This window comes from Nomascus leucogenys, chromosome 4, assembly GCF_006542625.1.
Source record: "Nomascus leucogenys isolate Asia chromosome 4, Asia_NLE_v1, whole genome shotgun sequence".
NCBI classification, from domain to species: Eukaryota; Metazoa; Chordata; class Mammalia; order Primates; family Hylobatidae; genus Nomascus; species Nomascus leucogenys.
Window position 1 is genome coordinate 232857 of NC_044384.1, and position 127977 is coordinate 360833.

Here is a 127977-nt window from a genome sequence, read left to right on the forward strand (position 1 = left end):
GCCAAACAATACCATTCCATCCCTGGCCCCTCCCAAATCTCATGTTCTCATATTTCAAAAGCAATAATGCCTTCCCAACAGTCCCCCAAAGTCCTTTTAGAATTAACTCAAAAGTTCACAGTCCAAACTCTCATCTGAGACACAGCAAGTCCCTTCTGCCTATGAGCCTGTAAAATCAAAAGTAAGTTAGTTACCTCCTAGATACAATGGGGGTATACTCATTGGGTAAATACAGCCATTCAAAATTAGAGAAATTAGCCAAAACAAAGGGACTAAAGGCCCATGCAAGTCCAAAATCCAGTGAGGCAGTCATTAAACCTTAAAGTTCCAAAATGTCTCACATCCAGGTAACACTGATGCAAAAGGTGGGCTTCCATGGCCTTGGGCAGCTCTGCCCTGTGGCTTTGCAGGGTATACCCCACTCTTGGCTGCTTTCATGGGCTGGAGTTGAGTGTCTGTGGCTCTTCCAGGGCCAGAGAGCAAGCTATTGATGGATCTACCAGTCTGGGGTTTGGAGGACAATGGCCCTCTTCTCACAACTCCACTAGGCAGTGCCCTAGTGAGGACTCCGTGTGGGGGCTTCCACCTCACATTTTCTTCTGCACTGCCCTAGCAGAAGTTCTCCATGAGGGCCCCAGCCCTGCAGCAAACTCCTGCCTGGACATCCAGGCATTTCCATACATCCTCTGAGATCTATGCAGAGGTTCCCAAACCTCAATTCTTTTTTTTTTGAGACGGAGTCTCGCTCTGTCGCCCAGGCTGGAGTGTAGTGGCGCAATCTCGGCTCACTGCAAGCTCCGCTTCCCGGATTCACGCCATTCTCCTGCCTCAGCCTCTCCGAGTAGCTGGGACTACAGGCGCCCGCCACCACACCCGGCTAATTTTTTTTTTGTATTTTTAGTAGAGACGGGGTTTCACTGAGGTCTCGATCTCCTGACCTTGTGATCCGCCCGCCTCGGCCTCCCAAAGTGCTGGGATTACAAGCGTGAGCCACCGCGCCCGGCCCAAACCTCAATTCTTGACTTATGTGCACCCACAGGCTCCACATCACGTGGAAGCTGTGAAGGCTTAGAGTTTGTATTCTTTGAAGCCACAACCCAAACTGTACCTTAGCCCCTTTTAGCCATGGCTGGAGTGGCTGGGACACAGGGCACCAAGTCCCTACCTAGACTGCACACAGCAGGGGGGCCCTGGGCCAGGCACAAAAAAACATTTTTTCCTACTAGGCCTCCAGGCCTGTGATGGGAGGGGCTGCCACGAATGTCTCTGACATGCCCTGGAGACATTTTCTCATTGTCTTGCTGACTAACATTTGGCTCCTTGCTCATGCCTGTAATTTCAGCACTCTGGGAAGCCGAGGCAGGCAGATCACTTGAGGTCAGGAGTTCAAGACCAGCCTGGCCAACATGGTGAAACCCCGTCTCTACTAAAAATACAAAAATTAGCTGGGAGTGGAGTCGGTTGCCTGTAATCCCAGCCACTCAGGAGGCTGAGGCAGGAGAATCGCTTGAACCCAGGAAGGGAGGTTGCAGTGAGCTGAGATCATGCCACTGCACTCCAGCCTGGGCGATAGAGGGAGACTCCATCTCAAAAAAAAAAACAAAACAAACAAAAAAAAATTTGGCTCCTCATTACTTATGCAAATGTCTGCAACTGGCTTGAATTTCTCCACAGAAAATGGGTTTTCCTTTTCTATCTCATCATCAGACTGCACATTTTCTGGACTTTTATGCTCTGTTTTCCTTCAAAAACTTAATCCTTTTAACAGCACCCAAGCCACCTCTTGAATGCTTTTCTTTGCTTAGAAATTTCCTGCCAGATACCTAAATCATCTCCCTCGAGTTCAAAGTTTCATAGATGTCGAGGGCAGGGGCAAAATGCCACCAGTCTCTTTGCTAAAACATAGCAAGAGTCACCTTTATTCTAGTTCTCGACAAGTTCCTTATCTCCATCTGAGACCACCTCAGCCTGGATTTCATTGTCCATATCATTATCAGCATTTTGGTCAAATCCATTCAGCAAGTCTCTAGGGAGTTCCAAACTTTCCCACATGTTCGTCTTCTTCTGAGCCCTCCAAACTGTTCTGACCTCTACCTGTTACCCAGTTCCAAAGTTACTTCCACATTTTTGGGTATCTTTACAACAACACCCCACTCTACTGGTACCAATTTACTGTATTAGTCCGTTTTCACGCTACTGATAAAGACACACCCAAGACTGGGTAATTTATCAAGAAAAAGAGGTTTAATGGACTCACAGTTTCACATGACTGGGGAGGCCTCACAATCATGGTGGGAGGGGGAAGGACGTCTTACATGGCAGCAAGCAAAAGAGAATGAGAGCCAAGCAAAAGGGGTTTCCCCTTATAAAGTCATCAGATCTCATGAGGCTTACTCACTGCCATGAGAACAGCACGAGGGAAACTGCCCCCATGATTCAATTATCTCCCACTGGGTCCCTCCCACAATATGTGAGAATTATGGGAGCTACAATTTAAGATAAGATTTGGGTGGGGACACAGCCAAACCACATCAAATGTTTTTAAGTGTTTTGGGTTTTATGGTCATTTTCTGGATTGGGGCTGGCTCAAATGCTGCTCTTTTAGCTGTGGCATCAGCCAATTGGTTACCCTGAACTTCTGTGGTGTTTAATTTACAGAGACCTGGGATTTTTATGGTTGCCAACTATTTTGGTTTTAGAATAGCTTTTTTTTTTTTTTTTTGAGATGGAGTCTCACCCTTGTCACCCAGACTGGAGTGCAGTGGCACAATCTCGGCTCACTGTAACCTCCACCTCCCAGGTTCAAGCAATTCTCCTGCCTCAGCCTCCCAAGTAGCTAGGATTACGGGAACCCACCACCATGCCTGGCTAATTTTTGTATTTTTGGTAGAGATGGGGTTTCACCATGTCGGCCAGGCTGGTCTTGAATTCCTGACCTCATGTAATCCGCCCGCCTTGGCCTCCCAAAGTGCTGGGATTATAGGCGTGAGTCACTGCACCCGGCCTAGAATAGCTTCTAACAGCTCTGATACTTGTTGTACATTTTTTATGGGTTGCCCTGAGGAGGCTAAATATCCTGTCTTTCCGTAGCATCCCAACGTCATGCAAACCCCATAAGCATAGCAGCTGTCAGTGCAAATGTTTGCAGTCTTGTATTTTGCCAGTTGACAAGCTCGGGTCAAGGCAATCAACTCGGCCACTTGAGATGATCTGGCTTCGGGAAGAGGACCGGCTTTAATTACCTCTAGTAAGGAAACCACAGCATATCCTGCTCCAAAATTTCCATCCTCTCCTCTTAAGAGCCATCTGTATACCATTCTACTTTAGCATTATCCAGTGGCATCTCTTGTAGGTCTGTCCTGGGGGTGAGAAGTCAGTCATCAGAACACAGTCACGAGGGGTCTTGTCGGAAGGGCCTGGCAAGAGAGTAGCCAGATTCAGATTATTATGCTGGAAGTGGCAATATTGGAAGATGGTACAAGCAAAATTTGATAAGAGGCTAACCGACTGGCAGACACACGTTGAGTATGATGAGAGTTTAGAAGGGTCTCAGGAGAATGTGGCACGGAAATGGTAAGGGGGAAACCCATACTTATTTCTTCAACAGACTTGTACAGAAGGGCCATGGTTGCTATTGCTCTCACACAAGGAGGCAACCCTCCAGCCACTGGGTCCAGGTTTGGCTAAAATAGCCTAGAGGTCTCTGATGATCACCGTGTTTCTGGATCAGTACCCCGGATGCAGTACCTACAGTTTCGTGTATGAAAAGGGAGAAAGGCAGTTTGTAGTTTGGGTGCCCTAAGGCTGGGGCATTAGTTAGAATTTCCTTTATTTGTTGTACAACTGATTGTCCCTCAAGAGTACACAAGACAGGGTCAGGTTGTTCATTTTTTAGGTATGCATAGAGTGGTTGAGCCATAAGGAAGAAATTTGGTATTTTTTTTTTTTGAGACAGAGTCTCACTCTGTCGCTCAGGCTGGAGTGCAGTGGTGCGATCTCAGCTCACTGCAAGCTCCGCCTCCCGGGTCCACACCATTCTCCTGCCTCAGCCTCCTGAGTAGCTGGGACTACAGGCGCTGCCACCAGGCCTGGCTAATTTGTTTGTATTTTTAGTAGAGAGGGGGTTTCACCGTGTTAGCCAGGATGGTCTTGATCTCCTGACCTCGTGATCCACCCGCCTCAGCCTCCCAAAGTGCTGAGATTACAGGCCTGAGCCACCGTGCCTGGCCACTAGTATCCAGTTTTACAATAGCCAGCCAGGACCCAAAATCCTCTAAGTTGTTTGTGACAGGCATTGGGAAAGCTAAAATTCCTCTCATTCTGTCAGGGTTAATACTCAGTCCTTTGACTGAGATAATATGCCTCCAAATGCTTAACTTGCAGCAAGCATAGCTGAAGTTTGTCTTTGGACACTTTGTGTCCCTTGGTGGCTGTTTGAGTAAATATAGACTATCTTCCTGGGAGGAAGATGGTGTGTCTGAACAAAGGAGAAGGTCATCTACATACTGAATGAGTGTTGAGCCTGGGGAAAAATTAAATCCTCTAAATCAGCTTTTAATATTTGGGAAAAGTAAGTGGGACTTTGTGTATACCCTTGAGGCATTACTGTCCACATATATTGCCCTTCTTTCCAAGTAAAGGTAAACACATACCGGCTGTCTGGATCTACAGGAATACTAAAGAAGGCACTGCAGAGATCTGCAACTGAGAAATACTAGCTGGTAGTGGGTATAGTTGATAGAAGGATATGTGGGTTGGGACTATTGGGTGTCTTGGTATTGCAGTATTATTTATTGCCCTCAAGTCCTGTACAAATCTCCATCCCCTCCTGCTTGCTTTTTTGTTTTTGTTTTACAGGGAATATGGGGCTGTTGCAGGGGCTTGTGCAGGGAATAGTTGAGTCCCTTTTCAGTTAATCTTGTATGACAGGGGCGATTCCATCTGTAGCTTCCTGTTGGAGAGGATACTGTTTGAGGGTGGGTAGGGGGTTCTTCAGGTTTATCTCTACCTTTATTGGAGTGGCTGAGAATATTTTCCCTATATCTGTATTTGACTGAGACTATAAGTGGGAAGGGACATCCTTGAGCAAATGCTCCACTTCTGGAGTTAACAGGAAGACTAGGGAAGCTAAAAGGAGTTTTACTGTTTTCTGCTCTTTATTCCAATGTTCTCTCTTCTCTTCTAGTATTTCCTTCTCTGTCTCATTTCCCTTCCCCAGTCACAAAATGGTGTCTAAACATTACTAGTACTAAATTGTGGTGCGTTGTCAGGACTTGCTTTTTCTTTGTGAGATGGAGTCTCCCTCTGTCGCCTAGGCTGGAGTGCAGTGGCACAGTCTTGGCTCACTGCAGCCTCCACCTCCTGGGTTCAAGTGATTTTCCTGCCTCAGCTTCCCAAGTAGCCGGGATTACAGGCATGCGCTACCACGCCCAGCTAATTTTTGTATTTTTACTAGAGGCAAGGTTTCACCATGTTGGCCTGGCTGATCTCCAACTCCTAACTTCAAGTGAGCCACCTGCCTCGGCCTCCCAAAGTGCTGGGATTACAGGCATGAGTGACTGCATCCGGCTGTCAGGATGTTTTCTAAGCTGATATTGTTGGTCCCTGGCTCCAATTCTAGAAGAAGTTCACCTTTCGATGAAAAAGAGATATGAGCATTATGGATGTTGAGGCAATCACAGCCCAAAAGATTGACAGGGGCTGCAGGGCACATTAGAAACACATGGGGCCAACTGAGCATGTCACACTTAGAGCCCATGGCAGGGGGTGTGAACCCAAAGAAATGGTAAGGTTAGGGTTAGACTTAAAACATGAGATAGTTTTATTACACACACCCACCGTGTTAATTCTTTCATTACTCTGAGGTATGGAGTTTCTAAATTAAGTGGGATTTACAACAGATATAGCCACTCCTGTGTCAAATTCAGGCAGTTGTAAGCTCATGGTTTATCATTATATCAATCTCTCCCAATTTGTTGGGGTAGAATATTTGGAGCAGTGAAACCCTGTACTTTCTTGGAGCACCCTAGTCTTCCTGAGCTGCATTTTCTTGTCTTTTCTTTCATTTCAGCCTAATGCAATCCCTCTTAAGGTGTCCTGGTCTTTTGTGTGTGTGTGTGTGAGGCAGAGTCTTGCTCTGTCTCCCAGGCTGGAGTGCAGTGGCGAGATCTGGGCTCACTGCAAGCTCCGCCTCCCAGGTTCACGCCATTCTCCTGCCTCAGCCTCCAGAGTAGCTGGGACTACAGGCGCCCGCCACCACGCCTGGCTAATTTTTTTTGCATTTTTAGTAGAGACGGGGTTTCACTGTGGTCTCGATTTCCTGACCTCGTGATCCGCCCGCCTCGGCCTCCCAAAGTTCTGGGATTACAGGCATGAGCCACCGCACCCGGCCAGTGTCCTGGTCTTTTACACTAGTAACAGACTGGGAGGGAAGAGTCCTCAGACCTAAGAGCTTAAAATCTTTCTGGGGCTGAGAGGTTTGAAAAGTTAATTGCTTTAACTGTAAATGCATAACTTGGGCAATCTTCTGTTTTTCCTTTTTATCACAGTGTAGGATAATTGTTCAGCTAACTAGTTCATTAGTTCTGGCTGTGGCCCAATTTATCATGTGGCATTTTCTAAGGGTGGCTAAATCATCACCTAGTCTAATAAATTTGCATTTAATAATGTAGCATTTTTATTGTTTTCATAGCAATCAGCTGACATCCTGCAATATTGTCTAAAAGTTTTATCAAAACGTGTGAAATAATCTAAAACTGATTCCTTTGGGTTCTGGCAGCATTGCTGGATTTTACTCCAATCCACAACCGTTTGGGACACTGAAGGAATGCTATTTAACAGAACAGTCGTTCGTTCCCGAGCATCTTTGCACCTGTCTTCAAAGATTTGGGGCTGGCTGATTTGGCCTTCCTGGGCCTTTAGAGATCAGGTCTGCTACAATGTCTGACCACTGTGCCTTTTCCAGCCACTTAGCTTTAGCTTCTGAGACCAGTATGTGGTCCAGCTGATAAAGGTCTGAATGATCCAGGTCATAGGTTCTGATAATGAGCTCAAACTCTTGAGCAAACCCAATTGGATCTTTATGGGAGGCAGAAAATTCTTTATGCCTCGCAACTCAGCTGTTAACCAGGGTTGACAGACAATCACAGGGGTTCCCCTAACTGTTAATGGTTGTTCCCAAAACGGGTTGATCATGAGAGAAGTCCCTATGGTGTCCCCCTTTTCCACGTCTTCCAGATGAGAGGCTGCCACTGGGGTTACCAGAGAATCGGCAGGAAGTAGGGTCTTGGAAGTTAGATTCCCTACTGCCTTCAGTTCAGTGAGTGGCAGGCAAGGAGGAGAATAGGGTAGATTGGAACCTGAAGGAAAAGGTGGGGAGAGGTCTGGTCCAGGAAGTCCAGCGGGGTCAGGGTAGGTGGAGGTAGGGGAGGCACTAAGGGGGAAGTAAGAGATTTGGAGGATTTCTTTAAGAGAGATAAAAGATTAGAGAGTTCTTGATTGGCAGTTCTAAGCTGTTTGTTGGCTTCCTGTAGGGAGATGAGGTGATCTTTCCCCCGCTTGCCACTCTCCAGGTGCCATGAAAGTAGCTCTCCCATTCTGGTTTCTTAGTTTTTGTGCCCACATTTTCCATTCTGGTTCGCAGGTACACTAAATTGGGCATCTCAAAAGATCTCCATTTAGGCCATTGTAACTTAGAACCTACTTTGGTTATAGTGGTCCACTTGGTTAAATATTTGCATGACGATTTGCCATAAGTATTTTGCGTGTACCTGGCCAGAGTTTCTAAAGGTGGAACTTTATGTTCCTCAGCTGCTGGGGTTTTAGCTAATTTAGAGGCCTCATTCCCCATAATTTAAGGGTCCCCTTTGGATTCAACCAATTTGGAATGTGTGTGAGACTGTGCTGCCTGGGGACCTGGCTCTTTAGGGCCATTATTCCTTGAACCAGTTCAGTCCACCCTTGTCGCGGCTATCTGGTACAGTGTGTCAGGGGCTCCAGGTGTGGGAAGGGTCAGCTCCTTATATGCACCCACCAGATGAGATTAGACCTTAAGTATGTTCTTCTGGGGAGAAAACCAGCTCAGAGCTGCTGCACATCTTAAGCTTTCCTCCCAGACACCCTCACATGATTCTCAGCCGCCTGAGAATGCCCCAAAAGGCTGAGGGGAGTAAAGTGCTCTTATTTCTTTACAAAATTCCACATTCATAAACTACAGGGCTTGGAGCTGGCCAAATCCGGTAGCTGAAAGGACTGAAACACACACACAACCCAACAAGACGGAAACAACAAAACAGCTAAGCAAAACCAACAATCATCACGCAAATTATATGATTTCTGAGCACTCAAGTGTAAGCAGAAATTAACACCAGCGGGTTGTTCATGCTAACTTTAGTCATTTAAAAAGAATTTGAAAGACAAAATCTCAAACCAGTTCCTTACTTAGTGACAGGAGCCCAAGCTGAAGAGTGCTCTCCACAGATGCAGAAGCAGACAGGCTGCCTTCCCTGATGGAAGCGAGTGGAAATTCCAGGAAAAAAGGAGATTTCTTTTTTTAAAAAAACAGCAAATAAACCTCTGACCCCCAACTGAAAAACACTGGAAGATCAGGGATCCCTGGAAAAAAGAGGTCCCAGACTTTGGCAAATTGTCCTACCGGTTTGGGCTACAAGGTGCCCAGACCAGTACCCAGCACCAATAGGAGAGCTGCTGCGGGTGGGCCACCTTCACCCAGGTTCCCTTAGTGGTTACCACATGTCAATTAAGAAAAATGATGAGACCAGTCTCGATCATTCCAGGAGGCTTATCTGCCAAAGGTCAGGACTCGTGCCTGGGAGACAGGTCTACGCCTTTCTCCAAAGATTATTTTGAGGGCCCCAAATTTAAAGGGGAAAGGGTGGGATATTGAGAAGTACACAAATTTCACTTAAGAGGAGGGTAGGGAAAAACAATCATTCATGCCTTTGGTTCAGTGAATGTGCATTTTTTTTTTTTTTTAACATAAGATGACAGACAAATGGGGCAGAGGAATCTGCATTATTACATAAGGTAACAGACAAAACATAACAAAAGGGCAGGGGAACAATCAGATATGCATTTGTGTCTGGTAGGCAGGGGGGGTGACTGCATTCGTAAAGACAAGCTATCGATTTACATTACCATGGCGAAATTTTAACAGGAACACCTTAGGGCAGAAATCTTGGAGCTCACCAGGAATTTCCTTGTGGGAAAAATATGGGGGAGGCGTGTAGGTTTTCACCTTGTAGCCCTCTTATTTAGGAACCAAAAGGGGAGGCAGGTTTGCCTGACCCAGTTCCCAGCTTAACTTTTCCCTTTGGCTTAATGAGTTTAGGGTCGCAAGATTTATTTTCCTTTCACAGTATGTAAGCCCTGGGTCTGGGAGGGCCCTGGGTCCGGGGGTGATGGTTGGGAATCCACCATCTTGTCTCACCACTGCCAGAGACACAGATGTGGCTTCCGTTCATAAGTCGGAGAGAAACATAAATGTTTCTCTCTAAAGAACTAGATTTGCCAGTCCCTTTCTTTGGCATCTCAGCTTCCTCTGACTTTGGGGCAGATTTGTATAGGCCTGGCCACTGAGGAACAATCACTAACCATTAGGAAAATGCAAATCAAAACCACAGTATCATTTTATACCTACCAGTATGACCATAATGCAAGGCTGTGAAAGGAAAGTATCTTGGGTCCCTTCAACCTGCCTCCCATTCTAGTCAGTCATCCCTCTGCTCACTGAGGCAGATGCACAGTTGACTGCCTCCTTTGGAAAGGCTGATCAGAAACTCACAAGAATGCAACTGTTCATCTCTCACATATCTGTGACCTGGAAGCCCCCTTCCCGCTTTGAGTCTTCCTGTCCTTGCTTCAAGTTGTCCCACCTTTCCAGACTGAACCAATGTTCTTCTTACATATATTGATTGATGTCTCATGCCTCCCTAAAATGTATAAAACGGGGCGCATATCATCAGGACCTCCTGAGGCATTGTCACAGGTGCGTCCCCAACCTTGGAAAAATAAACTTTCTAAATTAATTGAGACCTGTCTCAGATTTTTGGGGTTCTCTAGGTAAATAAATAACAAGTATGGGCAAGAATGTGGAAAAATTGAAACCCTCACACATTCCTGGTGAGAATGTAAAATGGTGTAGCCAATTTGGAAAACAATTTAGCAATACTTATGTTAAACAGTTACCACATGAAAACTTAAGTCCACACAAAAGCTTGTACATGAATGTTCATAGCAGCATTACTCATAAAGTCAAAAAATGCAAACAACCCAAATGTCAATCAACTGATGGATAAAATGTAGTATATCCATATAATGGAATAGTTTTTAATTTTTTGTTTTATTTAATGAAATATTCATCAGCAATTAAAAAGAACTAGCTGCTGATGTCTGCTATAATATGGACCTTGAGAACATTATGTTAAATGAAAGCAGTCACAAACAACTCCATATTTTGTGTTTCCAGCTATATGAAATGTCTAGAATAGGTAAATCTATAGAGGCAGAAAATAGATTAGTGATTGCCAGGGGCTGAGGGAATGGGAGGGAAATGGGAAATGACTGTTAATGGGTATAGGGTTTCTTTTCGGGGTGATAACATTCTCCTAAAATTAGATTGTGGTATTGGTTCCACAACACTGAAAAACCATCTCACCTTAAATTGGTGAATTTTATAGTGTATGGATTAGATCTCAACAAAAGTTTTTATTAAAGAAAAGATTTATCTGGAGATGGATAGTGGTGATGGTTGCCTAATATGAATGTACTTAATGTCCTTAAAAATTAAGGCGATAAATCTTGTTATAAGTAACACAATAAAAAATGAGTTTCAATAAATTATTTGGGGACATTTGAGTCTTATGCCTTAGCTTGGAACAACTCTCCTGTGAATAAAATGCTTGTGATGTGTTAAGCAACTGTGTTTATAACTGAAATGAGTGACTACCAAAATGACGGTAAGGAATTTTTTAGAAGGCAATAGCCTGACCTTAATAAGGGCTCAGATTTCTCCAGTGTGTACCTTGTGCCAATGAAGTACAGGAGATTTTGTTTTTTCATCCCATCTCACGGATGAGGAAACTGAAGTTTGTTGAGATAACTTATGCAAGGCACAGATGAACCTGAACACACCTTTATGTAACTAAAACCCTGTTAACCACTATGCTTATATTCTGTGCCTCTCTGCTTTACTCAATTATAAAATGAAAGAGATTTAGATGATCTCTAATATCCTACCAACCTGAAATTCTTGTTTCATTACAAGAAAGCATTTCCTATATAATTGGGAAATATTCTGTATTATGTAAAAAGCTTAATCTGGCAGTGAACTGCACTTGTGATTCTAATATTTAAATTGTGGGTGCATATTATCAAAGCACCTTATGGTGCTGTGTCCCAGAGGAAACCAAACATGGAACCCATTTCAATCCCCATGCCAGCAGGCTCCTCAGACTGTAGTTCTCACCATGCCACAGCCCATCTGGGAGACACCACAGCATTTGCATAGTGATTTGTTGTTGTTTTTGAGATGGAGTCTCACTGTCACCCAGGCTGGAGTGAAGTGGTGTGATCTCAGCTCACTGCAACCTCCACCCCCTGGGTTCAAACGATTCTCCTGCCTCAGCCTCCCGAGTAGCTGGGATTATAGGCGGGCGCCACCATGCTCAGATAATTTTTTGTGTTTTTAGTAGAGACGGGGTTTCACCATGTTGGCCAGACTGGTCTTGAACTCCCGACCATAGGCAATCTGCTGGCCTTGGCCTCCCAAAGTGCTGGGATTACAGGCGTGAGCCACCGCGCCTGGGTGTGATTTGTTTTAAATTTGTCATCCAAAGGACCACCAGGATAGCTAGACAGTGGACAAGAGTTTTACTGTCAATATCACTTTGCAAACCAGGGAGTCTCTAGCATGAACCCAAAGTGCTCTCTCAGAAGAACAGAGGTTAGAGGTTTTATTTTAAAAAAAGATATATTAACTTATTTCTCTTTGAGAAAGTTCATGGCACTAGTAAGGGTTTGGGGAGCTCTGACTAGTGAGTGAAGCCAAGGGGCCAGATCAGTTCTGGAGGTGCAAGTTATGCTGAAGCTATGGAATAAAACTGGCTTCAGGTCGGGCGCGGTGACTTCTTCCCATAATTTCAGCGCTTTGGGAGGCCGAGGCGGGCGGATCACTTGAGGTCAGGAGTTCAAGACTAGCCTGGCCAAGATGGTTGAACCCTGTCTCTACTAAGTACAAAAAAACCCTAGCCGGGCTGGCGCCTGTAGTCCCAGCTTATGGGGAGGCTGAGGCAGGAGAAACGCTTGAACCCGGGAGGCGGAGGCTGCAGTGGGCCAAGATCACGTCACCGCACTCCAGCCTGGGCGACAGAACGAGACTCCGTCACACACACACACACACACACACACACACAATTCTTTATAGAAAGACAAAGAAAAAAACCTGGTTTCAGGTTACAACAGGCAGCTCAGCAGCCGGCCTGATGGTGACATTCCTCAAGGACGGCCTGCCCAGTGCTTCCCCCCTACTCCGCTCCTCGACTCTGCTGTGGTTGGGTATGGCAACAACGACACGTTTTTATGATCAAGTTTCACAAATGACACACATGAACTGTCTCACTAACACCAGAAACAAGCACCAGAGAGGAAGAAAACGAGCCGCGGTGCCGGACATTCCGGGCCTTTCTGAAGACGTCCCCATCCGTGGCTGGAGGGCAGCCCGGGCGGCGGCGGGCGGCCTAGGGGCGGGTGCGTCGGGGCAGGGCACGGCGAGCCCGGGGCTTCTCAGGACCACCAGGCCGCCTGGACGCTGGGGAGAAACCCCCACTCCTACGGCTGCTACGACGGCACCAACCGCGCTCGACGGTGGCCAGGTCGCCGCCGCTCCCTCCCGCCAACGACACGCTCGCGCGGCGTCTATACGCACATGACGACAGCACGCACGGCGCCGGCGCGCGCGCATGACGTCAGCACGCACTGCGTCGGTGCGTGCGCGCCCAGACGTTCCGCCGGGTGGCAGTCCCAGCGGAGTTTGCGGGTGCGGCCGGGACCGGGTTTTGTCCGCGGGCCCGGGGGCGGCGGGGGCCGGGGAGTGAGGGTCCGGCTGAGCCCACCTCGCTGGGCCCTCCCTGGCGCCCCGCCTTGGGCGGCGGCGAGCGCGCGGGCCGCCATGTCGTACATGCTCCCGCACCTGCACAACGGCTGGCAGGTGGACCAGGCCATCCTCTCGGAGGAGGACCGCGTGGTCGTCATCCGCTTCGGCCACGACTGGGACCCTACGTGCATGAAGATGGACGAGGTCCTGTACAGCATCGCCGAGAAGGTAGCGCGCCGGACCCTCCCGCCCTGCTGGCTGTGCTTCCGCAGCGGCCCCGCGCCTCTGCCCCTTCGGCCTCGCCTGGAGGCGCGAGCCGTTCCCCGAGGAGGGGCCGCGGCGCCGTCGTTCAGGCGATTCCTCCCCTCGCTGCGGGCGAGCGCTCTCGGGGACTGTGCTGGCGTTTCACGCCTTTTTCTGCGGGGAGCTCTTGTAGTTTTTCACATTTTAAAGGGTTTATGATCCCCCTCCTCTCAAATGAATTAATTATTTCTGTTGATAAGGCGTTTTTCCCAAACTTATAGTTCAGTGAACAAAATACACTTGCAGGTTTTATTGAGAGCGCGGATCCTTAATTTAAAAGGATGTCTTTTTTTGGTATCTTATTTGTTGTATGCATAAAGCAGGACTTTCGTGTTAATAGCATAAGAAATCCTGTTTTTCTATTGGTGTTGTTTTCTTTATCCCACCACGCTTTTTGTAAGTCATGTGGCTTACAGCTTAGAGTGATTAAGATGCAGTAAACATCAGGAGAAAATAGAAATATGCTTTGTTAGAACTAGTTTTCTGAATTTCTAATATTAGTACACTGAGTGGTCTTGGCATTTACTTGCTGACAATAAAAGTTGTAGGACACTATTTTATAACCAGGTTTCATTCTTTTTCTGTGGTTCCTCATAGCAATTTTAGGATGACTTTTATTTGGGTTTTGCAGCTGTAGCAATAGGGCAAAGGGCATAAATACTAGGGTGTTAATAAAATATTTGCCATATTAATTTTCCATAAGTAATTTGAGAGGTTATTCATTTTAATGAAGAGTAAAAGTAACATTGAAGCTATCTTTTCTTTCACAGATGCTAAAGTAGGCTTGGGTTAAAATAACTCCTTTGAGTAAAGAGTAACAGATGTAAGGACATATTTTATATTCAGGAAAGGAAAGACTATCTGGCCTGCCATTTATTAATTTTTGCTATTTCTTATTTCGTAGGAGAGGCATGAAGTTAGGAACGGTTGTTATATTTTAGTTATTACAAGAATCCCTTGGAGTGCTTACTAGAATGCATCTGTGATTCTGATTCTATGGGTATGGGGTGAAGTCCAGCAATGGCTGTTTAAAGAAGCCCCTCAGGGAATTCCGATGTGACTTGTGTCACCTTCCATGGGGGTCAGGGACAGGTGGAGTAGCTTTATTACCAGCCATCTCGCAGCCTCTTCCTCCTGGACACCGGGACACTGAGGACTTGAGGAGGTACCTAGGGAATGCAGGAGAGCAGAAGTTCTCTCACATACTGGGGGTTCTGCCAGCCAGGGATTAGAGATGAGAGAGGCAGTGCCAGCACATCAGCTTGTCATTGCTTGAGCTGTAGAGGACAAGGGCAGATACTGGAAATCCAGCGAAGAGTTGACTAAGAGCAATTTCCCAATAAGTAAATAACTGCTGTATTGACTTTGAGTTATGAATTCTAGAATCTTTCACTGTTCTACATTGCAGGTGGTGGCCTAAACATCAGGTGGTGTTCAGATCCTGCTGCCGGCAGCTCGAGGCTAGGATGGCTGGAGATGTGAGGGCCTTTGTCTCATCACATCTGAGCAGAGCTCAGCAAGATGCTCTTAGCTAGGAAACAGATTTTATGTGTTAATGTAAGTGTTTAGGGTCTTTGCCAGATTGATCTTTTTTTCAAATTCCTTTATGTCCAATTTCTTTGTTATTACAGAATGAATCACTGTATCACTAGTGGACACACACTTAAGGATAGTTGAAATGGGCTCGCTTTGGGGTATTTTTTTTTTTTTTTGGTCTTTTAAAATAGTCTGATTTTTGTTTTTGTCCAAAAATTTGGATAGCTTTATTAATAAACTTTTAATGCAAATATTTTAATACAGTTATTAAAAGTGCAAACCTAGGACAGGCGCAGTAGTTGATGTCTGTAATCCCAGCACTTTGGGAGGCCAGTGTAGGCAGATCACTTGAGCCCAGGAATTCGAGACCAGCCTGGACAATATGGTGAAACCCCTTCTCTACTAAAAGTACAAATGACGGGCGTGGTGGCACGTGCCTGTAGTCCCAGCTACTTGGGAGGCTGAGGTGGGAGAATCACCTGAGCCCGGGAAGTCAAGACTGTAGTGAGCTGCCGGGCGCGGTGGCTCACGCCTGTAATCCCAGCACTTTGGGAGGCCGAGGCGGGTGGATCACGAGGTCAGGAGATCGAGACCATCCTGGCTAACACGGTGAAACCCCGTCTCTACTAAAAAAAAAATACAAAAAATTAGCCGGGCATGGTAGCGGGCGCCTATAGTCCCAGCTACTTGGGAGGCTGAGGCAGGAGGATGGCGTGAACCCGGGAGGTGGAGCTTGCAGTGAGCCCGGGATTGCGCCACTGCACTCCAGTCTGGGCGACAGAGCAAGACTCCGTCTCAAAAAAAAAAAAAAAGACTGTAGTGAGCCATGATTACACCACTGAACTCCAGCCTGGGCAACAGGAGTGAGACCCTGTCTCCAAAAAAAAAGTGCACACCTGAAATGCATTAAAAGAATATTCATGTTTTATTTTCTTCTTATTCTATGGGCAAATATGACTTCCTAACTCTGGAAGCCCTTTTTGGAGAAGCTCAACAGAAATTTTTGAAATATAAGGTTTTAGTATAAAGAACAATATAACTATTTAAAAATTTCCCTGTGCAGAAATGGCAGATAATGGGGATTCTTCCTTATCTTGTTCCGAGTCCTGTCTGGATATCCCAGCTGTTTTAAAGTGAGTAACAGTTCCAAATGTTCAGGCTGGACTTGATACGGTTTTTCCTAGATGTGTTGTATTGATTTGCTGCTTCCACAGGGCCCACTTGAGTTCATGCTGGATTAGAGTTGAGCTGTAAACTTGAGGAAGAAAGTCAGTCTGGAAACAGAGCTACGCTGAAAAGATTTCACAGATGCCTAGAGTTTGCTAATAAGTGTGGGGCAATTCATTTGATAAAGTGATAATAATAAATAAAGTTTTCATCTGGGCACTGTGTCTCACGCCTATGGTCCCGGCATTTTGGGAAGCCGAGGTGGGTGGTTCCCTTGAGCCCAGGAGTTCGAGAAGAGCCCGGGCAACATGGTGAAACCTTGTCTGTACAAAAAATGCAAACATTAGCTGGGCATTGTGGCATGCGCCTGTGGTCCCAGCTACTCAGTAGGCCGAGGTGGGAGGATATGAGTCCGGGAGTTCAAGGCTGTGACAAGCTATGATCGTGCCACTGCATGCCAGCCTGGGTGACAGAGCGAGACCCTGTCTCAAAAAAAAAAAAAAGTTTTCTATTTAGCAGCTGATTTTATGCAGTTTTGAAGCGAGACAATTTCATGTACCTTTGAGCTGTCTTTCCATTTTGTAGGAACACTCTCACAGGAGACAATTTCATGTACCTTTGAGCTGTCTTTCCATTTTCTAGGAACACTCACAGCAGTGCTTGGGGTTCACTGTTACCTAAATCCCATGATGGGTGAGAAGACTGAATGGGACGTTTACTTTTTGTGTTAAAAAGCCCACGCAGATAGAGTTTAAAATAGCCTCAGTGAGCTGGGCATTGTGGCACGTGCCTGTAACCCCAGCTGCTCAGGAGGCCAGGGCTGCAGTAAGCTATCATCGTGCCATTGCACTCCATCCTGGGTGACAGAGCGAGACCCCATCTCTAAAAACAAAACAAAAAAATTCGTCAGTAGTATTATTGACTCATGATAGTACATTTTTTTTTGTTTGTTTGAGACAAGAGTCTTCTTGTGTTGTCCAGGCTGGAGTGCAGTGGCACGATCTCGGCTCACTGCAACCTCAGCCTCCCGAGTAGCTGGGACTACAGGCCTGCACCACCACCACACCCTGCTAATTTTTGTATTTTTGGTAGAGATGGGGTTTTGCCATATTGGCCAGGCTGGTCTCAAACTCCTGTCCTCAAGTGAGCCAGTCACCTCAGCCTCCCAAAATTCTGGGATTACAAGTGTGAGCCACCATGCCTGGCCCATGATAGTACATTTAGTACATTCTAATAAATTGTGTATAAGGCAGATATACATTTATGGAACTTCATAGGAGCCATATTAGGGGGTGTATCTTAAGTATCACATTAAGGATCACAGAACGCCCATTGAACCAGTGAGAGTCAACACTCAGCCCAGTTGTAGAAACAAACAGAATGGATATTTTTGGTGTTTCCTCTGGATTTTTGTCTGTGGATAATAAACAGCCTTGTAGCTAACCACATGGTATGAGGGGTGGTGTTGAGCAGTGGCTGAGGGTGCAGACTCTAGCTAGGCTCTTGGCACTTCATAACTGCATGAGCGTTACGATCTTGGCCCTCTACGTCATCTTACCTGTAAAAGGGATACTCGTGCCTAATTCATAGGGTTGTAGTGGGATTAATAAAGGTTTCTAGAGCACTCCTGTCACACAGGCAGTAATGCCACTGTTATTACTATGATTACTTCTCTCACATTACTAAGTTTGCAAGTTATTGTGAGAGCTGATTAAGGCAAACATTAATTTTAGAAAGTCAAGTTAATTCAGTTTTTTTTATGGCTTTGACATGAATTACCTAAAAATGTAAAAATCAACACTTTAAAAATTTGTTGTGCTAATCAACTGCCCAGAACACTTTTCCAGAAGTTTAGGTGTTTTCTTAGCTGGTGGAGGGACTCCATACAAAAGTGTAGAACAGTGGTTGGTATCATGTGCCAGCCTTTGGCCATGTGTTTTGCAGAGTTGTTTCATTGTAACTTGGCAGGTGGACCTAGAGGCATGCGGAAGAACTGCTGAGCACTTTAATTGCTGACTTGCCTAAAGGAAAAGCATGCTTGTGAGGTGTGTAGGCAACAGAGTTGGAAAAGATACTTACAATTGCAGGCAATCAAAGAATTTAAAAACAATTTGAGGCCAGCGCTGTGGCTTACACCTGTAATCCCAGCAGTTTGGGAAGCCGAGGCAGGCGGATCATCTGAGGTCAGGAGTTCGAGACCAGCTTGGCCAACATGGTGAAACCCCATCTCTACTAAAAATACAAAACTTAGCCAGGTGTGGTGGTGGGCGCCTGTAATCCCAGCTACTCAGGAGGCTGAGGTGGGAGGATCTCTTAAGGCTGGGAGACAGAGGTTGCAGTGAGCCGAGATCACGCCACTGCACTCCAGCCTGGGTGACAAAGTGAGATCCCATCTAAAAAAGAAAAAAAAGCTGCCTTTGTTGAGGAAGTCACGGGATGACCTGGCAGAGCAGTGTGGCTGCACTCACCCAGCTCCTCCTCCAAGCGCTTGGTTACTGTGCAAATGTCGCCACCAGCAGATGCTGCTGGATGTTTGCTGATGTTTGCCCTCAGCTCATGCTCCTCCAGTCACCCCACAGATGCCATATCACTGAGAAAAGATGGGGGTGGGAGACTGGGGAGCTCTCCTCTGCCTGCCCCTTCCAGCCTCTCCTATCTCAACTCCCAAGTCCCACAGTAACTTCCTTCTCTCTCCATAGCCACGGCTTTTGGAAGTTGTCCACACTGAAGTCCTCTGTTCCTCAGTCCTTCAGCCCCTGCAGTGTCCCCGTCCCATATCGTCCCCTCTGGCAACCTCTCTGGGGCACTCGGCACAGCTCCCCGGAGTCTCCTGCGTTGGTTTCTGAGACTGCCTCCTTGGCATCCCTTTCCTGCCCCCAACTCTAGAGTGGGCTTCTGCGCTCACTACCAAGCCTTTCCTGGCACCTGCCACCCTGGCTGGGATCACTGCTGGCTGTAGGTGGCGGCGGTAAAAGGTAGCTCTCTCCAGCCCAGACTCCATTGTACAGCTCCAGGCCAGTCACGACCTGGAGGGCCTTTTTCTCTGGATGTCCCTTAGTTTTCTCAAACTCAGTATGTACAAAACTGAACTCTTCAATTCCTGCTTTCTTAGAAATAAATACATGGCCCAGAATCCCAAGCGGAAAAGGTCCTCTGTGGGCCAGTCCACCTGCACATCCGTCCCCACTGTCCTGCACTGCACCTCTGCTTCCTTGCCCTGGCGCTGGATCTGAGACCTGGCTGCTGTTCTTTTGTCTTTCTCTTTACACATGGAATTCTCTAAGGACGTATTTTTCCCTGCCACCCCGTGACCACACCACCGCCCCTGTCTCCTGTGGGTAGGCTGATTCTGTCATGGCTTGGTGGAGGATCTGTCATCCAGAGTTCAGGCTTTGGAGCCAGACAGGGTGCATCGCAGCTCTGCCACTTCCCTGTGCGGCTGGGCATTACTCACGTGACCTTTCTGAGCCTGAATTCCATCACCTAAAACATTGGTGACATCTATTTAGAGGTGTTGAAAGAATTAGAATTGAAAAGAATTCAGCTGTGCCGAAGTGAGAAGTGCCTCATATGTAGTGGATTCTCAAATGTTCATGAAACTGGTCTGTGGTGAAATCAGAGGATGTTCAAGTTCTTGTGACACAGGAGCTTTATGTGGTAGTTTGCTTCTGTTAGAATTCTCGGGGTTAGATGCAGTGGGCCGGAGCTTGAAGGCAAAAGGAGAGTCACATTTGTATCTTTAAAGTTACAGTTACTCAGTTGCCCTCTGATTATTGTTGTTGTTGTTGTTATTTTGAGAAGGAGTCTCGCTCTGTCCTTCAGGCTGGAGTGCAGTGGCATAATCTCAGCTCACTGCAATCTCCACATCCTGGGTTCAAGTGATTCTCATGCCTCAGCCTCCCAAGTAGCTGGGATTACAGGTGTGCACCACCACACCCAGCTAATTTTTGTGTTTTTAGTAGAGACAGGTGTGCACCACCTCACCCAGCTAATTTTTGTGTTTTTAGTAGAGACAGGGTTGCACCATGTTGGCCAGGTTGGTCTTGAACTCCTGACCTCAAGTGATCCGCCCGCCTCAGCCTCCCAAAGTGCTGGGATTACAGGCATGAGCCACCTCACTCAGCCCTGCACTCTGTTTATTAAATGCCTACAAATTATTAAAAACCACAGATGGTTATAATATTTACTATTTTTTACATGCAAGAAAAGGGATGATAAAAATTTGTTGTGACCTTTCTTTTTTCTTAAGTACACAATTTACAACCCTGTCCAAATGATATTTCAAGTAATTTGTTATTTGCATGGTGATTCCGTAAGTTAATATAATGTTACTGGTATTTATTGTATCTGTCCCTGAGCAAGGCATTGAAGGGATAATAATGAAATATTATTTTGACTTTCCTAATGCCTGTGACCATTTATTTTGTTGGTGTATTTATTTTAGCTTCTGTAGGGAAGTATTTTGTGTTTAAGTCAAATCAAAAGACAGTTTATTAGTTTACCATGAAAATAAAGCTGGATTCTGGCAACTTGACCAACACATTCTCACTGTGGACGCTGCAGGAAACCAGAGCTTCAGAAATGGGCGTTGTCAGAGTGACCGGACTCAGAGGGGCCCATGTCTAATGCAGGCATCACTTTGGGGTTTTGAAAGCACATGGACGGCCGCGAAGCGCGCGCTCCTGCAGTGGGCCGTGTGCTCACTGGGGTTTCACGTGGACGGCGAGGCGCGCGCTCCTGCAGTGGGCCGTGTGCTCACTGGGGTTTCACGTGGATGGCGAGGCGCGCGCTCCTGCAATGGGCCGTGTGCTCACTGGGGTTTCACGTGGACGGCGAGGCGCGCGCTCCTGCAGTGGGCCGTGTGCTGGAGTTCTGATACGATTTGCCCTTCACCAAAGCTGAAGGGCAGTGGAGTCTTTGTGAAGTGTGGGCTTTCCCACTCCCCATCTCCCCGCCCTGCTCCACGGTTTACATTTCCATCTTAATTTTTAAAAAATATTTCCCAAAGTAGAGAATATAGTGAACCCCTCTGTTCCTATTGTTCCACTTCAACAATTGCTGGTATTTTGCTGGTCTTGTGTTATCTAACCCTCATTTTTTTAGGCTGTTTCATGCAAATCCCAGATATCATTATTTCACCTGTAAGTTACAGTCAGGTTGTAAAGATTTAGTTTTATATGAAGAAATGTTATGCATATCCCATTGACTTCCCGTGACTGCTGTGAGAGGACGCTGCAAGCTGAGGGGCTTAAAACAACAGAAACTTCTCTCACAATTCTGGATACCAGAAGTCCAAAATCGAGGTGTTTTCCAGGCTGGGCTCTCTGAAACCTGCCAAGGAGAGTCCTCATGCTTCTCCCAGCTTCTGGTGCTGCCAGCAGCCTCTTGGAGCTCTTAGGCTTGTAGACGCCTCTGCAGTCCTCGGTGCCCCCAGGGCCTCCTGTCCCTGTGTCTTCATGTGGCCATTTTCCTGTAAGGACACCAGTCACACCAGATTAGGGGCCCACCTACTCCAGTAGGACCTCATCTTACCTTAACTAATTACGCCTGCAGTACCGTTTCCAAATAAGCTGTGCTGTCAGTTTGGGGACACAGTTTAACTCATAACACATAGAAGTGGCTACAAGCTTCTAAAGGGCATTGAGTTAGTATTTATAAAGAGCCTTTAAAATGTCATATCCTTTGTTCCAGAATTTTAGGAATTTGTCCTTAGGAGATAATGAAGTATGTATGCAAATTTAAGGGGGAAAATGTTCACAGATGAATAATATTAATGAACCATCAGAGAGTAACAGAAGATGGTGTAGGAGGCTCTTCTCGCATTGCTATAAAGAAATACATGAGACCGGGTAACTTATGAGAAAAGAGGTTTAATTGGCTCACAGTTCTGCAGGCTGTACCGGAAGTGTGGTACTGGCATTCGCTTCTGGGGAGGCCTCAGGACCTTCCAATCATGGCAGAAGGCAAAGGGGAACAGGCACGTCGCATGGTGAAAGCTGGGGCGGAGTGTCACACACTTGAACAACCTCAGCTCACTACCCCGAGGACAGCACCAAGAGGATGATGCTCAACCATTGAGAAATTCATCCCATGGTCCGGTCGCCTCCCGCCAGACCCCACCTGCAACACTGGGAGTTACGTTTCAACCTGAGATTTGGGCAGGGACAAATGTCCAAACTATATCAAATGGTAAAGCAATGGCATAGCCATTTGATGAATCGTGCAGCCATAGAAGTTTTCCATTTTTGGAAAGTAGGTAATGTATGTAAAAGAATGCTCATAATTGGCCGGCGTGGTGGCCCACGCCTGTAATCCCAGCACTTTGGGAGGCCAAGGTGGGTGGATCACCTGAGGTCAGGAGTTCGAGATCAGCCTGGCCAATATGGTGAAACCTCGTCTCTACTAAAAATACAAAAATTAGCCAGATGCGGTGGCACACACCTGTAATCCCAGCTATACGAGAGGCTGAGGCTGGAGAATAGCTTGAACCTGGGAGGTGGAGGTTGCAGTGAGCCAAGATCGTGCCACTGCACTCCAGACCGGGTGACAGTTTGAGACCGTCTCAAAAAAAAAGAAAAAGAATGCTCATAATTAAAGCAGGATACAAAATGTTGTAGTACGATCACAATATGACCATATTTTGCTATGTCTGAACAGAAATAGTATGAACAAATTAAAAAATATATGTCTGTAAGAAAGAGGGGAAAGAATATAGTCAAAATATTGCCAGGCGTGTTGGCTCACGCCTGTAATCACAGCACTTTGGGAGGCCGAGGCAGGCGTATCGCTTGAGTCCAGGAGTTCAAGACTAGCCCAGGCAACATGGCAAAACCCTGTCTCTACAAAAAAATACAAAAATTAGCCAGGTGTGATGGTACGTGCCTGTAGTCCCAGCTGCTTGGGAGGCTGAGATGGGAGGATCGCTTGAGCCCAGGAGGCAGAGGTTGCAGTGAGCCAAGATCTGCCACTGCACTCCAGCCTGGGCAGCAGAACCAGACCCTGTCTCCGGAAAAAAGATAACAGCAGTCACCCCTGGGTGTTGGGCTTGGAGGTGATCTTATTTTCTTTTTATTTTTCTGACTTTTCTAAATCTCTGATAAACTTGCAATTAGAGAAAAAATAACAGAAAATGTGTTATATGCAGTATTATTGGGGGTACTATTAGTATTTGCAAGTGTTCAGACCTAATTGTGGGGAAATGATGGCAGGATTCTACAGGCATATTTTAGAGCAGCTGTGAGATGGATGTGGTTCATATAGATGATTACTAGATCAGCATAAATAATATGTCTGTGGACGTTTTCTGCAGGACTTTCATAACTTGCTACCTGAGTGAAATTTAATTCCTAAGCTATTCTGGGAGATGGTAAAGTGAGGCGGAAGGAGCCGGTGGCCAATTCCTGAACTATTCTGGGAAACGGTGGTGTGAGGCGGAAGGAGCCGGTGGCCAATTCCTGAAGTGTTCTGGGAAATGGGTGAAGTGAGGCCGAAGGGGCCGGTGGCCAAGGTCCCAGTGGTGTCACATGATCTTCCCACGTGTTTGCTGCACTGGGAAAAAACGTTGAAGAATTAGTTTGAATATTGCCCTGTTGGCCAGGAGTGATGGCTCACTCCTGTAATCCCAGCACTTTGAGAGGCTGAGGTGGGAGGATAGCTTGAGCCTGGGAGGTCGAGGTTGCAGTGAGCTGATTGCACCATTGCACTCTAGTCTGGATGACAGAGTGAGACCCTGTCTCAAAAAAAAAAAAAAAAATTGCCCTGATCCACACAAATTCTTGGTTTTGTTTTTATAAATGTGCTTTTATAAAGTGAAAGCCAAAGTGTTATTTCAGTTTTTTTTTTTAATCTCCTTTTAGGTTAAAAATTTTGCAGTTATTTATCTTGTGGATATTACAGAAGTACCTGACTTCAACAAAATGTATGAGTTATACGATCCGTGTACTGTCATGTTTTTCTTCAGGTACGTTCTCTTAAAGTTGTTATTGAAATTGAATTTTGTCAGTTTGGAAGCTTAATGTAACCAGCATCTCTTTAGATTATTTTATTTTGAAGGAAGTTGGTTGTACAGTCATGTCCCCAAATCGTTTGTATCACCAGGCAATCAGTGTGAATCTTCTAAATAATTTTCAAAGTAACAATTCTAGTTTTAGCATTTACTCAATAACAAGTTACCCTTTTGAAATAACTTTGCGGGGAAACCTAGGTGAAGTGTAATTCAATGAAAGACATTCTTACTGACATTTTAGATACCTGGAACTATAATCTGTTCATCAAAAATGTGTTGTAAAATCACAAATTTAGGCCGGGCACGGTGGCTCAAAGCGCTTGTAATCCCAGCACTTTGGGAGGCCGGGGTGGGTGGATCACAAGGTCAGGAGTTCGAGAGCAGCCAGGCTAAGATGGTGAAACCGAGTCTCTACTAAAAATACAAAATAAGCCGAGCCTGGTGGCGCATGCCTGTAATCCCAGCTACTGGGAGGCTGAGGCAGGAGAATCGCTTGAACCCGGGAGGTGGAGGTTGCAGTGAGCCGAGATCACGCCATTGCACTCCAGCCTAGGCAACAAGAGCAAAACTCTGTCTCAAAAAAAAAAAAAACCAAAAACCTAATTTATTAAATATGATATCATCAATTTCGGTGTCCTTTTTTATATCCAAGAGGAACACCTGAACTCAATTACTTTGCTTATAAATACAAGATTATTTTATCAGCTCAAAAATTTCATTATGGAAATTTAATGGGGAAAGAAATCACCATCTGATGGTGTTTTTACTTGTTTAGTTACTGTGGAGGTTGGTGAATTAGCTACATGAGCTTTAGACCCTTCTCCAAAAGTGGAGCCTCCTACTTGCTAAGGAAGGTCAGGTGGGTTGTATAGGGTATGTATTAGTTTTATATTCTTTGTAACAAATTAGCTCACATTGAGCAGTAAATCACTCCGCTTTTCTGAGCTCACAGCTCTGTAAGTCAGACATCCAGGCAGAGCCTGCTGGCTTCCTGCTCAGGGTCTCACAAGGTCTGAACCGTGGGCCAGGTGCTTGTCTGGAGTGTTTGAGGGGCTTTTTTGGGTTGTGGGCTGAGTCCAGCTCTTCGTGGTGGTGGGTCTGAGATCTGCTTCCTGGCTGCTGTTACCTGAGGCCACTCTGCTGCTAGAGGCCCTCAAAGTCACCCTCAGAGCCAGCACCGGCACGCCGGCACATTGAGGTCTTTTCACACAGGTTCTCTGACTGCCTGAAAAGTTCTGCCTGAGAAAATGCTCTGGTTTTAGAGGACTGTGATTAGATTAGACTTGCCAAAATAATCCAGGATAATCACCTTGTTTTATTTATTTATTGAGATGGAGTCTCACTCTCACCCAGGGTGGAGTGCAGTGGCACCATCACAGCAACCTTGAACTCCTGGCTTCCAGCCATCCTCCCGCCTCAGGCTGCCAAAGCGTGAGGCGCTGCCGTGGTTCTGGGCGTCGGGATACGCTCCCCTGGACATGCCCTTAGGCTTCCTAGGCGCCTCCTGTGAGGTTGAGAAGATCTGTGAGGTGCGCCCTGCATTTCTTGTGAACTTTTGATCTTTCCTAGGTTTCAGCAAAGATTGTGTGGCCGACCCTCATCCTTTTCTCTACTGTGCGTTCAGCAGCCATTTCTGAATTTCAGCACCTTTGGCCATCCAGAGAGGCTAAAGAATTTATTCCTTTTGTTAACAGTTCTTACACTAACTTGCCTCTTTTCCTCTCTTGAAGGCAGCACCTCTGAGACTTTGCTTGGAAGTTTCCGCAGCTGAATATCCCAAGTGTGTTGCTTTTGAGCTCTGATTTCCCGTAACTGCGGACCCCGTGTCCCTGTTCCTCGGCCACTCTGTAACGGGGGTCCCCTTTTCTCCGTTTCCCAGTAACACACTCCTCACTTCCTTCCGAGCCCACACCAGGCATTCCTGAAGTCCATATTTCTGTTAACAGCCTGTTCGAGGCAATAGAGGCCTTTTCTATTTTGCCCCTCAAAATTCTTCAGGTGAGAACAGGGAGGGCCGTCTTAGCTCTCTGTCGCCCAGCGTGCAGCGGAGGCCAGCCTGGGGCTGGAGATGCTGTGAGGGGCAAGGAGGCTGCAGACAACAGCCTTGGGTGGCGGCAGTAACCTACTTAGTGTAGTTTGATATTTTTGGGACTGATGCTGTACTCAGAAAAGGAGATGAAACTTCCTTCTGCTGTTTCTGTGATTTAGAATTTTAAGACAAACGGTTCTTTAGTTAACTTATGCACCTAACATATATCTTGAGCCCCCACCAGGTTTGTGGTCTAGTGGTGGGGCCTAATGTCAGATAAGACAGGATTCCCACTCTCATAGGACGTTGTCTGATAGAAACAGCTGAGTAAATTAGCAGGGGGTACTGAAGAAGTGGAAGGAGGCAGGTATTTATGAGATGTAAATACCGAAGAAGCACACCCAAGTCAGATAGGGCTGCGGGGAGGGTGCTACGGCAGCCCCCAGTCAGTGTAGAAGGAGCCTGGTGCATGCTGCATGGAGAGCCTGCCTGCAGCATGGAGAATGAGAGGGCGGTCAGAGGTGGGCTCCAGACCCTGATCAGATTTGCCCTCCTGAACCAGAGACTTCACGGGGAATACTTTCTACGGAATAGTAGGTGGAGGCCAAATGCATGATCTTGTGGAAGTGAACATTAAAAACAGTCTTCAGGTGGGGCATGCCTGCAGCCCAGCCACCCTGCAGCCCGGCCACCCTGCAGCCCGGCCACCCTGCAGCCCGGCCACTCTGCAGCCCGGCCACTCTGCAGGCCAGGGTGGGACTGGAACCAGGGGTTCAAGTCCAGCCTTAGCAACATAGACCTCATCTCTAGGAAGAATAATCAGGCCGGGCGCAGTGGCTCACGCTTGTAATCCCAGCACTTTGGGAGGCCGAGGTGGTAGGATCACTTGAGGCTATGAGTTTGAGACCAGCCTGGCCAACATAGGGACACCCCATCTCTACAAAAAACTAAAAATTTAGCTGGGTGTGGTGGCTCGTGCCTGTGGTCCCAGTTACTTAGAGGGCTGAGGTGGGAGAATCATTTGGGCCAGGAGGTTGATTTTGCCGTTATGCCCTAGGCTATACGACAGTGAGACCCCATCTCAAAAAGAAACTTCAACAAACCAGGATAAATTTATGCCAGTACAACAAAGGGTTAATATCATTATCTTGTAAAGTGCACATAGTATTCATGAGGAAAAGAACTAGTCTCTTGAAAGATAAGTAAAGAATTATCTACTTCCCTAACCATAAACATGCAAAATGTCATCTTCATTTCATAGTTGAAGGGCTTTTAATACAATTTATGTCAGTGCTCATAAGAGCACCGTGAAAAACTTTGCACGTTGCTTTTATCAGGTAAATTAGTGCAAATTAGATGGGGGTCTCGTTTTGTTATCCATGTTGATCTCGGACTCCGGGCCTCAAGTGATCCTCCTGCCTCGGCCTCCCAAAGAGTTGGGATTACAGGCATGAGCCACTGCGCCTGCCCTCCTTTGACCTTTTAATTTCCCCTTAGAATAATTGTCCTAAATAAACACAGAAAAACGCAGGAAAGAGCTTGGTGGACAATGCATTTCATTTTTAAAAACATTTAGGTGCTTCCTGTATTCTCCTGCATCATGGCATACACTCTCGATTTTACGCATTCTTCAGTGATGTTAACAAGAGCTTGTAACACTGGGGAAAATACGGCATGTTTTCAAGGAATTCTTTTTTAAAGAGACTTTCATGAGAACGGATGCGCATGTTTCTCTTTGCAGGAACAAGCACATCATGATTGACTTGGGGACTGGCAACAACAACAAGATTAACTGGGCCATGGAGGACAAGCAGGAGATGGTGGACATCATCGAGACGGTGTACCGCGGGGCCCGCAAAGGCCGCGGCCTGGTGGTGTCCCCCAAGGACTACTCCACCAAGTACCGCTACTGAGGTGCCCTCAGTCTGCGCCGATAAATGTCCTGGAGGCCTTTTTGTGTGGAAATGTTTTAAGCTATTTAAAGCCTTTGGAAAATACAGGAAGCTCCAGAGCTGGAGGACCTCTGAGATGGCATTGATTACGTGGTCTTAACTCACCGAAATAAACAAGCACGTGGTGAGAGGAGCAGGCCTACTTGTTTGTTCTCGGGAAACTTAATGAGTAGATTTTACTGATTTTCCTAGTCAACGTTAATTCCTACCCTTGGAGTAAAACGAAGGTGTTTATCCCGTGAGGTTGTGCGTTTTGCATACTTGATGAGTCTGCTGGGGCTGCGGTGACAGCATGCCACGAGCTGGGCCTTAACAGAGATGTGTGCTCTCACAGCTTTGCAGGCAGGGGTCCGAGATCAGGGCGTCGCAAGGTGGGTCACTACTGAGGCCGTGGGGGGAATCTGCTCAGGCCTCTCCCTGGCTTCTGGGGGCTGCTGGTGGTCTTTTCAGTTCCTTGGTGTGTGGATACTTCATCCCATCTCTGCCTTCACCTGTGTCCTCCCTGTGTGGGTGCTGGTGTCCAAAATTTCCCCTTTTCGTAATGACATCATCTGTGTTGGATTGGGGCCCACCCTGCTCCAGCATGGCCTAATCTTAACTAATTACATTTGCAAGGATCTTATGTCTGCAAAAGTCACAGTCTGAGGTGCTGGGGGTTAGGACTTCAATATATAAATTTTGCAGTTACACAATTCAATCCATGACATAATCCAAAGGCTTACTCTTACTCTGGTTATAAAAACAGTACAATAGGCCGGGCACAGTGGCTCACGCTTGTAATCCCAGCACTTTGGGAGGCCGAGGCGAGCGGATCACGAGGTCAGGAGATCGAGACCACGGTGAAACCCCGTCTCTACTAGAAATACAAAAAATTAGCCGGGCGTGGTGGCGGGCGCCTGTAGTCCCAGCTACTCGGAGAGGCTGAGGCAGGAGAATGGTGTGAACCCAGGAGGCGGAGCTTGCAGTGAGCCGAGATCGCGCCACTGCACTCCAGCCTGGGCAACAGAGCGAGACTCTGTCTCAAAAAAAAAAAAAAAAAAAAAAAAAAAAAACAGTACAATAAAATATTGTTTATAACCTTCCCTGTGAGGAATAGGAGCTATTTTTTATTCTTCCCAAGATTGTATTTGATGTAAACATATTTTCTGTAGAAGCCATGGCCCTTCAGTTCATATAGTTAGAAAATTTCCTTATTGGCCAGGCACGGTGGCTAACGCATGTAATCCCAGCACTTTTGGGGGCCACAATGGGCAGATCACGAAGTCAGGAGTTCAAGACCAGCCTGGCCAACATGGTGAAATGCCGTCTCTACTAAAAATACAAAAATCAGCTGGGCATGGGGGCACGTGCCTGTAATCCCAGCTACTTGGAAGGCTGAGGCAGGAGAATTGCTTGAACCTGGGAGGTGGAGGTTTCAGTGAGCCAAGATCGCACCACTGCACTCCAGCCTGGGCAACAGAGCAAGACTCCGTCTCAAAAAAAGAAAAGAAAATGTCCTTATTACAGTCTCAGGTTTCTCTTGCCCTCTCTCATCCTAGCAATGTGGATGGTTGGTTGGGATCTTTGTGTCCCGTCTCAGCACACTCACGCTCTGAAGTGAGAGTGAGGAAGGGCAGGGATGGTGGCACCTGAGCACACCCTGGGCCCTCTGGCCTGAGACCCAGGCTCTGCCCCACCAAGTGACCTTGGGCAGGGTACCTTCTCTGAGCTTCCGTTTTCTCCTTGGTAAAGACGGATAATAGTGTCTGCCCTGCACACAGATGTGAACGCGGAAGCACATGGTGCCTGCCGGGCACAGGAGTGTGGTGCACAGGGCTCACTGCTGTCAGAGATTGATTGCTGTTGTGGAAACAGGAGGGTACTTACAGAATGAAGCACATTTTTTACATACACTACAAATGAGTGTGTGCTTTTTAAATGGATTTAAAATTCAAATGCAAATCTGCAGTTTAATCTCCCGAGTGCTGATTCTTCCATGTATAAAGCAGGAGAGTGTAACACTGTATCAGAGTGAGGGGCTAGGGAGAACGTGTATGTGACCCCGAGTACCTGGCGTGTAAGACACTCAGTATTACACTCCTGATATTTCTCCAGAGCAGGTGAAACAGACGGCCAGGAGGCACACGAAAAGACACTCAGCATCACTGCTGGTTAAGGAAGTGCAAATCAAAACCACAGTGAGACGCCACTTCACACCCACGAGTTCAGCTAGATACAAAAAGTAGATCACAACAGGCGTTTGCAAGGATGTGGAGAAATTGAAGCCCTCACACACTGCTGGTGGGAAAGTGGTAACACAGGCAGGCAGGTCGTCAAAAAGTTAAACGTGGGCCGGGTGCAGGTGTCTCAAGCCTGTAATCCCAGCACTTTGGAAGGCTGAGACAGGCAGATTGCTTGAGCCCAGGAGTTCACAACCAGCCTGGGCAACCTGGTGAGACCCTGTCTCTACAAAAAATACAAAACACTTAGCTGGGCATGGTGGTGCGTGCCTGTGGGCCCAGCTACTCGGGGGGCTGAGGCAGGAGGATCACTTAAGCCCCGGAGGTCAAGGCTGCAGTGAGCCATGGTTGTGCCACTGCACTCCAGCCTGAGCAGCTGAGCAAGATCCTGTCTCAAAAAAAAGAAAAGATAAACATGGTGTTACCGTTTGACCCAGCAGTTTCATACCCAGGAGAATTGAACGCATATGTCCACATAGAAACTCGTACACAGAAGCCAAAATGTGGAAACCCACGTGTCCATCAACAGATGAATGGTTAAAGAAAATGTCCATCCATAGAATGGAATATTATTCAGTCATAAACAGAATGAAGTACTGACACATGCTACAACGCGGGTGAACATTGAAATCAGTAGGTTAAGTGAAAAGCCAGTTACTACCTATTGTGCGATTCCATTTATACGGAATTTCTAGAATAGGCACATCCATAGAGACAGATTAGTGGTTGCTTAAGACTGGGAGGGAGGGGGAAATAGGAGGTGACAGCTAATGGGCATTTTCATTTTTGACGTAATGAAAATGTGCTTACATAAGCTGAGCAGGCATAAAAAGAAAAAGTGCCCTAAGATTGTGATAATGGACAATTCTCAGTTGCATAATTGGTGGATGATGTGTGAATTATGTCTCTTAACAATAACAGCTTTACTGGCGTTACCAGAAAAAGATAATTACATTCCACATTTGTAAGTTTATTGTATATTTATTGTAAATGTGTTGCATATTGTGTTAGTCTGCCCAGGACTGCCATAACAAAATACTTCAGATTGAGTGGTTTAAACAGCAGAAACTTGTCTTTTCACAGTTCTGTTTTCTGGAAGTCCCAGATCAAGGTGCCGGTCCCTGTGATTTCTGGGGAAGGCGCTCCTTGGCTTGCTGACGGCCTCTCTGGTGCAGGCACGGGGGACGGCAGGTGAGCCCCTGGCGTCTCTTCTCAGAAAGACGAATCCCGTTGGATGAGGGCCCCACCCTCAGGACCCACGTACCCTTAATGACTTCTGTAGAGGCCCCATCTCCAAATACGGACATGCTGCAGTTAGGTCTTCAGCTATTTAGGGAGACATAAACGTTCAGGCCCTAACTTCTATCAGGTGTATTCAGTATGTTCACCCCTGATTTTAATAATGTTCTCACTGGTGCTTTGTGGCTGCAGTACAGTTGAAATCATAATGATTTGGACTCTGTATTTCAAGTTTATCTCATTGTGTACCTACTGTCTACCTTGCCCTGACCTAAGTGCTTTGCAAGCAATTTTCTCAAATCCTTACAACCACCTACCAGGTAGATATTTGGCAGAGAAGAAAACTAAAGCTTAGATTTCCCCAGGTTACAGCCAGCAACAGAGGATAAGAATTTGAAAGCTAGGCCTGCATGGCTGCCAAGCCTTGCCTCGTCTGTGGCACTGTGGTGCTTTAATCAAGTTGGATTAACTAGTGGCTCTCTGGGTATCTAGTGAATTCTATTTCCCATCTTCCCAGGATGGCTTCTAGGCAAAGTCCAGAAATTACTTGTGGCAGCTAATGCAGGTGACAAGCCCCTAGGTACAGAATAACCAAGTGCCCTAGAGAAACTGGCAACGTATACACAAAGAAGTAGACAAGAATAGTGCAGTATTGTTTGGAAACAATATTAGTCAAATACGAAGTAAATCATCAGAGGACTATTAGGCAGCAGTTAGCGACTGACCTAGAGCCACACGTGTCGACATGAATCTCAGTACTGAACAGAAAAGGGGCAGAAGGCTACATAGAGTATGGGGCCACTGACACACTGCTTTAAGACTTTCAGAATAAACGTCTGAAGGTTATGATGCCATTGTGTCTGCAGGAAACTTGGTTAGGTGTCTGGGGGAAGACTGTCTCTGCTCTGAGCTCACGCAGAGAAGGGATGAGGACTTCAGTCCACCAGCAGAATCAGAGCACTGCCATCTCTGCCTACCTGAACAGACCACACCCAAAAGTTAAAATGCAGGTAATTCATGGCTCACCAGCTTTCTGACCTGGAGGTTCAGAGGATCCCTGGGGAAGCATCTGTGTGGGCACAGGTGGGAGGACCTGCTCAACGTGGGCGCTATTCTGCATCGTTTTTTCTTTCTTTCTTTTTTTTTTTGAGATGGAGTCTCGCTCTGTCGCCCAGGCTGGAGTGCAGTGGCGCAGTCTCGGCTCACTGTAAGCTCCGCCTCCCAGGTTCACAGCATTCTCCTGCCTCAGCCTCCCGAGTAGCTGGGACCACAGGCGCCCGCCACCACGCCTGGCTAATTTTTTTATTTTTTTTTATTTTTAGTAGAGACGGGGTTTCACTATTCACAGGATGGTCTCGATCTCCTGACCTCGTGATCCGCCCGCCTCAGCCTCCCAAAGTGCTGGGATTACAGGCTGAGCCACTGTGCCTGGCCTCTGAATCATTTTTTCTACGTCGTTTTTACTAATGGCTTTAAACATGCCTCTGATCCTAGCATTCTTTTGTGGCATGTTTACATTCAGCATCAGAAGCCGTGAGAATGCCTACAGTGCCCTGATGAGGTTCGGGTTGCACTGGGTGGCCTGAGATGCCCTGCAGAGGAGGCACTTTGGGAGGCTGAGGCGGGTGGATCACCTGAGGTCAGGAGTTCGAGACCAGCCTGGCCAACAAGGTGAAACTCCATCTCTACTAAAAATACAAAAGTTAGCTGTATGTGGCCGGGCGTGGTGGTTCACGCCTGTAATCCTAGCACTGGGAGGCCAAGGTGGGTGGATCACCTGAGGTTGGGAGTTCGAGACCAGCCTGGCCAACATAGTGAAACCCCGTCTGTACTAAAAATACAAAAATTAGCCGGGTGTGGTGGTGCATGTCTGTAGTCCCAGCTACCTGGGAGGCTGAGGCAGGAGAATGGCTTGAACCTGGGAGGTGGAGTTTGCAGTGAGCCGAGATCATGCCATTGCTCTCCAGCCTGGGCGACAGAGCAAGACTCCACCTCAAAAAAAGAAAAGAGCATTTGGACATTTATTATTCCTGGGCAGTTCTCACGCAGCACAGAGGCAGCAATTCCCATAGTGAACAAATATGGGATTGTACGTTTCAAGATGAAAGCAGTCGAAAGATACGCAAACGGTTGGCATAGCTTCCTAGTAACAACCTTACCATTTGCTCTTTAACAGAATTTTCAATGCCAGCTTGCACCATTAAGTCATTGACATTCTTCTGTAAGTCCTCAATGCGATTTCCCATTTCTTCCAGTACAGTGTTAAGGAACTCTGCGTAGAGCTGGAGTCCAGAGCCGCCGAAGCACAGCCAGGATGTCCTCGCAGACCCCGCCTCCCATGGCACCTGCTGTCACCGTGCTCATGGCAAAGCCATGGCAGATGCAACTTTTGAAATAAGGGAATCAACGACAGGCCTAGTGTCCAGGCAAATCAGCTTCTTTCCCTGAGTTTTCCTCAGTGTGTCCCTTTAAACTGTGAGCGTAGAAAACGTGGCTCCCCTTGCTTGGACATGGATTTGGGGACAGGAGATTGTCTGGTATATTTTAGTCGAACTCTGGGTGTGTAAAAATATAATGGAAATTAACTCTTTTTTGTTTGTTCGTAGGGTCTTGCTCTTCCCCCAGGCTGGAGTGCAGTGGTGTGATCACAGCTACTGCAGCCCCGAACTCCTGGGCTCAAGCGATCCTTCTGCCTCAGCCTCTTGAGTAGCTGGGACTATAGACTATCACCTAGCTGAAATTAACTCTTTAAAAAACTAACATTCGTATGGTTTAATTTTATGTTTAAGACTCATTTTTGTTCTGTGGAAACCCATTTACAAAATCAAAAGTTGCAAGCACACAATATTTAAGGAATACATTTAATTGTGTAGCATGAGCTCAAATTGGGCAAGTCTTGGGGCAATTGTGACCCTTATCTAGATTTGTTCCAACTCAAAAAAAATTCTATTCTCATTCTGTTTGATTTCATGTTTCTAAGACAAAACAGTGAGTTGGTGAAGTTAAACTAAACAAAACAAAGTTTGGGAGAGCCGTATCTCGGATCCTGTGCTTCAGTGTTATGCTCTGTGGGGTCTGATTCCCTCTGAGGGCCTATGGTCTAGGGTGCACTGTCCGGCTAGGGACTGATGGAAGCCCCACTGGGAAGGGTTGCATGTTTGTGTTTTTGTCCTTTATACTTGCTGCACAAGACATCCTGTGTTGCCAGTCAAGCAGGAGGTAGAGCTTTTTTTTTTTGGGGATGGAGTCTCGCGATCTCTGCTCACTGCAAGCTCCGCCTCCTGGGTTCATGCCATTCTCCTGCCTCGGCCTCCTGAGTAGTTGGGACTACAGGCGCCTGCCACCGCGCCCGACTAACTGTTTGTATTTTTAGTAGAGACGGGGTTTCACCGTGTTAGCCAGGATGGTCTCAATCTCCTGACCTCATGATCCGCCTGCCTCGGCCTCCCAAAGTGCTGGGATTACAGGCGTGAGCCACCGTGCCTGGCCGGAGGTAGAGCTTTTGCTACAAGTGAGGGGTAATTAACGCATCAGGAAGCCACATAAAAGCACAGAAGTAAATGCTGGGAAATCCTAAGTAAACTATTACCTACTACTAGCAGACAACAAAAAGATACTCCATGATAATCTACCAGCCTGAAAGAATCACAGCATTTGTTAAAGGTAGAAAAGGATATTTCTGAGGTTTAATGTTGCAGTCAGAGCTTGAAAATGTTCCTGAAGTTCCTGTAATAGATTTTCTGCCTGAAAAAATAAACCGTAAGACAATTGAATAAATATTTACTGTTGGCATATGAGGTTTTTTTTTTTTTTTTTGAGACGAAGTCTTGCTTTGTTGCCCAGGCTGGAGTGCAATGGTGCGATCTCAGCTCACTACAACCTCCGCCTCCTGGATTTAAGTGATTCTCCCACCTCAGCCTCCCAAGTAGCTGGGATTACAAGCGTGTGCCACCACGCCCAGCTAATTTTTATACTTTTAGTAGAGATGGAGTTTCACCGTGTTGGCCAGGCTGGTCTTGAACTCATGGCCTCAGGTGATCTGCCCACCTTGACCTCCCAAAGTGCTGGCATCACAGGCATGAGCCACCACACCCGACCCACATATGACATTTTAAATATCATGGGATAAACCCATCCATAAATCTGTTGACTTCTGACAAAGGTGCTAAGGCCTTTGGATTCAGAGGGAAAGGAAAGTCTTTTCAACAAATAGCACGGGAATCATGAGAGGGCCACGTGCAGACGGGGCAGGGACCCATCCCCCTCCTCACACCACACACCGTGAATGCAGGAGGATCACAGACCTTGGCCCAGAGCCAAGACCATAAAGCATGCAGAGGAGGACGCAGGAGAAAATCTCGTGACCCTGCCCTCCTCAAGAATTCTTATGAAATTACTTAGCAGGTCATACAGAAATAGCACCATTGCTACTGAAAGCGTTTCCTGTTTATCTACTGCTTTGTAGTTTACAGACTGACGTCGCACACCATTCATGGTGTATCTACTCCTCACCCTGAGACCGTGTCCAGGGTGATATGAGAACAGTGAGGCTGAGAAGCACAAAATTCTCCCAGCTGGGGCTTCAAGATCCCAGGGAGCCCCACGTACCATGGTGTGAATCTAGAATCCCGTGGACATAGGAAGAGGCCCCACCTCTGAACCATGCCAGGGCTTTCTACCTTTGTCAGGAAATTTACGTTAGGGCTTGCACAACGCCCAACACATTCCTTCAAATTCCAGGTCTCTTCCTCATAGCCAGTCCTCTTGTGGGCCTGGAACTCTCTGGGCAAGTAGGAAGGCCCGGGGGGCGGGAGGATTTCCGGGAAGAGGCCGGAGCCCTGGGCGCTGCGACCCTCGTGGGTCCCCTCTGAAGGGGCCTTCGGGCACCCTTTGGCCCAGCTGTTTGCCCACCGATCCCGACCTCAATGCCCCCCAGTACTGCAGGGCTCCCCCCGAGGACCGCAGGGTCCCCCAGGACAGCAGGATTCCCCGCTGCACCTCAGGCCCCCCCAGGACCGCAGGGTCCCCCAGGTCTTCCGGGCCCCCCCACCCAGGACCGCAGGCCTCCCAGGCACTCAGGACTCCTCAGGACCACAGGAGTCGTCAGGACCGCAGGCCCCCCAGGACCTCAGGGCCCCACGAAGACCGCAGGGCACCCCCAGCACCGCAGGCTCCCCACCCCCAGGACCTCAAAACCCCCCAGAACCGCAGGGGCGCGCCCAGCCAGAGAGAAGCAGGAGTGAGGGAGGGGCTCACCGCGTCCCGCAGCGCGCGCCCGCCGGGGGCTTCAGGGCCCCGCGCGTCCATGTGGACCGCGGGCCGGGGGCGTCAGGGGGAGTCTCGTGGGCCGCGCGGACCCGGCGCGAGGTGGCGGCAGTTAAGCTCCGCGATTCCTGTGTGGGCCGCTGGGAGGCCTCGGGCGGAGCGCGCTGCGTTCCAGGGCGGAGGCGGGGCCGGAGCAGAGAGGCGGGCGCTGCACCTGCAGGGACGCAATGTCACCGAGGGGCCGCCTCGGAGGACTGGTCCACGCCCCCACGCTCCGCGGCTTCCCGAGCCCAGCTGAGGCCCCGAACGGCCTGGGCGGAGCCGCCTTACTCAACAAACTGCTTCCGCACGGGCAATGCATGGGCCTCGGTCACCCCTGCTGCGTTTTTCAGAGACGGGGGCTTGCTCTGTGGCCCAGGCTGGGGTGCAGTGGCGACTATGGCTCCCCGCAGCCTCGACTTCTTGGACCCAAGCGATCCTCCTGCCTCGGCCTGGCCAGTAGCTGGGACCACGGGCGCGCGCCACCAGGTCCGGCTAATCTTTTTTATTTTTTGTAGAGACGGGATCCTACTATGTTGCCCAGGCTGGTCTCGAATTCCTGGGTACAAGTGATCCTCCTGCCTCAGCCTCCCAAAGTGCTGGGACCGCAGGCCTGGGCCACCATGCCGGGCCTTCCCTGGCCTCTTTCACACCTGGGTTGTGGCTCGTCACCTTGTGGGTGACCTCCCAGGACGGTGTTTTAGGGTTACTGGTCTTGTTGCCGTGTCTGTGCCCCTGTGTAGCGCTGTGGGAACAGGGCTGTGTCTGGGTCACCCCAGCATCTCTAGGGCACAGCCCAGTGACCACACCTGGAAGCTCTGGTGTCTAAATGTGCGGATAAATAAAACACAGCCACCCAGCATCACCGCTGTGGCGTGACGGTTCCCGCCAGGTTACTTCAGGGCGGATGTCTGTGGCCTGAACCCCAAAGGCCAGGCGGTGAGTCCAGGCCACGGTGCCCAGCGAGGAGCAGGTGTCCCGGAGAACCCAAACAGGCCGGAGGGGATGTGAGAACCACCACGGAGCAGGCCTATCACACGGACGGCGCAAAGAGGCAGAAAATTAGCTCAAAAGCAGCTTAGGGACAGAAGCACGCTCATCTCTAGAGTTGTCCTGCTGCCCACGAGTGCCCCACATGTGAGTCCTAATAAACTCACCTACTCACCAAGCTGGAATCCGCCCAGTCATTCTTTGGTCTCTCAGCAACTCCCACTTTAGAGTAAGGTTTTAAATGTGATTCTCGGTTTTTCTCATTACAACTGGTCATCAGGAAAACACAAACCAAAACCACAATGAGTTCCCGCTGCACCCCACCGGCATGGCTAGAATCAGAGAGACAAACATAAGTCCGAGAGGCGTGTGGGGATTGTGGCCCTCAGTGACGGCCCCTCAGTGACATTGCGTCCCTGCAGGTGCAGCAGCTGGTGGGCTGTGAAAGGCTGCAGTGCTGTGAAAAAGTCGGGTGGGTCCTCAAAAGTGAAGCAGTTTCCACAGGGCCCAGCCACACCACCCCTAGGCATATACCGAAAGAAACGACGGCACGAGTGCACCAATTCTACTGCAGCATCAGTAATGCTCAAAAGGTGGAAACCACCCAAATGTCCACCCCCAATAAGTGGGTAACAAAATGCAGATGATAGAATGTTCCTCAGCCACACAAAGGAGTGAGGCGCTGACGCACGCTAAGGAGCGGGTGGGCCTCGGGAACGACGCTGGGTGGCAGAGGCCAGGCGTGAAGACCCTGAGTGGTTAGTCCATGCGCATGGAGAGTTGGAACAGGCAAGACCGCGGAGACAGAAAGTTGACTGCTGTTGGTGGGGGCTGCAGGGACAGGGAGAGTTCGGAGACACTTAGGAGGTCCGGGATTTCTTTGTGGGGGGACAAAAATGTTCTGAAATTAGATCGTAAGAAGGTTTCACAACCCTGTGAATATACTCAAAACTGTTGAATTATGCCCTTTAAATGGGTGGATTTTGTGGTATGTGAATTACATTTCAATGAAGCTGTTAAAATAATTTTTTAAAACCATGGCCATTTTGCCACTTTTTGTGTCCTTTTAGCATCCTCCTCTTTTTTTCTGTCTCTGAGAGAGGCTGAGCTACAAACTAAGTTGTAGGTGCCAGTGTGGATGGCTGAGAAAGACGCAGTGTGGGTGGAAAGTGGCTGCTGTGCTGTGGCTCCCGGCCCACTCCCGGGACCATTCAGGCCTAAGGAATCCTGCTGGGCGGCGTCCGGCTTCTCGGGAAAGCCAGTGTGGGTGGCTGCTGAGGAGGAGGAGGCGGGGCCATAAGATGCCACGGTACAGGGTGGACGGCCTCTGCACCCAGGAAAGCCTGCCTGGCATGGGGGGCAAGGAGTGCAGGCCGGTGGTGTTTCCATCAGAAACACACCTCAGTGTCAAGAACCAGAAGTCGCTCAAGCTAACTTAAGGGAAAAGCAGGGAATTACGCCTGTGGAGAGGAGGCAGACACAGCGGGCTGGCGTCAGCCCCTCCGGGCTCTTCAGAGGGTGCTTATCTCTGGAGGCAGGAGGAGATGGGCAGTGGCGCCCCACGGCAGGGCCATGACACGGTTCCTCGTCAGCCCACAGGCAGCTTTTCTAACCACAGACAGCTAAATGAGCAGGGAGCCAGTCAGACTGCCCTCCTTCCTCCCTTCCAGAAAGTTCTAGAACATCCACTCTTCCCTTACTCTGCAGGCACTGAGCTCCCGGAAGCTTTACTCCAGGGACAGCCCAGCATCAAGCTCATGGCTTCAGGGGACAGCTCCCTGTGGGGGCAGGTGCAGACCCAAGGGCTTTCAGTGTCTCCAGGGCGGGGCTGCTCCCTGGCTGCCGCTCCTCCCTTATTCAGGCAGAGCAGGGGCCACAGAGCTCTTGACAGCACTGGGCTCACCAGTGATAAAGCACTTCAGACATCCAGGAAGGCAGACTGGCGTTGGGACTTGGAGCGCTTGTGGGCACCCCGTGGAGCCCGTTATCTTCAGATGTTGACTGGCTGACTCTGGGTGCAACTTCAAGCTGGGCACCCTGTCCTCACGGCCTATGTGTTCCTAACCACAGACAGCTAAACGAGCAGGGAGCCCCACCGGCCCAAACGAGCCTGGAACTGGCCATGCAGAAGACAAGACGAGCCTGCCTCTGACCTGGGAACACCTCTCTCCTCTCCAGCCGTCCCTTCAGCCCTGGCTGCTCTTTCAGGTCAGGCTTCTGGGACAGCCCGAGGACCACCCAGCATTGCTGCACACGGCAGCCCCAGGCCTCACCGAGATAGGCCGGGGGGTCTGGGGAGATGACAGGACTGCCTTTCTTTCTCTTGAGATTAGGTCTTGCCCTGTCACATAGGCTGGAGTGCAGTGGTGCAATCACAGCTCGCTGTAGCCTTGAACTGGGCTCAAGTGATCCTCCCACCTCGGCCCCCCAAAGCACTGGACTTACAGGCATGAGGCCACACTGGCCTCTGAGTTCCCGTAGTATTTATTGATCATTATCGGGCATGGCAGGATAATAGGATAACAGTGGAGAGAAAGTCAGAAGGTAAACACGTGAACAAATGTCTCCGCATCATAAACAAGGTAAAGAAAAAATGCTGTGCTTTTGATGTGCATATACATAAACATCTCAATGCCTTAAGGAGCAGTATTGCTGCCAGCATGTCCCACCTCCATCCCTAAGGCAGTTTTCCCCTATCTCAGTAGATGGAATATACAATCGGCTTTACACCGAGACATTCCATTGCCCGAGCAGGAAACAGAAGCCTTCATCTTATCTCAACTGCAAAGAGGCGTTCCTTCCTCTTTTACTCATCCTCCTCAGCACAGACCCTTTACGGGTGTCGGGCTGGGGGATGGTCAGGTCTTTCCCTTCCCACAAGGCCATATTTCAGACTATCACATGGGGAGAAACCTTGGACAATACCTGGCTTTGCTAGGCAGAGGCCCCTGCGGCCTTCCGCAGTGTTTTGTGTCTCTGGGTACTTGAGATTAGGGAGTGGTGATGACTCTTAATGAGCATGCTGCCTTCAAGCATCTGTTTAACAAAGCACATCCTGCACAGCCCTTAATCTATTTAACCCTGAGTTGACACAGCACAAATTTCAGGGAGCACAGGGTTGGGGGTAGGGTTACAGATTAACAGCATCTCAAGGCAGAAGAATTTCTCTTAGGACAGAACAAAATGGAGTCTCCTATGTCTACTTCTTTCTACACAGACACAGTAACAATCTGATCTCTCTTTCTTTTCCCCACAACACAGGACCACCCTTCAGGAAGCAAAGCTTCAAGAAGCCTGGCATGCCCCCCTAAGAAAGGAGTAGGGGTCCCACAGAGGAGGGCCAGGATCCCTTGCTGAGCTGGGAGAACCAAAGCCTCGGGGGCCGGCTGTGGCCATGAGGTGGGGATCACGGCAGTAAGCAAGGGGAGAACCGGCAGGAATGGCAGGTCCAGGCACGAGAGGCATTTCTAAGGCAGATGCTGGAGGTGGAGCCATTGCAGGAGGTGGCAAAGTCCTCCTTGTGGCCGAGGAAAGAGGTGGTTGGGCCAGGACAAAGTTCACTGCAGTGAGGGGATCAAGATCCAGTTGGTTAAAACAGCGCATCTCAGGCTCTCCAGCCACAGCTCCTAACCACAGGGAGAGCTTGTGAAAATACACTCCTGGCCCCTCTAGAATCTACTCACAGCATTTGCTAGAGCTGAGGAGTCTGCATTTCCAGAAGCTCAGCACACAACGTCTGTGCACGCCAACGAGCCTTCACAGTGCTGGGCTGGTGTGGAAGTCAGTGCAATGCCAGTGGGTCTCAGGGGCAGAGAAAGGAAGACTCAGCTTTGTGTGGGGTGTGGGGGTGCCACAAAGCTCCTGGGGGCTCCAGGATGGTCAGGAGAGAGTAAGTGGGAGACAGAGGAAGGTGTGTTCTGTGTGTCCAGGGCAGGAAAGGGTTCACAGAGGGAAATGTCTAAATGCCATTGCTGGAAGAGGAACTGATACTATTTCTCATGTTCTCATTAAACCTAGACAACAGCCCACATATGGCAAATGTCGCTATCCATCTGACGCATGCAGGATGGGGTTTGGAATTCAAATGCGCTGACTCTCAATTCTGTTGTCTGAGGTCACAGGACAGTGTCAGGAGCGGGGGGCTGCCAGGGGATCCGGGGCCAGCATGGAGGGGCCACCATCTTACCTGTCCTGGCTGGCCCCAAGGACCATCAGAAGATACAGGCAGGACAGAGGCCACTGCTGCCCAGGCCCCACTCTGCCACCCCTCACTCGTTCTGTCTGTGGTGTGTGAAGGTGCCTGGGAGCCTTCGTTCTTAAAGGTCTGTGGGAGGCCAGGCACCTGGGCCTGAGGTGGGATACTGTTATTGAGGCAGTAGAAAAAAACATAGGAGAAAAACTTCATGACATTGGATTTGACAATGAGTTTTTGAATATGGCACCAAAAGTACAGGCAACAAAAAAATTAGATAAATTGGACTTCTTGAAAATTAAAAACTTTTGTGCATCAAAGGACACTATCAATAGAGTGAAAAGTGTAATCCCAGCACTTTGGGAGGCTGAGGTGGGTGGATCGCCTGAGGTCAGGAGTTCGAGACCAGCCTGGCCAACATGGTGAAACCCCGTTTCTACTAAAAACACAAAAATTAGCCAGACGTGGTGGTGGGCACCTGTAATCCCAGCTACTCGGGAGGCTGAGGCAGGAGAATCACTTGATTCTACTGGGACGTGGAGGCTGCAGTGAGCCAAGATCATGCCACTGCACTCCAGCCTGGGCAACAGAGTGAGACCCTGCCTCAAAACAAACAAACAAACAAAAGCCAAACAACAACAACAACACAACAGAGTGAGAAGACAATCCACACAACGGAGAAGATACTGTAGATTATGTATCTGATGCGGAATTGATGTCCAGGATATATAAAGAGCTCCTACAATCTAGCAACACTACAAACAAGTAACCTGATTCAAAAATGGGGAAAGACAAAGCAATCTACAGATTTGATGCTATTCCTCTCAAACAACCAATGTTGTTTTCACAGAATTAGGAAAAAGTTACTTTAAAATTCATGTGGAACCAAAAAGAGCCAGAATGGAAAAAGTAAACCTAAGCAAAAAGGACAAAGCTAGAGGCACCACATTACCCAACTTCAAACTACACTACAAGGCTACAGTAACCAAATCAGCATGGTACTGGTACAAAAACAGGCACACACAGATCAATGGAACAGAACGGAGAACCCAGAAATAAAGTTGCACATCTACAACTAACTGATCTTCGACAAAGTCAACAAAAATAAGCAATTGGGAAAGGACTCCCTCTTCAATAAATGGTGCTAGAATAGCTGGCATGCCATTTGCAAAGAATGAAACTGGACCCCTACCTCTCACGATATATAAAAATTAACTCAAGATGGATTAAAGATTTAACTGTAAGACCTCAAACTATAAAAACTCTAGAACAAACTTAGGAAATACTTTTCTGGACATTGGCCTAGGCAAAGAATTTATGACTGAGTCCTCAAAAGCAATTGCAACAAAACCAAAAATTGACATCTGGGACCTAATTAAACTAAAAAGCTTTTGTACAGCAAAATAAACCATCAACAGAGTAAACAGACAATCTACATAATGGAAGAAAATATTTGTGAATTGTGTGTCCAACAAAGGACTAATATCTAGAATCCATAAGGAACCCAAACAAATCAACAAGAAAAAAAAAACCTCCATTAAAGGGCAAAGGACATTAAACAGACACTTCTCAAAAGAAGATACACAGGCAGCCAACAAACATGAAAAAATGCTCAACAATACTAATTATTAGAGAAATGCAAATCCAATCCACAATGAGGCACCAACAGATGTTGGTGAGGCTACAGAGAAAAAGGAACACTTATACACTGTTGGTGGGAATGTAAATTAGTTCAGCCACTGTGGAAAGCAGTTTGGAGATTTCTCAAAGAACTAAAAATAGAACTACCATTCAACCCAGGAATCCCATTACTGGGTATACACCCAAAGGAAAATAACTTTTTACCAAACAGACACCTGCACTTATATGTTTATTGAAGCTCTAGTCATGATAGTAGAGACATGAAAACACTCCAGTGTCCATCAACAGATGATTGGATAAAGCAAATGTGGTACGTATACACCACGGAATACCATGAGCCATAAAAAAAGAATGAAATCATGTCCTTTGCAGCCACATGGGTGCAGCTGAAGGCCATTATCTAAGCAAATTAACACAGGAACAGAAAGCCAAATACCACATGTTCTCACTTATAAGTAGGAGCTACATCTTGGGTACACATGGACATAAAGATGGGAACAGTAGACACTGGCACTGCAAAAGGAGGGAGGGCTGAAAAGCTTTCTTTCCTTCTTCTTCTTCTTCTTTTTTTTTTTTTTTTTGAGGCAAAGTCTCACTCTGTCACCCCGGCTGGAGTGCAATGACGACGCAATCTCGGCTCACTGCAACCTCCGCCTCCTGAGTTCAAGCGATTCTTCTGACTCAGCCTCCCAAGTAGCTGAGATTACAGGTGCCCGCCACCACACCTGGCTAATTTTTTTTTTTGAGGCTGAGTTTTGCTCTTATTGCCCAGGATGGAGTGCAATGGCGCGATCTTGGCTCACTGCAACCTCCACCTCCCAGGTTCAAGTGATTCTCCTGCCTCAGCCTCCCGAGTAGCTGAGATTATAGACATGCACCACCATGCCCAGCTAATTTTGTACTTTCAGTAGAGACGGGGTTTCTCCATGTTGGTCAGGGTGGTCTCAAACTCCCGACCTCAGGTGGTCCGCCTGCCTTGGCCTCCCAAAGTGCTGGGATTACAGGTGTGAGCTACCAGGCCTGGCCTAAAAGGCTTTCTTTTGGATCTTATGCTTACTCCAAACCTCAGCATCATGCAACATACCCTTGCAACAAGCCTGAACATGTACCCCAGGAATCTGAAATTTAGATTTAAATTTAAAATAATGGGGAAAGGACTTGAAAAGACATTTCTTCAGAGAAGATACGGGAATGTCTAGTCAGTACATGAAAAGACGCTTGTCATTAGTCGTTAGGCAGACGCAGATCAAGACCACAGGCCATAGCAAGGTACCACTTGCTATGGTTTAAACGTGTCCCCCAAAGTAGGTGTGCTGGAAACTTCATCCCCAGGGTAACAGTATTCAGAGTTGTGACCCCAAAGAAGTGATTAGGTAAAAAGGGCTTTCTCTCCTCTCTGTCTCTCCTTTCTCACACGTACACGCTGTCTTGCCCTTCTGCCTTCCGCCATGGGATGACACAGCACAACGGCCCTCGCCAGAAGACAACCACTGCATCTCGGACTTTCCAGACTCTAGAAGTGTAAAAAAATACATCTCTGTTCTTTATAAATTACCCAGTCTTGGATCTTCTGTTACAGCAGCACAAAATGAATGAAGACACTACTTCACACCCACTAGGGTGGCTAGAATCAAAGACAGACAACAACAAGTGTTGACAGGGATGTGGAGAAATTAGAACCCTCATACACGGCTGGTAGGAATGTAAAATGATAGAGCCACTATGGAAAACCAGTTTGGCAGTTCCCCAAAAACTTAAACATAGAATTACCACATGATCCAGCAATCTCACTTCTGGATACATGCCCCAAATTGAAAGCAGGGTCTTGAACAGATATTTGCACACCCATGTTCAAAGCAGCATTGCTCACAATCCCCCAAAGGTAGAAGCAACAAAAGTGTTCACTGATTGTCGGTGGAGGGATAAACGCAATATGTGGTGTGCGTGTTACCAGATGGTGCCGTGCAGTTCCAGGCTCTTGGTGTCCTGAACAAAGAATTGGACGTGACACACACAAATAGCAAAGCAAACAGCAAAGGTTTATTCAGCACAGTATGACGCTCTCAATGAGGGGAGTGTGGGTTGACCTCTGCGAAATGAGATCAGCACCAATTTGGTGTATTTTGGGCTCTCTTTTATATGTTTTTTTTTTTTCTTCTCTTCCCAAAGCTGCCTAATCTCTAGCCAGTGCCTGCCTTTTGACTGATATGGAGGTTGCTTACTTTGGCTCTTCTGTGCTTGCATGTTGCCTCCATCCCATAATTTTAAATACATGCATGATATGAAGTCCATATGCATGAGCTTTAATGAGCTGACTATCATACGGGGTCATATTAAGGATATTTTTTTCTCTAATGCATATGCCCATCTCTGAGGGGCTCCCGTTTGGTCCAGATGTAGCCAGCTATGGAGGCTTCTTGCTTTTTTAATCTTACTTTTGTTTTGGCTGCTCAACTTCCGCTTCTTATCTTGCTTCTCACTCACTTGCTCCTTCACCTTTCATCTGTGTCTACTTACTCCTGTGTTCGACTTCCAATTCCGTGCTATTTTCCTGCCTCATATGCACACAATGACATATTATTTTTATTTATTTATTTAGTTTTTGAGACGGAGTCTCACTCTGTCGCCCAGGCTGGAGTGCAGTGGCCTGATCTCAGCTCACTGCAAACTCCACCCCTTGGGTTCATGCCATTCTCCTGCCTCAGCCTCCCAAGTAGCTGGGACTACAGGCTCCCGCCACCACACCTGGCTAATTTTTTGTATTTTTAGTAGAGACGAGGTTTCACTGTGTTAGCCAGGATGGTCTCGATCTCCTGACCTCGTGATTTGCCTGCCTCGGCCGCCCAAAGTGCTGGGATTACAGGCGTGAGCCACTGCGACTGGCCCACAATGACATATTATTAAGCCTCCAAACAGAAGGAAATTCTGGTACATGTTATGACATGGTTTAACCTTGAAGACATTATGTTGAGTAAAATATGTCGGTTATGAAAGGACAAATATTGTCTGATGCCACTTACATAATGTCCCTAAAGTCAAAATCAGAGACTAGCCTGTGCAACATAGTGAGACCCCATCTCTATCAACAACAACAACAACAGCAGCAAAATTACAGCCCGTAGTTCTAACTACTTAGGAGGCAGAGGCTGGAGGATTGCTTGAGCCCAGGAGTTCAAAGATGCAGTGAATTATAATCACACCACTGCAGTCTAGCTTGGGTGACAGAGCAAGACCCTGTGTCTCTAAGACAGAAACAAAAAACACAGGAAGTAGAGTGTTGGCTGCCAGCCTAGGTATGGGGGTAGGGTGGGGAGTTGGTGTTAATGGGGCACTCACCGAATTTCAGTTTGGGAAAATGAAAAATACCTGGAGATGATGATGGTGATGTTGCACAGCAACGTGAATGTCCTCAATGCCACAAAACCATAGACTGAAAAATAGTTAAAATGATAAATTTCACATTGTGTATATTTAACCACAATAATTTCTTTTGAAGTACATCTTCCTCACTTCAATTCCTAGGCTAAGGCTGGGCACGGTGGCTCATGCCTGTAATCCCGGCACTTTGGGTGCTGGGGCAGGAAGATCGCTTTGAGCCCAGGAGTACAGAGGCTGTAGTGAGCCATGATCTTGCCACTGCACTCCAGCTGGCACTCCAGGCCTTGTCTCATAAATAAATAATCAAAACCCTAGGCTAGGAATTCCAGGTCCTGGAAAACCCTTGATTTTCTTCCCCTTTCCCATTGTATTTTTTAGCATACGTTTGATCTTTCTGAATCATGATCTGTTTGGTCCAATGGAAACCTACTCGGAAACTCTGATAACCCTGAGATCCCAACCTCTGTTAGAGAAACGAGACCTGCCATTCCACACCCAGCACCTGGCTGTTTTTTCACCTACAATACCTGGTTAGGGATCAAATTATTAGTCCTTTCTGTGTGGGAGACAAATCCATTGATATGGAAGTGAGAATCAAGAAACTCAGTTTGTGCCAACCACGGTGGCTCATGCCTGTAATCCCAGTACTTTGGGAGGCTGAGGCAAGTGGACCGCTTGAGCTCAGGAGTTCAAGGCCAGCCTGGGCTACATGGTGAAACCCTGTCTCTACTAAAAATAAAATTAAAAAAAAAATTGACTGGGCGTGGTCGCAGCCTTGGGAGCTGAGGCATGAGAATCTCTTGAGCCCGGAAAGCAGAGGTTGCAGTGAGCTGAGATTGTGCCACTGCACTCTAGCCTGGACGATACAGCGAGAGAAAGAAATGAAAATAAAAGAAAAGAGAGAGAAGAAAGAAAGAGAAAAAGAAAGAAAGAAGAGAAAGAGAAAGAGAGAAAAGGAAGGGAAAAGGAAAGAAGGAAAAGAAAGAAGAAAGAGAGAGAGAGAAAGAGAAAGGAAGGGGGAGAAAGAAAGAAAGAAGAGAGAAACAAAGAGAAAGAAAGAAGGAAGGGAAAAAGAAAGAAGGAAAAGAAAGAAAGAAGAAAGAAAAAGAAAGAGACAGGAAAGAAAGAAACTCAGTTTGTTACGAATATTAAATTTCAGGAACTAGGCTCAAGGGAAAAAATCCTGCAGTATGACAGATTGAGTTTGTTGAATTGCAATCTTTATTTTCATTGCATAGAATACAAGTTTAATAAAAACAAAAGTACAATCTATTTGTAAGACATCATCCATCAATATTTCGACAGTTGTCCTATGTTTAAGAATGATTTTTTTTTTTTTTTTGAGATGGAGTCTTGCTCTGTAGCCCAGGCTGGAGTACAGTGGTGTAATCTTGGCTCACTGCAACCTCTGCCTCCCAGGTTCAAGCTATCCTCCTGCCTCTGCCTCCTGAGTAGCTGGGACTACGGGCACCCGCCACCATGCCTGGCTAATTTTTGTATTTTTAGTAGAGACAGGGTTTCGCCATGCTGCCCAGGCTGGTCTCAAACTCCTGACCTCAAGTGATCCACCTGCCTCGGCCTCTCAAAGTGCTGGTATTACAGGCATGAGCCACCGTGCCCGGCCCCCTCTATGTTTAAGAATGATTTCTATCTAAAAAAAAAACATATTTGAAGAGTCTTCCTTTCACACTTTGATAATGATTAATAAATATCAAGAATACAAGTATATATTACCAAGTTAATTTTCTAACTTTCTCAATTTCTCTAAACCCTCTAATTCTGTTGATGGAATAATCTCAATTCTCACTTTTGAAAATTACTAATCAATATTGTCTATCCCTTATTTAGAAGCTGGAGACCAACCCTAACAATATGGTGGCCAGGCCAGTGAGACAGCTCCCATCTGCAGCTGGAGGAACTGAAGTCAGAGGGCCATGCCTGCTCTGCTCAAATTCTACAATGCCAACATGGACTGCGGGTCTTCAAAGTGGTCTCCTCTACCTTAGGAACACAGCAAGAAAATGATGTGCATTCTTGATTTCACAGCTACTGGAGGAGTCATCGGCCAGATCAGCCTAGCAGTTGTTTCTTTTTGACCTGATAAAATTATTTTTAGAATAGCTCTCAGTTTTCCTGCTCATGTTTGGCTTAGGATAAATATAGAAATTATGCCTTCCTCAGCATATGCTGCCTGGGTGGCGCATTAACTGACAAAAGAGAAACTGCTCAGCACTGGCCCAGGATGAATAATTGACCATGGGAATCTAAACATTAAAGAATATTAATGTGTATTCTGAAGTTACAGAAATTAGCCAGTGTTTCCCTGGTGTGAGGACAGACAATGGAGAAGAAAACAGTCTGGGTAAGACTGAAATAGCTAATTACGAGAGCAAAGATGCAGACCACAAGAGCAGAATGTAGATATGAAACAAAGCTTTAAATTAGAAAACCAAAGTTTTATTTTGGATAGTTGAAAACATCCCAGTTCAACCAAGTGTAGGATGCAGCTGTCTTTATGAAGCATGAGTGCCCATGGAGGTGCCCAGTTGCCCCTCAGATCCAGTGTGAATGGCCTTGTTTCTAAGGCCTTAAATCTAAGATGCTGCTGATTTTAGGGTGCACTGTTATTACCAAGAAAGGGAGAAATGCTGCCAATTAAACTGTTAAGTTCAGTTTTTATTTTATACTCACTAAAAGAGCTCTTTTATAATTATTGATGCTGGTTGATGGATACATGCGTTTCATTGTGTTACTCTCTTTTGTGTTTGAAAAGTTTTATTTAAAAATTATATAAAAGGAGTTCTTTTGGGTATAGATTTGGGTATACAGATCTGAGTAGAGACTGTTGCTCCTTTCTTTTTTTGAGACAGGGTCTTGCTCTGTTGCCCAGGCTGGAGTGCAATGGCACAATTACGACTCACTGCAGCCTTGACCTCCTGGGCTCAGGTGATCCTCCCACCTCAGACCCCTGAGTAGCTGGGACCACAGATGCACACCACTGTACCCCACTAATTTTTGTATTTTTAGCAGAGATGGGGGTCTCACTATGTTGACCAGGCTGGTCTTGAACTCCTGAGCTCAAGAGATCCATCCACCTGAGCCTCCCAAAGTCTTGGGATTATAGGCGTGAGCCACTGCACCTGGCCCGCTCTGTTTTATTTATTCTAAAATAATTTCAATATTTTCACGAGTTTAATTTTCATTGTTAATGCAGTATCAACCAACTATTTTCTAATCCCACTAATTATTTACTACGCAATCCTGGTCCTGTTTGATAAGTGGTCTTTCCAAGAAGTCATGATTGTGGGTAATGAGGACCTCCTGTACTGTGTAGCTTTTGTGGGTGTGAATTTTAAAACCGTGGCTCTCAAATATGGCTACACATCAGGACTTCTGGGGAAGACTTAGAAGGCGTCCCTGACTGGCACAGTCCCCTTTATCAGTGCTCTGCGGGTGGGCCTGGGCACTTGAGCATTTGTGGTTTTAAGGCCACTCAGGGGTTTCAGTGTGTGACCAGGTGGCTTAAGCTGTGGAATATAGCTTTAGGCCCGTGGTAGGGAGGGCAGCACAGTGGAGGTATTTTACATCAGAAAAGCCCCGGCTCCTCCCGCTGCCCCTTGTGACATTTTTTCCACAAGCTGTAATCACCCAGCACATTGTTACTTTATGGCTTTAAACAGTTGTCTTTAGATCAATTAAGAATAATGAGGTTGGCCGGGTGCGGTGGCTCACGCCTGTAATCCCAGCACTTTGGGAGGCCAAGGCGGGCGGATCATGAGGTCAGGAGATCGAGACCATCCTGGCTAACACAGTGAAACCCCGTCTCTACTAAAAATACAAAAAATTAGCTGGGCGAGGTGGTGGGCGCCTGTAGTCCCAGCTACTCGGGAGGCTGAGGCAGGAGAATGGCGTGAACCCGGGAGGCAGAGCTTGCAGCGAGCCGAGATCGCGCCACTGCACTCCAGCCTGGTGACAGAGCGAGACTCCGCCTCAAAAAAAAAAAAAAAAAAAAGAGTAACGAGGTGGTTCACACCTATAATCCTAGCACTCTGCGAGACTGAGATGGGTGGATTACCTGAGTACAGGAGTTTGAGACCAGCCTGGCGAACATGGCGAAACCCCGTCTCTACTAAAAATACAAAAAATTATAGGCCAGGCGCGGTGGCTCACGCCTGTAATCCCAGCACTTTGGGAGGCCAAGGTGGGCGGATCACGAGGTCAGGAGATCGAGACCATCCTGGCTAACATGGTGAAACCCCATCTCTACTAAAAATACAAAAAATTAGCAGGGCGTGGTGGCGGGCGCCTGTAGTTCCAGCTACCTGGGAGGCTGAGGCAGGAGAATGGCGTGAACCTGGGAGGCGGATCTTGCAGTGAGCTGATATCGCACCACTGCACTCCAGCCTGGGTGACAGAGCGAGACTCTGTCTCAAAAAAAAAAAAAAGCTTCCTTCCTTCCTTCCTTCCTTCCTTCCTTCCTTCCTTCCTTCCTTCCCTCCCTCCCTCCCTCCCTCCTTCCTTCCTTCCTTCCTTCCCCTCTGTGGCCCAGGCTGCAATCTATTCAGCTCGCTGCTGCCCACGCCGCGGACTGCCTGGGACTGCCGCCGCACGCCACCGCTGCCTGCTTTTGCTCGTTTGGCTGCAGGCGCGCGGTCGCCATGTTGGCCACGCTGCTCGCCAGCTCCTGACGCCGAGTGCTCTGCCCGCCTCAGCCTCCCGAGCCCCTGCCCGGCCACCGCCCCGTCTGGGACGTGGGGAGGGCCTCTGCCCGGCCGCCCCGTCCGGGAAGAAGTGAGGAGCGCCTCTGCCCGGCCGCCCCGTCTGGGAAGAGGTGAGGGGACCTCTGCCCGGCCGCCCCGTCTGGGAAGTGAGGGGCCTCTGCCCGGCCGCCCCGTCTGGGAAGTGAGGAGCGCCTCTGCCCGGCCGCCCCGTCTGGGAAGTGAGGAGCGCCTCTGCCCGGCCGCCCCGTCTGGGAAGTGAGGAGCGCCTCTGCCCGGCCGCCCCGTCTGGGAAGTGAGGAGCGCCTCTGCCCGGCCGCCCCGTCTGGGAAGTGAGGAGCGCCTCTGCCCGGCCACCCACCGTCTGGGAAGTGAGGAGCGCCTCTGCCCGGCCACCCACCGTCTGGGAAGTGAGGAGCGCCTCTGCCCCCCACCGTCTGGGAAGTGAGGGCGCCCGCCACCACCGTCTGGGAAGTGAGGAGCGCCTCTGCCCGGCCACCCACCGTCTGGGAAGTGAGGAGCGCCTCTGCCCGGCCACCCACGTCTGGGAAGTGAGGAGCGCCTCTGCCCGGCCACCCACCGTCTGGGAAGTGAGGAGCGCCTCTGCCCGGCCACCCACCGTCTGGGAAGTGAGGAGCGCCTCTGCCCGGCCACCCCGTCTGGGAAGTGAGGAGCGACTCTGCCCGGCCGCCCCGTCTGGGAAGTCAGGAGAGCCTCTGCCCGGCCACCCATCGTCTGGGAAGTGAGGAGCGCCTCTGCCCGGCCGCCCCGTCTGGGAAGTGAGGAGCGCCTCTGCCCGGCCACCCCGTCTGGGAAGTGAGGAGCGACTCTGCCCGGCCGCCCCGTCTGGGAAGTCAGGAGAGCCTCTGCCCGGCCACCCATCGTCTGGGAAGTGAGGAGCGCCTCTGCCCGGCCGCCCCGTCTGGGAAGTGAGGAGCGCCTCTGCCCGGCCACCCACCGTCTGGGAAGTGAGGAGCGCCTCTGCCTGGCCACCCACCGTCTGGGAAGTGAGGAGCGCCTCTGCCTGGCCACCCATCGTCTGGGAAGTGAGGAGCGCCTCTGCCCGGCCGCCCCGTCAGGGAAGTGAGGAGCGCCTCTGCCCGGCCACCCCGTCTGGGAAGTGAGGAGCGCCTCTGCCCGGCCCCTTCGTCTGGGAGGTGAGGAGCCCCGCCCCGCCCCGTCGGGAAGAAGTGAGGAGCGCCTCTGCCCGGCCGCCCCGTCCGGGAAGAAGTGAGGAGCGCCTCTGCCCGGCCGCCCCGTCCGGGAAGTGAGGAGCGCCTCTGCCCGGCCGCCCCGCCGGGGAGGAGGAGCGCCTCTGCCCGGCCGCCCCGTCCGGGAAGGAGTGAGGAGCGCCTCTGCCCGGCCGCCCCGTCCGGGAAGGAGTGAGGAGCGCCTCTGCCCGGCCGCCCCTTCCGGGAAGAAGTGAGGAGCGCCTCTGCCCGGCCGCCCCGTCTGGGAAGTGAGGAGCGCCTCTGCCCGGCCACCCACCGTCTGGGAAGTGAGGAGCGCCTCTGCCCGGCCACCCACCGTCTGGGAAGTGAGGAGCGCCTCTGCTCGGCCACCCACCGTCTGGGAAGTGAGGAGCGCCTCTGCTCGGCCACCCACCGTCTGGGAAGTGAGGAGCGCCTCTGCCCGGCCGCCCCGTCTGGGAAGTGAGGAGCGCCTCTGCCCGGCCACCCACCGTCTGGGAAGTGAGGAGCGCCTCTGCTCGGCCACCCACCGTCTGGGAAGTGAGGAGCGCCTCTGCCGGCCACCCACCGTCTGGGAAGTGAGGAGCGCCTCTGCCCGGCCACCCCGTCTGGGAAGTGAGGAGCGCCTCTGCCCGGCCGCCCCGTCTGTGAAATGAGGAGCGCCTCTGCCCGGCCACCTATCGTCTGGGAGGTGAGGAGCGCCTCTGCCCGGCCCCCCGTCCGGGAAGAAGTGAGGAGCGCCTCTGCCCGGCCGCCCCGTCCGGGAAGAAGTGAGCGCCTCTGCCCGGCCGCCCCGTCTGGGAAGTGAGGACCGCCTCTGCCCGGCCGCCCCGTCCGGGAAGAAGTGAGGAGCGCCTCTGCCCGGCCACCCCGTCCGGGAAGAAGTGAGGAGCGCCTCTGCCCGGCCGCCCCGTCCGGGGGGAAGTGAGGAGCGCCTCTGCCCGGCCGCCCCGTCCGGGAAGAAGTGAGGAGCGCCTCGGCCCGGCCGCCCCATCTGGGAAGTGAGGAGCGCCTCTGCCCGGCCGCCCCGTCTGGGAAGTGAGGAGCGCCTCTGCCCGGCCACCCATCGTCTGGGAAGTGAGGAGCGCCTCTGCCCGGCCACCCATTGTCTGGGAAGTGAGGGGCGCCTCTGCCCGGCCACCTATCGTCTGGGAAGAAGTGAGGAGCGTCTCTGCCTGGCTGCCCCGTCTGGGAAGTGAGGAGCGCCTCTGCCCGCCCCGTCTGGGAAGTGAGGAGCGCCTCTGCCCGGCCGCTCCGTCTGGGAGGTCTACAATGGAGGCCAGAAGCAATGTGGGGGCTGGACGTGGTGGCTCACGCCTGTGGTCCCGGCACTCTGGGGGGCGAGGCGGGTTGATCACTTCGGGCTAGGAGTTCGAGACCAGTCTGGCCAACTTGGCGAAACATGAAAAATACAACAGACAAACCAACCAACCAACCAACTCAGTGACAACAAAACAGGTCTACCCTGGAGTCATACTCTAATTTTTTCTATTTTCCTCCCTTTCTGATCCTTTATCCCACTTTCTTTTTCTTCCTCTTCCTTCTCCCTCTTCTTTGTCAAATAGAGGATTGAGTTATTATCACTGATCCACATAAAGTCCCTCTCTACCTTATTTTAACTCCCATCCCCCATTTCTATTCCCCGACTTCCCATGTGTAACCTTCCTAATATGTTTGATACGCATCTTTTTGTTTGTATGTATTTTTAGAAAATGTTTATTGTTTTTGTGTGCAAAAAAAAAATTAATAAAAAAAAATTGCATATGACAAAAAAAAAAAAAAAAATTAGCTGGGCATGGTGGCATGTCCTTGTAAGCCAAGTTACTCGGGAAGCTGAGGCAGAATTGCTTGAACCCGGAAGGCAGAGGTTGCAGTGAGCTGAGATTGCGCCACTGCACTCCAGCCTGCGCAACAAGAGCAAAACTCTGTCTCAAAAAAAAAAAAAATAAGAAAAAGGGACATTAATTCTCTTCATTTATTCTGCCTCTGATGCTTTTCCTTTCCTGATGTAGATCTAAGCTTCTGACCTGTATCATCTTCCTTGTCTCTTCTCTAACATTTCTCACAGGGCAGGTCTACTGGCAATACATTCCCTCAGTTTTTGTTTTTCCGAAAAAGTCTTTATTTTTCCTGCACCTTAAGGATACTTTTGCTATATGGAATTCTAGGTGGGCAGATTTTTTTTTTTTCAATTGCAACACTTTAAGGATTTCACGGCCAGGCGCAGTGGCTCACGCCTATAATCCCAGCACTTTGGGAGGCCGAGGCAGGCAGATCACGAGGTCAGGAGATCGAGACTGTCCTGGCCAACACTGTGAAACCCTGTCTCTACTAAAAATACAAAAAAATTAGCCAGACGTGGTGGCGGGCGCCTGTAGTCCCAGCTACTCAGGAGGCTGAGACAGGAGAATGGCGTGAACCTGGAAGGCAGAGCTTGTAGTGAGCGGAGATTGCGCCACTGAACTCCAGCCTGGACAACAGAGCGAGACTCTGTCTCAAAAAAAAAAAAAAATTTCACTCCACCCTTTTCTTATCTGCATGATTTCTAACAAGAAGTCCACTGTCATTTTTATTCATATTCCTCTTGTTAACTTAAAAAATCACACAACACTGCATTTAGAAAAGGAGACTATTTCTTAAATTACTTGCAAGATAGACATCCCACAAGACCAGACACAGGCCCTTCAGAGGAGGAGAGGATGGGGCAGGAGCTTTATGCTGACTCAGTTGGCTAAACATACTTTACAGGTTATAGAAGGAGCTATGAATATTCATGAAGGGCGTCTTGCCGTATGTATCATATGACCCATGTTCACTTTGGGGTGGAGATGTAACATTTAAATGTATTACAGTTAGGCCCTATACATCAAAAGGTCTTTCTAAGACCCAAAGGCACTTGGTGCACAGACTTTGTAAACCAGCTGGGACCAGCCATGGTCAGTGGTCTCTTTCCAGGAGAGTAACTGGAATCTGTCTCTTGTCTTGTCAGAGGTGTAGCTGTGGCTGGTGGACGGCGGTTCAGTCAGGCAGGTTTATTCAGTTTGAATGTGACAAGCCTAGCTGTGGTTTTTGTTTTGTTTTGCTTTATGTTTTTTGTTATTTGTCCTGATGGATGTTCTGTATGTTTCCTGGATCTATGGTTTGGTGTCTGTCATTAATTTGGGGACATTCTTGCCATTCCACCATTTCTCCTGCCCCTTCTTCTCTTTCCTCCTTCTGATTCTCCCATTGTGCCAATCATATCCTTTGATGTTGTTCTTGGATGGTGTCTTCTGTTGATGTATTAGGCTGTTCTCGCATTGCTATAAAGAAATACCTGAGACAGAGTAATTTATAAAGAGAAGAGGTTTAATTGGCTCACACTTCTTGCAGGCCATACCAGCATGGCACCAGCATCTGCTCAGCTTCTTGGGGGCCTCAGGGAACTTTTACTCATGGCGGAAGGCAAAGTGGGAGCAAGCATTTCACACGGTAAAAGCAGGAGCAAGAGAGAGAGAGAGTGAGGGGGTGGGTAGGTGCCAGACACTTTAAAGAAAAACAGATCTCGGGAGGGCGCGGTGGCTCATGCCTATAATCGCAGCACTTTGGGAGGCCGAGGTGGGTGGATCACGAGGTCAGGAGTTTGAGACCAGCCTGGTCAACATGGTGAAACCCCATCTCTACTAAAAATACAATAAATTATTCAGGCACAGTGGCGCAAGCCTGTAATCCCAGCTACTTGGGAGACTGAGGCACAAGAATCACTTAAACCTGGGAGGCGGAAGTTGCAGTGAACTGAGACTGTGCTGTGCCACTGCACTCCAGTCTGGGCAACAGAATGAGACTCCGTCTTAAAACAAAAACAAAAACAGATCTCGGCCGGGCGCGGTGGCTCACGCCTGTAATCCCAGCACTTTGGGAGGCCGAGGCGGGCGGATCACAAGGTCAGGAGATCGAGACCATCCTGGCTAACACAGTGAAACCCCGTCTCTACTAAAAATACAAAAAATTAGCCGGGCTTGGTGGTGGGCGCCTGTAGTCCCAGGTACTCGGGAGGCTGAGGCAGGAGAATGGCTTGAACCCGGGAGGCAGAGCTTGCAGTGAGCCGAGATTGCACCACTGCACTGCAGCCTGGGCGACAGAGAGAGACTCCGTCTAAAAAAAAAAAAAAAAACAAAAAACAGATCTCACATCTCACATGAACTCCGAGTGAGAGCTTACTCATCACAAGATCATCCCAGCACTTTGAGAGGCCAAGGCAGGAGGATTGCTTGAGGCCAAGAGTTCAAGACCAGCCTGGCCAACACAGAGAGCCTGTCTCTGTTGTATTTATTTATTTTTGAGATAGGGTCTCACTGTGTCACCTAGGCTAGAGTGCAGTGGTGCGATCCTGGCTCACTGCTGCCTCAACCTCCTGGCCTCAAGCAATCCTTCCACCTCAGGAGTAGCTGGGACTACAGGTGCACACTACCATGCCCAGATAATTTTTCTATCTTTTGTAGAGACGAGGTCTCACCATGTTGCTCAGGCTGGTCTCGAACTCCTGGGCTCAAGAGATTTACCCGCCTCAGGCTCCCAAAGTGCTGGGATTATAGGCATGAGCCACAGTGTTTAGGGCCCACCTGGATAATCCAGGACAATCTCTCTGTCTCAAGATTCTTAATGACATTCGAAAAAAAATTGTTTTCCCATACGAGGTAATATTTACAGGTTGCCTGGATTAGGACTTGATGGCTTTCTAAGGGCCATTTTCCAGCTGTGCATGGCTTGGTGGCCTTCTCTTATTTGCAGGAAGCTATGTGACAAGCGCAGTACCTGCAATGAGCTGTGATTGGCTGATGTAGACTGGGGGTGGGGGCTCGGACCCCTGGCAGGTGGTGTTCGAAAAGGTACAAACTCACTCTGATGTCATCAACTCACCTTTCAGGCTGCCTCTGAGGTGTGAGGCCTGTGGGGTGAGGTCCAAGCATGCCAGATTTTGTCCACTGAGCCGGGGTCCTGGAGGCCCCGTGCACAGATGCAGCTCTAGGTCCCAGGCTGCGGGCACAATTTGCCCCATGCCTCCACAGCCTCTGGATTTAAGACAACCGAGGCTAGCGTCTGGGATCCCAGTGTTCCAGTGAGGGTCAAGGAAGGCCGGAGCTTACTCCAACCTCCAGGGCAGAGAGAACGGATGATCCCAAAGGCTGCAGAGCTCAGGGTAGGGCGCGGCTGAACAGGGGCAGCTGCTTTTTCTCTCCCAGGCTTCCTGCTGTGCCTTTTACTCACCTCTACGTTCCTGGTGCTGGGGCTCCGAAGCCCTGGCTCTAAAGAAGTCTCAACGCCAGCCTGGGGGCGCAAGGCGGGAGCGCCCTGTTTCCTCGATGTTAGGTGGTGACTGTCCTTTTTTTTTTTTTTTTGAGACGGAGTCTCGCTCTGTCACCCAGGCTGGAGTGCAGTGGCGCAATCTCGGCTCACTGCAAGCTCCGCCTCCCGGGTTCACGCCATTCTCCTGCCTCAGCCTCTCCGAGTAGCTGGGACTACAGGCGCCCGCCACCACGCCCGGCTAATTTTTTTGCATTTTTAGTAGAGACGGGGTTTCACTGTGGTCTCGATCTCCTGACCTCGTGATCCGCCCACCTCGGCCTCCCAAAGTGCTGGGATTACAAGCGTGAGCCACCGCGCCCGGCCGACTGTCCTTATGACCCCCCCATGAAACCAGCCGGGCAGGGGGCAGGGGGCCGGGCTCGTGGAGAAGAGGCCGTGGCTGGCGGGGAAGCAACCCTTAGCGTGGACCCCTCACCCGCGCGCCCCTCATCCACGCGCCCCTCGCCCTCAGTCCTCACCCGCGCGGGCCAAGAGGGTCCTGGGCGAGGGCAGCTCCCTGCGGGCGGGTGCGGGGCTCGGAGTTGGCTCGGCCTGCGAGGCCGGCAGCAGGACCCGGGCTCCACGCACGCTTGGCCTCCGAGTCTGTCTTGAGGCTCAGGAGCTGCCTTTTCTGCAAAATAGGCGCCCAACGGTTCAGCCCGGAGAACTGCAAGGGGATGGGGAGAGGCCGCCCCGCGTTTCTGCAGCGACAGCGACCATGGCCACAACCACGATGATGACAATGGCCACGGTGACGGCCGCGCGTCCAGCTGGTCCCCCGGTGACGGCCCCGGCGCATCTGCTCGTGGGGCGCTTGCATCGGAGCGGAGACCCACGGGGGGCGCTCCGTTTCCCGAGACCCCGGCCGCCTCCGGGCGCTGCAAACTCCAAGCCGGGTCCCCGGGTCTCCTGGGTCAGGACGGAGCTGGACAAGACTCGTCCCCGGGCGCCCCGCACGCAGGACACGCGTGAGGGGGGCGTCCAGACCCTGCGCCCGCAGCCCTCCAGGACGACGCCATTCGCTTGGATGGCCGCGCGCCGGAACAGCTGGAGACGGGTTAACATGGGCGCCAGGCCTGAGGGACCGGCCCCGTCCGGCTGGTATTTCCCCACCGGGCGGGAGGAGCCACGCGCCCCCGCCGCCCTAACAGCCCCGGCTCCCGGCCCCGCCCCGCCCCCCGCGCCCCCCCCCCCCCCCCCCCGCCCCCCGCGCCCCGCCCCGCCCCCCGCGCCCCGCCCCGCCCCGCCCCGCCCCCCGCGCTCTAGGACACGCCTGCACCGACTCACAGCTGCGGCGTGGGCGGGGCCTGGCATTGTGACGTCACGGGGCGGGGTTTCCCCGCGCCTGAGCGGACTGACGCCGAGACGCCCGCGGATAAACGGCGCGGGGACGCGGGGCGCTAGGCGCGGTGCTGGGGGCACAGGTAAGGAGCGCGGGGTTGGCGCGGGGTCCTTGCGGGGCGGTCTAGGGCGGCTGAGGACGCGGGGCCGGGGCAGTTGGTCGCGGCCCCCAGTCCCCCGGCTTGGTCCTGTGGGGTCCCCGGCCCGGCACCTCCCCTCGCGAGCCGTGCGCCCCCCATCCTGGGCCTGCGCCCCCTTCCCCCGAGCCGTGCGCCCGCATCCTAGGCCCTGTGACCCTCCCCCGAACCGTGCGCCCTATCCTGGGCCCTGCGCCCCCTCCCCCGACCCCATCCCGGGGCGCGCGTGGACCCCCGCCGGCTAAGCGCACCGGGGCGGTGACCCCAGGGGCTGCGCCCGTCCTCGACTCCGGTCCTGGGACCCCTCCCCAGCCCCCGCCGGGCGCGTCTCGGGACCCCCAGACACCCCCACGTCCCAGGTAGGGGCCGCGCCTCGCGTGCCCCGGGCCCCGGTCGCCCCCGCTCTGCCTCGGGTTCCTGCGGCTGGCGGGGGTCGTGTCGGGTCCGTGCGCGCCGGCCCAGCCCCCCTGGGCGGGACTCGAGCAGCTCCCCGCTCCCCGCAGGCCCCGAGGCCGCAGGAGCGCGCGGAGCGGCGATGAGCAGGCGGCCGGTGGCCCGCGGGGCGCGGAGCCCGTGACAGTCTCGGCCAGGCGGGCGCTGCGATGGAGGCCGAGGGCCTGGACTGGCTCCTGGTGCCACTGCACCAGCTGGTGTCCTGGGGCGCGGCCGCGGCCATGGTCTTCGGAGGGGTGGTGCCCTACGTCCCGCAGTATCGGGACATTCGCAGGACGCAGAACGCCGACGGCTTCTCCACCTACGTGTGCCTGGTGCTACTGGTGGCCAACATTTTGCGGATACTCTTCTGGTAAGTTGGGGGCTTGCTTTCCTGGGCTGCGCCCGGAGAAGAGGGTTTCTCCTTTGGGGTTTCTGGTTGAGGCCGGGGAAGTAGCAGGGTCCACACCTCCTGGCTGGGCCAGCGTCCCGCTCTGCCGTGGATGGGGTACGTGGCTGCAGGCGAGTCACTTCTTAGGGTGAGATTATTTTTCCAGAAAAACGGTGGGGTTGAAGCACAGAATCTCAGAGAAAATCTCCAGATCCGCCTCCTCACATAATGTCCCACATGGGTACTTAGCAGGGACCTCTCTGCTGGGCACTGGACTAGGCCTGCCTGTGGAGAGGAGCTGTTTCTGCCCGCCTTTTTCTTTTTTTTTTGGGACGGAGTCTCGCTGTCGCCCAGGCTGGAGTGCAGTGGCGCGATCTCGGCTCACTGCAAGCTCCGCCTCCCGGGTTCGCGCCATTCTCCTGCCTCAGCCTCTCCGAGTAGCTGGGACTACAGGCACCCGCCACCGCGCCCGGCTAATTTTTTTTTTTTGTATTTTTAGTAGAGACGGGGTTTCACCGTGGTCTCGATCTCCTGACCTCGTGATCCGCCCGCCTCGGCCTCCCAAAGTGCTGGGATTACAAGCGTGAGCCACCGCGCCCAGCCTTGCCCGCCTTTTTCATGTTGTATAGTTTTTCTTTATTGTTTTGAGACAGGGTCTTGCTCTGTGGTCCAGGCTGAAGTGCATGATGTCATGACAGCTCACTGCAGTCTCCATGTTCCTGGGCTCAGGTGATCCTCCCATCTCAGCCTCCCGAGTAGCTGGGACCACAGGCGCACCACCACACCTGGCTAATTGTTTTTTTTTGTATTTTTTGTAGAGACTGGGGGGAGGGGGTGTCTCACTTTGTTGCCCAGGCTGGTCTCAAACTCCTGGCCTCAAGCATTCCTCCCCACTGGGCCTCTGAAAGGGCTGGAATTATAGGCTGAGCCACGGCACCTGGCCTGCCTTATTTAAATAGGAAGTCACTCTCTCTGGAGACTGTCTTGTTCCTCTCAGACCAACTTCCTCTTTGTATTTGCATTAGGCTAAGGAAATTGAAATTAATTTTAACAGTTGTTGAAGCCAGACATAATTGGGAGAGTGAGTTTTCAGAGGAAATGAAGAGGTCTCACAGCTGCATTCTAAGGCCAAAAACGTCTGGAATTTTTCTTTCTTCTGGGTGATCCCAGCCCCTCTGTCCGGGCAGATTGGAAGGTGTCTGTCTGCTGCTCTTCCTATGAAGAGGGCCTGGTGGAGGGTTGGAGAGAAGGAGTCCAGGCAGCTGGTGTCAAGAACTCTGCTTCTGACTCTGATCACTGAGTAATCACGTACCTGCTTCTTTGCCTGTTTGTTTTTTTTTTTTTTTTTTTTTTTTTGAGACAGAGTCTTGCTCTGTCGCCAGGCTGGAGTGCAGTGGTACAATCTCGGCTCACTGCAGCCTCTGCCTCCTGGGTTCAAGTGATTCTCCTGCCTCAGCCTCCTGAGTAGCTGGGACTACAGGCGCCTGCCACCATACCCAGGTAATTTTTGTATTTTTAGTAGAGACCAGATTTCACCATGTTGACCAGGATGGTCTCGATCTCTTGACCTCATGATCCACCTGCCTTGACCTCCCAAAGTGCTGGGATTACAGGCGTGAGCCACCGCGCCTGGCCCGCCTGTTAGTTTTTAAGTCAACCTTATTGAAGCGTGATTTGCATTCCATGAAATACACCCCTTTTGTGTCCGTTTGATGAGTTCTGATGCTGGGGTGTCCCCTGTGTTCACAAGCCGGGGTGCTCCCTGCTCCGTGGCCTTCATCCCAGCCCTGGCCATGGGCAGCCGTTGGTGCACGTGTCCCTGGGTGTTAGTTTTGCCCCTGCCAGGGATTTTTAGGTGAGCAAGTGGGTTGGCTGCCTCTTCCCCAGAGTTGTCTCTGAGGCAGGGAGGTTTCTCCCCTGCAGTGACCTTGGAGGAGGATTTTGGGTCTGAGTCCTGTCTCGAGGTTTGTCTCTGGGCCAGGCTGCATCTGAGGGAGGTTCAGGGGTGCTCATTTTGGAGACTCCTTCCTTCTTTCCCATCGCCTGCTGTGGAGACAGTGGCTGGCGGTGCTGCAGTGGCCTCAGTGAGCATAAGGTTGACTGGAAGTAAGTTTCTAATTGTCTAATGCTGTTTACTTTGAGTGCATGTTGTGGGGTTTGGGGAGACGCTGGTCGGCAGGCCACCTGCTACAGCCCCAGCTCACGTGTGTGTTGTGAAGGAGCATTGCACTCATCTTCAGGGTTATAGAATAAATTTTCTCCAAAATAATGGAGGAAAATTGCCTGAGGGTGGATAACCATATGGGAAAAAAGTTCCACTTAGAGGTTTCCCTCCCCAGTATGCTCATAGTTCAAAGTTGCTAAAAGAAAATCAATTAGGTTGGGCACAGTGGCCCGTTCCTATAATTCCAGCACTTTTGGAGGCCGGGGTGGGAGGATCACTTGAGGCCAGGAGTTCAAGACCAACCAACACAACATAGCAAGACCCCGTCTCTACAAAAAACTGAAACATTACCTTAGGTGTGGGGGCAGGTCCTGGCTACTTGGGAGGCTGTGAAAGGAAGATCACTTAAGCCCAGGAATTCGAGGCTGCAGTGAGCTGTACTCCAGTCTGGCCAACAGACAGAGACCCTGTCTCAAAAAAAAAGAAAAAGAATCTAATGTCCATCTAAGTATCTGGTTTGGAGAAGTCCGAGATTAACGCAGTTTCCTGGTGCCATCTTGTCATTGCCTCGTGACCTAACTGGCACTTGATGTAGAGGTTTGAAGCTGGGACTGGGAGTTCTTGCTTACAGGCCTTCGAGAGACACTTGAGCTCTTTCTTTGTGGAGCACGGGGCAGCCTTCCAGGGAATTCTGAACTTTGTCCATGGGTCTCTTCATAGAATCAACATCCTGGGCTGTCCTGGTCATGCATGGCTTCTGTGACCACTGAGTGCACACGCAGGGCCCCAGCGTGTTCCAGAAGATGGTGGGATGAAAGCGGGGAGAGCAGAGGGCGCCGGTCCCTGCTGGGCGTCCCTCCAGCCTGAGGATGCTCCACCCCTGCACTCCACACAGCGAAGCCCACCTCCCTACCTACCACACATCCTCTTGTGCCCACCTGGTCCCCTGGTCCCCAGGTCCTGCTGTGCAGTGGGGGATGATGACCCCTTCTGTTCCTCTCTTGGGAGGCTCTTGTGACCCCCACTCCTGGCTTCCTCTCTCCAGGCTTTGTAGGTTCACAGCCTCTTTGATTTCATGGTTTGTAGGGCAGAGGATTTGTGTTTTAGCAGAAGTGACACACGGGATGCATCACACACGACCCCAGCTCCACGCATGCGCACGCACACTCGGTGTTTGGGTTGGGGGTGGTGGGAGCGGGAGAGCAAAGGTGGGGCTGGGGCAGGCTCTGGTGAGAAGGGGCCGGGTGGGGGTGGAGAGCAGAGGTGGGGCTGGGGCAGGCTCGGTGAGAAGGGGCCGGGTGGGGGTGGAGAGCAGAGGTGGGGCTGGGGCAGGCTCTGGTGAGAAGGGGCCGGGGTGGGGGTGGAGAGCAGAGTTGGGGCTGGGCTGGGCTCCGGTGAGAAGGGGCCGGGGTGGGGGTGGAGAGCAGAGGTGGGGCTGGGGCAGGCTCTGGTGAGAAGGGGCCCGGGTGGGGGTGGAGAGCAGAGGTGGGGCTGGGCTGGGCTCTGGTGAGAGGGGGCCGGGGTCTGGTGAGAAGGGGCTGGGGTCCGCCAGCACAGTGGTGGAGTTAGATAGAATCTTCACGCTTCCAAAGCTGCTGGGGCATGGTCCTTAGAGCTCCAGTCCCTCTGGGCAGCCCCCCGTTGGGGATTTGGGGTGCATGGCATATGGGGCTCTGCAGTCCTGCAGGGGCTGCTTTAACAGTACAAACCCAGGGATTCTGAAACATAGGTCACTCATGTTTTTGTTTCTTACAGTCCTTACTACTATTTTGCAAAACCAGCATTCAGCAGATCACACTCTGTGGAATGCCAATGTTCAGGATTTGGCAGGTTGGTGCCAGAAGCCAGAAGAAGGGCTAAATGATGCCTCATAGCTGGTGTTTGCTGGCTGTGAGTATGTGGAGGAAAAGCAGAGAGGCCAGGCGGGGATCAGGCCACACTGGGCTGCAGGGCCCTGGGAGCCTCAGCTCCATCCACAGTAGCACCCCGGCTGGAGCACTCTTAGATGGAGGAATGTAAACATTGTATAGAGAGGTCATAACATTTTGTTACTAAGGGTGATAGCTTTAGTGGTGCCTAACAGTAGATACAAAGTTTCTCTTCTGCTGGATTTTTTTTTAGACAAGAGTCTCGCTCTGTTGCCCAGGCTGGAGTGTAGTGGCACAATCTCGGCTCACTGCACCATTTGCCTCCTGGGTTCAAGCAGTTGCCTGCCTCAGCCTTCCAAATAGCTGGGATTACAGGCGCCCGTTGCCATGCCCAGCTAATTTTTGTGTTTTTAGTAGAGACGGGGTTTCACCATATCGGCCAGGCTGGTCTTGAACTCCTGACCTCGTGATCCACCTGCCTCGGCCTCCCAAAGTGCTGGGATTACAGGTGTGAGCCACTGTGCCCAGCCCTGCTTGAGTTTTTCTGTGAGATTTTGGAACATGGAGAAGTTTTTCTGTGGGCCTGGTCAGTTATGGGGCACCCTCTATACTGTCTCTCCCTGTGGATGGGCATCTATCTGGGCATGATCACCTGCAGAGCCCACCTCAGACGAGGTATCTTGGTGCTTCCCAAGGAGCAGGCTCCTGCACCACACAGGTGGGCTGCCTGGCACCTGCCGTGAGAAGGGGCATGAGAGTCACACCCTCGGGCAGGAGAGGAAAAATGCTCTCCTGAGTTCATGGCCAGCACAGACTGTTACCACTAAAGGAAGAAAAAGTTAAGTTGAGAAGTAAATGTGGCATCTATTTTTTTTTTTTTTGAGATGGAGTCTCTCTCTGTCGCCCAGGCTGGAGTGCAGTGGCGCGATCTCGGCTCACTGCAAGCTCCGCCTCCCGGGTTCACGCCATTCTCCTGCCTCAGCCTCTCCAAGTAGCTGGGACTACAGGCGCCCGCCACCACGCCCGGCTAATTTTTTGTATTTTTAGTAGAGACAGGGTTTCACCGTGGTCTCGATCTCCTGACCTCGTGATCCGCCCGCCTCGGCCTCCCAGAGTGCTGGGATTACAAGCGTGAGCCACTGTGCCCGGCCATGTGGCATCTATTTTAATTAGCTTTTAAAATTACTAATGCTGCTGGATTCTGTTTCGTTTTCATTTTGTTCCTTGTGCGTCGTTTGTGGAACACTGTGCTTTTTGAAATTTTGTGTTTTTCTTTGTCTTCACCCTAAAATTAGTTTACTATTCACCTCTGGGCACCCTCTCACTTCATTTTAAAAGGCCTCATTCTTTGCATATCGAGTTTCTCTAGATTTGATTTTTGATGTGTGGATTATGGGGAAGCTCAAACCTTGATTCGCCCACCTCCTCCTTTGTCTGTCTAGTCATTCATTGCTTCTGTTAAACATTTAAAAAACGCAGGTGGCCTTTCGCACAGACTGGCCAAAATGGCTCACGTGCAGCCTCATTGCTGGAGGTGAACGTGGTGTGAAGCGGCCTCCGTGTGTCCCAGGGGACTGGCCTATTTTAGATGTCTGCCCAGCGTCACCTCCTCAGCCTCAGGTCTCTATGGGTGGGTTGACCGGCACCCAGGCCGCTTGGTAGCCAGTGGAGAACGGCCCTGGAAGTGACCGTGAGCTTGGCTGTATCCTCCAGCCTTGGGGGTTGCGATCTGTATAGTGCAGAGGCTGAGGCCTGGAGGGGGCCGGTGTGGGGGCTGGAGCCAGCCTGTGGGCAGAGTGCCCATGCCACCTGCACTCCTGCTCCTACAGTGTCCCTGCACCCCCGGCCTGTGCCTCAGGCCTAGAAAACCCTGTTAAAGCTGCCTCTTTGCTGCCGGCCGTCCTCTATCCCCGGGCCCATCACCCTCCCTTCCTCTCTTTGCCTCTTAGTCTTGCCTTGTGCGTTTCTCAGAGGCTTCGTAGGGAAGCATCCAGTGAGGCAAGGGGACCGTGGTGGCCCCTGCTGACCTGGGTGATATTCCTGGAGGTACAGCTTGTGTGCCTGCCTGCCTGGCCCCCTGTCCGCCCTGGGCCCGGGCTGCTGTTTTCTCTGCCCTTCCCTCCAGGCAGCCACTCCCTCTGCTGAGGAGCTCCAAGGAGACAGGGAAGGGCCTTGGTCTCTGGAGCCAGCACAGAGGGAATCAGCATGGCCACCGTCTGAGGACTGCGTCCTGGCTCCCTGTCCTCCCAGGAGAACGTCTGTGGCTTTTTCCTGGTTGCTGTGGGAGCCTCACCTGCAAGTGGCACCTTCTCACCTGCTGGGCTGTGGCTCACGGGCTGAGGGGGCTGTGGGGTTCCCCCTGCTTCTGATCTGTGTTGATAAGGGGGTGCTGAGGGGCCTACGGGGTTCCCCCTGCTTCTGATCTGTGTTGATAAGGGGGTGCTGAGGGGCCTACGGGGTTCCCCCTGCTTCTGATCTGTGTTGATAAGGGGGTGCTGAGGGGGCTACGGGGTTCCCCCTGTTCCTGCTCTGAGTTGATAAGGGAGTGCTGTGTGGGAGCTGGAGAGAGGTGGGGGCTGTGGTGGTTGTTGCTGGGTCTTCTAATTTTTCAGAAGTTGGGAAATTAGGCTGTTATGTAGGATCTCCTGACTTTGACATGTTGGCGACCAATTCAAGTTTTGAAAATTCCCTTCAGGCCAAACTGCAGGCTGATTGAGATTCCCGCCCTGGAACAGTTAGGGGAGGGTCTGGGTTGGGGCTTTCTATGAGTGCGTGCCACACACAGCCCAGCCTTGGAGATGGTGACTCTGCAGGCACATGTCCCAGCTCTCTGGTGACTCTGGGGAGGTGGAGACCGCAGGGCCTGCCAGTCATTGGCCTGTGGTTCTGCCCTGCGGAGGCTCATAGCTGAGCTGATGAGATGCTCAACCCTGGTCCGAAGTCAGCAAGAAGGCCTGGGAGCCTGCAGCTAGGGGAGCACAGGGCCAGGGAGGCCTGGGGGCGGGGGCGGTGCAGAGCCCTGGCTGTCTTCCCTTCTGTGGAAGTGTGTGTGCATGTGGAAATTTCGCATCTGGCCCACCTGCTGCTCTGCACACTGTCCCCGCCTTCCCCAGGCAGGAAGCAGGGCTGCTGCGAGCTAGAAACTGGGCTTCTTGCCTGGTGGCAACCCAGAGGCTGCAGGGAGGGCCTGGGGTACCTGGGCTGAGCTGTGGGAGGGGACTCAGGACCACCAGACCCGGGTACCAGTGCCTGGGCCACTGGTTCTGGGGAGCACCAAATGTGCTGAGGGGTCCCGAGTCAGGCTGTATGGGGGTCTTATGGCCCCTCCCTGGAGCCCCACCCCACCTGGAGTCTGGGAGATGGGCAACAGGTGCCTGGTCACTGTGGTATTCGCCAACCCCCAGGCTCCTTCCCTGGGATGCCACCTGGGGCCTGGGAGAGGCAGAGTGGGTGGGCAGTCTCTCCTGCTGCAGGACTGGGTGAGGCGGTGTGGGTGGGCCTCCCTCCTGACCCAGGTGTCTCCCTCTGCAGGTTTGGGACTGGGAGAGGTGGCGTAGGTGGGCCTCCCTCCTGACCCAGGTGTCTCCCTCTGCAGGTTCAGGACTGGGAGAGGCGGTGTGGGTGGGCCTCCCTCCTGACACAGGGTCTTTCCTGCTGCAGGTTCAGGACTGGGAGAGGTGGCGTGGGTGGGCCTCCCTCCTGACACAGGGTCTTTCCTGCTGCAGGTTCAGGACTGGGAGGGGCGGCGTGGGTGGGCCTCCCTCCTGACACAGCGTCTCTCCCGCAGGTTTGGAAGGCGCTTTGAGTCCCCACTGCTGTGGCAGAGCGCCATCATGATCCTGACCATGCTGCTGATGCTGAAGCTCTGCACCCAGGTCCGTGTGGCCAACGAGCTCAACGCCAGGCGCCGCTCCTTTGCAGGTTGGTGGCTGGCACTTCGGAATAAAGTCCCAGGGAATCAGGGCGAAGGTGACTCTGGTGAAACAAAAGCCACTCTGATCTGTCCTGATCCAAGCAGCTTTCATTTCACCAAGTGGTGCTGTTATCTCCAACTGACAGTGTTTTCAGTATGTTAAATGACTTTAGTTAAACAGTTTATGGGGCCGGGCGCGGTGGCTCACGCCTGTAATCCTAGCACTTTGGGAGGCCGAGGCGGGCGGATCACGAGGTCAGGAGATCAAGACCATCCTGGCTAACACGGTGAAACCCCGTTTCTACTGAAAATACAAAAAATTAGCCGGGCGAGGTGGCGGGCGCCTGCAGTCCCAGGTACGCGGGAGGCTGAGGCAGGAGAATGGCATGAACCACGGGGGGCGGAGCCAGCAGTGAGCTGAGATAGCGCCACTGCACTCCAGCCTGGGCGACAGCGAGACTCCGTCTCTTAAAAAAAAAACAAAAAACAGTTTATGACTTGAAACAATTCAAGATAATGGTTTCTTCACCGGAAGTTGGGTGAGGCCTTAACACATCTTCACAGTTCCTCTTGGCTGTGAGTGCCATCCCAGACGGTCTGTGTCAGAACAGGAAGTGCTCGTCTGTGCCTGGCCAATCAGGTCAGACGGTGCCAGGTCAGGCGTTTCGTCTCTGTGTACGTGGCCTGTACACAAACACACCCTTTCAGTTTTGCTGTGACTCACGGGCTACCTTAGCCAGGGTCTTCCTCAGAGACCTTGTTAAACAGACCCAGAGTCACCCCGCAGGGTCAGGCAACCCCTTTATCCGGAGCACACTGCAGTGTTGACAGCTGGGCAGGACCAATTACATGCTTAGCACACACGGCTCCTTACCCTTTGGCAGCTTGGAAAACAGAAAATACTTCTTCCAGTTTTTGCCTATTGCATGGTTTGTTCCAGTCTGAACTCTGTTTGAACATGCAGGCTGGCGGGCTTCTTGTGCACAGGAGGGTTAAATCCTTCCTTTTGTTTTTCTTCTAATTACTAAATCTAAGACAGCGCTCACTTTGGCTTTGAGAGAGAGAGTGATCTCAGCTGTCGCTTGGAGAAGAGGATCTTCCCAGAGTTTGTTTAGTTTGGGGCTTCTGTGGATTTGAGCTGTTGCTGGGGAGTTGCGTCCTGTGTTCCTGAGCACTGCTTCTTCCTGTTGGAGAGGATTCCCACCTCTCCCTTTTTGTCTGCTTCTGTTTCTAGACTGAGGTGAATGTGTGCTGCTTTCAGCCTCAGTAGAAACCAGACCAGCCTCCAGCCAGTGTGACCTGGGCCAGTTAGTGTCATTGTGGCCACAAAGATGAGCACCAGCGTCTTTTCTGCGGTGTTCTGTTCTTTCTCCCCATTCACGCCATTCTCCTCTCCTCTGAGTCTCCGCTCTGTTCCCTTCTATTGTGATTTTGGGTTTGAAATTACACCAGAGATGGTGCTGACGATACCACAGATCTTGCCTAGAAAGCAGGCTTTTAAGAACTGGCCAGATTCCCCGCATGAGGAGCTGCGGTTTTACATTTCTGCTCCCCACAAGGCTTTACTCCTTCTCTGGACCTGAGCTCCTCACGGCGTGTTCCCTGCCCCTTTGAACCTCAGTATTTAACTTGGAACAAGAATGTTCTCACTGTGGGAGGGCCGGCTGGCCGAGAGAACGGTTTGTGCCTAGGATGCCCGATGCGTTGCTGGGTGTTTCTGCCGTCCTCGGGCTCTGGACATGAGGCCAGACCTTGTGACCTTGTTGACGGTGGCTGGATGCGAGGTCCCAGAGACGGCAGGTTGTGAGCGTCCAGGCAGAGCAGCCAGCGTGGACTTTAATGTGAGTGTGTGTTGGAACACTGGGGTACCCCTAGAAGCGGCATCGTAAGCTCCCCACCCGCATTCGTTTTACCAGCAGGTGCAGGTTCAGGCTCGTCTCATCAGAGGAGCGTTGGATAAGAAGGGAGTGGGATGGTGGATGCCTGGCGTTCTGTGTCACTTCTTCCAAAGGAGTACTTCTCTTCTGGTCACCCAGGATGAGTTAAAAATGTGAGTCCCAGTTTCCAGAGCTAGGTCTGGGATCTGAATTTTAAACACCCTCTGTGGGTGGGCAGAATAATGGCCCCCAGAGACGTCCGTGCCCTGATCCTGGGAACCTGTGACGTGCCACTGTACATGGCGGAGAGACTCTTGAGGGGGCTGGTCCTGGATTATCCGGTGGCCTAAGCTAATCCCAGGGGTCCTCAGACGTGAACAGGGGCCGCAGAGGAGATGGTCAGGTGCTGGAGCTGAGGGCCTGGCTCTCTGCCATGGGTTGGCCATCGCTTTACAGGCAGCAGAGCCTCCCACCACAGGGAGCTGAGTTCTGCCTGTACTTCAGTGAGTAGGAGGAGACACAACCTTGGTTTTAGTCCAGGAGACCATTGGGCCTCTGGCCTCCAGAATTAAGATAATCAGCCTGCGTTGTGGCTGCCACGTTTGTGGTACCTTGTTACGGAGGCGACAGGAAGCTGGGGCACCCTTTCCTTAAGGCCTGGAGTATTTGGGAAGCAGTCCAGGGATGCTGCGAGGGGATGAGGGCCGGGCTCCTGGGGTCAGCCTGGGTGACCTGTGCCTGCCCTCCCCCGAGGAGGACTGAGAACCAAGCTGCATGACTCCTGGGCCCCAAATGACCTCAAGTGGGAAACCCACTCCTGAGCTCTGTGTCCTGGGGTGTGGCATGTGTGTGAAAGAATTCACAAGATAGGCCGGGCGCGGTGGCTCATGCTTGTAATCCCAGCACTTTGGGAGGCCGAGGCGGGTGGATCACGAGGTCAGGAGATCGAGACCACGGTGAAACCCCGTCTCTACTAAAAATATAAAAAATTAGCCGGGTGTGGTGGTGGGTGCCTGTAGTCCCAGCTACTCGGAGAGGCTGAGGCAGGAGAATGGCGTGAACCCGGGAGGCGGAGCTTGCAGTGAGCCGAGATTGCACCACTGCACTCCAGCCTGGGCGACAGAGCGAGACTCCGTCTCAAAAAAAAAAAAAAAAAGAATTCACAAGATGTACATCTGCAGCACTCTTAATATTGGAGTCCGGTTTGAGTTCACACATGTCCATGTCCCCTTGGTGAACAGGCCCAGGCCTGTTCCCACAGGGCGCCTTGATGAAAGGTGTGGGCTCATGTCCTCTCATCTGCCAGGAGAGGGGAGGGCAAGGCAGGAACATCACTGAAGTTCAGACTGAAAGCTCTGGCTTCTGGCCACCCGATCTGTACCTCCTGCAGCACAGCCCCGTGCCAAGCAAGGTGGCCAGCCTCGTCTTCCTGTCAACGGCGTCACCTTGAAGGGAAGGTTGTTGGCTCTGAACGTGTTCTGTTTTTTGTTTTGTTTTGTTTTGTTTTTTAAGCTTTTAAGTTCAGGGGTACATGTGCAGGTTTGTTATATAGGGAAATTGCTTGTCACGGGGTTTAGTGTACAGATTATTTCTCTAACTCCTGAACTCCTGACCTCAAGTGATCCACCCACCTTGGCCTCCCAAAGTGCTGGCGTTACAGGCGTGACCCACTGCACCCGGCCAGTGTACAGATTATTTCATCACCCAGGCATTAAGCCTAGTACCCACTGGTTATTTTTCCTGGTCCTCTCCCTCCTGCTCTCCACCCCTCGACAGGCCCTAGTGGCTGTTGTTCCCCTCTATGTGTCCGTGTGTTCTCATCATTTAGCTCCCACTTATACGTGAGAACATGCGGCATTTGGTTTTCTGTTCCTGTGTTAGTTTGCTAAGGATGATGGCCTCCAGCTCCATCCATGTTCCTCTAAAGGATGTGATCTTGTTCTCTTTTATGGCTGCATAGTATTCTGTGGTGTGTACGTACCACATTTTCTTCATCCAGAAGAAAATCTAGATGATTTTCATGGATGGGCGTTTAGGTTAATTCCAAGTCTTTGCTAGTGTGAATAGTGCTGCAGTGAACATATGTGTGCATGTGTCTATAATAGAACGATTTATATTCCTGGGGTTTATACCCAGTAACGGGATTGTTGGGTTGAATGGTATTTCTGGTCTTTGAGGAATCACCACACCGTCTTCTGCAATGCTTGAACTAATTTACACTCCCACCAACAGTATATAAGTGTTCCTTTTTCTTCACAACCCCACCAGCATCTGTTTTTTTTTTTTTTGACTTTTTATTAATAGCCATTCTGACTGGTATGAGACGGCATCTCATTGTGGTTTTGATTTGCGTTTCTCTAATGATCAGTGACGTTGAGCTTTCTTTCATATGCTTGTTGGCTGCATGTCTGTCTTCTTTTGAAAAGTGTTCATGTCCTTTGCCCACTTTTTAATGGGGTTATTCATTTTTTTCTTATAAATTTAAGTTCCTTATAATTGCTGGATATTAGACCTTTGTCAAATGCATAGTTTGCAAAAATTTTCTCCCATCTGTAGGTTGTCTGTTTGCTCTGTTGATAGTTTCTTTAGCTATGCAGAAGCTCTTTAGTTTAATTAGATCCCATTTGTCAATTATTGCTTTTGCCAAGCACATTCTTGAGCCTCACCCTGAGAGTGAGGACATGCCAAGGGGGACCATGGGCCTTGAGAGGCACAATTCTTGGCAGACCGATGAGGACATGAAAATAACCTATGAGGAAACGTTTGAATAGCTGCATTTCACTGTGCTCACGGATAGTCAGACGACCTAATGAAATAAAAGCGGAAATGTTTTCCAGCTTTTATAGGGATTTTAAGTTTTGAAGGTCACAAATTCAGTTTGAAAGTTAATATAAAAGAAACATAAATGGTATTAAGAAAGAGTAGGTTACTTAAAAAATTAGATATATAATTTGTTGTCTGATTGTAAAGAACAGTGCATGCTCATGGTAGACATTTGGGGAAGACAGAATATAAAGTAAAACAGCTTCTGGCCGGGCTCAGCGGCTCATGTCTGTAATCCCAGCACTTTGGGAGGCCAAGGTGGGCGGATCACGAGGTCGGGAGTTGGAGACCATCCTGGCCAACATGGTGAAACCCCTTCTCTACTAAAGATACAAAAAATTAGCTGGGCGTGGTGGTGCGTGCCTGTAATCCCAGCTACTCAGAAGGCTGAGGTGGGAGAATCGCTTGAACCCTGGAGGTGGAGGTTGCAGTGAGCCAAGATTGGGCCATTGCACTCCAGCCTGGGCCACAGGGCGAGACTCCATCTTAAAAAACAAAACAAAACAAAAGGCCTCCACCCCACCCTCCAGAGGTGACTACTTTGAACGTTGTGACATGCTTTCCAAGTCTCTTCCCTTTTTCTTCTACAGTCCCCTTTCAAAAAATTGGCATCATTTTCAAAATTATGATCAGACTTTAAAAAGAAACCCTCATTCCACTGAGACGTTTTCCCAAGCCCTTTTCGCTGTGAGTCAGGGTCGGGGCCCCTCACTGGAGGGAGATGCCCCACGGGGCCCCGAGTGCCCAGCCTGAGGAAGGCAGGGCTGGCATCAGCACGGTGCCAGCCCTGGGCAGAGCTGAGCCTCTTTGGCCAGGCCATGGCTGACTGCGGTTGGGAGTGAGTGCACACCTGTCTCTCGTGTGCTGGGTTATTTGTTTTTACCTTTCACTTTGCATTATGGAGAATTTCAAGCGTTTACCAAGTAGGTAGGGTGGTATAAAGCCCCGAGGGTGATTGGACCCACGGTTGCATTCAGGTCTCCTTCCTGCAGGTTTTTCTTTTTTCTTTCTTTTTTTTTTTTTGAGACAGGGTCTCACTGTGTTGCCCAGGCTGGAGTGCAGTGGTGTTATCAAAGCTCATTATTGCCTTGAATTCCTGGGTTCAAGCCAAGCGATCCTCCCACCTCAGCCTCCCAAAGCGTTGGGATTACAGGTGTGAGCCCCTGTGCCTGGCAGTGTATACATTTTTGTTGTTTAAAAATCCGTGGGTTCTCCCTTAGCTCCTTTCAACTTTGCCTGTGGTCTGTATTAGCGGCATCAGCGCCACCTGCATTTTAACAAGATTGCTGAGTACTCCTGCAGGCTGAGTTTTGGGAAGCCCTGCAGTGGAGATGGCACTCCTGGTGTTTCCTCGTGTCTTTATGTCCTTGGGATGTGGACAAGGACAAGACGTTCTGTCCTTGGGTCCTTCTGTGAAAGAGCATTTTAAAAAGATAGTGGACCCCTAGGCCCGATCGGATCCAGGTTTGGTTCTTGTGTTTCGCAGGATGGTTGCGTCATTCCACTGGAGGCGCGTGTGGTCAGTGGCCACTGTGGGGCTCCTGCTGAGGCCGTCAGCTCATCGGGGCTGCAGGATGTTTGTTGTCTGTTAGCTGGAGCCCCTCTGCAGAGAAATGGGCTGGTACCCATTGTTCGGCTATCCACAGGTATAATTTATAAAGGAAATGCGGGTCTCTCTCTTCACCAGTTTTCAAGGTTGGTTCCCTAGCATCTTGCAATGATGAGTGCATGTTTCTGAGTCATTCTGAACATGTGAGTTGGACGTTTGGTGTGTTACTGGATTATTACGCTTGTTAACGCTCCAGTTCTTCCCTCTGGCCGGGGAGCCGTGTCAGGTGCTGCTGGGCCCTTTCGACCCAGCATGAGGGGTCTCGCTTCTACACAGGATCCTGGTATAACAGGGTGCTCGTGTGGCGGCTGCATCTCCTGCCCCAGACCTAGAATCCGTCGTTTCTCCAAGGAGCTCTGGTATCTGGGACCCAGTGTTTGGAGACCACAGCCTAGGCACGTGTGAGGGTTGGCCTATAGGTTGATTTTTTTGGCTTTTTCAGTGGATGGAGCTAGGGAGTTTTTTTTGGTGAGGTGAAATACTTCATGAGTGGACACCAATACGTTCCATTTGACTTCAAACCTCTAGGCCTGGCCGCGTCGCTTAGCCTGAGCTCTGCCTCCCTTCTGCCCTGTACCAACTCCCCTCCTCAAGGACCTGACAAATAATGGAATGTGGCATCCTCATGCCTCCCTTAGCCCTCTCTGTGCACGGCAGTCTGAGGGTCACCATGCCAGCGCCGGCCTCCCGGTTACTGAAAACGTTTGTTTTATTGGGGGTGGGGGTTTATATGCCCAGGATTGCACATCCTCAGGGCACTTCCCGCTGGGGATGGAGGTCAGGTCGCTGCTGCATGTTACATCACCAGGAAACAAACGCACCTTGTCAGGGGTGCACCAGCAACTGGATACACGGGGTCATTTGTTTCATTTTAAATATTGCTTTTATAAAGTTTAACTTTGTTTTATCATGTACTTTTTTCCTTTTAAGTTCCTCTTAGGGGTTATTTCAATTGTCTGTGGCTTAAAGTCAGGTGGTTGAATTTACTTGAAATTTGTCCCAAATCTCAACACTCAGAGTTCCAGGCTGGAGGCCAGGGAGAGGGAGTGGCTGCTGGTTAGTCGAGGGTTTCTTTTTGGTGTGCTGAAGATGTCCTAAAATTAGATAGTGATGGTGTTTGCACAACTGTGGATATCCTAAAAACCATTGAATTGTACACTTTAAACAGGTGAGTTAGTTATAGGTCAAGAAAACTGGAAAATGTGTTGTACGTAGGGGTCGTGTGCCATCTTGCATGCATTTTCAGGGGTTTATTGAGATTCTTGGACATCACATTAGGAATCCCTGTATCTGCCTGTGTACCTCCCATTGTGGGCTCGCCTGGGCCACTGTGATCATGTGCTCTTCCCTGGTCCCAGGCTGGCTGGCACCTCCCTGTCACTATCACCCCTGCATTCCCCATACATGCCGTACCGACAGGGTACAGTGTAAACCTTTCTTCATGTGCCAACAGCAGCAGTCTCCAGTCGTGACATGGACCAAAGTCCCAGGAAGCAGGTGATGGCCTTTGTGGCCCAGCCAGCCTCCTTCCTGCTGGCCATATGGGACCATAACTTGTCCTGTCTCTCTTGTTCCAGTCTCTGGCTACTCCACAAGTTACCCCAAATCTTAGGACTTGGAAGGACAACAATTATTTTGCTTGTGAGTGCATTTTGGGCAGAGCTTGGCAAGAACAGCTGGTCTCTGCTGTCCTCAGTAGCATCTGGGGAGGCTCAAAGGCTAGGGCTGCAGCCCTGGAAGCTCATTCTCTTGCTTTTTTTCTCTCTCTCTCTCCCTCACTCACTCTTTGGCCTGGCTGGTGCTGGCCATCTGCTGGGACCTCCACCCAGGCTCTGCTAGGACACCCACCAAGGCCTCCTCATGAGACCTGGGCTTCCTCACAACATGGCGGCCAGGTTCCAAGGGGGAGCTTCCTGGGAAAGCAGGTGGAAGCTATATCTTTTTTATGACCTAAGTCTTGGAAATCACAGCATTGCTTCTGTGGACTGGAGTGGTCACAAGCCCACGCGTGATCAAGGGGAGAAGACACTGACATGTGCCGAGTGTCGAGGAAAAGGAAAATGTTGCTGGGCCCTTTTTGGATCCTGAGTGCCTGGTCTGGAGGACGTGTTCAGCACAGATTTGTGGAAGTGTGTGACTGTTGAAAATGTTTCTGGCAGCTCTCTCAGCATCACAACTCTGCATTCCGTCCTACACAAACGTGGATCTGATCACACTGCTTTCCAGGCAAGGAGCCTCAGGTAGCTTGAGGCTGTGCCCAGGACACAGCCTGGTGTGGGACATGACTCTGCATCCTGAACCATGCCTTCTTCCCCAGGCTGCCGGCTGGCTGCCTCCCACCATTGCCTGTTTACAGTCACACCTGGATGTGAGAAGGGAAACAGTGTGGACCGAGCTGCCTTGGGTGGTCCCTCCCTCCCTCCCACCCCTTGAGGATCTTGGTCTTTAGAAGAGGCACCCATGGAGAGGGATGTTGTCTAAATCAGAGCCACAGAGAGGACTAGCTGAGGGACCCATAGAATCCAAGAGGCAGTGCTGGGGGAGGCTGGGGGAGGAGAGGAGACTGCACTTTGTATGCTGCATTGGTTTATAAAACCCTCAAATTTGGTAGAAATATTGCAGTTCCTGCCTTGTGAGTGGAACAACACCCTAAGTCCAAGTAGCAGAGGGCAGAGGTCAGAGGTCATCTCGTATTTGCTTTTAGCTGTTCACTTGCAAAATTTCCATTTTAAGTCTACGTTGCCTGGGGCAGGCAAACACAACCTTTGATCCTACTTCTGCTTTCTGATCCCAGGACTCATTTGAGTTTCTTGTTTATCAACTGTCTTCAATCCCAAACCCCATGGGGCTTCCCAGGAGCCACCTAGAGGCCACACTGTTTTCCAGGACCTCGGCTGCTGTCTTGTCCTGGGGCTGCGCAGATAGGGAGGTTGGCTTATAACCTGTCATTGCCAGTGCTGGGCCCTGGAGGGTGCTGGGTCCCTGTCACGTGGTCCCTGTGTCTGTGTCTGTGCAGAGGTGCTTGTCAAATGCACCTGTGGAACCAGCTGTCCTTTTACAGCAGAGTGTACTCTGAAAACAGCTTTATCAGGCAGCCTTCTGAAGGGTTTTGACCTGGGGCAGCTATATTGCAACTGAAGCTTGCATACAGATGAGTTTCTAGGAAAAGGGAAGCAGGATCTGCCCGGCTGCTTTTCATCAGCACAGCACGCTTGTGGTGGGCTCCATGCTGCCTTTCTCCTGAGAGATTAAACGGAAATGTGGTAACTCAATTTTTGGCTCAGTTTTTCTCCCATTCTCCCCATTCACTTTTTTGTGATATTGGAAGAGGTTAGGTTTGCAGGAAAATAGTTCAGAAAGTGGGTTTTCTAATGCACAAAAACCAAAATCTTGTGATCTTTCTGTTCTGTTTTTTTTTTTTTTAAAGAAATGCAGAAAGTCCTGGGAACACAGCTGTTTACTCATGTTAAAACCAGTCTGTTTCTGTCTTTTTCCCCTTTCTGTTTCTGTCTCCCTTTTTAACGTGTAGCTGCAGATAGCAAGGATGAAGAAGTCAAGGTCGCCCCCAGGCGGTCCTTCCTGGGTATGTACCCTGCGCGTGCACTGCCCGCAGCACATTCCTTTTGCTTCATTCCTGCAGCTGTACTTCCTCCTGTCCTTGCTTCCATCTGTGCATGTACGTGCGTCATCTTTACCAAGTGTGGCCAAGTCTACGGCAAACTAATCAACCCCTAGCTCTGCTATTTTCAAGCATGAAGTAGTTATTAGAAGCCTGTCCATGCTCTTCTGTGTGGGGAGATGGGGACGGGAAGAGGAAGAGGGAGGGAGACAGGAAGGGAGGAGAAAAATTTAGATGACAAATTTGGACTTTGTTAAATTTATTCCAAAGTATTTTATCCTTTTTGATGCTATTGTAAATGGAATTGTTTTCTTAATTTCAGTTCTGCTTCTTCATTGCTACTTTATAGAAATGTAATTGATCATTGCATGTTGATCTTGTATCACGCAATTCTGCTGAACTGGTTTGTTCTAAGAGTTGTTTAGTAGATTCTCTATATATGATTCTGTCGTTTGCAAATAGAGATAGTTTTAATTCTTCCTTACCAATTTAGTTGCTTTTATTTCTTCTTATTGTTTATCCTGGTTATAAGTGGTGAGAGTGGATGTACCTATCTTATTCTTCATTTTAGTGAGAAAGCATTCCATCTTTCATCACTAAGTATGATGTTAATTAATGGATTTTCCGTAGTTGCCCTTCATTAGGTTAAGGCAGTTCCCTTTTATTTGAGCTTGTTGGGTGTTTTTATAATAAAAGTTAGAGTTTGCCAAATGATTTTCGTGTCTGTTGAGATAATCATGTGGGTTTTGTTTTTTATTCTACTGTGATGATGTACTACATTGATTGATTTTTGTGTGTTGAACCAACCTTGCATTCTTGGGATAAATCCATGTGGTCATGGTGTCTAACACTTTTTATCTGTTGCTGGATTTTATTTGCTAGTATTGTATTGGGGATTTTTTGTATTTGTATTCATAAGAGATAATGGTCTGTAGTTTTCTTGTGATGACTTTGTCTAGATTTAGTGTTAGGATAATATTGGCCTTATAAAATAAGTTGGGAAATGTTCCCCTCCTTTTCTATCTTTTTAGAGTTTGCAAAGGGTTGATACTAATTCCTCTTTAAATATTTTTAGAGTTATCCAGTGAAGCCATCTGGGCTTGGGCTTTTCTTTGTGGGAAGTTTTAAAATTACGAATTCAATCTCTTAATCTCTTGTTATAAGTCTATTCAGATTTTTTGTTTCTTCATAAGTCAGTTTTGGTAATTTGTATTGGAATTTTTCCATTTCACCTAAGTTATCTAATTTGTTGACGTATAATTTTTCTTAGTATTCCCTTATAATCCTTTGTATTTCTGGAAAGTCATTAGTAATGGGTTCCTCTTTTATTTCTGACTTTAGTAATTTGATCCCCTCCTTTCCTTTCTTTTTTTGGTCAGTCTAGCTAAAAATTTGTCAATTTTTTGTTCTGGTCAAATAACCAACTTTTAAAAAGGTGTTTCTTTTTCTTTTCTTTCTTTCTTTTTTTTTACACAACACATCCACATTGCCCATCAAAGAACCAATTTTTGGTTTTGTTCATTTTCTTTATTGTTTTTCTATTCTCTGTTTTATTTCACTCCAATATTCTTTCTTTCCTTATGCTTGCTTTGGGTTTAGTTTACTCTTTTTCTTAAGGTGGAGGTTAGAGCATTGATTTTTTTCTTTCTTCCTTTTTAATGTAGTTATTGACAGCCATAATTTCTCTCTCAGCAGGTGCTTTACCTGCATCCTATACTTTGGTGTGTTGTGTTTTTGTTTTCATGCACCTTAAAGTATTTTAAAATTTACTACAAGATTTCTTCTTTGACCCATTTATTATTTAGGAATGTATTAACTTCCACATATTTGTGAATATCCCAAAATGTCTTCCATTATTGATTTCAAATTTATTTCCATTATAATTGTAGAATATACTCTGTATTATTCCAGTACTTTTGTTTATTTTTTTTTAATTTTTGGAGACAGAGTCTTGCTCTGTTGGCTGTGGTGTGATCTTGGTTCACTGCAACCTCTGCCTCCCTCCTGGGTTCAAATAATTCCCGTGCCTCAGCCTCCCGAGTAGCTGAGGCATGTGCCACCGTGCCTGGCCAATTTTTTTTGTATTTTTCATAGAGACAGGGTTTTCACCATGTTGACCAGGCTGGTCTCGAAATCCTGAGCTCAGGGGACCCACCCACTGCAGCCTCCCAAAGAGCTAGGATTATAGGCATAAGCAACCATGCCCAGCCAGATTCCAGTACTTTTAAATAGAGGCACATCTTATGGCCTAGCATATGATCTGTCCTGGAGAATATTCAATGTGCATTTTGCTGTGGTTGGGTGAAGGTGGAGGGTTGTCTGTTAGGTCAAGTCTACGATTTCTTTATTTTTCTTCTGTGTAGTTGTTACGTCCATTACTAAATGTGGGTGTGGAAGTCTGTAACTATTTTTGAATTATCTTTTTCTCTTTTCACTTCTGTCAGTTTTTGCTTGATGTATTTTGGGGCACTGTTGTTTGTTAGGGACGTATATGCATATTTTCTGTTTTGACATCTGTTTCTTCTGATATTAGTGTCATCACATGCACATCTCCTGTGGTTGCCATTTGATATATTCTTCTCATTGTTTTACTTTTAACTTTTTTGTATCTTTGAATTTAAAATGAGTCTTCTGTATACATACAATGGATCTTTAAAAAAAAATCCATTCTGGCAATTCTGCCCTTTGATTTGATTGTTTATTTTATTCACACTTAATGTTATAATATGTTCAGATTTACGTCTGCTACTTTTTTTTGTTTTCTGTATATCCCATGCCTTTTCCCCTTAGCTGTTGCTCCTTTACAGCTTTTGTATTAAGTAAATATTTTCTAATGTAACATTTTAATTTCTTTAAATAATGTTTTCTGAATTATTTTCTTAGTAGTTACTTGAGGGCTTACAATATGCATCTTAACTTATCAGAATCTACTTCAAATTTATACTAACTTAATTCCAGTGACAGGAACCTTACTCCTACATGGTTCGATTTCCTCCTCCCTTTTTAAATGGTATGATTATTATACATATTATGTCTACATATATTACAACCTAACAATATATTTTTCTGATTGTTCCTTTATATACATTTTATGTCATTCAAGAACTTGAGAAAAGAAAGGAGAACAAGCATATTATGGAGTTATTATATTAACCCTACTTACCATTTGTGGTTCCTTTCATTTCTTTCTGAGACTGAGTTACCATCTGCAGTCATTTTCTTTCTCTAATACAGTTTTGATCCCATCCATCTCATTTGTGCTATTAATATTATTGTCAAATATATGACATTTCTTTACATTAAAGGCCCCCAAACAATACAATGCATATTGTTTCATGCAGTTACTTTTTAAGTCAACTAAGAGAGGAAAGGAGAAGACATGGAACGATATCATCTTTTATAATAACTTACCTCATTGTCTTTACCTGTACTCTTTTTTTATGTGGATTTGAATTGCATCTGATGTCACTTGTTTTCAGCATGAAACACTTGTTTTCTGTAAGGTGTGCCTACTAGCAACAGATTTTCTCAGTTCTTGTTTATCTGGGAATCTTTATTTTCCCCTTATTTTTTAAAAAAAGTTTTACTAGATATAAGAATCTTGGTTGATGATTTTTTTTTCTTTTCAGTGCTTTGAATATGTTATTCCACTGCCCTCTGGACTCCATTGTTTCTGATGAGAAGTCAGCTGTTAATCTTATTGGGGTTTCCTTGTAAGTGATAAATTTTTCTCTTGCTACTTTCAAGATTTTGTCTTTGTTTTTTGGCATTCATCATTTAGACTGTGATGTGTCAGGGTGTGGATCTTTTTATCAGGCTTGCAATTTGTTGAGCTTCTTGGGTATGTGGATTAATATTTTCATCATATTTGGGAAGTTTTCAGAAGTCATTATCTCCTTGAATGTTTTTTTCTGCTCCCCTCTCTCCTCTCCTCGATCTCACCCATTCTGCATGTGCCGGTGCCCTTTCCTGTCATCCCACCTTTCTATGACACTGTGTTCTTTTTTCTTAATTCTATTTTCTGTTTGTTCTTTAGGTTGCATAGTCTTTATTGATCTTTCTTTGAATTCACTGATTCTTCTGCCAGCTCAATCTACTGCTGAGCCGTTATAGTGAGTTTTAAAATTTTAGTTGTGCTTTGCAACACCAGAATTTCCACTTGGTTCTTTTTTTTAGAATTTCTGTCTCTTTATTGATAATCTCTATGTGATCAGTTGTTGTCATCATATTTTCTTTTAATTCTTTATGCATGGATCCCTTTAGTTATTTGAACATATTTATAATAGCTATTTTAAAGTCTTTCTCTACCGAGTCCAACACCTGTGCCTCTTCAAAAGCGGTTTGTGTCCTGCTTATTATTTTTTTCCTGTGTGAACCACACTTTTCTGTTTCTTTGTACAACTCATTTTGTTTTGTTGTTGCAAGCTGGACATTTTAGGTAAACTATAGTAGCAGCTGTGGATACGGATTCCCCCACTTGGGGGAAGGATGACTTACTGCTTGTTTGTTTTGTGATTTGGCTGGACTAATGCAGTCTCTGGACCTCTTCTCCCTCAGATGTGGTGGTTCTGGCTGGCTGTGACCCTCCCTGATCTTCCTGTTAAGCTTCTGGTGGTCAAACCAGCTGTTGGCCTCCACTCATTGGTGGCTGCCGGCTGATTTGGTGATGCCCTGGGGGATGTATTCCCCACAGCTGGGCAGGGTGGCCATTGAGGCCAGTGTTTGGTGGTGGTTCTGTTCCCAGGAGGGCTCCTCTTGGTTGTCCTTTCTGGGTCTGTTTGATAAACTTTGAGCTCATCACGGGGCTTCTAGCTCCTCTTAGTTGCTGGCTGCTGAGGTCTCTGTTGTTTTTGTTAGCATCCTTACACTTGAACTTGCACCTGCTCTAAGTAGGGAGTCCCTCTAGGGAGAGCTACGGAGCTCTCTGTCCTGATAGCGCCATCCCCAGGACAGCACCTCTGGATCTCTGAGGGTGACAGCTCTGCTTCGAGTGCTGCACGGGAAGTGAATTGTTGCCTCTGGTTGTCTTAGTTTGCCCCTGCTTGTGTGGAACCTCTCCCAGTGAGCAAGCTGAGGCAGGGACAGGGGACGCTCAGTGTCCTCTGCCCCTGCGCCACGGGTGGGGGTTGAGTGGAGGAAGGGAGCTTGGGCAGACAGGAGCTGAGCGGGCGATGAAGAGCTCGGGCACCTGCCACTGCTGCAGTGGCACTGGGGGAGAGGGAGCCTGTCTTCTTGGTTGCCTGCTGGGAGTAGAGCTTTTGTCACATGGGGATGGGGAAGCAGGTTGTGGCCCAAGTGTCACAGAGTTGCTGTTCCTGCTGCCACTTAGGTGGTTTTCTTGGATAAGCGTTTCTCCATTTGCCGTGTGTCCCTAAGACATGTTAGGGACTTCAAGTGGGTGCTGTTTGTAATGTTCACCACTGGCAGTGAGATGTTGCTGGAGAGGGTCTGTGGAGAACCTCGCCCTGCGTTCTGGAAGAGCCTACCGCCTCTGTTGTTTCTGACCTGGCCGAAACCCTGATGGCTGGAAGTGTGAAGAATGTTTCAGGCTGGGAGAGCAACACTCTTGTGTTTCTATTCAATGGCTGCATTGAGTAAATGCAGCAGCCAAGCATTCTCCATCGGGTGTGTCACGGAGGAACTCTGGAACCGTCCTGAGGTCCTCTTTAGAAGTACGTAGCCCAAAACTTTGATTTTAAAGTGACTTGGGGAAAACTGTTTATTCCAGTGCCATCTGGGCTGGGGCCTTTCTGGGCTGTTTCTGCTGTGTATGACGCCGTGTTGGTGTCCTGATTTCGGGCAGAAGCCGTTCAGGCCGGAGGGCCGTGGCTCCCTTGGCCACGGTGACAGCCCAGCCCCTCACCTCTCTCACTTGTCCACCGTTGGGTGCCCCACTGAGCAGACTCTGAGCAAATGAGGGGCCCGATGTCAATTAGGATAAAGGGAGGAAAAGGCTCCTGAAAATGAGGAGGCTGAGAGCAGGCAAGGCCGCCTGATGGGGCCCATCAGGCTCCTCTCTCCCAGGGCCTCCCTGGCTCTGGCTGAGGCGGCTGCAGGAACGTGAGTCTCAGCAGCTGTTAGGGCAGTGTAGCGGTGAGCGCTCATCTGTCTGTGCAGCCTTGGGTTGGGACGCCGACGCCTGTCTCGGCAGTTGCTTGATATGTCCTTGCCGAGTGGGAGGGTGTTTGTTTCCCAGGGTCCTCTTTGGAAGCTGGCACGGCTGCCCCCTCCCGCTCTGGCCCTGGACGTGCTCAGTCCCCACTCAGCCTGTCTCACTCACCGGGGTTGGGCGGGGGCTCTGTCACTCTCCGAGCGTCTCTGGTGTGGGTCTCTGTGCGTCGTCCTCTGGCCCCAGCTGTGTCGTCTGCCTGTCCCTGTTGCCACCTGCTGCACAGGTGGCAGGATTAGAGGGGTCAGCGAGGCCAGTGCCGGCCTCGAAGGCTAAGAAGGGCATTTATACTCATTCTGCAGCAGGTGGTGTGGCTGTCTTTGTTAAAATCCTTTCGTGTCCCTGATCCTTAGGATAAAGTAAAAGTGGGCCCTGGGGGACTCGGGGGCCTCCTGTCTGTGCTCTCCCGACTGTAGCCTGTGCCCCTCAGGTCCCTCCAGATGAGCCCCTGTGTGCCCGCCTGGGGTCCTGCTGAGCCCTGCCTGCAGCTCTGGGCCTGGGCAGTGCCTGTTTGTTCCCCTCCCAGGTGGCCGGGCCGTTTCCAAGGAGCTCTGTCTGCTCAGCTGGAGTGGGGTGAACAAGCAGACGCAGCAGGTGGGGCTGGGACCTGCCCTGAAGGGCAGCTTGCAGGAGGTCCGGTGAGCCTGGACCAGGGATTTGAAGGAAGTGGGAAGTTTTTTCGTTTTTTCATGGAGAGTCGATTTGTATTTTTAAAAATACTGAAACAGTCACAAAGTTGAAGTGGGAGTATGATACGGTTTAGCTACTGGGAATGGCCGTCACTCCAGGGAGCGCCAAAGTGCTTAAAAGAACAGTTTCTTTGCCAACATTTGCAGTCAGTAACCTGTAACAGAGCTACAACTAGGAAAATTAGAGTGGTGGTAGTCACTTGTTTAAGAAGTCACTCAGGTAAGCAGCTGCACCATCTGTACCACTTAAGTAGCAAAGAAGCTGTTACAGTCTTCTGAAAACTATCGCTATGAGTGCTATAATTCTGAATGTAATGTCTCTTAATTAGAATTCATAGAAGAACCATGAAAAAAAAAAAGCAATTTCCTCCCCTCCAGAATGTCCCTGAGCCGCGTGGCCCAGGAGGCTCCGTGGCCCAGTGAAAGGCACCCTGTGGCTCTGGGGTGGCGCTTGGCGTTACTGAGATGCCATTCACGTCCTGTGAGCACCCATCGAGTGTGCGATCTGCGGGTCCTGAGGGTGCTGCAGGGGTCTGATGTGCCCAGGTTCATGCTGCATGGCAGTTCTCCGTTCAGTGTTTGAAACCAGTGCTGTGATGCCCTCCAGCTGTCCCAGTCCCAACAGGAAGCTGTCTGGCATTCTCTGTCCCTCTCACGTTTATTACTGGAAAGGGCTCCCCACCCAGACCCCAGGAAAGGACTCTTGGGTCTCGCACAAGAAAGAATTTGAGGTGAATCCATAAAGTGAAAGCAAGTTTATTAGGGAAGTAAAGGAATAAGAGAATGGCTACTTCATAGGCAGAGCAGCCCCAAAGGCTGCTGGTTGCCCATTTTTATGGTTATTTCTTGATGATATGCTAAACAAGGGGTGGATTATTTATGCCTCCCCTTTTTAGACCATATAGGGTAACCTTCTCATGCTGCCGCAGCATTTGTAAACTGTCATGGCACTGGTGGGAGTGTAGCAGTGAGGACGACCAGAGGTCACTCTTGTGGCCATCTTGGTTTTGGTGGGTTTTGTCCGGCTTCTTTACTGCAACCTGTTTTATCAGCAAGGTCTTTATGACCTGTATCTTGTGCCGACCACCTATCTCATCCTGTGATGAAGAATGCCCGACTGTCTGGGAACGCAGCCCAGCGGGCCTCAGCCTCATCTTACCCAGCCCCTGTTCACGATGGAGTTGGTCTTGCTCCGATGCCTTGGACACGCTGGCCATCAGATCCTTTTACACCAGGCTCTCTCATGCGCTCCTGTAGACATGAAAACACGATCTGACAAGAAATCGGATCTTCCTTGCCCATTAGGAGACAGTCTCCTGGTGCACATTCCCCAAGTGGTAAAATTGCTTTTTAATCCAGGAGCAGTTGGACTGGAGCTGGTCTTTTCCCACAGGGCTCCCCATGGAGGGTGCTGGAAGAGGTCTGTGAGTTGAGGGCAGCCGCGCCCGTGCAACGGGAGGTGCTGAGGATCAGCTGTTCTCTGCAGGCAGCTGAGGGTCCCAAGAGCTCAGTGCATGCCAGGGTGGGCCTCTGGTGAGCCCCCCAAGCCTGGAAACATTCGTTCAGCATTAAATGCCTCGTTTTCAAGCCTTATCTTTGGTGTCGCTCTCTAGAAACACATCTCAGGAAGTCACGGCGTGTGTCTGCACTGCCGGCTGTCAGCTGTTCTGTCAGCACCTTGCGTGACCATGGGTGTGCATTCTAATTGCGTTCTTGCCCTTTTGTTCTTGTTCTCAGAGCCCCTCCTCTCCCACAGCCACCTGCCCTCTTGGATTTCTGTCGGGCTCAGCAGTGCAGGGGCCTGGCTGCTTTGGAAAGGAGGGTGCCCTCCCCTCCCAGGTCCCTCGGAATAGGGCCAGCTCTTCTGGGAGGACTGCCAGGCGCCTCTCTCTTATTTGCTGATTTATAAAACTATTAATGAAAATCTCCTGACACAGGAATCTCTCAGAAGTGTAGAAAACGTTCTTTTCTACCTGACAGATCAGGAGTCACCATGTCCACCAGGTGTCCCCCGTGTCCTCCGACTTCTCCTGACTGAACTTAGAGATCTCATTTCCTGCTGTCTGAGCCACCCCAGGTCAGCCCCAGCCAGCATTTTCCTTACCCAGCTCCTCCCCGCCACCTGCTCCAATTCCCAGCACATGTGAGCTGACGGCTAATGGTAGATGGCTGCTAAATTTATTTCAAATTGTTCTGGATACAAATGAAAGCACCTTAATTCCCAAACTTGGAGTTGAAGGAACTATTTTCAACTTCAGCATCAGAAAATGCTGAATAAGTATTTACTAATAAGTAGATACTTACACCTGCATCTTTTGGTATAAGGCAAGTCACATACATTAAAATTTGTTATTTTGTTATGCATTAAAATTAGAGATAAATTTACATAACATAAAATTCACAATTTTATCACCATTTAAAAGTACACAATTTGGTGGTTTTTAGTATATTTACAGAGTGTGCAGCTGTCACCACTGTCTCATTAGGGAGCCTTTCATCACCCCAAAGAAACCCCTTTGAACCAGTTTCCTTCTTTTTCCCAAGCTCCGTCTTCCCCCAGCCCGACAGCTGCTCGTCTGCTGTCTGTGCACTCGCCTGTGCTGGACACTTCATGGGAACAGACTCATTAGCGTGTGGTTCCTGTGTCTGGCTTCTGTCACTTGGTGTCCTGTTTGTTGCATGAATCTGCCCTTTCTTCCTTTTTGTGGCTGAATAATACTCCACCGTGCACCAGGCCACGTTCTGTTTGGAAATCTGCCCCCACCTGCACCCTTGCATCTCAGCTGCCTTACCTCATGCCTCTCTCCCTGCCGTCCCTCTGCCACCCTCGGGAGCCCCTCCACCGGCCCGTGAGTGGTAAATGCACGAATTGAGGGTGTTTGAGGTGTGCGGTTAAGCTCGCCAGTGCCTTTTTTTTTTTTTTTTTTTTTGAGACCAGGTCCCACTGTGTCACCCAGGCTGGAGTGCCGTGGCACAGCCATGGCTCACCACAGCCTTGAACTCCTGGGCTCAAGGGATCCTCCTGCTTCAGCCTCCCAAGTAGCTGGGATCACAGGTGCGCACCACCACACCCTGCTAATTTTTTATTTTTTTTTTGTAAGGATAGAATCTCATTATGTTCAAGACCTCCTGGGCTCAAGTGATTCTCCCACCTCAACCTCCCAAGGTGCTGGGATGACAGGTGTGAGCCACTGCACCTGGCCATGTTTTAGATTTTGATGAAGTCCAGTTTATCTTTTATTCTTCTTTTGTTGCCTGTGCTTTTGGTTTTACAGCTAAAAATTCATTGACAAATCCAGTGTCTTGAAGTTTTTCCTCATGTTTCTTCTGAGAGTTTTAGTTTCAGGTCTTATTTTTAGGTTTTTGATCCATTTTGAGTTAAATTTTTTATATGGTATAAGGTAAGCGTCCAGGTTCATTCTTTTCTCAGAAACTGTTTAGTGAGGATTTTCTGTTAGTCATTTGCCAATTGACTCCTTCCTGGGGAAACTAAAATAGGTCTCCCAGAGATGGACCTTAGACCTGGTTTTCCCAAGTCCCTTAAACCCTCACCTGGCATCCTGTGTCCACAGCCCACCCGTCCGCAGCCTGCCCATCCATGACCCACCCATCCACAGCGCCCCCTGCCTGCCCGTCCACCACCCACCCATCCACAGCCCATCCACCACCCACCTGTCCACCCCCCCCCACCCCCCCCCCCCCCCCCCCCCCCCCCCCCCCCCCCCCCCCCCCCCCCCCCCCCCCCCCCCCACCCCCCCATCCACAGCCCATCCACCACCCACCTGTCCACCACCCGCCCGTCCACGGCCCCCTGTCCTCCACCTCCCTGTCCATGCCCCCCATCCATGGCCCCCTGTCCACAGCCCATCCTGCTCAGCCCCCCTCACTGCAGCTTCTTCATGAAATACATGTGAGCCCATGCCCTGCTATGTTCTGGGAGATGCCGCATACCATGCCCATCCTTCCTCTGGCCTTGCTTCCTGTGCGGCCCCTTTCCAGCTCGGATGCTGAGCAGCGTCTCACTCAGAGTGAGAGAGGGTAGAGCAGGAAGTGGGGCACAGATCTAGGGTCCAGGGGGATGGGGAGAAGGTGCACAGCCTGGCCACCCCTGCCCTCACTGCACTGCCAGCCCCACAGGCACCAGCCCCCGACACCCCTGGTCTCTCTGCCCTCTGATGCCCCCAAGTCCCCCTAACCTCACCACACCCCAACGCCCCCAATCCCTCTAACCTCACCCCTCAGCACCCCCAACCCCCTGGACCTCACCGCCTCCCATCACCGCACCCCTGCAGCCCATGCCCTGGCCCTGCTGCTGTAAGGACAGGTCAGGTGTGGGCCTTGCGGGCTTCTTTGCAGGTTTGTCTCCGTTCACCTTTTCCCTGCAGCTGTGTCCCCTGGACTGCACATGTCCACCTGCCTCCTTTAATTTGCTAATTTCTGAGAGTGCTTATGAGTGTGGTTTCTACAGAATTATGGTACGGATTTACTGAGCCTCACCGTGGCCGAGGCGTGTTGTGGAACTCAAGATCAACTCGTTGAATCCCCAGAATGTCCTAGGAGTGGTCCCTGTCTCTTCCTGGTAACATCTGAGGAACAGGAGACCGTGGTTAACCCGAGGGGGGCTGCGCCGCAACCCCGGCATCAGATTCCAGCGCAGGGCACTCCCTGCACTGTACAGCTTCTCAGAGATTAAGATTAATTTGAATCTTGACCTCTCACTCGGTTCCATCTCTCCCCACTGATCCTGACCTCTCCCTCGGTTCCTGTCTCTCCTCCTCTGACCCTGACCTCTCCCTCGGTTCCTGTCTCTTGTCACTGACCCTGACCTTTTAGTTCCCATCTCTCCTCTGACCTTGACCTCTCCCTCGGTTCCTGTCTCTCCTCACTGACCTTGACTCCTCACCTGGACCCTAAGCTGTGCTGAGGCTGCTTCTCCCTCTTGCCCTAGACTTCGACCCCCACCACTTCTGGCAGTGGAGCAGCTTCTCGGACTACGTGCAGTGTGTCCTGGCCTTCACGGGCGTGGCGGGCTACGTCACCTACCTGTCCATTGACTCCGCCCTGTTTGTGGAGACCCTGGGCTTCCTGGCCGTGCTGACCGAAGCCATGCTGGGCGTGCCGCAGCTTTACCGCAACCACCGCCACCGGTCCACGGAGGGCATGAGGTAGGCCGGGGATGCCGCCACGGAAGCACCACTGCTCCAGAGGCACCACGTGGCTGCAGATTTGGTAAAAATCAAATGCCTATGTGTCTGGCTGTGTATTTCCCATGTTGACCTGTGAAGCTGCCGGTTAAAGAATAGTCAGGTTTATAGGCCTTGGCCCCTCGACCTCGCATTGGAGCAGATGAGCTTGTGTGGGCCGCATGGGGGGCAGCCGAGACCTTCTTGCTGGCACACGACCCAGCAGGGGGTTGGGAGCTGCTCCTTCAGGGCCATTGAGGCGGAACCTTCCAGTGGGAGGGATGTCCGAGTGCCTGGCCAGACGGGGCAGAGCAGGCTCAGCCCCCCGAGCCGGGAGGAGTGCAGTGGCTGCAGCCTGGCCCAGGCTCAGGGCGGGTCTGGTGGGGCAGGGAAGGTGGTCTGGGGGCTGCCTTGGACACTGTCCTCGGTCTTTCCCCACTGGCCCCAGCACGGCCTCCGGCCTCTGAGATATGTGGTGGAAGCCCAGGCAGGCTGACGTTTGGAACCACAGACCATGCCTGGGCGCCCTGCACCAGTGCGTGCCTGGACGCCCCCATGACCGCCAGAGGTAGGGCACAATGCGAGCAGCGTGATTCCCACGGGCTCAGTCAAGGTCCTGGATGGAAACTGCATTGTAATAAAAACAAATCTGCTCGCTGTGACGGGGGCAGAAAACTCTAGTCCCTCACACCTTCGGCCCCCAGGCCCACTCCTCATGAGGACCCCCCCGGTGCCCGCTCCTCATGAGGACCCCCCCCCGGTGCCCGCTCCTCATGGGGACCCCCCCGGTGCCCGCTCCTCATGAGGACCCCCCCCCGGTGCCCGCTCCTCACTGAGGACCCCCCCGGTGCCCGCTTCTCACTGAGGACACCCTGGGCCCCCACACTTTGCTTGAGTCTGGTCTCCGACACAGATGCTGAGGCTGTGATTTGGAGGGAATGTTATTCTTGGATTTGTTATTTGTGGGAAACAGCCTGGAAGAGAGGAGCTGATGTGTTTTTGTGTTCGAGAACGGGTGCCCAGGGGCCATAGCACTCCCTTGAGGGCTTTCACAGACCTCTGAGTATTTGCAGGTTTGGTGTGTGGGCAGAGGTGTGAGGGCCGGGGGTTGTGTGGGGTGTAGGTTTAGTTGCCGGTGATAGGTAAAGGTAGGAGGGCTTGTTGCAGGTGTTGGGTGGTGGTAGGGGGTGAGATGTAGGTACAGGTCAGGGTTATAGGTGTGGGTTGCAGTTATGGGTGTGTGTTGTAGGCACAGGTGTGGGTGTAGGTACGGGTTGGGGTGTGGGGTGCAGTGTGGGTTGTAGGTAGGGGTGTACGTTGTAGGTACACGGTGTAGGTACGGGTGTGGGGTGTGGGTGAGGGACGTATTAGGTGTGGGTTGCAGTTATGGGTGCGGGTTGTAGGTAGAGGTGTGGGGCGTGGGTCCAGGTGTGGGGTGTTGGCATGGGTGTGAGGTAGGTACAGGTTGGGGTGTGGTGTGGGGTGCAGGTGGGGATTGGGCTGCCCTGGTTGGTGTGATTACAGTGAGTCAAGACCACGGGGGTTGCTGGGGTTTCTCGGGCGAGGGTGTGTGGAGGCCTGAGAGGGTGTCCATGCCTGGAACAGGCTCCCTCACTGTTGGGGTGGGCAGTGGCAGCCCTGAGGGCTTCGGTGTGGGGCCTGAAAGGCAGGGATGCTCCCAGAGAGAAAGTGGGTCTCAGGGCAGGCGTTGTGTGTGGGCTCCCTGGCTGGATGTGGGCCTCATCCGGCGGAGTGTGGGGTCCCCTGCCACCCCACAGCTGGAGATCCTGTGGGCAGTGCCCGGGTGCCGAGCTTGCGACCTGGAGATATGTGGGAGGTGCCTGGGTGCCAGGCCTGCGCCCTCCTGATCAGGACCCCACGTGCCGGCCTCCTGGCCCCTCCCACGAGGAGCTGGCCATGTGTGGCCTTGGCCTGGCGAGGCCTCTGAGGGGGCTGCTCACAGGGGCCCCGGGCTTGGCAGGATCCGTTGCTCCCGATTCCAGGTGAGCAGGTTTTGCTGTTCAGCGCAGGCATGTTGTTCAAGGTCTCAGCCCAGGGCCTGCCCCGTCGGCTGGGGGGACGTGTCGGCTGGGGGGACGTGGGAATCCTCTTCAAACCCAAGTTTCCAGATGCTGGCCGAGGTGGCCCTGCAGGCAGGCCTGTCTTAGGCCCCGAGGTCTGCCCTTCTCACACCCGGGGAAGACTCCAGAAACGCCTGTGGAACAAGGGTCTGTGTGTGGAAGAAACACATTGGACGTGCTTTTCCTGTTCTCACTTCACCACAATAAGCAGCACACACACTTCCGTGTGCAGGGGTGTGCGGGCTTCTCCCCAGCACTGAGCAGTCAGTCCGTCCTGCGGCGGGTACTGCCAGTTGTCCTGACCCAGAGACAGCGCCAGATGCCACCCACACTTAGACACCCATGACAAGTCTGGGCCTCCGGAACTTCTGGGCCATGTTAGGGTTCCATGACCCCTGCTTGGGCTCTGTCAGCTTGCTGGAGCAGCTCACGGAGCTCTGGGAAACATGGTTACTGATATTTTACAATAAAGGACAGACATAAACTGCCGAGTGAGGGGATACACAGAGGGAGCTGTGGAGGGGTCCCCAGGCAGGAGCTCGGTCTCGTGGAGTGGGGCTGCCACCCTCCCGGCACACAGATGAGCTCTTGTTCACCCTCCTGCCGGCTCCTGCAAATTCAGCTCTCCCCGGAGTCTCCCAAAGCCTGTCTGCTTGGGAGACCTCATTGGATAGGGTGATAGACAATGGTGTTGAAATGTGATTGGACCTAAGGGTGTGACGTGAATCCAGCAGGGTCTGTTGAGATTCTTCTGGCCTCTGTGCAGGCTCCTTCCTCCAGGATGTGGGCAGGACCCTCTCTGGAATGAGGGTTAGAGTCCTGCCTGGGCAGGTGAACAGAGGGCAAAAGGTCAGAGAGATTCTGTTTTCTGAGGCCTAAAGCACCCCAACGTCACGACAAGAGCTACAGAAGCATTGCGGGTACGGGAGCACCACGGGTATGGGAGCACCACGGGTACGGGAGCACCGCGGGTATGGGAGGGTACGGCAGCACCGTGGGTATGGGAGGGTACGGGAGCACCGAGGGTTGGGAGGGTACGGGAGCACCGCGGGTATGGGAGGGTACGGGAGCACCGCGGGTATGGGAGGGTCGGGAGCACCGCGGGTATGGGAGGGTACGGGAGCACCGCGGGTATGGGAGGGTACGGGAGCACCGGGGTATGGGAGGGTACGGGAGCACCGCGGGTATGGGAGGGTTCGGGAGCACCGCGGGTATGGGAGGGTACGGGAGCACCGCGGGTATGGGAGGGTACGGGAGCACCGAGGGTTTGGGAGGGTACGGGAGCACCGAGGGTTTGGGAGGGTACGGGAGCACCGAGGGTTTGGGAGGGTACGGGGCACGGGGGGGGGTACGGGAGCACCGAGGGTTTGGGAGGGTACGGGAGCACCGGGGTTTGGGAGGGTACGGGAGCACCGAGGGTTTGGGAGGGTACGGGAGCACCGCGGGTTTGGGAGGGTACGGGAGCACCGCGGGTTGGGAGGGTACGGGAGCACCATGGGTTGGGAGGGTAGGGAGCACCAGGGTTTGGGAGGGTACGGCAGCACCGAGGGTTTGGGAGGGTACGGGAGCACCGCGGGTTTGGGAGGGTACGGCAGCACCGAGGGTTTGGGAGGGTACGGGAGCACCGAGGGGTATGGGAGGGTACGGGAGCACCGAGGGTTTGGGAGGGTACGGGAGCACCGCGGGTATGGGAGGGTACGGGAGCACCGCGGGTATGGGAGGGTACGGGAGCACCGCGGGTATGGGAGGGTACGGGAGCACCGAGGGTTTGGGAGGGTACGGGAGCACCGAGGGTTTGGGAACACTGTGGGAGTTACCAGCCTGGAACCGTGGATGAAAACCCGTGTGTGTGGGACGCGGATACACGTACACACGTGTAAAATAGTATCGGGGGTGCTGTGTGGGCGAGATGGGAGCCGCGGTCATGGGCCTTTGCCTGCACTGTTCTACCTCTGAGTTTGCCCCGCCCCCTGGCTGAGCGCCAAGCCCCTGTGCGCTCACCTAGGCTTCCTTCTGCTTTTATAAACCTCAGGTGTGGCTGGGGACAGGCTGTCACAGGCACCCCGTCTCCCCGTCGGGCCACGGGAGGCTTGGCCCCTGTCTCTGCCCCGAGGGCCAGGCAGAAGACGGGCGACCCACACAGCTGGCACGTTGTGAGGGCTTGGATGGGGTCCTGAGGCTGAGGGAGGTGCAGCAGTCTCTGCGGAGGAAGTGGGCAGCGAGGTCAGCCAGCTTCAAGGGCGGGACTGCTGAGACCCTGTGTATCCTCGTCAGGAAGGGGGACCAGGAGCAGCAGCGTCGTCGGGTCGGCTCGGAGTGATGGAGTGTGTGGTTGCTTGTTTCACGTTGTAGTTACGTTAATGAGCCCTGGGGCAACTCCGGAGAGTCTCTGCACTGAGGCCCTGGCCTGGCCCCGGGGGGATGGGGAGGGGACAGGGTGGGCCCCGGGGGGATGGGGAGGGGATGGGGCTGGCCCGGCCCGTGCTGCCTGCCATCCTGCGGCGGGGAGCTTCAGCCCTCCCCAGGCCCAGTTCATCCGGTCTGTGCTTTTAAGACTGACCACTGGGCGGTTTTCCCACTGGAACAGAGAAGGCGTTTGCCGCTAGAACACAGCCAGCCTGACCCCGTGCCTGGCTGGACGAGTCTGGGGTCTGTTTGTGGGGATGTCGCCTCTGCATGGCCTGAGGGAAGGTTTTGGGAGGGTTCTCACTAAATGGGAAAGGGAACAAGACCAGGCCCAGCCTTTGTGCCGCACGCATCACCTGAGCATGAATTCTGGAGGCCCAGCAGCTGCTTTCCACAGCCCGAGACGCCGCGGGGTGTCGGCCCCCCATGTTCCACCTGGCAGCCTGGGGAAGGCAGGGCCTGCAGGGCTAGGGCCGGCGACGTGGGGGCTGTTCCTGAGGCTCCCTCTGGGCAGGGCTGAGTCTGGAGCCGGCTCCACTTGCGCGTCTGAAGCTCCGTCTCCTTGGGCCTGTGGGCCCTGCCCACCTTCCTCCCTTGGCACTGCAGCCTGTGGGGCACAGGGTCCCCACCTCTGCCCCCCTTGCCGTGTGGTCTTCCGGCTTCTCCGCATAGGTCCAGGCCACCGCTCCGTGGATCTTCAGCCCTCCCCGGCCTGGATTCCACTCGCTCTCTAGACGCGGCTTGGGCAGGGGGGATGTCTCCCCTTTGCCACTTCCTGGGTGCTCCTGTGGTACCTGCCTGTTCCTCCCGGTCCACGACAGCCTTGGGGTGGGCTGGAGTGACCCCCACTTCCTGCTGTCAGACCGCCCCCCAGTCTGGAGGCAGGTCAGAGGCGTCTCAGGTTCCTGTGTGCTCCAACCTGCCTGATGGGGGCGTCGTACCCCCAGCCCTGTCAGGATTTGTGATTCTTGAAGCCATTGTGGGTAGTGGTTTCTGAATGCAGGTTTGATAGATCATGTGTGCTTCCTATATAATCTCCAGGGTCGTGTTTAAGATGAAGTATTTAAAGTGTGCACACACATGTACTTACAGATACCTAAAAAACCAAGAGTTTGGGCTGGGCGCGGCGGCTCACGCCTGTAATCCCAGCACTTTGGGAGGCCAGGGCAGGTGGATCACAAGGTTGGGAGTTCAAGACCAGCCTGGCCAAGATGGTGAAACCCCGTCTCTACTAAAAATGCAAAAATTAGCTAGGTGTAGTGGCAGGTGCCTGTAATCCCAGCTACTCAGGAGGCTGAGGCAGGAGAATCACTTGAACCTGGGGGGTGGAGGTTGCAGTGAGCCAAGATCACGCCACTGCACTCCAGCCTGGGCGACAGGGTGAGACTCTGTGTAAAAAAACAAAAAAGTCAAGACTTTGGTGGTGAATGGTGACATGAGCCTGAAACGTGACAGTCTGAACCTCAGGTCCTTTTCTCTGGGGACCTGCTAGTGCCACTGCCCTAGGTGAGGGAGGCGTAGATCCTGCCTGGACTCTGCCCTGGGAGCCGCAGCCTCAGCTCCACATTAAACCGAAGGTCTCTAGGATGTTTGATAGGAAGCGACTCAAGAATTCCCGAGCTGATCTCGTAGCAGCCCTGCTTCTGGAAAGTCCTGCGTCTCATGTACTTGCACACACGTGCAGGCCGGCATGCACAGTTGCCTCCATGCACACACACACAGCCATGCACACACGGTTTCTATTTTGGAGCAACTGCCAGAGGCATTTTTGAACAGTGACTTCCCTTTAGAAAATACGTGGTCGTAGGTTCTGAACCAGTAATGAGACGTGATAAAGCTTCAGAAACAGCTTTGCTGATTAACACAGCAGGCTCTGAAGGGCGGATTCTCTGAGGGTTTGCATTCCTCTTCCTCCAGTTTTTACTGGATTTTGAAGACTGTTCCCTAACAAGGATTGGAGGGTGAGGTGGGTGTAGATGATGAGGGCAGCGGGGGTGCGTCGGTGTTGACAGATGGGGAGGAGCCTGAAATGCGGAATACAGACACCGTGGCTGTGGAAGAGCCTGGCAGGTGCCTGTGCGGACCCCGACAGTGTGTGACCACGGTGGCCGAGTGAGGATGGGTGACCAGGCAGGCATGGCATGGTGCCTGCAGCAGGTGAAGCTGAGGCTCAGGCCACCCCCGTAGGGAGGGGATTTGAACTACGTCAGTCCTCAGCCCTTGGGGCTGCCCCTGTCCAGCCAGGACATGGGCTGGATCCAGAAGCGAGCTCTTACCCAAACTCTAGAGCAGGCTGTGTGGGTCCTCAGCCTCTGGGCATGTGGCATGTCTCCCCTGGGGCCACGTCTTCATGACACTCAGACCCCCCCCCTCACCCACTGCCTTTCCTTATGCCTTTGATGCAGAGCAGGCCCCTGCAGTTCTGAGTGGAGTGAGGGCTGCACAGGACGCCTGGGTTAACATGAAGTGAGCTCGGTGCATGCAGGCTGGCCCGTGTGACAGGAGGGTTCAGCGGAGGCTCTGGAACATTACAAAGTGTGACCCGCCTGAAATGTGACTCACATCACAGCATACTCACGGGGCCGCCAAGCCAGCACCACGGTCTAATTCCAGAACATTTTCTGCACCCTAGGAAGCAACCCCGCGGTCACTGGCAGTCATTCCCACCGCCCCAGCCTCCTCACCCCCGCTGCCACTCCTCCACTTCCCATCTCCGTGGGCTTGCCTTTCCGGACACGCCACATCAGTGGTGCCTGGTGACGTGGCCTGGCAATATGTGGCCTGGCGATACGTGGCCTGGTGATATGTGACCTTGTGCTTGGCTTCTTTCCCTGCACTTCGTGTTCTCAGGGTTCATCCATGCTGCAGAAGGGGTCAGTGTTAACTTTTTGTGGTTGAAAATGTTCCTTCCATAGATTTACCATGTTTACTCTTCCGTTCTTCAGCTGAGGGACATTTGGTTGGTTAACGTTTAGGCTGTTACATGCGATGGACACTCATGAACGAGTTTTTATGTGGACGTAGTTTTTCCTTCTACCTGGGGGTGAAATCGCCAGTTGGATGTGGCCCTGTTTAATAATTTGCAGAGCTGCAAGCCTGTTTTCCGTCCCCTCCCTGCTCCTGTTCCCCTGCACCTGTCCCCTCCCTGCTGCCATCCCCCCCCGCTCCTGTCCCCTCCCCGCTCCCGTCCCCTCCCCGCTCTTGTCCCCTCCCAGCTCCCGTCCCCTACCCGCTCCTGTCCCCTCCCCGCTCCGTCCCCTACCGCTCTTGTCCCCTCCCCGCTCCCGTCCCCTCCCCGATCCTATCCCCTCCCGCTCCTATCCCCCCCGCACCTGTCCCCTCCCTGCCCATCCCCCCGCTCCTGTCCCCTTCTTGCTGCCGTCCCCCACGTGCCTGTCCCCTCCTGCTCCTGTCCCCCCGCACCTGTCCCTTCCCTGCTGCCATCCCCCCACTCCTGTCCCTTCCCTGCTCCTGTCCCTCCCTGCCGCCATCCCCCCGCTCCTGTCCCCTTCTTGCTGCCGTCCCCCATGCGCCTGTCCCCTCCCTGCTCCTGTCCCCCAGGCTCCTGTCCCCTCGCCCTGTCCCTTCCCTGCTGTCATCCTCCCCGCTCCTGTCCCCTCCCTGCTGCCATCACCCTGCTTCTGTCCCACCCGCGCCTGTCCCCTCTGCGCCTGTCCCCTCCCTGCCGCCTTCCCCCCGACTCCTGGCCCCTCCCTGCTGCCGCCCCCCCGCACCTGTCCCCTCCCTGCTGCCATCCCCCCCGCTCCTGTCCCCTCCCTGCTCCTGTCCCCCCGCCCTGTCCCCCTGCTGCCATCCCCCCGCTCCTGTCCCCTCCCTGCTCCTGTCCCCCCGCACCTGTCCCTTCCCTGCTGCCATCCCCCCCGCTCCTGTCCCCTCCCTGCTCCTGTCCCAGGCTCCTGTCCCCTTCCTGCTGCCGTCCCCCGCTCCTGTCCCCCCACTCCTGTCCCCCCCGTGCCTGTCCCCTCCCTGCTCCTGTCCCCCGCACCTGTCCCTTCCCTGCTGCCATCCGCCCCACTCCTGTCCCCTCCCACCTTCCCCCGGCTCCTGTCCCCTCCCTGCTGCCGTCCCCCCACTCCTGTCCCCTCCCTGCCCGTCCCCCCTGCTGCCATCCCCCCCTCCTGTCCCCTCCCTGCTGCCATCCCCCACTCCTGTCCCCTCCCTGCTGCCTTCCCCCCTGCTCCTGTCCCCTCCCTGCTGCCATCCCCCCCTGTCCCCCCCTGCTCCTTCCCCTGCTCCTGCCCCTGCCCATCCCCCCGCCCGTCCCCTCCCTGCTGCCATCCCCCACTCCTGTCCCCTCCCTGCTGCCGTCCCCCCGGCTGTCCCTTCCCTGCTCCTTTCCTCTCCCTGCTGCCATTCCCCCCGCTCCTGTCCCCCCCGCTCCTGTCCCCCCCCGCGCCTGTCCCCTCCCTGCTCCTGTCCCCTCCCTGCTCCTGTCCCCTGTGTGCTCATGTCCCCTCCCTGCTGCCATTTCCTCCCTGCTGCCGTCCCCTCCCTGCTCCCCTGCCCTCTAAATGATGTAGCTAGGGAGGTGGGAGGTGGGAGGTGGGGGTGGCTGGGATTCCAGTCCCTGTGCCACGGTGGTGGAGCCATCTTCTCTGACAGAGCGTCCCAGCAGCTGGAATGTCCCCAAAACCAGCAGAGCCCAGCCCAGTGATGGCTCCGTGCCTGCAGCTGCTGTGCTGCAGAGCACACCTGTGCGTCAGGGTCCCGGGGACGCTAACAGTGAGGGCGCCGGGCAGTGACCCGGGGACAGGGACAGGTGGTCCTGGAATCAGGCTTTAGCTGCACGTCCTGCCGGCCCCCGTCTGACGAGGGCTGTGTCCCGGGTGGAACTCTGGAGCCCAGCATCTGCCTCTGTCTTTGTGGCTGTGTGCAGGCCTGAGCTCTGCCACTGCGGAATCTTCACTGGGGGTGGCCAGCCGCCTGCCTCCTGGTGTGCCTGGCTCTCTGGGGTTCTGTGTGTTGGAGGCGGCAGCAGGGAAGGGGACGGAAAGGAGATGTCCAGGCCCCCACTGGCCCCTCAGGGCTAACCAGCCCCCTCCTAGGGTGGGCTCTGAATGGGCCTGGGCTCTGCCTGTGGTTGGGGCCTCAGGAGTGGCCCCGACCCCCGATTTCCCTCCGGACAGCAAAGCAGCCCAGGCTGTTCCAGGCTCTGCTCCTCCTTCTTGGGGGCCGGGCTCAGGCATCACCTTCCCACTTGTCCCCACCTGAGGCCGTGGTGTGGGTGCCGCAGTGAGCCTCAGCCCTTCCCCAGCCACACCTGGCAGCTGGGGGCGTTCCAAGTTACAGACCACGTGGCTTTACCTGATTTTACAATGGAAGCTAAAAGCTGTCTCTCTGGGTTTGGGTTGCTTGCTTTGACTGTTTCACTGAAGATAGTTTGAAAGTTGTTCACAGTTAACTTGTGTGGCCGCTCTGTGAGGAGGGACGTTGTCTGTCAAAGCAGCCAAAGCCCACGTGCCCGGGCCTCCTCCGTCTACACCGGAACACGTGCCCGGGCCTCCTCCTCCCCACGCCCTCCTCCGTACACCGGAACACGTGCCCGGGCCTCCTCCGTCTCACCGGAACACGTGCCGTGGCCTCCTCCGTCTGCACCGGAACACGTGCCCGGGCCTCCTCCGTCTGCACCGGAACACGCGCCCGGGCCTCCTCCGTCTGCACCGGAACACGTGCCCGGGCCTCCTCCGTCTGCACCGGAACACGTGCCCGGGCCTCCTCCGTCTGCACCGGAACACGCCCCCCTCCGCTGCACCGGAACACGTGCCCGGGCCTCCTCCGTCTGCACCGGAACACGTGCCCCCCCCCCCCCCCCCGGGCCTCCTCCGTCTGCACCGGAACACGTGCCGGGCCTCCTCCGTCTGCACCGGAACACGTGCCGGGCCTCCTCCGTCTGCACCGGAACACGCCCCCCCCGCCCCCGCCGGCCTCCTCCGTCTGCACCGGAACACGTGCCCGGGCCTCCTCCGTCTGCACCGGAACACGTGCCCGGGCCTCCTCCGTCTGCACCGGAACACGTGCCCGGGCCTCCTCCGTCTGCACCGGAACACGTGCCCGGGCCTCCTCCGTCTGCACCGGAACACGTGCCGTGGCCTCCTCCGTCTACACCGGAACACGTGCCCGGGCCTCCTCCGTCTACACCGGAACACGTGCCCGGGCCTCCTCCGTCTACACCGGAACACGTGCCGTGGCCTCCTCCGTCTACACTGGAACAGGCCCAGCCATATGGGAAGCCCTGGGCAAAACAGACACAGTCGGCAGATTCTGCAGGGTGCCACGTTTCTCTATGTTACACCTGTGCTTGGTCCTTTATATAGGATTTGTGTGGTTTGTATGGTCTCTTTTGGAATGAGAATGTTAAATTACAGCTTAAACGTGCCTTAAATTAGAGCTTAGTTCATTCATGTGTGATGCGAAAAAAATGCTCAAATTTAGAAGAGAGTGAACTAGAAAAAGTCTTGTGGTGAGGTGTGGGGAAGGCTGGGGACTCTGGTGAGGTTGTGGGGAAGGCTGGGGACTCTGGTGAGGGTGGGGAGGTGGGGACTCTGGGAGGTGGGGAAGGTGGGGACTCTGGCGAGATGGTGGGGAAGGCTGGGGACTCTGGCGAGATGGTGGGGAAGGCTGGGGACTCTGGTGAGGTGGGGAAGGCTGGGGACTCTGGTGATGTTGTGGGGAAGGCTGGGGACTCTGGCGAGATGGTGGGGAAGGCTGGGGACTCTGGCGAGATGGTGGGGAAGGCTGGGGACTCTGGCGAGATGGTGGGGAAGGCTGGGGACTCTGGCGAGATGGTGGGGAAGGCTGGGGACTCTGGTGAGGTTGTGGGGAAGGTTGGGGACTCTGGTGAGATGGTGGGGAAGGCTGGGGACTCTGGCGAGGGTGTGGGGAAGGCTGGGGACTCTGTGATGAGGTTGTGGGGAAGGTTGGGGACTCTGGTGAGGTTGTGGGGGAAGGCTGGGGACTCTGGTGAGGTGGGGAAGGCTGGGGACTCTGGTGAGGTTGTGGGGAAGGCTGGGGACTCTGGTGAGATGGTGGGGAAGGCTGGGGACTCTGGCGAGGGTGTGGGGAAGGCTGGGGACTCTGTGATGAGGTTGTGGGGAAGGTTGGGGACTCTGTGGTACTCTGATGGGGAAGGTTGGGTACACCGTGGTGAGGAAGACTGGGGACACTGTGGTGAAGTTTCTGGACTCACCCTTGAATTACACATGCATAGATCTGGCCCTAAACTACATCCCGACAGCTTTGAGAACTCAGTGTCATTGTGGACAGTCAACTGCTCAAGTCCGAGTCTTGTCTCTGAGTGTTGCATATGAAGGACAGATCCAAAGAGCAAAAGGAAGGTTTTGAATTGGAATTAAATTGACCTGCAGTCCCCCAAAAACAAGTCAGACCTCGCACCCTGAATCTAACCACGTGAAGTGCTTGGTAGCAGCAAAAGCAACACTGTTGACAGGACCATGGAAGACTCACATCTCACTGCATAATGTTCAGAATGTCCAAGATAAAAACAAAGTTATGTATGAAGAGTTAGAGTTTCTCAGCTGCCAGTGGAAATGACAGTCAATAGAAACCAACTCAGGCTGACGGATCAGAATTATCCAAGGTTTTGGAGTCACTGTTGTAACTGTGCTCTGACGGATAAGAGCAAATGCTCTTAGAATGAGTGGGAAGACCGAACATCTCCGCAGAGAAATAGAAGTTAAAAAAAACCAAATAGATAATTTTACATTGAAAAATACAATAATCTAAATCATAATGTATTTCATGGCACAACTGTAGAATGGAGATGAGAGGAAATAGTGAAGTTGAAGACAGATCAATAAAAAATGTCCATGAAGGAAGCATTGAAAAACAGAAAAAACATGAATAGAGCCGGGCAAATTCCGAAGTCTAATATTCTGTCATCTGAGCCCGGAGGAGAGGAGAAAGAGTGTGGCACAGAGGAAAAATAGCTGAAGAAATAAGAGCTGAAAACACCCAAAATTTGGTGAAAGACAAACATAGATGTAAGAAGTTCAGCGAATCCCAAACATATCACATCACAATCAAACTGGTAAGAATCAAAGTCAAATAAAAAATGTCGAAAGCAGTCAGAGGAAAAGGATCCAAATTACTATGGGTTTCTCACCAGAAACGAGGGAGGTCAGAAGGAAGTGGCACATTTTTCAGATGCTGCAAGAAAAGAACGTTTCACCCAGAATTCTATATTAAGCAAAAAAAAAAAAAAAAAAAAAAAAAATCCTTTAGGAATCAAGGCAAAATAAAGACCTTCTCGAATGAAAGGAAACGAAGCGACGTCATGGGCGGTAGGTGCTACTCGACAGGAAATACTAAAAAAAGTTCTTCTGCAGGAAGAGAGCAACTTGGGACTCCAGGAATGAAGGAAAAAGCAACAGAAATGGCCAATATCTGGGCAAATATAATATATATATTTTTCTTAAGTTGTTTAAAATATGGGTGAAAGTTAGCAAAAAATATAACATTGTCTGGTGGGGTTTTTAGTGAATGTAGCTATACGTGACAAGTACAATGTAAAAGAGGGAGACTATAGTGAACTTGGTGGTAAGACTTCTGCATTCCACTTAAAGTAATAAAATATTGGTCCTGAGGAGACTCTGACAAGTTAAATAGATTATAGTCCCTAGAATAGGATTTTTCAGCAGCAGCACTATTGATACTTTGAACTGGAGAATCCCTTACTGTGGGGGACTATCCTGGTATTATAGGATGTTTAACAGCATCCGTGGCCTCTACACACTAGATACCAGCAGTGCTCCTCCAGTTGAGACAACTAAAAATGTCTCCAGAAATTGCCAGATGTTTCCTTGGGCAGGGGTGTGAGGATGGGGTCATGATCACTCCCATTCGGGAACCAATGCCCTAAGGCACTAAAAGAACTATACAGGCCGGGCGCGGTGGCTCACGCCTGTAATCCTAGCACTTTGGGAGGCTGAGGCAGGTGGATTGGCTGAGCTCAGGAGTTTGAGACCAGCCGTCTCTACTAAAATACAAAACATGAGCTGAGTGTGGTGGCGGGTACCTGTAGTCCCAGCTACTTGGGAGACTGAGGCAGAAGAATTGCTTGAACCCGGGAGGCGGAGGTTTCAGTGAGCTGAGATCGCGCCACTGCACTCCAGCCTGGGCAACAAAGCGAGACTCCTTCTCAAAAACAAACAAACAAAAACTATACAAAGAGATACAGTGAAAAATCAAATAGATAAAATGGGATATTTAAAAAATTTCAAATAATCTAAAAGAAGGCAGGAATAAAACAGTAGGGACAAGCTGAGAACAAACAAAATTAAAATGGTAGACCTAAATTCAAACATGTCAATAATAACTTCAGTGTAAATGGCCTAATCATACCAATTAAAGAATAGCAATGTTCAGATTAACTTAAAAAGAAACACAAGACCCAGCTACCTACTGTTTACAGCAAACTCACTTTAAGTCTGATTACATCCATGGCTGATGCTGGGGTGCAGGGATGTATTGGCCAGGAGGCCACGCAGTGAGAGATGCATATATGAATCAAAGAAAGCTTGGAGTCGCTGTATTAGTATCAGGCAAAGTAAAGGACATTTGCCTTGAATAAAAAGGGACACTGCATCATGATAAACTGGTGAATTCACCAAGAAGATACAACAGTTCTGAGTGTGTATGCATGGAACCCCAGAGCCTGGAAGTCCATAAGGCCAGAGCTGATAGAAATGCAAAGACAAATCCCCAGTGGTACTCAGGGATTCCAGCTTTCCTCAGTAACTGATAGAAAAAGTAGACAAAGTTAGCAAGGATATAGAAAATCTGAACACCATCAACAACCAAGTGAATGTATAGATGCCCATTGGCCATTCACCAAAACAGACCATATCCTGGGTCATGAGAATTTTTTAAAAGAACTGAAATTGTCCAAAGTATTTTCTATGAATATAATATAATTAAGCTAGAAATTAATAGCAGAAATAGATCCTAAGTCTCCAAAGATTTAGAAGCTAAACAACATACCTTTAAACAATCGGTTAAAGAGGATGTCACAAAGCAAACTACTGAAAATATTTTGAACTGAAAAATACACCACCATATCAAAATTTATGGGATGCAACTAAAGCAATGCTTAAATTTGTAGTATTAAATACTGATTTTAGAAAAGGAAAGTTCTCAAATCATCAATCTAAGCTTAAGAAACTAGAAAATGAATGCAAAGTAACCCCAGCCAGCAGAAGGAAGGGAATAATGGAGCTAACACCAGGCAACAAAAATGAAAACAAAACTGCAGCAAATATAAAAAACCAAACCTAAAGCTGGTTTAACTGATAAACCAGTGGCCAGAATGACAAGAAAGCACAGATGCCCAGTATTTCGTATGGAAGAGGATATTCTGTGGACCCCACCTGGAGCAGATCTGCGTCCTCAGCACCCTCCCAGGCCTGGCCCCTCCCAGAATTGCCGCCGCCCACCAGCGGCCCTGACCTCAGCTGCTCGCCCTGCTGTCCCCTGTAGCCTCGAGCTGATCTCACTGTCAGAGTCCCTGACCTCCTCAGCTGCCCACCGCTGCCCGGCCCACTGTAGCCTCGAGCTGGTCTCACTGTCAGAGTCCCTGACCTCCTCAGCTGCTCGCCCCTGCTGTCCCCCTGTAGCCTCGAGCTGATCTCACTGTCAGAGTCCCTGACCCTCCCTCAGGCTGCCCCACCCGCTGGCCCGCCCCACTTGGTTAGCCTCGAGCTGGTCTCACTGTCAGAGTCCCTGACCTCCTCAGCCTGCCCCACCCGGCTGCCCGCCCCACTGTAGCCTCGAGCTGGTCTCACTGTCAGAGTCCCTGACCTCCTCAGCTGCTCGCCCTGCTGTCCCCTGTAGCCTCGAGCTGATCTCACTGTCAGAGTCCCTGACCTCCTCAGCTGCCCACCCCTGCTGTCCCCTGTAGCCTCGAGCTGGTCTCGCTGTTCTTTGGCTTGGAGAGTCCCAGCCAGGCGGCAGCTCCTGAGGCCACAGAGAAGTCAAGGGTGGGGGTTGCGTGGGACAGGCGGGGTCAGGCAGCACTCCCCACCCAGGCAGGCCCCAACCTCCCAGGGTATCCCCCGACCCCCTGGGGTGTCCCTGACTCTTGGGTCACACTGCAGACTACCTGGGTGTCCCCTCAGCCCCCCGGGTGCCCCTGAGCCCCAGGTCGCCGCCCTCCTCACCGCTGACCACCTGCTTGTGTCTCCACAGCATCAAGATGGTACTCATGTGGACCAGTGGTGACGCCTTCAAGACGGCCTACTTCCTGCTGAAGGGCGCGCCTCTGCAGTTCTCCGTGTGCGGCCTGCTGCAGGTGCTGGTGGACCTGGCCATCCTGGGGCAGGCTTACGCCTTCGCCCGCCACCCCCAGAAGCCAGCGCCTCACGCTGTGCACCCCACTGGCACCAAGGCCCTCTGAGAGTGGGGAGGACGAGGATGTGGGACCGCCAGCCGCGGGCACTGGTGGGCTCTGACCTCCCCGCGGGGAGGGTGGGTGCTGTGGTCCCTGCAGGTGTGGCAGAGACGGGGTGTGGGTGTTGGGGTCTCCATCAGCCTCTGTGGGGTGTCTCCAGGTGGGCGGTGGGGGTGGGGCTGGGACGCTGTTCGTGCTCAGCAGGGACAGCCAGGGTGGATCTGACCCCGAGGGTTTTGGATGTTTTTAGGGTGATATAAAAAGCAAGTGTTTTTCTGTTTCCTCTTACGAAACACCATCTGAGCCCAAGGTACACACAGGGCGGCCTGCAGGAACCTGCTCCAGGTGGACACACGGGCCAGCAGCCACGAACCTTGAAGCTGGGGTGACCTCAGGAGACCCTGCGAGGCCTGTGAGCGGAGCCCTCGACCCCGTGAGACCCTGGCCAGACACCTTGCTTGGACTGGGGTGGCCTCTGCTACCCAGGGGTCCGGCACGGGGGAGGGCCGGGGCTTTCTCTGCCTGGTACACATGGAAAGGCAGCTGTGCGGACACGGGGTCCCCGTACTCCTGGTTTTCTGACAGTCGGTGTTTCCTGGGCCTTTGGAGCAGCTGCCAGGCCCGGACGCCTCGTGGCTCTGCTGCGTCCAGCCCGGCTGAGCATCGCCAGGGCTAGCTCACGCTGCTCTTGTCAGCCAATGGTTCTCGAGTCCTTGGGGATGTGGCAGATGCCAGCGACCATCAGACGACGTGGAGGCCCTCATGGGCGAAGGCTGAGGGGGCCGGGCCGAGGCTGTGCACATGCAGCCCACACGCCACTCTTGGGCTCCGCTGGTGGAGCTCCCCTTCCTTCTGGGTGCCGACTGCACCTCCGGATGCAGTTTTGATGTCCGTCTTCCAGGAGACAGACGGTCTCGGGTCCAGGGAGTGGAGGGGGCTGCTCCTGCTGTGCAGGTCCTGGCCGATGGCCCCTCACCCTGCCGCCCTGGGCTTTTGGCCTGAAGCAAATTCCTGAGTGGGGGTGCTGGGGCCTGCCACATCCTGTCCTGTCCACTGCCCAGCCCCGTGTGCCGGCTCCCAGGGTTCTGGCTGCAGTGGGAGCCGCCAGTCTGACCCTTGTCACCCCACGCTCTGCCCCCACCCCGTTTTCAGTTTAGCAAGAGGTCACACCGTGTCAGCAGCCTTGCACTGACCGCAGCCGGCCCCCAGGCCTCAGAGTTCTGGATGCTTCCGTGCAATTCCAACAGGCATCGTCTTCCCTTCTGCAGGCGGAGGGGCCGCTTCCCGCAGGCATCTGAGCTGTATGCCGGGGCCGTGGCTGTGGCTGTGGCAAGATGTTCCACGCTGCCGCCTCCTCCTGACTTTTCCTCGGAAACACTCTTGAATGTCTGAGTGAGGGTCCTGCTTAGCTCTTTGGCCTGTGAGATGCTTTGAAAATTTTTATTTTTTTAAGATGAAGCAAGATGTCTGTAGCGGTAATTGCCTCACATTAAAATGTCACCGATTGCAGGCACGGTGACTGCTGAATGTACCCCATGTGGCGACTTGGAATCAATAAACCATTTGTGGATCCTGTGTGGTATGAGTCGGCCCTGGGCAGAGGGAAGGATCTGGCTGTGGTCCTGGCCTCTGCCCAGACACACCCTTGTAGCCTGGGCTACCTTAGAAGGCCCCCGTGTGACCCGGGTTCCTCCAGGGCCCCAAACAGCCCAGCCCCCTTGACCTGTCACTGGCCTGTGCCTGTGGGCCGGCAGCCCAGGGGTCCTTTTGGCTCCTCACAGATGGGTCTGGCACTGCCTCCGGCTGCCCTGGCCACATCCGCTCTTCTCCCTCCCACCACCGAAGGCTTAGAGCACGGGAAGGGTCTCCTTTAAAAGGCCAAGAGAAGTATTTCCAGATTTGCGATCTTGGAGCAGCACATACAGATGGAACTGTGTGTGCACAGCGATTTTTTCTGTGCAGTTTACATTGAAGGCAAGATGTGAGTTTCTTTGTCCAGTAAAAAACCAGGTGTGTGGGTGCAGGGCAGGATTTGGGTTGAAGGGCCCATCTGGGTACTAGGAGAGGGCACAGGCCACGTCCAGGCCGCAGCCTGGGGGAAGACTGGAGATGAAGGCCAGCGTGTCTGGAATGTCTCAGATGCAAATCGCCCTCCTCAAGTGCTTGTGGGTGGTACCAGATGAACCAGAGATCTAGCGCAGGGATGGGGTTGTGTGTGGGGTTGTGTGTCTTCAGGGTGTGGAGACAGGCAGTTCTTGCGGACCACTCTGAGCCACCAGGTTTTAACAGGAAATGGGAGCAAAGTCCCCGCACTGCGGGGGGCCGCGGCACGTGGGGGCAGCGGTGGAAATAGCTGCGTTTCTGAACTCTCGGGTCACTGCCACCCTGTGATGCCTTCTGATGGTTTTAAGCAACAGAGAAGCACCAGGGAAGCAGGAGGCCGAGGAGGGTTCCCCATGAGGGCCCCTCCGTGGGAGACAGCGGGTTGTGGGAGCCTGGGAAGTTTACGTTCCCCTCACCCCATGAGGAAACTGAGGCCTGTTCTGAGCCCCAGCCCTGTGCCCCTCCCAAGGGCTTGTGTGAGGGTGGCCCACCGGGCACCTGTAGAGTGAAAAGGACGCCCGGGGGCTGGGTGGGCCACTTGCTCAGGAGGCAATTACCCCCACCCCAGTCTCAGCACAACTGCCTGGCACCCCCATCCTGGTGACCCAGGGTGGCCTCTGGTGGGCCCTGGTCTTCGAGGGCTCCAGGATTCCCCCACCGGACCCTGCAGCCCAGGGTGGGGAGGGGCAGGTCCGAGACCTCCTATCCCCCGTCATTCCCCACCTCTGACCTGGCCCTCACCTCTGACCTGACCGTCCGAGGAAGAACAACTTGTGTTTATTTCGGGGGGTCTTCGGAGGAATTCTTCTGTCTTTGGGGGTCACCGGCAACGCTGGGACAAGCAGCAGAGGGTGGGGGGCACTGGCCTCGGCGTGTGGCCCCTCGGGCTATCCTCCGCACGGGCCTCTCAGACCAGTACCAAGCTCTGCTCATTCCTGAGCAACACCCAAGGCTGTCACTGTGAGAGGGATGCCCTCAGTGCACAGCCAGTCCCCAGACCCCCCCGCGCGCTGTATGCCTGGCGTCCCCGGACCCAGCCGTGTCGTGGGCACCTGGGGCACCAGCTGACCTGCCTGTCGGGGGAGGCGGGTCTGAGCCCCCTGTGGTCCCGGTGGGCTGTTGCCTGCCATGGAGAAGGGGCTGGGGCTTGTACTCAGGCACTCACCGGGGCCATGCACATCTCCTGCCCTTTCTCCACACCTGCGTCCCCTACAGACTCCTGCTGCCGTGTAATGGACAGTGGGACCCTCTGGTGAGGTATCCCCCTCCTGCTTCGGGCTGCGGCCACCATGTCTCAGGTTTCCTGGATGAACTCATTAAAATGAACGAGTATAGAGCAGCGCGATGTGGAAAGTTCCTTCCAGAGGAAGGAACTGCAGAGAGAGGCCCAGAAGAACAAGGCCATGGAAGGGTTGCAATGCCACACGCAAACCTTGTGCAGAGGGAGTGTCAGGAGGCCCTTGTCACCCTCCCGGAGGTCAAGCCTTGAAGATTCCCCAGGGAGGTGGTGTCAGGGGATGGAGGTTAGAGATCAGGGCTGCAACCCTCTGCCCCGACCCCCGAAAGGGCAGTTACTGGGGTGGCACTGGGGGTGCTGTGAGCGTCGGCTCAAACCTCTGTCCCATCCCTGGGAAGGTGATGTGGCCTTGGGCAGAGGTGGATGCGAAGGGCCTCCTTCCGCAGGGACCTGCCCATTCCGGACGCCATGGGGGCCTGGCAGGGGCCGCGCTCCCTCCTTCTCCCTGGCCGGAGGCAGGAAAAGTCAGAAGGGGGACGAAGTCATCCACAGCAGGCGTGGAATTTCTGGGACTTACTAAATTTATTTTTAGCTACGCATAGAAAATTAAAAATCCAAGGAAAGGGGCAGGGCAGGAGGACACAGGCCAGTGACTTCGCCCAGCGCTGCCGCGGGGAGTCAGGCAGGGACCCGCCAAGTTCTGGGGCTGCTCACACACGAGGGCCGAGGACGCGGCTGGCAGGAGCTGCTCCCTCGGGCCAGACGCCCCCCATCCCTCGGCGCGCCTCGGTCCCGACGCTGCAGCTGGAGGGGGCAGGGGGTCTCCGTGCGGGCGGCGCAGGCGTCAGCGCCCTGCCCGCACCCACAGCGCGTCCGTGGAGTCGTCCGCCAGGCCCGCACCGTCGGGGCCCTGCGAGCTGTCCTCGGTGGCCGTGGCCGAGCGCGTGCTGTCCTCCCGCAGGGCTGGCTCGGGGCTGGCCGCGCGCTGCTGCTGCTCCTTGAGCTCGGAGTAGGAGCGCGAGAAGGTGTGGAAGATGGAGGTGACCGGGAAGGCCATGAGCAGGATGCCGCTGAGGATGCTGCTGAGCGCCACCACCTGCCCGGGCAGGCTGCGCGGGACCATGTCGCCGTAGCCCACGGTGGTCATGGAGATGACGGCCCACCAGTAGCTGGCGGGCACGCTGGAGAAGTCGCGGCGCGCGCCCAGCTCGCGCTCGGCCAGGTGCACCAGTGGCGCGAAGAGCGCCATGGCCACGCAGAGGAACAGCAGCAGCAGCCCAAACTCGCGCGCGCAGCGGCGCACGGTCAGGCCCAGCGAGCGCAGCCCCAGCGAGTGGCGCGCCAGGCGCATCACGTAGAGCACGCGCAGCGCGCGCAGCAGCCGCAGCACCAGCCCTGCGCGCTCCAGGAGCTTTGTCCCGCCCGGGCCCGCCGCCAGCCCCAGCAGCAGCGACATGTAGAACGACAGGAGCGCCAGGATGTCGATGATGTTGAGCGGCGCGCGCAGGAAGGCGCACTTGCTCTCGGCCTGCAGGGAGCGCAGCAGGAACTCGAAGGAGAACCAGGCCACGCACACGGTCTCCAGCACGAACAGGCTGCGGCACTTGGGGGAGCACTCGCCCTGCGGGGAGAGGGGACGCGGGGTTGGGGGCGCAGGCCTCTTGGAGGGCCGGGGGCGCGCCTTGCCCTTCCTTTCCCAGGACGAGAGGCGTCCCCCAGGCCACCCTTCCCGCCCCAACCCACGGAAGCGGGTGCAAGGGATATTGACAAACAGGCCCAGTTCCTGTTGGAAAAACCCAAAAAACCAGCAAGATTTAATGGTGATCACTTCGGGCTTGAGAGCGGATGCGCTTAGCTGACCCAGGAAACTGGTGAAAATAATGTTAAACCCCCTGACCTTTTAAAGCCTTGGGAAATGGCCTTAAGAGCAAACAGCAAACGAAGAAACATCTATTTATATGTGAAAATTCTGTAAGAAAGGTGAACATTTGTGGTATCTGTGTCAAGACTGCATCCTCCTCCTCAGCTTGGCCAGGGGGAGACTCCACGTGGAATGGCTGCAGCCACGGACACAGCCCCCCACCCCCACCTCCACCCCACCCACAGCTCCCAGTCAGGGGCTTCTTCCCTAGAAAGGGGCTGACATCAGCATCTCACATTCCGCCCTCAGCTCCTGGGACTACGTCCTTGGGGAGTCCGGTGGAGGGGTGGGGCTCCCTCCTGCCCAGTCCCCACTCTCGTGGGTGGGAGGCTGGCCTTGGGTATCGTGGGTGGGAGGCTGGCCTTGGGTGTGGCACACTGAGAAGACAGGGCCTGACTGCCCTCGCTGCAGTGATTCCAGGCCAGGAGAGGCCAATGGCGTCTCAGGGTGCTGCGCCCCCATCAAGCTCTCAGCTCCTAGAGAGGGAGGGTGTCATTCACACTGAGGTTCGCAGCTGTCCCCATCCCCCAAATCCGTGGCTCAGAGATTCCTGCCTGGAGGGAGATGAAGGAAGTAATCTCTTCTCAAAGGAACTGACTTCATTTGCAACGGAACATGAAGAAGTTTGCACGGAAAGGGCACTCTCAACACTATTGGAGGTGGTGGTGAAGGGGATTAGCAGATTGACCATGTAGCCTAGACTGCAGGCTGGCTAGGGTGCCGGGGAATGAGGGGAGAAGACAGCTGGCAGGAGCCCTCCTGGGGTCAGAACAATGTCAGGCACTCTCAGAAAGCAATGAGAAGGAGCTGCGATATGAGCAGGTTGTAAAGGAGTAACAGAGCTTAACTACTGGGTGTGGTCAGTGAGACAGAGGAAGAGGCTGCTCCCCAAACCCTGTCATCCCAGGGTGACTGGCACACTGGTGCTGCTCCGACACACAGACTGTTGCTGGGGAGGAAGAGGGGCACACAGGCATCACGACAGTAACCCAGCCAGTCACCAAAAGACTAAACCAGTGAATAACAGGCCCAGGATGGGGACTACCCAAAGGGCTACAATATCTTGTCTAAAATGTCTAGTTTCTAACAAAGAATGACAAGATATGTGGAGGAGGAGGAGGGGAAGGAAGGAAAAGAAAAAGAAGGAAAGTATGACTCATACATTTGGAAGAAAGCAACAAAAACTGCTGTGAGAGTGACCAAATGTCAAATTTAACAGAATGAGATTTCAAAGCAGCCACTATCAGTATGTTCACAAAACTAAAGGATGCATAAATGAACATACCACAAATAGAGGCTGTTGGTAAAGAGATGGACATTTAAAAAAATACCCAAACGGATATTCTGGAATTGAAAAGTGCAATAATTGAAATAAAATAATTTAAAAATCACTAGAAAAGCTTAACAGTAGATTTTAACTGGCAGAAAAAAGAATTAGTAAACATGGCGATAGTTTGACAGGAATTATGCTGAAGAATAGAGAGAAAAAGAATAAAGCAAACAGCGCTTTGGGAAGTGTAGGACACCGTTATATGCACCAATATATGCATAATGGGAATACCTAAGGACAGGAGAGAAGGGAAAAAGAAAAACTGTGCAAAGAGATAATGCTGAAAAGAAACCACAATTTTTTTAAAAACAATAACCTACATATCCAGGAAGCTCAATGAACTCCAAAGCAGGATAAACAGAGACCTGCAGGTGGACACATCATAATACAAGTAATGAAGGTCAAAGACAAGGAAAAAGTATGAAAACAGCAAGAGCAAAATGCAGATCACTGACAAGGGAACTTCACAGATAAACAGCTGACTTATCAGCAGGAACACTGCAAGCCAGGAGGCACTGGGATAGCATATCCAAAGTGCTCAAAGGAAAAAAACCCTGCCAATCAAGAATCCTATATCCAGCAAAGTTACTGTGGAAAAATGAAAGTTAAAAATAAACACTTTCCCAGGTAAACAAAAATTGAGTGAATTCACTGCTAGCAGACCTGTCTCAGAAGAAATAGTAGAGAAAGTTCTTCAGGCTGAAAGCAAGTGACCCCAGATGATAATCTGGATCGACACAAAAAGTGTTAGTAAAGGTAATTATGTAATTAGAAAAGACACTATAAGTACATTTTTTAACTGATTTAAACAGCAACTGTATAAAAATAAGATGTATATAATGTATTAAGCTTGCAGCAGATAGAAATGTAATATATGTGCAATGTATTTGCCAATAAAAGCACAAAGGAGGTGTGTGGGAGCAAAGGTGTAATGGTCTAAGGAAATGACAGATAGTGAAGCAAAAGCAGTAACAATGTGTATCACAACAATCGCACCAAAAGGGAGATAAGTGAATACAGCTATACAGGCATAACATCTCCACCTCACTGGAATTAGGCACAATACAGCTATACAGGCATAACATCTCCATCTCACTGGAATTAGGCACAAACCTGAAGCAGGTTCTGATTATTTGTGGTAAACTCCAGAACAACCACTAAAAGAAATAACTAAAAAAAAAACTTTAAAATATCATTAGTGGGCTGGGTGTGGTGGCTCATGCCTGTGATCCCAGCACTTTGGGAAGCCAATGCAGGTGGATCACCTGAGGTAAGGGGTTCTAGACCAGCCTGGCCAGCATGGCAAAACCCCATCTGTACTAAAAATATAAAAATTAGCTGGGTGTGGTGGCGTGCACCTATAATCCCAGCTACTTGGGAAGCTGAGGCAGCAGAATCGCTTGAACTCGGGAGGTGGAGGCTGCAGTGAGCAGAGATTGTGCCACTGAACTCCAGCCTGGGTGACAGAGTGAGACTCCGTCTCAAAAAAAAAAAAAAAAAAAAAAAAAAAAAAATATATATATATATATATAAAATTAGTAGAATTAAAATGCTCCATTAGAAAATATTCACCCCAGGCCGGGCGCGGTGGCTCACACTTGTAATCCCAGCACTTTGGGAGGCCGAGGCGGGTGGATCACGAGGTCAGGAGATCGAGACCATGGTGAAACTCCGTCTCTACTAAAAATACAAAAAAATTAGCCGGGCGTGGTGGTGGGCGCCTGTAGTCCCAGGTACTCGGAGAGGCTGAGGCAGGAGAATGGCGTGAACCCAGGAGGCGGAGCTTGCAGTGAGCCGAGATTGTGCCACTGCACTCCAGCCTGGGCGACAGAGCGAGACTCTGTCTCAAAAAAAAAAAAAAAAAAAAAAAAGAAAATATTCACCCCATGCAAAAGAAAGCAGTTAAGGAAGGATACAGAAACAACGTGATCTGTGAGGTGCATGAAACAGAAAAGATGTGGCAGACACAGAGCCAACTGTATCAATTGTAACATTAGATGTGAATGGAGTGAACAACCCAATCAAAAGCAGACACAGACCCAACTATATCAATCATAATATTAGATGTGAATGGAGTGAACAACCCAATCCAAAGCAGACACAGACCCAACTATATCAAGTTATTAATGGCACGAACAACCCAATCAAAAGCAGACACAGACCCAACTATATCAATCGTTATGAATGGCGTGAACAACCCAATCAAAAGCATACACAGACCCAACTTTATCAATTTTAACATTAGATGTGAATGGAGTGAACAACCCAATCAAAAGCAGCCACAGACCCAACTATATCAAGTTATTAATGGCATGAACAACCCAATCAAATGCAGACACAGACCCAACTATATCAATCATAACATTAGATGTGAATGGAGTGAACAACCCAATCCAAAGCAGACACAGACCCAGCTATATCAATGTACCATTAGATGTGAATGGGGTCAGCAACCCAATCAAAAGCAGCCACAGACCCAACTATATCAAGTTATTAATGGCACGAACAACCCAATCAAAAGCAGACACAGACCCAACTATATCAATCGTATCATTAGATGTGAATGGAGTCAACAACCCAATCCAAAGCAGACACAGACCCAACTATATCAATTGTACCATTGGATGTGAATGGAGTGAACAGCTCAATCAAAAGCAGACACAGACCCAACTATATCAGTCGTACCATTAGATGTGAATGGAGTCAAGAACCCAATCAAAAGCAGACACAGACCCAACTATAGCAATCATTATGAATGGAATGAACAACCCAATCCAAAGCAGACACAGACCCAACTATATCAATCGTACCATTAGATGTGAATGGAGTGAATAATCCAATCAAAGGCAGACACAGACCCAACTATATCAATGATAACATTAGATGTGAATGGAGTGAACAACCCAATCCAAAGCAGACACAGACCCAACTATATCAATCGTACCATTGGATGTGAATGGAGTGAACGACCCAATCAAAAGGCAGACTGGGTTTTAAAAAATAGTTGAACTATATGTTGTTTACAGGAGACACACTTTAGAATCAAATACACAAATAGATACAATGTAAAAAGATGGGAAAAGATATATCATCCAAACAGCAATCACAGGAAAGCCGGAATGACTAATAGACAAAGTAGACGTTAAAACAAAAAATATTATTAGAGATAATATGTAATGATCAACAGGTCAATCCATCAAGAAGATATAACAATTAAAACGTATGCACCAATAATACAGCAATAAGTAAATGAAGCAGAAACTGAACACAAACAGAAATTGAGAAGGAGACATTCCATAATAGTTGGAGACTTCAATACCCCACTTTTTTTTTTTTTTTTTTTTTTTAAGACCGAGTCTTGCTCTGTCGACCAGGCTGGAGTGGTGCAGTGTTGCAATCTCGGCTCACTGCAACCTCTGCCTCCCAGGTTCAAGTGATTCTCATGCCTCAGCCTCCTGAATAGCTGGGACTACAGGCGTGCAACCACTGTGCCCAGCTAATTAATACTGCACTTTCAATAATGGGTGAAACAACTACACAGGAGAGTCAAGGAAACAGAAGGCGTGAACAACACCATAAGCCAAATGGACCTCACAGACATCCGTAGAACACGTCACTCAACAACTCAATATACATTTTTGCAATGTCACACGGAACGGTCTCCAGAACAGGACATGTACCAGGCCATAGAACCAACTTCAATACATTTAAAAGGATGGAAATAATACAAGTATACTCTCCATCCACAATAGAATATTAGAGATTAATAACAGGAGAAAAATTGGGAACTTCACAAATCTGTGGAAATTCAACATATTCCTAGATAATCAAAGAGGCCAACCAAGAAGTCAGAAGGGAGTCGGACTTGAAGACGAGTAGGAATGAAGATACAACATATCCAAACTTTCATGGTGCAGATAAAGTAATGCTTAGAGGGCCAGCACGGTGGCTCACGCCTGTAACCCCAGCACTTTGGGAGGCCGAGGCAGGAGGATCACTTAAGCTCAGGAGTTGGAGACCAGCCTGGGCAACATGGTGAAACCCCATCTCTACAAGACATACAAAAATTAGCTGGGTGTAGTAGTTCATGCCTGCAGTCCCAGCTACTCGGGGGGCTGAGATGGGAGGATCCCTTGAGTCTAAAAGGTTGTGGCTTCAGTGAGTCACGATGGCGCCACTGCACTCCAGCCTGGGTGACAGAGCGAGACCCTGTCTCAAAAAAAAAAATAAATAAATAAATAAAAATAAAAAATAAAGAAAAAGAAAAAGTAATGCTTAGAGGGAAATTTATAGCTGTCAATGCATATAAGAAAGAAGAAAGATCTCAAATTAATAAGCTCACACTCCACCCTAAGACAACTGGGAAAACAAAAGTAAATAAAACTTAAAGCAGGCGGAGGAGGGAAATAACAAAGATGAGAACAGGAATTAATGAAACAGAGAAGACAAAACCCATAGAGAAGCCAATGAAACCAAAGGCTGGTTCTTGGAAAAGAGCAACAAAATCAACAAATCTTTAGCTCGTTTGAGCAGAAGAAAAAGAGAAAATTCCATTTACTAGAATCAGAAATGAAAAGCGGAGATGTGATTCCTGCTCTTACAGACGTAAAAAGGGTGATAAAGCAGCACTGTGACTAATCGTGCGCCAACACACTAGGTAACTTAGGTAAGATGGATCCATTCACGGAAAAACAAACTACAGAAACAAGAGGAAGAAACAGAATCTGCACAGACCCATCATCAGTGAAAAGACTCAGTCAGAAACCCTCAAACTACCCACAAGAAAAGCTCGGGGCCAGATGCACTGAATCCAACCACACGGTCAAAGGAGAATATCCACAGCCACAGAAAGAATGACGTCTTGTCCTCTGCAGCTGGAGGCCATTATCCTAAGCAAATTAATGCAGGAACAGAAGACCAAATACGGCATGTTCTCACTCGTAAGTGCGCGCTAAACGTTGGGTGCTCATGGACATAAAGACGGCAACAGCAGACACTGCAGACTGCCGGGGGGGAGGGGGAAGGAGCAAAGGCTGGAAACGTGCTGTTGGGTGCTGTGCTTGGTACCTGGGTGACAGGACCAATCCTATCCCAAACCTCAGCATCACACAATATGTCCGGGTAGCAGATCTGCACACATACCCCCGAACCTAAGATAAAACCTGAGATTATTAAACAATTAAAAAAAATTTTATTCATAAAAAAGGAATCAATACCAATTCCTCACAAACTATTATGAAAATACAGAAGTGGAGAATGCTTCCCAGATCATTCTATTCGGCCATCACCCTGATACAAAAACCAGATGAAGTATCACAAGAAAACCACATATGAATACCGACGTTAAAAGATTCAACAAAATATCAACAAGCTGAATTCAGCAGTGTAGAAAAAGAATTAGACATCAGGACTGAGTGGGATTTATCCCAAGGACGCAAGGCTGGTTTAACATCTGAAAATTAACGTGATACATCATATCCATATTATAGAAAAGTCACACAATCATGTCAACTGATGAAGAAAAAGCTCTTGACAAAATCCAACATCTTTTCATGACAGAAACACTCAACAAACAGGAAACCTCCGCAAAAAGGGTATCTATAAAAACCCCAGAGCTAACATCACATGTGGTAAGGAAAGACTCTGTGCTCCCCTCCGTTCAGGAACGAGACGCTAACACCTGTTCTCGTCACTTCCAGTGGACTCTGTACTGGATGTTCCAGCCAGGGCAATCAGGCAGTCAAACAGAATGTGCACAGACGCCTACTAGGCCAATGAGAAGGTCATGTCATGTCGGTTCACAAATGACAGGACCTCGTATATAGAAAATCCTTAGGAATCCACTAAAAACATCCATTAAAACTAGTGAGTTCAACAAGGTTGTAGAATATGCGACAACAAACAATTTTATCTCTATACACTCTCAATAAACGATTAATGTAATTCCCTTCACAACAGCATCAAAAGGAAGAAATGCATCAGAATAACAAAAGAATAAAAAAACTTATACTCTGATTACTACAAAACACTGTTGGAAGAAACTCTAAATTTTGACCATTCGATAGAGAAAGAACAATTTGTTATCAAGCGGTACTGGGGTGCCTGGATGTCCACACACGAAAGAATCCAGCTGAGCACTTACCTGAACCAAACGCAAAAATTAAGAAAAAATGGACCAAAGCTCAAAACGTGGCACTAAAGTTACAGAACTTTAGAAGGAGACTTGGGGTAAAATCTTCATGACAAAGGATTAGCCAAGGGCTATGAGATATGGCATCAAAAGCACAAAAAATTGATAAACTGAACTTCATAAAAATTAAAAACTTTTGTGCCTCAAAGGACAACAGCAAGAAAGTGAACAGACAACCCACACAATGGAAGGAAGTATTTGGAAATCAGGTATCTGATAAGGGACTTGCATCCAGGATAGATAAGAAACTCTTAGAGCTCAATAATAAAAAGACAACCCAAGTTAAAATTGGGCAAAGGAGGGCCAGTGTGGTGGCTCATGCTTGTAATCCCAGCACTTTGGGAGGCCAAGGTGGGCATATCATTTGAGGTCAGGAGTTCGAGACCAGCCTGAGTAACATGGTGAAAACCTGTCTCCACTGAAAATACAAAAAAAAAAAAAAAAAAAAATAGCTGGGTGTGGTGGTGGACGCCTGTAATCCCAGCTACTCAGGAGGCCAAGGCATGAGAATTGCTTGAACCTGGGACGTGGAGGTTACAGTAAGCTGAGATCACCTGGGCGACAGAGTGTGACTCTCTCTCGCTAAAAAAAAAAAAAAAAAAAAAAAAAAAAAAAAAAAAAAAAAAAAAAAAAAAAATTGGGCAAAAGGTCTGAATAGATATTCCTCAAAGAAGAGCTCTCAACTGTCAGGAAGGACATGAAAAGATGCTCGACATCACTGGTGATCAGGGAAATGGGAATGAGAACCTCACTGCAGCTTCAGAAGGAGGACGCCACTGTCCCAGCCCCACTGCAGCTCAAAGAGACGCCCCCAGCCCCACTGCAGCTTCAGAAGGAGGACGCCGCTGTCTCAGCCCCACTGCAGCCTCATACGCAGGACGCTGCTGTCCCAGCCCCACTGCGGCCTCATAAGGAGGACGCCGCTGTCCCAGCCCCACTGCGGCCTCATAAGCAGGACGCCGCTGTCCCAGCCCCACTGCGGCCTCGTAGGCAGGACGCCGCTGTTCCAGTCCCACTGCGGCTTCAGAAGGAGGACACTGCTGTCCCAGCCCCACTGCAGCCTCAGGGCTGACCCAGCCCCAGATCTGGGCTGGGGACCTTCTCAGGAGTCTACAGCCTGTCCGCACAGCTGGTGGAAGCCCCGTGGACTGGTCCCAGCACACCGCCCCAAACGTGGTCCCCACCGCAGGACAGGGCTGAATCCGGGCCTGGCGGGTGCTCCCCATGGCTTCCTCCACCCCTGAGGCCTAGGTCTGGGGCATGGGTTTTGTCCTAGCATTTTAAAAACTGCGGTAAAACACATGTAACAAGACACCACCTGAACCGTTTTAAAGGGTGTTAAATGCATTCAGAATGTTGTGTGGCCTTCACCACCTGTCTCCAAGGCTATTACCCTGTCAGCCCGAGACGGTGGCCCCGTCAGACGTCCACTCCCCGTTTGCCTCCCTCTGCAGCCTTCTCTGACCACGGGCCACAGTGAAGTCTTCACCGACATTCAAGGCGGGTGGGCTGCTGCGTGGATCCCTGGCTCCAGTCCATTCCCGAGCCTCACAGGCCCTGGGAAAAGTGGGGGGACCCACTCCCGAGCCCCGATCCGTGCCCGAGGGAGCCCCTGCAGAGCCCCTCCCACCTGGCAGCATGTCCGGGTGCAGGAGGCTCGCGGGGCAGAGCTCAGGGGCCTCAGCGCTCCCAACCACTGGGGCTATGGGCCCTCAGGACGCCAGGCTTGGGCGTCCACGGTGGGTGAGCCAGGCAGGCTGGCCCCAGGGCACTGTCCTAACCACTGGTCGAAGCTGCCTTCCACACAAGCCCTTCTGAGGAATCCTGTGTCCCTGGCCGGGCGTGGGGACCGGCGGGGCAGGAGCGCCCCCCTGCCCACAACAAGGAGGGAACCGGTGCAGCTGCACCCAGAGCCAGAAACCGCCTGGACCGGGTCTGCCGTGGTTAGAAAGAGACCACCTGCAGAACCACAGGTGGGACCGTCAGCGGGCACGTTTCCGGAACTTTCAACCCAGAAAACAGACCCTGATTGATCAGATTTGATGCACCTGTGGCCAAAAATCAGGTCAGAAAAGAAGTCTACGTTCAGCCTGGCTCACCCAGCTTTGAGGCCCGCACAGCCACCGCCCTCTAGATTGTTTGGCTTTTTTTGTGCGTTTCAACAGACGTTCAGGGTTTCCTCTGGGGTCCCAGGGCCGGCTCCTGCCTGCCCTGGCTGGGCGGGCACCTTCAGACTCTGCCCCGCAGCCCTGAGCTGCTCCGCGATGTTCTGTGCTCTGAGCAGGCCCTACTGGCAGCTTCTGCCCTCTGCTGTCAGGGTAGGGTCTGTGGTCTCGGGTTCAAGGGCTGGGGACTGTGAGGGGTGTGAGCAGGACCCCAAGAGCGGGGCAAGCGCTTTTTTGGGGAGGGAAAGTGGACCCCACACTCAGAGATCAGTGTGGGCTTCTTAGCCCTGGTGTCAGGACACTCTGATTATCACAGGTTTCAGGAATGGTGTCTTGGCTGCATCACCGACCCGCACGCGACTGCGTTTCTGTGAACGTGAAAAGCAAGTTCGCTCCCACGCACAGGAACCTGTGGGTAAACTGCTCCCGAGTCCCTGGGCCCCAGGGTGAGCGCCCCTGAGGAACACAGAGCCGGACGGACCCCTGCCCCCGTGGCTCCCCATCACGAACCCACGTGTCTGTGGGCCTCAGGCGTGTCCGGTCTCTTTGGAAACCAGAAACATTTCTCAGCTCTAGGTAGAAAACCCAAAGCAACGATGAAAGAAATCCCGGAATCTAGAATTCCTGCCCCATTGGCCTGGGGAGCTGCCACTCCCAGGCCCAGGCCCAGACCCAGCCCCGCTCCTCTGCTGCATCGGGACATCACAGCCTGGCTCTCCCCCAGGGACCCAGTGGCCGGGGCTCCATCCCACTGGGGGGGCCGAGGAGGGGAACCAGCCAGTCCCTGCCAGGCGGGGGCTGAGCACAGAGGCGCTCTCACCGGAGGACAGGAATCTAGCAGTGGCAAGGGCTGCAGAGCTGGGGGCCTCCTTGAAGGACTGAGAACGGAAGTGTGTGTCATTAGGTGGGACCTAGATGGGGCGAATTCTCTTGGGGGTGCAGGTGTGGGGCCCACAGGGAGGGGCGGGAGGAGGGCTGAGGACAGGGACACGGGGCATGGGGAGGGGCATGGGGATGGAGCCCCTGCAGCTTCTGTGCTGTGCTGGGGAGCTGAGCTCTGGTTTCGTGCTGGCAGAGAGAGGTCGGCCTGTGCCACGGCAATTGGAGGCGGGAGGCTGGTGGGAGAAGAGGGCCCAGCCTCCGGGAGGCACTGGGAGAAGAAAAGATGGTAGGCTGGTGGTTGGGATAGAAACGTCAGGACGTGGGGACTGACTAGACGGGGGCGGGGGATGGTCCCCACCCAGGCACACCTGAGTTGGGGGTCAGTGGGCCGGGCTGCATGGAGCCCTCGTGGACGTGCCTGTGGCGACGCTGGTGCAAGTCTGTGCTGAATGGCAGAAGGGGCTGCAGCCGCCATGATGGGCCCTGTGAACGGCATCATCCACTATTACCAAAGCAAAACCGAAAACACGCCTGCTGGGAACGCTGTGTGCTCATCAGCCAGCGTTTACCCAGGGTACCTGGAAGTGGAACAGCTGGCTTCTAAGACATATAAGCACATCCTCACCTTTACCAGACAGACATATCTTCACCTTTGCCAGACAGGCCCCTCCTCATCGTTCACTAGAAGCTGCTGAGTTGGTCCTTAGGCGGCCACACAAATTCGGCCCCGTCCCCACCAGACAAGTGTCCCCTGGGTCACGGCCACAGCCAAGGTTCTGGGGCCCAGGGTGGTCCAGGTGGGGCAGGGTATAAACTCGCAAAACTCTGCGAGTTAAAAAATATATTTTAAAAGCCTTCAAAGACTGTGTGCACTTTGACCTAGAAATTCTATTTTGGGGAGTTGTCAGGGAAAGTCAGAAATGGGCCCAAAGATTTATGCAAAAGGACCTGCTCGCTCATCAGAGCTCAGCTTTATGGGTCTGGACAAATCACGGTCCTGGAACCACCACCACCGCGAAGACGCAGCGCGAAGACGCAGGACAGCTCCCCCAGCCCCCCGTTCCCTGCCTCACAGCCAGACCCCACCCGCCCACCCGGCCGCGGCCCCGGCCCCGGCCCCCAACCCCTGGCCTTCCCAGGTATCCCGTAGACGGGATCGCAGCGTGGCTTCCGGGCCTGGCCTCTCCCGCGTCAGGCCCTGCGAGCCCATTCGTGCTGTCCCGGGCACCCACCGTTTGCTGCTTTTCACCGCGCACTGTGGATGCACCGGGGTTGATCCGGCACCGGCGGTCGCCGTCCGTGTCAGCTGCTTCCAGGCTGGGCTGTGATGAATAAAGCCGGCTGAACACTCGCTCTGCACGTGACACACGCTGTCCTTCCCGCGGGTACGTCCTGGGTGTGGGCGCCGGTGTGCGATGAGCGCAGGTGTACCCGGCATCCACGTTCCACGCGCAGGTGTACCCGGCATCCGCGCTCCACGCGCAGGTGTACCCGGCATCCGCCCTCCACGCGCAGGTGTACCCGGCATCCGCCCTCCACGCGCAGGTGTACCCGGCATCCGCCCTCCACGCGCAGGTGTACCCGGCATCCGCGCTCCACGCGCAGGTGTACCCGGCATCCGCCCTCCACGCGCAGGTGTACCCGGCATCCGCGCTCCACGCGCAGGTGTACCCGGCATCCGCGCTCCACGGCAGCCTCGCCACGCCACGGCCTGCAGGGCCTGAGCCTTGCCGGCCGCGCACCCTCCTTTGCCCTTGCTGCTCTGGGCTTGTGTTTAGATCAGGGGCCTTCTAACTCCTGAGTGACAGCTCCTGTGGCTTAACTTTGTATTTCCCTAATCACAGTTCAGCGCTGTATTTACCATATAGGCGTGTCTTCTTTGGTGAAGTGTCTGTTCAAAACTTTTGTCCCTTTTTAAATCAGGTTATTTTCTTACAGTTGAGTTTATACAGTTCTTTATATAGTTTAATTACAAGTCTTTTGTTAGATATGTGATTTACAAATATTTTCTCCCAGTCTGAGGCTTGTCTTTTCATTCTCTTAACAGTCTTTTGTGGACAAAAGTCAAAAGAATTTTTTTAATAGAGATGAGGGTCTCGCTATATTGCCCAGGCTGGTCGTGAACTCCTGGGCTGAAGTGATCTTCCTGCCTCCGCCTCTCAAAGTGTTAGGATTACAGGACTGGGCCCCCACGCTAGGCCAGGAGTTTTAGATTCTAATGAAGTGAAGCCTATCCATTTTCATATTTCATGAATCGCGCATCTGACACCACATCTGGGAACTCCTTCCTTACTCTCCATTAGCAAGGCCACCTCTATGTTTTCTTCTACAAGTTTTATAGTTTTAAATGTTAGGTTTTATGTTTAGGTCCATGGTCCACCTTGAGTTGAATTTTTGTATAAAAGGTAAGGCATGGGTTGTGTTTTTTTTTTAAATATAGGAGTTCAGTTGTAGCCCCATTTGTTGAAAAGACTATTATTTCTCTGTGCCTGGCCTTTTCACTTTGCCAAACGCCGGCTGGCCTCATTCATGTGGTTCTATTCCTGGACTGTGTCCACGACCCCATGCCTGTCCTTTCCCCACGCTGTCCTGCGGTGGCTTCAGAGCAAATCTTGAAAGCAGGCAGTGTGAGTTCCAACGGCTGCTTTTTCAAAACGGTTCCTAGGCCTTTCGATAAAGATGTTAGAATCAGCTTGTAAATATTGCGGAAAATGGGGTTCTGAATGGGATTTCACTGAATCTGGAGATGGACTATGGGGAGGGTGGACGTCTTAGTCACACCGAGTCTTCGACACGTGAGCACTGCAGGCCTTCGTTGATTTCGGTCTTTATCAGTAATTATCAGCTGTATTTAGCTGTAATTATCAGCACGTAGATGGATCCTGGACCTAGGCTGTGAGACTTGCATGTAAGCAATTCATGGTTTTTGGTGCTATTAATGAACTTTAAAAAATCTGAATCCCAATAGTTCGCTGCCAGCAATTCCCTTAATTTTCTTAAGCTTTTCTGTGGGTTTCCTGGGAGTTTCTACATAGGCAGTTCTGTTCTCTTGCTTTCCAATCGCACGGTGTCTACTTTCCTTGCTTCACTGCTCTCTCTAGGACTGCCAACAGGTGCTGAAGAGGAGTGGGGAGCAGGCATCCTTGGGTTGGTCCCAATCTTAGTGGGAAAACATTCAGTCTTTTGCTATGTATATTGTCAGCTGTAGGTTTTTTTGGTAGATGTTCTCTATCAGGAAAAGGAAATTCCCTTCTATTCCTAAATTGCTGAAAGTGCTGTTTTAAAAATCATGAATGGATACTGAATTTAGTCAAATGCTTTTTCTACATCTGTTGAGATGAACAGCCAGCATTTTTTCTTTGGTGCATTAATATTGTGAATTACATGGGTTGGTTTTGAGTATCGAACCAAGCCTGCTTTCCTGAGAAAAACCTCAGTTGGTTGTGATGTGCTGTGCTCTTTATGTCTTTACCAACCCCGATTTACCGATGTTTTATTGAGGAGTTTTGCATGAGTTCGTGGGAGACACTGGTCTTTGTTTTTTCTTTTCTTGTCGTGTCTCTGGTTTGGTATCAGAGGAGTACTGGCCTCTTGGAATGAGTTGGGAAGGGATCCCTCCTCTTGTATGTTTCTGGAACAGACCATGTAGAATTGGTGTTATTTATTCCTTAACTTTTTGTTAGATTCACCAGTGAAACTATCTGGGCCTGGAATTTTCTTCCTGGAAGGTTTTAAACTATGAATTTAATTTCTTTAATTATCACAGGATTATGTTATTTATTTCTTCTTGAGTGAATTTTGGTGACTGAGCATGTTTTTAACTTAATTTTTGTTTTATCAAAGTAATCATACATATAATTTTTTTTTTGAGACAGAGTCTCGCTCTGTCACCCAGGCTAGAGTGCAGTGGCACGATCTTGGCTCACTGCAACCTCCGTCTCCCAGGTTCACACCATTCTCCTGCTTCAGCCTCCCGAGTACCTGGGACTACAGGTGCCTGCCACCAGATCTGGCTGATTTTTTGTATTTTTAGTAGAGATGGGGTTTCACTGTGTTAACCAGGATGGTCTCCATCTCCGGACCTCATGATCCGCCCGCCTTGGCCTCCCAAAGTGCTGGGATTACAGGCGTGAGCCACCGTGCCCGGCCTGTACATACAATTTTTTAAAAACTTGGTATTAGACAGCTTATAAGAAAAGGCAGTTTCCCATCCCCCACTCTTAAGTCCCAAAGGGAATAATTTTTAAATTTCTAATTATTTCTTCTGATAGTTACTTCCCTACTTCTAAATGCTGATCTGGCCATTTATTGGCATATTAATGTTATACATTTTGGGTGACTTTGTAGAGTTGAGAATCTGGGTCTCCCACACACCTCACCTTCAACCACCATAACTGTAACCTCTTTCCTGCAGACATTGTTACATCCCATTTTTGGGGTCAGATAACTCATGCACGTTCATAGTGTTAAGAAAATGTGAACATGCTCACTTCTGAGCCCAGTCGTGCTCTACAATTACATTTTTTTCTCATAGGATGTTTTGTTTCTCCTGAAGTTTTATGGTTTCATTCCAGAACTGCTTACTGCCACCCGCCTACCACCCAGGGGGGCCCCTTCCTGTTCTGCCTTTGGTGGGACCTTGTTTCTTCCCTGTCACCATGGAAGCTTTTAGAATATTCTTTTTTCCCTGAAGTTTCAGGATGAGACGCCTTGACACACGTGCATTTCCATTCAGCCTTGGGGATTCGTGCACCAGTCAGGATAAGTCCGTTGTCTTGAATTCTGAGCCAGTTCTGAGCCATAATACCCTTTCTCATTCTCGCCATTCTGGAACTCTGGTAGGCCAGAGCGGGACTTCTGGATTAATCTCCCAGCGATGCATCTTCCCCCTGCCTTTTCGTCCTTGTCTTTGAGTGGCATCTTCTTTCCTAAATGTGTACTACCTGTTTTTTGATTAGGGTAATCCCATTTTTAACTTCTGAGAGATCCTCTTCACCCTCGGTTCCTTTTTCATGGCGTCTTGTTCTTGTTTCATGGACGCAGCCCTGCTCTGCCCTCTTGGCGTCCCTGATTATAACTCCTGATGTTTCCTGTGTTTCCCTCAAGCCCCATGTCTATCCTTCATTCAGGCTCCATTCTTTCCCAATGTGCCTCGCTTCCTCAAGACGGGGGTGCTAAATTGCTGCTTGGATGCCCTGTGGCCTGGGTGGGGCTTGCCAACCATTGGGTTCACTGCCAGTGTCCAGACAGTGCTGGCCTTTGTCAGGCCCTGCACACGGGCTGATGCCATTCTCCCCTCTGAGGTGCCCAGTTCTGCCAAAGACGGGCCCTTTGGCTCCTGTGGGGGCTGGAGGTCTGGCTGCGGCCATCCTGGACAGGGAGGGGTCCATGGGCAGGTTCTCCCCAATGCCTCCTGCAGCCTGGCACCCTACCACCCTCCAGGGCCTGACCCCCACATCCGGGTCTCCAGGGAGGCGGCACGGGGCCAGGGGCTGGTACAACGGCGGGGCAGGCAGGAGCTGGGCTCACCACCCATTGTCGTCCCCATTCCAGCCCCAGTTTCTCCCATAGTTGCTGGGTACCAGAAGCCTCCAGAGCGGCCCATGGTGGGCTGCCGGCATCTCTCACAGGACTCGCTCCACAGCACGGCCGGCATCTTCCACAGCCACGGCCACCATCTTCCTTCGTGCGGAAAGTGCCCATCGATCACTGTATCCATTCCT

General features: G+C 51.2%; 3 protein-coding genes across 8 annotated transcripts; 2 read left to right on the plus strand and 1 right to left on the minus strand.

Annotated features, from left to right (window-relative positions):
* The first annotated feature begins 12992 nt into the window (after nt 1-12992).
* On the plus strand, nt 12993-28345 carry TXNL4A (thioredoxin like 4A). 2 transcript variants are annotated; one of them, XM_012506386.2, is made up of 4 exons: nt 13016-13339; nt 14823-14971; nt 23974-24077; nt 27893-28345. In XM_012506386.2, the coding sequence occupies exons 2-4, from the start codon at nt 14936-14938 to the stop codon at nt 28062-28064; spliced, it is 312 nt and encodes a 103-aa protein (XP_012361840.1). In that variant the 5' UTR covers nt 13016-13339; nt 14823-14935; the 3' UTR covers nt 28065-28345. The 2 variants fall into 2 exon arrangements, with proteins under 2 accessions (XP_012361838.1, XP_012361840.1); XM_012506384.2 differs by lacking the exon at nt 14823-14971 and having other exon boundaries at nt 12993-13339.
* Nucleotides 28346-31271: 2926 nt separating this feature from the next.
* On the minus strand, nt 31272-58371 carry HSBP1L1 (heat shock factor binding protein 1 like 1). 3 transcript variants are annotated; one of them, XM_030810234.1, is made up of 5 exons: nt 57874-58371; nt 36818-37040; nt 35239-35305; nt 33721-33815; nt 31272-31648 (listed from the first exon to the last, which is right to left on the minus strand). In XM_030810234.1, exons 2-5 carry the CDS (start codon nt 36866-36868, stop codon nt 31637-31639), a joined length of 225 nt encoding a protein of 74 aa, XP_030666094.1. In that variant the 5' UTR covers nt 36869-37040; nt 57874-58371; the 3' UTR covers nt 31272-31636. The 3 variants fall into 3 exon arrangements, with proteins under 3 accessions (XP_030666094.1, XP_030666093.1, XP_030666092.1); XM_030810233.1 differs by lacking the exon at nt 31272-31648 and having other exon boundaries at nt 33536-33815; XM_030810232.1 differs by lacking the exons at nt 31272-31648; nt 33721-33815 and having other exon boundaries at nt 35238-35305.
* A 1182-nt stretch (nt 58372-59553) lies between these two features.
* Nucleotides 59554-108001, plus strand: SLC66A2 (solute carrier family 66 member 2). Of its 3 annotated transcripts, XM_030810228.1 has the most exons (6): nt 59556-59723; nt 60281-60582; nt 68420-68553; nt 78384-78437; nt 90280-90496; nt 106225-108001. In XM_030810228.1, the coding sequence occupies exons 2-6, from the start codon at nt 60380-60382 to the stop codon at nt 106430-106432; spliced, it is 816 nt and encodes a 271-aa protein (XP_030666088.1). In that variant the 5' UTR covers nt 59556-59723; nt 60281-60379; the 3' UTR covers nt 106433-108001. The 3 variants fall into 3 exon arrangements, with proteins under 3 accessions (XP_030666090.1, XP_030666091.1, XP_030666088.1); XM_030810230.1 differs by lacking the exon at nt 78384-78437 and having other exon boundaries at nt 59554-59723; XM_030810231.1 differs by lacking the exons at nt 78384-78437; nt 90280-90496 and having other exon boundaries at nt 59554-59723.
* Nucleotides 108002-127977: the final 19976 nt, after the last annotated feature.

Excerpts from the sequence above, each read along its gene's own strand:
- TXNL4A (XM_012506384.2), top strand. The coding sequence starts at position 13,187 with ATGTCGTACATGCTCCCGCACCTGCACAACGGCTGGCAGGTGGACCAG. Across the intron at positions 13,340-23,973 it reads TGTACAGCATCGCCGAGAAG|GTTAAAAATTTTGCAGTTAT; the intron begins GTAGCGCGCCGG and ends ATCTCCTTTTAG. Across the intron at positions 24,078-27,892 it reads ACTGTCATGTTTTTCTTCAG|GAACAAGCACATCATGATTG; the intron begins GTACGTTCTCTT and ends TTCTCTTTGCAG.
- HSBP1L1 (XM_030810232.1), bottom strand. The coding sequence starts at position 58,012 with ATGGGGCAAATTGTGCCCGCAGCCTGGGACCTAGAGCTGCATCTGTGC. Across the intron at positions 37,041-57,873 it reads CCTCAGAGGCAGCCTGAAAG|GTGCAGCGCCCGCCTCTCTG; the intron begins GTGAGTTGATGA and ends GCGTCCCTGCAG. Across the intron at positions 35,306-36,817 it reads GGCGCGCGCTGCGGGACGCG|GCAGAAAATCTATTACAGGA; the intron begins GTGAGCCCCTCC and ends TTATTTTTTCAG.
- SLC66A2 (XM_030810228.1), top strand. The coding sequence starts at position 60,380 with ATGGAGGCCGAGGGCCTGGACTGGCTCCTGGTGCCACTGCACCAGCTG. Across the intron at positions 68,554-78,383 it reads CAGGCGCCGCTCCTTTGCAG|CTGCAGATAGCAAGGATGAA; the intron begins GTTGGTGGCTGG and ends TTTAACGTGTAG. Across the intron at positions 78,438-90,279 it reads CCCCAGGCGGTCCTTCCTGG|ACTTCGACCCCCACCACTTC; the intron begins GTATGTACCCTG and ends CTCTTGCCCTAG.